The following is a 144,179-nucleotide window of genomic DNA, read 5'->3' on the forward strand; positions in this document are numbered from 1 at the left end:
TTGGATGGAACTGGAGGCTGCACATCAAAATGTATTGAGAGGACACTGCCACCATTCAGGGTTGCTTATGTTGCATTGGTGTGTGGCCATTCACCACACTTTGAGCTGCTGCTCATGAGGAAGATTGCTGTCACCATCCTCTTACAATGCAGGAAAATGCAGTTCCTGTTCGATCTATTGTGAGGGAAAAAAACTACTTCCTGGTCTAATAAAACAAAACCTCTTGCAATTTACAAAATGTAGCTTATTGCAACTAGTGGTTATATTGATATGGTGCACATTGTTACAGAGAGCATAATAAAAGCAAAGTCTCCATTGTCCTACTCTCTCACCAGATTGAGACAACTGGTGATGACTTAGCCTGAGGGCCACCACACCTCAGATGAAGGGAAGAATTGAGATGCAGTGTCCTTCACAATAACCTCAGCTGATGCAGGGATTGAACCCACGCTGTTGGTTTTGCTCTGTACCACATACCAGCTGTCCAGTCAACTGAGCTAACTAACTACTATTGTGTCACACTTTTTCGAGGCTCCTCAGCTGTTGTACTCACAAGTCAAGCGTGCAGTGCTGGAAAAGCACAGCAGGTCAGACAGCATCCGAGGAGCAGGAGAGTCGATGTTTCAGGCAAAAGCCCTTCATCATTGTTGTGCCCACAAGTACATTCGGCAGCATCATAGGTGCTGATTATGGTATGCCTCAATTTAAACCCCTTCAGACCCATGTACAACAATAGAGTGTTTGGAGTTCTTTGTGTGTACTTTGTACTCCACCATTACCTCATTCTCACCAGCCCAAAGAGAGCACACTGTCCAACACAGCTGAGAATAAATGTGTTACGCCCTATAGTACTTGTGTTGAAATCCTCCCATGACTTCCCCCTACCTACCCCTTTACCTTATCCAACCCTATAACCCTCTGAGGGCTTTGTATTCCTTAGACTCTAGCCTTTTGTACATCCTCAAATCCCTTCCCTCAACTGTTGGAGGTTCTGCCTTCAACATCCTTTGTCTTTTCTGGTCCTTTATATTACCTTATGCAGATCAAGGTAGATGTATTTTTGATGCTCCTGTGAAGCAGGTTAAAACAGGTTAACAACAAAAAATGAGCTATTCAAATGCAACTTAGTCATAGAGTTATACAGCATGGAAACAGACGCTTCAGTTCAACTTGTCCATGCTGACCAGATACACTAATTCACTCTAGTACCATTTGTCAGCATTTGGCCCATATCCCTCTAAACCCTTTCTATTCATATACCCATCCAGATGCCTTTTACGTTTTGCAATTGTACCAGCCTCCACCACATCCTCTGGCACGTCGTTCCATACATGCACTACTCTCTGCAGGAAAAGGTTGCCCTTTAGGTCCTTTTTAAATCTTTCCACTCTCACCTTAAACCTATGCGCTCTAGCCTAGGACTCCACTACCCTAGGAAAGACACTTTGGCTATTCTCCCTATCAATGCCCTTCATTATTTTATAAACATCTATCAGGGTACCCCTCAGCCTCTGATGCTCCAGGGAAAACAGCCCCTCTTCAACCTCTCCCTATAGCTCAAACCCTCCAATCCTGGCAACATCCTCATAAATCTTTTCTGAACCCTTTCAAGTTTCACAACATCCTTCCCATAGGAAGGAGACCAGAACTGAATGCAATATTACAAAAGTGGCTTAACTAATGTCCTGTATAAACACAACATGACCTCCCAATTCCTATACTCAATGCACTGACCAATAAAGGCAAGTGTGCCAAATGCCTTCAGCACTATCCTGTGTATCTGTGACTTTACTTTCAAGGAATTATGAACCTGCATTTTTTTAATTTCAAAAATATACTTTATTCATAAAAATATTTTGATGATCTGTACAATTGGTCATGCCATACACATGTAAACATTCCCTTTCTTTGCATACAGAGATCGAGTAATAATTTGCATATACAGGTCTGTATGCTGTATGCTTATTATCCATATATTTAGCTGAAGCGTCAGCGGAGCCCCCTTACTGCGTGGGCCCCCTATGCTTAGGCAGGCAGATGTTACACGGAGGTCCTTCCCCACCCCACCTTGGCGGCAGCTGCCCCAAGCTTCAGCACGTCCCTCAACACGTAGTCCTGGACCTTGGAATGTGCCAGTTTGCAACACTCAGTCAGGGTCAGCTCCTTCAGCTGGAAGATCAACAGGTTTCGGACCGCCCAGAGAGCATCCTTCACCGAGTTGATGTTCGTCTCAGTATGCGTCCCGGGGAACAGGCCGTACAGCATAGAGTCCCACGTCACGGTGCTGCTCGGGACGAACCTTGACAAACACCACTGCATTCCTCTCCAGACTTCCTTTGTGTAGGCACATTCCAGAAGGAGGTGTGTGACAGTCTCGTCCCCTCCACAGCCGCTTTGAGGGCAGCGTGCGGTGCGGCAGAGAGTCCAGGCGTGCATAAAGGATCTCACAGGCAGAGCCCTTCTCACCACCAGCCAAGCCACGTCTTGGTGCTTGTTGGAAAGTTCTGGCGATGAGGCATTCTGCCAAATGGCTTTGACAGTTTGCTCAGGGAACCGCTCGACAGGATCCGCCCTCTCCTTTTCCCGCAGGGTCTCAAGGACACTATGTGCTGACCACTTCCTGATGGACTTGTGGTCAAACGTGTTTTTCCTCATAAATTTCTCCACGAAGGACAGGTGATACGGAACGGTCCAACTACTCGGAGCGTTCCGCGGCAGCGAGGCCAGGCCCATCCTTCGCAACACCGGGGACAGGTAGAACCTCAGTACATAGTGACACTTGGTGTTTGCGTACCGGGGATCCATCCACAGCTTGATGCAGTCACACACAAAGGTGGCCATCAGGGTGAGGGTGGTATTGCATGTATTTTTTCCCCCGTTGCCCAGAGCTTTGTACAGCGAGTCCCTTCGGACCTGGCCATCTTTGATCTCCATATAAAACGGAAGGTGGCCCAGGTGACTGCGACGGCACAGGTTCTGGGGATAGGCCAGACCTGTGCCACGTATAACAGCAATGACAGTGCCTCACACCTGATGACCAGGTTTTTTTCCCGCGATGGAGAGCGACCGTAGCTTCCATCTGCTCAGTTTCTGCGTCACTTTCCTGATATGCTCCTCCCAAGACATGGCATACGCCCCAGGCCCCCCGAACCAAATACCCAGCACCTGAAGGTGCTGACAGTGAAGGGGATCGAGGATTGGTTGGCCCAGTTCCCGAAGAGCATGGCCTTGTTCTTGCCTCAGTTGATCTTGGCTCCTGAGGCCCGTTCGAACTGGTCACATACGCACACGAGTCTGCGCACGGACAGCGGATCCGAGCAGAAAACAGCGACGTCATCCATGTACAGGGAGGCCTTAACCTGTAGGCCCCCGCTGCCAGGAATAGTCACCCCTCTCAGGCTCGCATCCTTCCTGATGGATTCGGCAAATGGCTCTATGCAACACACAAACAAGGCGGGTGAGAGGGGGCATCCCTGCCTGACTCCAGATCTTACAGGGAAGCTATCTGATTCCCACCCATTGATTGAGACTGCACTGACAATGTTGGTGTAGAGCAGTCTGATCCAATTTCCGATTCCCTCCCCAAAGCCCATTTTGGAGAGAACATCTCTCATATACGTATGTGATATCTGTCAAAGGCTTTCTCCTGGTCCAGGCAGATCAGGCAGGTGTCCAACCCTCTGTTCTGCACGTAGGCGATTGTATCCCTGAGGAGTGCGAGACTCTCAGCGATCTTCCTGCTCAGTACAGCACAGGTTTGGTCAGGGTGGATCACTGATCCCAGAGCAGACCTGACCCGGTTGGCAATGACCTTTGCCAAGATTTTGTAATCTGCATTCAACAGTGAGATTGGTCTCCAATTTCTAATTTCCTCCCTCTCCCCCTTCCGCTTGTAGACGAGGGTGATGATGCCTTTCCTCCTGGATTCACTCATGGTACCTGCCTGAAGCATACTGTCACACACCTCCAGCAGGTCCTGGCCAATCAAGTCCCACAGAGCGGAATAGAGCTCGACCGGTAAGCCGTCGCTTCCGGGAGTTTTATTCTTTTCAAAGGACTCGAGGGCCTTGGTCAGCTCGTCCAGAGATAGTGGCTGGTCCAGCATCTCCCGTGTTCTGTCGTCTAAGGCCTCCGTGATAGGGAACAGGAACGACTGGGAGGCCGCGCTGTCTGTTGGCTGCGAGTCATACAGACTGGCATAGAAGGATTTGCTGATCCTCATGACGTCGGCCTGAGATGACGTTACTGAGCCACCTTCTTCCTTCAGGCTGCTGAACCTGCACTCCAAGATCTCTTTGTTCAACTGCACTTCCCAGCCCCTTACCATTGAGTGTATTTGCTTTTCCAAAATGCAGCACTTCACATTCATCTGAATTAAACTCCATCTGCCACTCCTCACCCCATTGGCCCATCTGATCAAGATCCCATTGTACTCTGAGGTAACCTTCTTCACTGTCCACTACACCTCCAATTTTGGTGTCATCTGCAAACTTACTAATCGTACATCCTATGTTCACATCCAAATCATTTACATAAATGACAAATAGCAATGGACCCTGCACCGATCCTTGTGGCACACCTCCGATCACAGGCTTCTCATTATCCTTGTCAATGGGGGAGAGGGACATTTGGCATCAATTTTAATTCAGTAGTCTTTCAGAGCTACATAGGAAAGACCTATGTTGTGTAACCAAAATGGTTTTTGTTTTTCTGATCATCTGATCATTAATCAAATGCAGGAAACAGATTCTCAACTCCAAGTAGTTTGGAATAACCAATCCCCAATATTATTTTCATTAATACAAGGATAAAATTCTCAGAAATCTAGTGAGGGTTCAGAAAAAATTTACCAGGCTGTTGACAGGAACGGAGGGTTTGAGTTATAAGGAGAGGCTGGATAGGCTGGGACTTTTCACTGGATGTAGGAGGTTGAGGGATGACATCATAGAGGTTTATAAAATCATAAGGGGCATAGATAAAGTGATTGGCAAAGGTCTTTTCTCGAGGGTGGGGGTGCCCAAAACTGAGGGGCATGTTTTTGAAGGTGAAAGGAGAAAGATTTGAAAAGGTGGATGCTAGAAAATTGTTTCTGTTAGGCGAGGAGACTAGGACCCGTGGACACAGCCTTAGAATTAGAGGGGGTCATTTCAGAACGGAAATGCGGAGACATTTCTTCAGCCAGAGAGTGGTGGGCCTGTGGAATTCATTGCCACGGAGTGCAGTGGAAGCCGGGACGCTAAATGTCTTCAAGGCCGAGATTGATAGGTTCTTGTTGTCTAGAGGAATTAAGGGCTACGGGGAGAATGCTGGCAAGTGGAGCTGAAATGCGCATCAGCCATGATTGAATGGCGGAGTGGACTCGATGGGCCGAATGGCCTTACTTCCACTCCTATGTCTTATGGTCTTATGGTCTTATGGATTTAAAAAGGACATGAGGTGCAGAGTATTTTACACAGGGAGTGGTTCGAATGTGGAATGAACTGCCAGAGGAAGTGGTGGATGCAGGTAGAGTTACAACATTTAAAAGACATTTGGATAAGTTCATGAATAGGAAAGGTTTGGAGGGATATGGACCAAATGCAGGAGGGTGCGGACTAGTTTGAATTGGGAACATGGTCATAGTTGGACCAAAGGGTCTGCTACTGTGATGTATGAGTCTGTGACTAATGGACCCCATTAGCAGCCATTCATTCTCCCAGACTGACCTTTACCCATTCCTTCATCGGCCCAACTGTGTTTCTCTGTGTTTGGGCTCCTCCCACTCCCCATCTTTAGCACATACCCAACCTTTGCCAGCTATGTTCAGTTTTGAAGAAAGGTCATTAGCCCGAAATATTAACTCTGCTTTCTCTCCATATCTGAGAGTGTGTCACTGGAAAAGCACAGCAGGTCAGGCAACACCCCAGGAACAGGAAAATCGAAGTCTCAGGCAGAGGCCCTTAATCAGGAATGGCCCGAAACGTCGATTCTCCTGCTCCTCGGATGCTGCCTGACCTGCTGTGCTTTTCCAGCAACACATTCTCAACTCTGATATCCAGCATCTGCAGACCTTACTGTCTCTTTCTCTCCATATCTGCTGAGTTTCTCCAACAATTTCTCTGAAATGGCCTAGCAAGCCAATCAGTTCAAGATTGCACATGGATAGCAGCGAGTTGAGGGTCACATAGGTTAAATTACTATATTTTACATTAGGATTAAATCTCAGCACAACATCATGGGCCAACAAGCGTGTTCAGTGCTGTACTTTTCCATACAAAGACCAACAGCGAATGGCTGCATCCAATGCTGCCCTTGCCACCAATTCCCGTGAAAGAATTTAAAAAACTATGCAAAATGTGACATGAATTTTTTTTTTTCAAAATATACTTTATTCATGTAAATAAATCTTTAGTACTTGTACAATTTTCCATGTCGTTCATAGTTATATACATTGCATGTCTTAACATTACAAAGAACAAATTGAATTAATCGAATTCACAGTTATCCTATTAACAGTTACATTTATTAACTATCCAGTCTCTTGGTATTTGGCTGTGGCTTCAGCGGAACCCACCTACTGAGTGGGTGCCCTGTTATATGAAAGCAAATTTAAACTTCTTTAACCCCCAGTTTATGGGGTTACCATTGTCTATTTGACTGTCCTGTCTCTGGGGTGGCTGTCAATGTGACAATTTTTTTTTTATTTCAATGTGACAAATATTTCGTTTTTACCAGAGATGGCAAGATGGGGTGGTTACACCTCCCATCCTAGACCGGTGTCTGTAAGAGGAGAGCTACTCCTTCAGGTTAGCCTAACTGTTCAAACCCAGTTTACCTCCTGACCCATCGCTACCCACTTTTGTTTTTTTAAAAAAAAACAAAAATCTCACAGTCATAACAAACAGGTCAGGCGAGTAAATAAACAGGGTTTTTATTGAGGCTCCTCGGTCAGAGTCAGAGACAAGTTGAGACTGTCTCTTTAAAGCGCTGAGGACAGTCATGAGTGAGTGTGTGAAGGAGGGGCGTTGGCGCCTAATGTTGGGAACGAGCTGTTTTCATCGTCTGTCCTCAGGCTGGTACTCAACAACTGGGACTAAGAGTGTCGGGGAATTCAGGTAAAGGTTTATCTGCCTCTCTTCAGTTCTTCCCAAAATCTGTTTTGTGTGCTCGGTTTGTTGTGGAAGAAAAAAAATCAACTTATTTTGAGCGGGAGGGGTGGGCAATAGTCACTGGAAACTGCTCAAAGTTTGGGGAGTTGTTGCTTGCTGTTTTGATGTCAATTTCCGTCGAAATTTCACTGCGCCTTTGAAATTAGTCTTCAAAAAAAAAGTTAAGCAATTTTAACCTTCAGCTGTCTGTCCCCTTTGAATTAACACCCGGTTATCGGGAAACTGAGGAACCCTTTTTTAAAAAAGAAATGTCTTAAAGAGTAAGTTTGCGGATATATTCACGATTGATCCAACTGCGGTTCAATTTGAAGACCCTCGGCTTTAATGTTTAAATCGTTGATGAGTAACAAAATGCGAAGACAGAACTGTTTGCTTTAAACTAATCCGGAGGACGGGCGTGGTGAGTCAGTTACTTCTCTAGATTAATGAGGGATTTAAAAAAATTATTTCAAGTTATCTTTACACCGGTTTTCCCGATGCGAATGACCCCCTTTCTCCTCGATTGACTTTTTTTTCCTGCGGAGAGTGTTTCCCCCCTCCCCCCCCAAAAAAGAGACGAATAAACGCTGCTGTCAGTCTTTAAACCAGATGTTTTGAATCAATCTTGTGTTTTCCTTAAACTGACCCTGTAGCGCCCGCAGTGGCAGGAATTTGGGAGGTGGGAGAGGGTCGGAACTGGGCCTTTTGTGGGGGGTGGTGGGAGGGATGAGGGGGTGTGGGGGTGTGGGGGTGGGAGGGAAAGAAGATGTTGAGATTTGCAGGGTAAATCCAGACTGACTTCCAATCTGTCCACGTCCCCCCATCCTCCACCGTTATGTGTTCTACCTCTCCTCCGCCGCACCCCCGCCCCCGTTTCATTTACATTACAGTGTGGAAACAGGCCCTTCAGCCCATACCCCTACATTTACCCCTTACCTAACACTACGGGCAATTTAGCATAGCCAATTCACCTGACCTGCACATCTTTGGGAGGAAACCGGAGCACCTGGAGAAAACCCCCACGCAGACACAGGGAGAATGTGCAAACTCCACACAGTCAGTCGGGAGGCGGGAATTGAACCCGGGTCTCTGGCGCTGTGAGGTAGCAGTGCTAACCACTGTGCCGCCCTAGCCACACAGTTGCAATGACCTGATGATTTAGATTCCCTACAGTGTGGAAACAGGCCCTTCGGCCCAACAACTCCACACGGACCCTCCGAAGAGTAACCCACCCAGACCCATTTCCCTCTGACTAATGCACCTAACACTATGGGGCAATTTAGCACGGCCAAGTTGCACCCGGAGGAAACCCACATAGACACGGGGAGAATGTGTGCAAGTTGCCCGAGGCTGGAATCGAACCTGGTGCTGTGAGGCTGCAGTGCTAACCACTGAGCCACAGTGCCGACCCTTTTTAAAAAAAAAATGGGACGCTTGACGAATTTGCGTGTCATCTTATATGCGTTCAGTTGAGCGCCGGTTCGTGTGGGAGTTGATGAGTAAGGGGATAGGAGCCAGTATGAAGCGAGAAAGTCTCGCATTTGGATGACGCCTAGCGCGGCCCCGGGAAATCGTTGACAGCCCAGTTTGCATCTTCCGAATTGAGCAGTAACCTTTTTTTATATAAACAGCAAACATGATTTAGTAGATCCAGTATGAAACGTGTTATTTTCTGACTCGTAGTTACCGGTGAGTGGTAATGTCCCTGTGTCTGAGCCAGGAGATTCAACTCTCACCTGCTTCAGAACAGTGTGGTAACACCAGTTGATTGGGGGGGGGGGGGGGGGGGGGAGAAATATCAACTTGCTCTTGGGGATGCCTCTCCAATTTGTCCTGGAATTGAGGGGTTTTTGCACTGAGGGCGGTTAAGAGTCGACGTTGTTTGGGGTCTAGAGTCACGTAGATCAGACCCAAAGCAGATGTGCTTCCTTTTGAAAGGAGAACAGTGAGCCCTTGGGGGTTTCCAGTGACAACAGTTGTGATCCACAATGCAGGAGCTGTGCAAGTGCTGGCATCTGTCCTGAAAACAGCAAATGCTGGCGATCACAGCGGCTCAGGCAGCGTCCACAGAGAGAGAGCAAGCTAACGGTTCGAATTCAATTGATTCCCTCATCAGGGCTCGAATCCACCGCTGGCTTTATTAATTGAACTTAAATTTCACCACGGGGTTTGAAACCGGGTCTGTCTGTCTATTTTTGGAATACGAGTGACTTCAAAAATATACTTTATCCGTAAATTAAATGTCCTCTCTCCCTCCAGCCCCACCCCACCCACAATACCGCCAAACTGTCTTCGCTTGAGGCCAGTTCGCTCATGAGAGGGATGACTGGATTTGCTCGCTCAGCATTATATCCGGTCGCTGTCTGTTCCCCTCAATGAATTCGGAACATCTGGCGAACCCTGCTCCAGAAACTCCGCCACAAGACTTTTCCGGCGACGTCACTGTTTTGTTAGACTTTTTTTCGGTTCCTGCATTTTCTGCTTGCTTCTTGGATTCACTGATTTGCTAAGAAACCTCAGCGCGGTCTTTAAGGATGACTGCGAACCCCCTTGTCTCCTACCTCCTTTTGTGTTCCAGCGCTCCCTCAGTAACTGGTTAAAGGCAGAGGCGCCTTTATATAGCGCCTTTCATGATCTCCAGATGAAAACTTGGAAGGGTTATAGAAGAGATTTGCAAGGAAGGTGCCAGCATTGGAAGGTTTGAGCTAGAGGGGAGAGGCTGAATAAGCTGGGGTTATTTTCCCTGGAGCGTCTGAGGCTGAGGGGTGACCTTTTATAGAGATTTATAAAATCATGAGGCATGGATGGGGTGAGTAGCCAAGGTCTTCTCCCCAGGGTAGGGGAGCCCAAAATTAGAGGGCATAAATTTAAGGTGAGAGTGGAAAGATGAAGGGGACATGAGACCAATTTTCCAGGCAGAGGGTGGGACATGTATGGAGTGAGCTGCTAGAGGAAGTGGTGCAGGCTGGTACAATTGCAACATTTAAAAAAGCATCAGGATGGATAGTTGAATAGGAAGGGTTTAGAGGGATTTTGGCTGGGTGCTTGCAAATGGGACTGGATTAATTTAGGATACATGGTCAGCAGGGACAAGTGGGACAGAATGGTGTGTTTCTGTGCTGTATGTCCCCCAGTGCTTGCTAATTCAATGTAGTCCTTTTTGAACTGTTGTCCTTGGAGGGAACGTGGAAGCCAATTTGTGCACAGGAAGCTCTCTCAAATCAGCAATGTGTTAATGACCAGATTATCATCTGAAGATGTAACTATTAGCCAGGACATCAGCAGATCCCCCTGTTTTTCCAGTGATGACCTGTCAGGAATGACTAAGGGGGGAAAGAGAAGGTTGTGTTGGACTTCTTGGAAAATGGGAAGTTCCAGGGGGAACACGATTTGGGGACAGAGATCATCAGGAAGAAAGTTTTTTTTTTCACGTGCAAGGTTACCCTTTGGGGGTGAAAGAAAGAGCAATTTGATGTTTTTATATCTGCCTTTTTGGATGGTTCCGTGGTTAGCACTGCTGCCTCACAGCACCAGGGACCCGGGTTCACTTCCAACCTCAGGTGACTGTCTGTGTAGGGTTTGAACATTCTCCATGTCTGTGTTGGTTTCCTGCCAGAGTCCAAAGATGTGCATCTTGGCAGGATTAGCCATACTTATTATCCCGTGACATCTGGGAACATGCAGACTAGGTGGGTTAGATATCAGGAATGCAGGGTTATAGGGATAGGGTTGATGGGGTGGCTCTGGGTGGGATGTTCTTCTGAGGGTCAGTGCGGACTCAATGGGCCTAATGTCGAGTTTGTGGTGTTGGAAAAGCACAGGTCAGGCAGCATCCGAGGAGCAGGAGAATTGATGTTTTGGGCAAAAGCCCTTCAGGTATGGGCCTAATGGCTGATTCCACACTGTAGGAATTCTATGATTCTGTTTTAAAATTGGATGGAACAGTGGCAGCTGGAATTTAAACCAGGTTAGCATCAAGTAGCACATTTTTGAGAGGTCTAATAAGGGAAGGACCTACACAATGAATGGTAGATCCTTAGAGAGTACTGGGAGGAAGTGAGGACTGCAGATGCTGGAGCTCAGAGTCAAAAAATATGGCACTGGAAAAACACAGCAGCTCAGGCAGCATCCAAGGAACAGGAGAAGCGACGGTTCGGAAATAAGCCCTTCATCAGGAATGTGTACTGAGTATGGAATATTGAGGAACAAAGGAATTATTGTGTACTAGATGTAGATTCCTGAAGGCGTCAGCATGGGGAGAAAGTGTGGGGGAGACAGCATATAGGATGCTTGCCATCATTAGCTGGGCAAAGAATTTAGGAGCAAGGTAGTCTTGTATAAGACATTGGTAAGGCCATAAATGGAATACTGTGTGTGGTTCCAGTCCCCAGAATATTGGAAGGATGTGATTGCACTGGAAAGGGTGCAGAGGGAGATTCACCAAGACATTGCCTTGGATGAAAGGTCTCTATTATGAGGTGAGACTGAATAGGCTGAGTTTGTTTTCCTTGGAGCATGGGAGGATCAGGATGAGATGCACACAATCCAGAGATATAGATCGTGAAAATCTCTCTTTCCTATGGTAGATGTGTCTAAGACTCAAGAGTATGCGTTTAAGATGAGGAGCAGTGCAATTCTGATCTCCTTCCGGTGGGAAGGATGTTGCAAAACTTAAAAGGGTTCAAAAATGATTTACAAGGATGTTGCCAGGGTTGGAGGGTTTAAGCTACAGGGAGAGGCTGAATAAGTTATTTTCCCTGGAGCGTTGGAGGCTGAGGGGTGATCTTATAGAGGTTTATAAAATCGTGAGGGGCAGAGATAAGGTAAATTGATAAGGTCTTTTCCCTTGGGTAGGGAATAAAGTGAGAGGGGAAAGATTTAAAAGGGACCTTGGGGACAACTTCTTCATGCAGAGGGTGGTGCGTGTATGGAATGAGCTGCCAGAGGAAGTGGTGGAGGCTGGTACAATTACAACATTTAAAAAGGCATCTGGATGGGTCTATGAATAGGAAGGGTTTAGAAGGAAATGGATCAAGTGCTGGCAAATGAGACCAGATTAATTTAGGATATCTGATCAGCATGGACAAGTTGGACCAAACGGCCTATTTCTGAGCTGTACATCTGTCTCTTCTAAGTGCTTTTGAGGAAATAGTGAGGGAAATCATTTATTCCCACCCAGAGCAGAAATATGGAACTTGCTGCCTGAGAGAGTAGATGTCTCTGTGTCTGCCTCTGTGTCAGAAGCATCTAGACGAGTGCTTAAAATGCTAGGCTCTTGGTCAAGTGCGGGTAAATGTGATTAATGTAGTTTTCTATTTGTTCGTGACCATGGATTTGGTGGTGGGCCGAGGGGCCTGTTTCTAAGCTGTTTGACTGTTGTAGTGGAATGAGTGGTGAGTGAGAGATTGGTTCCTTGAAAAGATGATAGCTCCTTAGTGAGCATTGAAGAGATAATACGAGGAGGAGGACGGTGGGGCTGGTGGGGAAGCAGATGAGGATATTTTTTTCAGTCAGATACATTGTACATAGCAGTCAGAGGAAATGGGAGAAAGCAAGACAAAAGGAAATTGAGATAAAAGCCATGGGCTGGCCCATCACTTGCTGCCAAGTGGCTGTTATCTTATCTGTACAATGTGAGCCTGTTGTGCTGTTAATAGACTCTCCTTTTGAATGCGACTAACACTCAGCCTCATGATTAAACTCCGGTGTTCCCTGTGTGTTTATCAAAAATAAATAACATTAACTGTCAGCACAGGTTGACACATTTCCCCTTTTCCGGAAATAAAGGGAGGATGCTGGATCCCCGAGATTAGGCAGCTTGGACATGTAGTCGGCCGAACAGTAAACGCAGCTGATGGAGTCTTACTAACTGGGGCTGTGTGGAAAATGAGGCTGCTGCCAAGACCGTGTCTGCTCTCTGTCTTAATGTCTCCAAGCCAAATTCCCAGTGAATGTCCTGTGGAAATGCACAGGACCCAGGCAGGATCGGCCTGTGCGGATTCAGTTCTCAGCCAGGGATGTTTTGGCCCACTGTGCCTTTACTGGCCCTCTGCACCATCTCGTCAATTAGTTGCCTACCCCTCTCTCTGCCTATATTAGATCTTGCTGCATAAAACTAAAACATCCAGAGTATTTAACTTATTCCCTGGTTATCTAAGCTGTTTCGCAAATGCAAAAAGTCATCGTGCGGGGTCTTCTGCCCCACACTCTCTCTCTCCTTTACCCCTCCTTCCCTCATCTTCTCTTCACGCACCCTCCCCCAAATCCCTTCTCCCTTCCTCCTCCCTTCACACTCACTCCAGTGTTCTGATGTGGCCCCCCCCCTCCCATTCCCCTGCTCCTGACCTGTGTTGGTTTAGGTTTGGTGGTGTGTGTGTGTTTGGGGGCGGAGGGGGGGATGGTGTTGGGCTAATGGTGAGATTTGCATTAAAGCACTTTAGGTGACAGTGTGGGAAATGTGTGCTAATTGCGATGGCGTGACACAGTCCTTGGTGCAAAGGGTATGGAATGTGTTGCCCCTCGAGTTGAATTTGCTAGGCCCTTTAGTTGGCGAACACTGCCAATCTCAAATGCCACTTGCTTTGGCAGCCCTAGTTACGTTGGTTGCAATCTGGCAAGCACTTGCTGGAAACCAGAGCAGAGTGTCCTCAGCATCCAGCCTGTGTTGCCTAAGTCAGGAGATCCTGAGGTAAGATGCAGACTGAGTGCTTTCTGACTGACGCATGTTTGGGTGTAAACCTGCTAAAACCCTCCAAGAACTCGCTGTTCCTTAGACTCTGGCCTCTTGTCCGTTTCTCCCACTTCCTTTGCTTTACCATTAGTGGCTCTGTCTCGAGGTTGCCTAGGCCTTGAGCTCTGGAATTTCCTTCCTAAATCTCTCTGCCTTGTCCTCCGTCTCAGAAATTATTTTAAATTCCCTTTTTTTCTTTTCAAAACATAAACCTGTCTTAACATTTGTGGCATTCTCAGATTTTGTCCTCCTGTGAAATGCCTTGGGACACTTTTTATCACGTCAAGGATACAATGTAAATGCAAACCATTGTTGGATGAAGGTATTGATTGGCATACGCTAAATAGAACGAGGCAAGGTGGGCTGAACAGCCTCCAGCTCTGTGCTTCTGCATTTCTACTGAAGTCAAGTTGTTCCATCTTTCTCTGGGAGAAATGTGACATTCCATCATGTGAGTGATGTTTACTCTGTTGTCAGTGGGCTCTTGGTTTCTATTTTGTTGTGCAGTGATTTTGTGGACTGTGGGTTTGGGAGGAGTGGGCCTGCCACTTATAGAAACCAGTAACCAGGCCGTCAAGCCACAGACCTTGGGATTGTAGTGAGTGGTGCTGGTGATGTGAGGCATTCTTTATGACTGCTGCTGGCTGGAGCAGTATGTGATACACTAGAACAAACTGGATTTGATACTGGGCGTGGTCATGAATCCATCAGTGGGAATGGGTTATGGGCATCTGCTGATCAAATTTGTATTGTGGGCCTTTTGATTAAGGAGACTGCAGGACTGGCATGGGAAATGGTGATTTTTTTTCTCCCCCCCGATTGCCAGACCACATCTTAAGGATTCAGTCATCAAAAATACTTGTTCAGAGAGAATTTAAGGAAAATACAAATGTGCCCCATGAGATATGCAACATAATGGTGGCTCAGTGATTAGTGCTGCTGTCTCACAGTGCCAGGGACCTGGGTTAGATTCCAGTTTCAGGTGACTGTGTGTTTTGTGCACATTCTTCCCGTGTCTATGTAGGTGTGCTTTGGAATACTGCGTGCAATTCTGGTCTCCTTCCCATTGGAAAGATGATGTGAAACTTGAAAGGGTTCAGAAAAGATTTACAAGAATGTTGTCAGGGTTAGAGGATTTGAGCTATAGGGAGAGGTTGAATAGGCTAGGGCTGTTTTCCCTGGAGCGTCGGAGGCTGAGGGGTGACCTTAGAGGTTTATAAAATCATGAGGGACATGAATAGGATAAATAGACAAGGTCTTTTCCCTGGGGTCAGGGAGTCCAGAACTAGAGGGCATAGGTTTAGGGTGAGAGGGGAAAGATATAAAAGGGACCTAAGGGGCAACTTTTTCACAGAGGGTGGTACGTGTATGGAACGAGTTGAACGAGAAGAAGTGGTGGAGGCTGGTACAATTGCAACGTTTAAAAGGCATCTGGATGGGTATATGAATAGGAAGGGTTTGGAGGGATATGGGCTGGGTGCTGGCAGGTGGGACTAGATTAGGTTAGGATATCTGGTCGGCATGGACAAGTTGGACCAAAGGGTCTGTTTCCGTGCAATACATCTCTGACTCTATGTGCAGGTTAGGTGAATTGCCCATGCTAAATTGCCCATTAGGTGCATTAGTCAGGGGAAATGTAGAGTAATAGGGAAATAGGTCCTGGTGGGTTACTCTTCAGAGGGTCAGTGTGGACTTGGTGTGGCCAAATGGCCTGTTTCCACACTGTGTAGCGATTCTATGATAACTGTGACCTCAGAAGCTATGTTTCCCCCTTTTGTCTCTGTAGACCTAAACTCATAGAGATGTACAACACGGAAACCGACCCATTGGTCTAATTTATCCACGCCAACCACATCCTAAACTAATCTAATCCCATTTGCTAGCATTTGGCCCATTTCTCTCTCAACTCTTCCTATTCATATACCTATCTAGATGACCTTTAGATGTTGTAAATGGACCAGCCTCCACCACCACCATTGGCAGCTCATTCCATACATGCACCACCCTCTGCATGAAACAGTTGCTTCTTCGATCCCTTTAAAATCTTTTCCCTCTCACCTTAAACCTATGCCCTGTAACTTTGGAATCCCCTACCTTGGGGAAAAAAAACCTTAACTATTCACCCTATCCATGTCCCTCATGATTTTATAAACTTCCAGTAGCTTCTGGAACAGCACACCAATTGTGTGTGTGTGGAATCTCCAAATGGCTACACGGTTTAGAGGGCACACTGCTCAGAAGCCATGACAAAGGGACTCTGCGAGGTGGTTAGAATCAGAGCAGCTTCAGGAACAGATGTCTATTTCAAGTTCCTCGTGTGTATTGTGTAAGTGAATGCCTTTTGAAGAAACACCTTGCATTCTGGCCTGAGCTTCTACCAAACCAGAGAAACCCATACTGAAACAATTCTCAGCCTGTCCGGCCATAACTCTGAAGAGAAGTATGAAAAGCACACCTTTTTTGAGTCTGAACTCCCTGTAGAGCCCCTTTTGCAGGATCATTTTCTTCGTGCAGTCAGAGTCGTACAGCGCCAAAGCAGACGTTTCAGTTGAACCAGTCCGTGCTGAACGTAATCCCAAACTAAACTAATTGCATCTACCTGCTCCTGGCCCTCATCCCTCCCAGCCTTTCCTATTAATTTACTTACCCTAATGTCTTTTAAACGTTGTAATAGTACCCTCATCCACCACTTCCTCTGGAAATTCATTCCACACATGAACTGCCCTCTGTGTAAAACAATTTGTCCCCTCACGTCGTCTTTTAAATCTCTCTCCTGTCACCTTTAAAAATATGCCCCCTAGTCTTGAAATCCCCCATCCTATCTGTACCCTGCGTGATTTTATGACCTCCTATAAGGTCACCTCTCAACCTCCTACGCTGCTGGGGGGAAGAAAGAGTCCCAGCCTTTCTTTATAACTCAAACCTTCCATTCCTGGCAACATCCTGGTAAATCTTTTCTGAACCCCCTCCAGCTTCATATTCTCCCGATTAACTGGGTGACCAGAACTGGACACACTACTCCAGAAGACGTTTCACCAATGTCCTGTAAACCTCAACATGACATCCCAACTCCTATATTCAAAGGACAAGTACCACCCTGTCTATCCACGATTGAGTTTATCGTTCAACCATTGCTGGAAGCAGGCTCAATTATATATTGTATGTTAAAATGAACATGTGCTTTTAAAGAGGGTTGGGCTTTTTTGTACACTCTGTGACCTTCTACATTAGTTTGTTGAAGCACTGATGCGACTTTAACTTTGGCTGACATGCCCCTTTTTCAGCCAGGTCTTCTGTCATTCTTCCCACTCCATTGTAACTAATTTGACTCTCTCTTGCACACAAGTGCAATTGTACAAAGCATGCTGGGATTTATCATAGTTATGTGGCCTCCATTTCTGTTGTACTGCATTCATTTTAGTTTGTTTTTACTGACCTGTCTCATTACTTCAGAAATGGCCAGCTGGAACTGTGCAGGTTTTCGGAGCCAGTTGAAAGAAACAAGGAAGAATTTTTAAAAAATCACTCTGAAAGTTTTGAAGTGCTGGGTGACTCTCAATGGTTGTGAATTTTCCACTCTGTATTGCTGCTGTAGAAATGACAGGAAATAAGGACTGAATTGGAATTCTTCTGTGGTAAAGTGCTATGAGCTGTACTGTACTCTGAGGAGCAGAGAACTCTACCAGGAAAGATTTTGAAGACATTCTCTGAACCTTCATAATGTCATTGATAATATACCATGCATAAATGTCAGAACTCAAGTAGAGGGAGACTGTTGTTCAGTATGTGACAGTGCTGTCACAAATAGATGAACCCTGAGCATTTCAGACAATTCAAAGATGGCCAACTCAGTATTGCTTTAGGTAGAAGAGATCCTGCAGTAAGAGCACATCTACCGAGACAGGAGAAATTCTCAAGAAAGCTATTAATGTGCAAAGCTCTCCAGTTGTCAGTCATTAACTCGAGTATATTTATAGTGCAAAGCCTCATTGATTCTCCTATGCTGAGATATGTTCCAGGACAGATATATTTTTGTAATTTTTAAAAAAACTTATAAAGGCCAACAGAAAAAAACAAAGCCAGAGATATGGATGTAAATTGATTCCATCTACACTTCTTGCTGTCTCAGAAAGGCAGCCAACATCATCAAAGTCCCCTTCCACTCCAGTGATAATCTCTCCCAACATCTTGCGTCAGGCAGCAGATACAAAAGCTTAAACACACCGTACCAATAGGTTCAAGAACAGCTGCTTCCCTGCTGTTACTAGATTTCTGAATGAACCTCTCAAGTTTCAAATCTAATGTTGGTCTTGCTTTTACAGCAGCTTCTTTGCAGCTGTAACGCTGTACTCCTTGCTCTGTTTTATCACCCTGAGATCTTTGAGTAGAGTGAAATAATAAATCAAATCAAATATTGCACAGGATCCCATTTAACAACAGCATGTCCAGTGTGGACAAAGCAATGCTCTAATTAAAAGTAGCTGAATCACTTTGAAATAAATGTTTAGCTGGGGGGAAAATAAAACACGTTTGTTCCTAGAAAGCTGGCTGCTGGAGAGAAGTTATGATTTTGTTTTCCCTGGATAAACAAAACACTCCATGTCATATAATGATTTGTCATCATCAGGATTAAAGGTGCTAAGTAGTTTACGTCAGTTAGAATGATGGTGGCTATAGTACAGCATCAAAGGAACGTTCAGTGCCAGGTAAAACCAATCCATCATGAACTTAAATGATGTGGCTTAAAGATGGTGACCCAGAGATGAAACCCTCAAAGCCAAGAATGAAGGAATGATATTCAACTCCAAAGGACAAATGGAGCTGAGTGCCCAACACAAAGGGGAGATGGAAAATATAGAGTTCAAGATCACAGACACAAGGCAAAATCCTCTTGTCCTGGCTGAAGCAAATCTAAAGCTGGTAACCCTATATGCACCAGAACAATTTGTTTGTTACTAAAATGCCAGCAAATCCTAAAAGATTACGGAGATGTTTTGGCAGATCTTGAGTGTCTCTTTGGGGAACATTTTAATTATGGAGTAGTTAAGAGGGAGAGTTCCAGCTGCGAGAAAGTGAGGACTGCAGATCCTGGAGAATGATGAAGGGCTTATGCCTGAAATGTCGATTCTCCTGCTCTTTGGATGCTGCCTGACCTGTTGTGCTTTTCCAGCACCACACACTCGACACAGAGTTCCAGCTGATTCAGGTCTGACCTGGGAAACAAGGAGCTGGAAAAGTGCAGACATAGTCTAGAAATTGAGAACTCCCACAGACTGGATTGGGGCGTAGTAGCATTGAAGAGAAAATCCTGCAGAGATCTGATGGGTCTCCATAAAGTTTAGATGCGATCTCACTATCCCATACCAACCAATGTAGAAATTCTGTCTTAATTTGCTAAGACAAAGAGTTTTATACCCTTCTATATGAAGAATGCTTACAAGAGGGATCAGATGAAAGTATCAGTTTGCCAACATGTTCCGGACTCCATTTGGAAGATACAGATTGTTTTGCACACCACTTAGCACTTCCATTGTTCCAGAAAAGTATCACTGATGACAACACAACATAGTCAGTCAGTGTTCCTCCCAAAGTGGAAATTACTATGGGTGTGGAGGAACAATGAAAGAAGCCATCACAAATCAGATCAGAACCAAGTATAATTGCTATAGAGAGAGAGAGAGAGCTTGCCAGATAAACCTGAAGCTGAACAAGGAAAAAAATATGCATTAAAAATGTCTAAAGTTGATTGTATGCTGACAGCAAAAGAAGTTTGCCCAGATCCTGACAAGCTGAGAACTTTAGCAGAGATGCATCAATCAACGTTGAGTGAGTGGTGCAATGATTTGTTTTATTTATGAAGGATTTCCCGAAGAAATTTGCATGATTTCTGGTGTCAGGAGGGTCAACTTCTACACCAACTTGCTGCTAAGGATATGCATTGGTATTGGGACACAGAACATGAAGCAGCTCTTGATTAGAGTGAAACAATTAGTAACGACAGAAACTGTGCTGAGATATCTCCATGGCAATAGTGAAGTCACCTTTGAAGTCTAATGCCAGTGAAACTACACTTGGAGCAACCCTTGTGTGGTAAGGATAATCGGTTGAATTTGTGTCCAGGGCATTAACACAAATTGAAAAATGTTCCAAGCAGATTGAGAAAGTCCCTAGCTATTGTGTTTTTGGAAACTTTGGGTGAGACAAACTGACAGTGAAATCTGACAGCGAGTCGTGTTTTAAAGCATCTTCCACACCTTACTGCTCCAAAGAACCAAGGATTGTTCATTCCTTTCAGGGGATATCATCTGTGAAAATACAAACAAGGGAAACAGGCGTGCTGTCCAGAGCAGCACTTCCTAGAAATCCAGCTGAGGAAATCAGGACTGAAATTGTGATATCTTCCAGAAGCACAGCAAAGATATTAAATTTTGAAAGACAAGCATCTTGCTCAAATCACGTTGTAAACCTTCCAATTCCCCAAGTGCCTTTAAGAAGTAATTAGGAAAGGATGACCTGAAGGCATCAATGATAGGTGTGTTGCAATTGAAGAGTACAGAGTTTAAGTAAGAGCACAAGATGGTACTCTACAGAGTGAATAGTCGTTCCTAAGGAAAAGAGAAAACAGATGTTTCTGTTCATTGCTCAGACCTTTTTGAATACAGGAGTTGGGATGTTGAGATTATACAGGACATTGGTGAGGCCTCTTCTGGAGTACTGTGTCCAGTTCTGGTCTCCCTGCTTATAGGAAGGATGATATTAAGCTGGAGAGGGTTCAGAAGAGATTTACCAGCATTTTGCAGGGCATGGAATATTTGAATTATAAGGAGAAGTTGGATAGGCTGGGACTTTTTTCTCTAAAATGTAAGAGGTTGAGAGGCGACCTTTATAGAGGTTTATAAAATCATGAAGGGTGAATCATTAGGTGAATGGGTGGGGGAGTTCAATACTAGGGGGTATATTTTTAAGGTGAGAGGAGAAAGATTTTGTTTTGTTTTAAAAAAAGGCATGGGGGCAATTTTTGTGATTTGTGCTTAGAATTAACTTCCAGAGGAAGTGGTGGATGTGGATACAGTTACAACACTTAAAAGTCATTTTAAATGAGTACATGAATAAGAAATGTTTGGGGGTGGGGCGGAAGGATACGGGCCAAGCACAGGCAGGTGGGACTAGTTTAGTTTGGGATTATGGTTGGCATGGACTGGTTGGACCGAAGGGTCTGTTTCCATGCTGGATGACTCTCTAGGACTGTAAGTGCATCTGTGTAAGCTATCAGGGAATTGAGTCTAGTCTGAAGAAGACCAGAGAAATGCACTACTGGATAAACCTGAAAAATGAGATTACAGGATCAAATCAGCCTCTAATAAATACCAAATTAAAGAGCCGCTTATGACAAGTGGCATCTCAGCAGACCATGGATGAAGTTTGAAGCAAAGCTCTCCACTCCCTTACAGGAGCTGCTTATCTTGTTACCAGCTATTATTCTGCGTGCTGGGAATTCAACTTTTGTCACTGAATACTGGTGAGATTATAGATATGAGATAACGCACTTTAGTCATTATGGTATTCTAAACATTGTGATGAGTGACTCAAATATTCAGTTGAAAACTTCAGCCACTTCCTAAGCAGCTAGGAAATTTAACAGCCTATATCATTGTCAAATGGAAAGGCAAGGTAGCATCAAAACAAAATCCAACATGGGACTTGTACAAGGCAATCCTTGAGTGAAGAACATACCTAATTGAAGATGTACAAAGTAATCTCGTTCAAAGATGAATGTCATGTTAAAAGCAAACTACTCTAAGAGCCAAACAAAACTTATTGAAGTTGTAACGGACCTGAATGACATTAAAGTCAAGGTGAAATGTTCGATAACCAAATTTTACTTCGGGTCTATTGGGGAGCAAGTTAGTGTGCATATGTTTAATGCTGTTGGTAAGCCAATGTAATAACTTATCAGAATGGCCATCAGTTCCAGTAGTGGTTCATTCTTCAGCATTGCAGGAAGATTAGTAATAGCAGTTACTGTCAGTAGTGCTCCTCAAATGAATTATATTCCCCAGAGATGGAACACTACACCAGGAGATGCCAGATACCTGAAGGACAACAATGCACGTGCATACCTTTCTGCAAGACCTGCATGATTCAAAGATACTGCATGTGTAGAGACTGGTTGGTTGATTTTAAAGTGGGACAGATTAGAATGAACAACTTTGTGAGTGAATTATCTTCCTTGACTGTGGATATCAGAATTTTTACTGCAGATGGCAGTTGTGATGACACTATTGTTTTAAGAGGTACATTTTGTCCTTTTTTATTTAATGGAGTTTGGTTCAGAAATGTCCAATGGTATGCTCAAAGCCAAAAAAGCAAAAAGCTTTGGAATTTTTTTAGTTAGAACAATAGGGGCAGGTCAAGCTCCCACAAAGCCAGGAGTTTGAGTTTGAACTTTCTGCATTTGGGGTCTTGAAGCCAGATGTGGAAGCTCTGGGATGTACCCTTCTCTGTTAAGAGTTAAAAGCTGGGGTTCTCTTCCTGCTGCTAGAATTGTGTGTTTATGGGATTTACTACATTGGAACAGTTGCTGTATAGCAATTAATCTAAAAGTCTGTGAAGTTTTTCAATAGAATTCAATTATTCTGTTTCTTCTTCCTGATTGTATTTTAACTGTGGTGCATGAATAAAAAAGTGTTTTGCTTCAAGCCTGGTAGGTTTGCATCCAGAATGCAACATCTGCCTTTAAAACAAAAAAAAAATCAGGGTCTAGGTTTTCTCTTTGACATATTTTGAGGGGGTATGATCTAGTCCATAACTAATTTGGTGCTCTTTGTCAGGATATTCCACCTTGGTTTTAGGATTATTGGACTCCAAGGCAGTGAATGATGAGTATTGGTGGTTTTTATTTTGGGCATTGCATTTGGTTGGTTGGTTTTAAACAGGGTGTGCCTTGGCTCTTCCAGTCATTTGAGTTTCCTGGAGCTGGAAGAGGTCACTTTGGAAGTTTTGCAGAATGTGAGCAAGGCAAAACTTTCAGAATTGATAAACAAGTTGGAGTTGCCTGCCTTTTGAGGAAAGGGGGAATAATTGTGGCAATAACACAACATTGTACAATTGCTAGGAATGCAATCAGAACAATTGGAGATGACTAAATTTCAATTGCAAATGAAGCAGTTTGAATTAGAGGCAAGGGCAAGAGAAACTGAAATTAAAACAGTTTTACTTATTAAAAACAGGAAAAATGACCCTGGCAGAACAAAAAGAAAAGGAAACAATGGCCCAAAGAGAGAGTTTTTGAACTTTGAAGGTTGGAATTGAAAACTCAGTCAACTTAAAATGGCAGAGGTAGAGGTGGAAGACCGAAGTAGTGATAAAAACACTGATGAAAAGCAATGTTATTGTTGCCAAAAGCCTGGTGGGATCTGTTTAAGTATGTCCAAGCGTTGCTCAAGTTCAACAAAAAGGATGTAGAAGCCTTTTGTTTGTTTCAATTGAGAAAGTGGTTTAACAAACTAAATGGATTCTGACTTTCTGGGTATTGTTGATCCAAACCAAGTTGGCAGGGAGAGTTAGTGAGGTATTTGCATCGTTACCTGGGACGTATCTGACGAGGTGGGAGAAAAAGCCATCGTATGTGCATATGAGCTTATGCCAGAGGCCTACAGACAATGTTTTAAGAATTTAAGGAGGGAACTTGGTCAAACGTACATTCTGAGTTTGAAAGGATCAAACAAAGTAACCTTAGGTGGACAAGGGCATTGAAAATATATCCGAGCTATGGCGCTATTAGAGAGACACTACTTTTTGGAGAAGTTTGAAATTCACTTCCTGAAGTAGAATCATAGAATCGCTGCATCAAGTCCACACCGATCTTTTTGAAGAGCATCCTACCCAGATCCACCCCCATCTCTGTAACCTTGCACTTCCCAGGGTTAATCCATCTCGCCTGCACACCCTCCGATACGGTGAGCAATTTGGCACAGCTAATCCATCCCTAGCCTGCACATCTTTGGACTGTCGGAGGAAACCGGAGCGCCTGGAGGAAACCCATGAGGACGCAAGAATGCCTGTGTGGAGTTTGCACAGTCACCCGAGTGTGGAATGAAACCTGGATCCCTGGCTCCATGAGGCTAACCGCTCAGCCACTCTGCTGTCCCTATAGTGAGAACTCCTGAGGAAGAGCAGAGACTTCAGACTGCCAAATTAGCAGGGGAAATCCTAGTTGATTAGTATTGGTTCCTAAGTCAAAGTTCAATTTCTGACATCAATTTCAATCAGAGGGTGAGAAATCTGGGAAAAGAGAAATCCTCCGAGATTGTGATGGAAAAGGAGATCTAATAGTTTTCCATAGGGTAGAAAGGAAACTCATGGGGGGAGGAGAAACGGAAAAGGCCAGGTGTTTTCACTAATAAAGTAGGCCACATGAAGTCACAGTGTTGGTGATTTAGAAAATGCACTGCGAAGATAGTTATGGGAAAACAGGATAAGACAGTGAGTTTTTCTCTTCCTTCTGCTGGACTGGCATGTGGGATAATCTATTTGCCTTTGCAAGAGTGTGGGATGTTACTGTATTGGAACAGTTGCTGTCTTGTAATTCTGTTAAGTTTAAGTTATTCTGAGAAGATTTGTCACTCAAGTTGAGGTTCTGGATGTAGGTTTTCTTGCTGAGCTAGAAGGTTCGTTTTCAGACATTTCATCACCGTACTGGGTAACACCTTCAGTGAGCCTCCGGGTGAAGATGTTACCTAGTGCGGTGACGAAACATTTGAAAACCTTTTCAGCTCAGTGAGCAAACCTACACCCAGTTGTTATTCGGAATCTATCTTTTTGTTTGTATTTTAACTGTAGTGTTTTGAGTTTTTGCTTCAAGCCTGGTAGTTCGACCAATCGAATTGCATCTGGACCTCAATGCCTCGCATTTGCTTTGTTTCATTTTAAAGGGTGGGGTTAAGGTCTTGTCCGTAATGCAGTGCATGTACTTTCCTGCTCTTGCCTCTCCTCCTTCCTCCCTCCCTCCCTCCCTCCCTCCCTCCCTCCCCCCCACACCCCCCCCCCCCCCCTCCCCCAAAATGAAAGGGGGATCCTTGGAGAAACACAATTATACATAAAACTATGGCAGGCTAGCTCATATATTAATGACCTTTTAACCTTTGCTGCAATGTGCTTTTGCATTTAATGGCTGCCACAAATTTAAACACAAGGCCAGGTGATTATTGTTTTTAAATATAAGGAAAAAGAGCGGAAATGTCCCAGGGTAAATAAGGGAAAAATGATCTCCAATCTTTAATCAGTTTTTATACTGAAAGCAGGCCAAAAGATCAAATTGGCCATGTAAACACTAACTGTTGCTCCATTTTATAAGACGCAGTCTCCTTCTGTAGTCAAGGACTTTTTATTTATTTTTTAAAAAATTCTGTGGAGTATCAGTACACGTACTAGATCAACCAGCAATGCGTTCCAGAGGGTTGCTCCACTGGGAAATTAAGAACAGCCTACACATGCAGCTTGAGTATTAATTTTCCAGATTGGTGTGTCATAAGGGAAAGCATATGAGATGTAACTTTGACATTAATAGTCATATACTGTCAAGATTAAGAGAAAAATGGAAGGGCTGTATAGGAGCACAGTAATGTAGAGATCAGTTTTCTGTACATTTAATGTGTCAACAAAAGAGTTACTTAGAATCTCTGATTCAAACAATCGTCAACCTTGGATGCAGTAGGAACAGAGATGAGGCAGACCCAAAAAGGAACAGTCTGGTTTGGGATACGTCCAGGATAAAGCAGCCTTCCTGATTTGGCACCACATCCGCCACTGATGCTCAGTAACAGCAATATGCTGTCTACAAGATGCACTTCAGAAATTCATCAAAAATCCTTAGACAGTACCTTATCAAACCCGCAATCACTTCCATCTGGAAGGACGAGGGCAGTGGAGCTAACGTTTCGGGTCGAGTGACCCTTCATCTGAACCTTTCCTTCGAGTTCTGTAGAATGTTCACTTTACCCACGACATTAAGTCTGAGTTCTCTCCACGGGTGCTGCCAGATCTGCTGAGCTTTTCCAGCAGCTTCCATTTTTGTTTCTGATTTTTAGCGTCTGCGGTTCTTTTGGTTTTTAAGTGAAATCTAGAAACACATCATCCTCTGCACTTAATCAAAAATAAAAGTCACCTCAGCATCTAACAGGACCTTGATTGGATGGGCTAATGGTTTGAGGATTGGCAGATGGAGTTTAATTTAGATAAATGTGAGATGCTGCATTGTAGTAAGGCAAATCAGGGCAGGGCATATACACTTAATGATAAGGTCCTGGGAAGTGTTGCTGAACAAAGAGACCTTGGATTTCCTTGAAAGTAGTCGCAGGTAGACAGGATAATGAAGAAGGTGTTTGGTATATTTTCCTCTCTTGGTCAGTGCATTGAGTATAGGAGTTGGGAGGTCATGTTGCAACTGTACAGGACGTTGGTTTGCCACTTTTTTGGAATATTGCGCGCAATTCTGGTCTCCCTTCCATAGGAACGATGTTGTGAAATTTGAAAGGGTTCAGAAAAGATTTACAAGGATGTTGCCAGGGTTGGAGGGTTTGAGCTATGGGGAGAGGCTGAATAGGTTGGGCTGCTTCTCCCTGAAGTGTCAGAGGCTGAAGGGTAACCTTATAGAGGTTGTAAAATGATGAGGGGGCATAGGTAGGGTAAATAGATAAGGTCTTTTCCCCAATGTGGGGGAATCCAGAACTAGAGGGCATAAATCTACGGTGAGAGGGGAAAGACATAAAAGAGACCTGAGGGACAACTTCTTCGCACAGAGAGTGGTGCACGTATGGAGTGAGCCCCCAGAGGAAGTACTGGAGGCTGGTACAACTACAACATTTAAAAGGCATCTGGATGGGTATATGGATAGGAAGGGTTTGGAGGAAAATGGGCCAAATGTTGGCAAATGGGACTAGATGAATTTAGGATATCTGGTCAGCACGGATAAGTTGGACCGAAGGGTCTGTTTCCATGCTCTACATTTCTGACTCTCGCCCTCTCTAAACTATCTTCTGCCTTTTTAACTTGAATCTGTGACCCCTGGTTCCTGAACCCTTTGCCAAGAGAAACAGGATCTTACTGTCCACTCTGTCCCTCCCCCTCACAATTCTGTCATGTCTCTGCTTGGCCTTTTCTTTTTCCAAGGAAAATACGTAGGAAGTGGAGTAGAATTAGTCTTGTTGTCTGTCCTTTTTTTGTGTGTTTCAGTTATACTGACACTTGCAAGACATGGTGGGGGGCTGTGCTTACCTCTCCTTTTTAGGGAAGAAAGCCAGTCTTTAGGAAAGCAACAGAAACCTAAGGACCCCTCCACCCCCCCCTCCCCATCTTGTTCTGACACAACTATTTTATAATGCAGCCCAGACAAGTTCTCTGTGTATAACATAGCATCCTTGTTCTATGTTTATATAGCACCTTTCTCATGTGATAAAATATCCTGAGGCTGTTTGCAGAATTATCATTAACTCAGTACAAAAAGAAAGACAAATTAGGTTATCCTATCTCTTGGACTCATCTTTATAGGACGACCAAGAGAGATTCTTTGCCAGGGCTTTTAGATCTCCAGCTAGTGGACAGACCAAGTGTGCAAACTTTCATTTGGGAGTACTGCCTTTTAGTGTCTTACAAATACCACTGGTGTGAAATGCTATTGGATATAGCACCATGTCTCAGTCCGAAAATTTGAGGTCAATGAAGCTCCCTTAAGGGAGATGGTGAGGAAGCTGCTACCATGAAACAGCTTCTGATGACATCCACTTCAGCGTTCAAGGACATTCAGCCTCTGATCTTCAGATAGACATCCTCCAAGATGGACTTTGGGACATGCAGCAATGCTTTGCTTTGCCAAACACAAGCCGATCAGTACCCGTGAGAACTGCCTCAACTGCGGTCCTGGATTTATGTCACACTAGAGGTGACCCAAACACAGTATATCCACTCTTGCTCTCGCACGCTTGCTCTCACGTGCGTTAATTCCCTCACGCGTGCGGGCTCTCTCTATCAGGCGCACACACAATCACATGCATACTCTCTCACACACACACTCCTTCTCAAATGCACTCTCTCATGCGCGCACACATTCATATAAATCTATGGGGTGGATTTGCATGTGCAGATTAGAATTTGCAGATACATATTAGTTATTCAAAACCTGCACCTCCATTCTAACCGATTTTTAATAGCCAACTAGGTTTGTTCAATACGTTTGCGTATGTTGTATGACTCTTTGATCTTTTAGTATAAATTCTATGTCCAATGTATTCTCTCTAACTGCCTGAGAAAGGAACAGGGGGTCCAAAAGCTTGCAGTTTCAATAAACCTTTTGGACTATAACCCAGTGTTGTGTTTTTTGACTTTGTCCACCCCATCTCCATGTCAATGCCATTAGACAGCTTTGCCTTGACTGAGGGCAGTAACATGAGTGTGCACGTTCTTCGAAGGATGAACCAAAATATAGAGGTCACTATTTTCCTCCATTTAGACTTGTTTAGATTCCAATCTCTTTTCCAGTCCAAGGGAAGGCAATTTAGGGATGCAAAGCTCCTGAGAATTGGTTAGTGTGATGTGCAGCTCGTTGCCAAGGTAAATATTCCCTCCAGAGCACACAGTAGTGTACATGAGGTGGTGATAGGATATATTGGAGAGAGTGATTACATTGCCTATGACAGTGATGGAAGCCATGTGTGGTACTTGAGTTCCCTACAGCACTCTTGTGACTAACAGCTGTACAGGTGTTGGCCATTGTCCTGTTTTTAATAAACAAACATTGGCCTGCTCCACATGTCTCCATATTATTCTTACACTGGGATTCTGGTCTTCTCCCCGACTTGGTGAGATTAGACCGGTTCTGTCACACTTGTCTGTCACCTCTCTGACTCAAACATCAACATTCACTATCACAGATTTAACTTTTGGCAAAGTTTAGGTTGTGGGGGGTGGTGGGGGGGGGGGCTCTTCTTGCCACTTCTACATGTGATCTGATATTGCACCTCCACGCTGGTCTCGTATGTACAGCAAATATACTGTAATGATATTTATACTAAAATATACGTACATTTGTGATAATCATACAGCACGGAAATAAATCCTTTTTATTCCAACCAAACCACGCCGACGATAATTACAAACTAAACTTGTCCCACCTGCCTGCACTTGACTCAAATCCCTCCAAACATTTCTTATTCATGTACTTGTCTGAATGTCTTTAATGTTGTTGTACCTGAATCTACCACTTCCACAAAAAGTTTTTAGTCCACACATGAATCAATGCTTTTCTTAAAAAAAAAAGTGCCCCTCGTCTTTAAGTTCCTCTCCTCTCAAGTTAAAAATCTGACCCATGGTTTTGAAATCCCCCATCCTAGGGAAAAGACACCTACCATTCACCTTATCTATACCCTTCATGATTTTATTAACCGTATGTGCTTGAAATTAAAAGGATTTAGATTAGATTAGATTCCCTACAATGTGGAAACAGGCCCTTCAGCCCAACTAGTCCACACCGACCCTCCGAAGAGTAACCCACCCAGACCCATTTCCCTCTGACTAATGCACCTAACACTATGGGCAATTCAGCACGGCCAATCCACCTGACCTGCACATCTTTGGACTTGTGGCATTATTTTGCCTTTTAAGTGAAATTGTACCTCAGGAGATCATACAAACCGATGTGGTTTGCAGATGTGCTGTTTATAATGTTTGTTTCTCTTCTGGACCCAGTTCCCATTGCAGGTACTTGATTCTGCCTTCAATGCTGGCATTGTAATGTATTCATGAGGAAGTGCTGTTCTTTCGTAGATATTATCTTTTTGGAACAAAGGCTTGAACTACCTCCATGGTGGGATAACTCACATCCTGCTATGTCACTCTGAAGAATAGCAGAGGAGTTCTCCCCAATATCCTAGGCCAACGTTCAACCTTCAAGCAATGTCCGTAAAATAGCTTTATTGGATAGTCGTCATGTTGCTGTTTGTGATCATTTACTGTGTGTGTGTGTGTGTGTGTGTTGGGCAGGGGGCACAGGTAGGAGGGGAATGCAGCACTTTCTGAAATACAAGTGTCTGTGTGTTTCAAAAGGACTTTGACTGCAAAATGTTCAAAAGTACTTTTGAAACACAGCCACCTGTATTTCAAAAAATGCAGCATTGTTTGAGATGTTATGAAGGAACTTACATTTTTATAGTACTTTTTCCACACCGATTGTGTGGCTGTTAAGCCTATCTCTCTAAGTGACTTCTAAAAAAAAAATCAACGGGCTGTGGGTGTTGCTCGCAAGGCCAGTACTTGAACTGAGTGGCTTGCTCGGCTATTAGATTAGATTAGATTAGATTAGATTTCCTACAGTGCGGAAACAGGCCCTTCGGCCCAACAAGTCCACACCGACCCGCCGAAGAGCAACCCACCCAGACCCGTTCCCCTACATTCACCCCTGACTAATGCACCTAACATTACTGGCAATTTATCAAGGCTAATTCACCTAACCTGCACAACTTTGGACTGTGGGAGAAAACTTGAGTACCTGGAGGAAACCCACGCAAACACTGGGAGAATGTACAAACTCCACACAGACAGTTGCCCGAGGTGGGAATTGAACCCAGGTCTCTGGCACTGTGAGGCAGCAGCGCTAATCACTGAGCCGCCCAGAGCTTGTGTAGACCAGGCCAGGTATTGGATTAGTGGTGCTGGAAGAGCACAGCAGTTCAGGCAGCATCCAATGAGCAGCGAAATCGACGTTTCGGGCAAAAGTTCCAGCACCACTAATCCAGTATTTGGTTTCCAGTATCTGCAGTTATTGTTTTTACCTCAGGTATTGGATGTTAGTGAACCAGAAGGGTTTTCACAATGATCAATGATAGCAGTCATTGTCACCATGATCTTCAATTCCAGATTTATTCATTTGAATTGAAATTCCCAAAGCTGTCAGGATAGGATTTGAACCCTCTGCCCTAGAACTGTAACCTGGGCTTCTGGATTACAAGGAGAAAGTGAGGACTGCAGATGCTGGAGAGTCAGAGTCGAGAGTGTGGAGCTGGAAAAGCACAGCAGGTCAGGCAGCATCTGAGGAGCAGGAGTTTTGAGCATAAGCCCTTGGTCATCCCTGATAAAGGGACTTGAAGCCCGAAATGTCAATTCTGCTGCTCTAGATTACCAGTCCAGTGACATCACTGCCATGTCACTGTTTCCTCCAAATCTCTAAATGGGAGCCTGAATTACTTCACCGATTTGTGGAGATGACAGCTTGAAGCGATTGTGAAGTATCCAGTTATCTATGGGAAGTGGGTGTCTAATACAAGAGCAAGGTTGCTGAGTGAGACTTTCCAGATATCATAGTCACCGTCTGCTTTGTGTTGCTGTGAGAGTGGTACAGATTTGAATGGAATGTTCAAAAGCGTTCGGGTATGCTTAAAAAGGGGGAGGGAGAGAGAGAGCTGGGAGAAAAGAGCAGTTGAGCAGCACGAAGAGTCAGTACGGGTTTGATGGGCTGAATAAACTCCTGAAGTGTTTGGTTTTTATAGCTTCAGGGCCAGTCTGATAGCTTGACAAGCTGCATGCAGTGATCTAGAGAATATTTTGCTTTATACTTTGTTCTTTCAGACATTATCTTGACGGAGAGAAACCCTGAAGTGAGCAACACCATATCCACTCCTGTCCTATAACCCACTGACTGTGACACAGGCTCCTGCCCTCTCAAGTGGATATAAAAGATCGGTTTTGGTTCTATTTTCAACAGGAGTTTCCCTTGCCAACACACCTGTCTCAAGCAACTCCTAGAATCCCTGCAGTGCGGAAATGTAAGAATTTGAAGCAGGAGTAGGTGATATATCCCTTCAAGTCCATTCTACCATTTAACATGACCATGATGGATCTTATCCTGGTCTCCACTCCACACTCCTGCCTGCTCCCCATAATTAATTTATTCCTGCTTTTCATCAGAAACCTATCCAGTTCGTTCTTGAATCTGTTGATTTGATTCTGCCTCCACTGCACTCTGGGGTAGTGAGTTTCACACGTTCACAACCCTCTGGGAGAAGGAGTTTCTCCACATCTGTTTTGAATCTACCTCCTCTCTCACTCTATATCTATGACCTGTCGTTTGAGACTGTCCCACAACGGATAGCATCTGTTCAATGTCTACCTTATCAATCCCCTTTGGCACTTTGTATTCCTCAATCAGATACACCCCCTCCCCCTACTCAGTCTTGTGAACTCCAGCGAGTACAAGCCCAAACTATTCAACTGCAAGAGCCATTCAGCTCACCAAATCTGCACCAAAGGGTATCCAACCCAGACTCAGCCCCTTACGCTATCCCCGTGACTCTATATTTCCCATGGCCAATCCACCTAACCTGCACAACTTTGTACGTGGGCACATTCTCCCAGTGTCTGCATGGGTTTCCTCCCACAGCCCAATCACCCGAGGTTGGAATACAACCTGGGTCCCTGGTGCTGTAAGGCAGCAGTGCTAACTGTTGAGCTGTGGTGCCATCCATGTTCCACAGAACAGATAGTCTGTCTGGTCATTCTTCTTCAAGGTTTTTATGAGATCTTTCACTGCAAAGATTTGGTGTCAGGTCCGATTCTGTTATCGAGGCCACATTTCTAAAGCAGTATCTTCAGACTTGCTTGAAGTCATGAGGAAGCTGAGCTTGTGTTGTTGGAAAGGTCCAATCAGTCATTGTCAGAAATCTTTTACATTCTTGTGGTTTGGCTTTGTGGTCTTGCCTTCTGCGTTTTCCCCCCCTACCCCAATGCCTCTTTTCTTAACATTTGCGTCCCCTTGGTGTGATACAGCTGTTACCCTGAACATCATATCCAGAGTAGCACTTCTAGTAATTGATAAACTACAAACCAAGGTTTCATCTACAGATCTATTTCTGCTGCTGGGGGACTGTAGGACAAGGAGGGTGCAGATACTATTTTTATTTAAAAAAAAATCTTGAGTAAAATTAGGAATCCATACTGCGTACAAACGCTAGTAGAAATTTGGAACGCCTTCCCTGAAAAGGAATTGATGCTAGATCAATTAATTTTTAAATCTGAGTTTTTATTTTTGTAACTAATGGGACCATGGTGGGTATGTAGATATTATGTCACTGGTCAGACGTGATCTTATTGAATGGAGGTGTAGTCTTGAAGAGCTGTTGGGCCTCTTCCACTTCCTACATTCAAGTTTCACCCCAACCCAAAATACAAGGTCCTGTATCATTACTTGCTGCAACAACACTTTTCCCAAAATTCCCATATTTTCCCAAAGGGGTAACTTCACTTCTAAAACTTCTGAAAATAGAGATTCCAAAAGCGTTGCAACCTGAATGGCAAATTTTGCAGTAAAATTCAACTTGTTCCTACAGTGTGTTCCATTCAGTACCTTTTTATTTGTTTGTCACCTGTACCCTATTATGAGATTGTTATCCTGCATGTGTGTGCCAAAGAGTTACACATGAGAAATGTACAGAGGGTGAGGAGGAAACACTTCAGTCTGACCACCTCCATTGTAATCAAATCCAGATTAATGATTGAGTTAGACCACTGTATTCCTGAACTCAGACCATGGGTTAATGGCTGTCAGAAATCATTTGCAAGTGAAATATTCTATTCAAAATTCTTTCCAATGCAGCAGCCTTCAATTGGACTAGAATTACCGACTGCTTTTATCCGCAGGGCTTCAGCACATCTTGTGATTTCCATTCCGTCTCTCCTAGTCCTCAATTGCAAATTTTGCTGTTCTCTGTTGGATTTCACTTCCTTTTTGATTTCTTTTCAGTCGTTTGCATTTGAATAAGTCTTGATTTTCAAATACATTAAAACCAAAGTCCTGCAGATGCTGGAGATCCTGAAATAAAGGAGCAAAGTGCTGGAGAAACTTAGCAGGTTTGGCACTATTATGAAGGAAGAATGTTTTGAATCCAATGTGACTCTCTGTTTGGAATTTCATCTGTTGATGTACAGACCTTGATTAAGCAATTCATTGGGAAGAGAGTTAAAAATCACACAACACCAGATTATAGTCCGACAAGTTTAATTGGAAGCACACTAGCTTTCGGAGCGACGCTCCTTCATCACTTCCACCTGATGAGACGGAATGGAAATCGCAAGATGTGCTGAAGCCCTGCGGATAAAAGCAGTCAGTAATTCTAGTCCAATTGAAGGCCACTGCATTGGGAAGAATTTTGAATAGAATATTTCACTTGCAAATGATTTCTGACAGCCACTAACCCATGGTCTGAGTTCAGGAATACAGTGGTCTATCTCCATCATTAATCTGGATTTGATTACAATGGAGGCGGTCAGACTGAAGTGCTTCCTCCTCACCCTCTGTACATTTCTCATGTGTAACTCTTTGGCACACACATGCAGGATAACAATTCCATAATAGGGTACAGGTGACAAACAAAAAAGGTACTGAATGGAACACACTGTGTAGGAACAAGTTGAATTTTACTGCAAATTCTGCCATTCAGGTTGCAACGCTTTTGGAATCTCTATTTTCAGAAGTTTTAGAAGGAAGTTATCCCTTTTGGGAAAAGTGTTGTTGCAGCAAGTAATGATACAGGACCTTGTATTTTGGGTTGGGGTGGAACTTGGACTATAACCAGGTGTTGTGATTTTTAACTTTGTACACCCAAATCCAACACCGGCATCTCCAAATCATTGGGAAGAGAGGCTGTGTTTATTGTAAACACCACTAGGTGGTGCAAAGAGAACACATTCCCTTTGTCAGATCCCAACACTATTTGAACTCACCACCTTCCAATAGGGTGGACAATAGTAGTTGAAGAGAGAAGACACTCATCCCTGGCCTTCCCATCTCCCAAAACCCCACCTTGTACCTTCCACTTGGTCACTTCCATGCACCCCATCTTGCATTCCCACCCAGCCTTTATCCTAAGCCCACTGGAACTCCAGCTTTGGTAAAGACAAGAAAATATGTTTTTTTGAATGGAAGTTGTAGTAATTAGAATCAGGTGGTTCTTGCTGACTGCAAGATCCTTGACTGGGTTGTTAACCTAGACCAATCAGGAAGCCCTAGTTGACCAATAAGCAGGGGATTTTGAATCTCATCCATTCAGGGTAGTGACTGCGAGCTGGCTGGCTGGCCACACTCAGTGTGCTATGTTTGTGTAAATACAGGATGACTTGGTGACGGGATACTGGCCTCTGTGCAGTTATTTCAGAATTTATGCCCATATTTATAGTCATGGCTTTATTTCAGTTATACAGACTCCATAAAACTTTCATCCCACTGATTAATAGCACCCCATATTCATACAACCAATTCACACCCAATCAATTCACAGTGTATCTACCACCTTTTTCCTTCAAACCCTTGATCTCCTTCAGATAATAGCTGATGATAACAGGTCCCCTCTTCTAAATGTGTATATATATTTATTAATACCATCAGCATATTTATTTTTATGTTTTTTTTACATTAAGATTCCAAGCATTCTTTTTCCAGTATGTCCAGTAGTTACCTATAACCCCTTTATGAAGCAATCTGCTAGTGATGTTTCTCCATTCGGAGAGTCCTCTGTTTTCAAGCTGCAATATTCATCATGAGTCTTTTCTCACTCTCCCATTTCGTTGAGTGGATGTTATCATGGTTGTAACTTGTCAATGTAGCCCCTTTTTAGAATTGAATTCCCAAAGCTTTTTTGCGACGAAAATGCCTTTCTGTCACCACGCTAAGAGCAAGGGTTTCTGCTACTTTTACTATTCCTTTTGAGCTTCTCAAACCGAAGGGTGACATTTCTCACAAGGGGAAAAAAAAACCCTCCTGCATTTGAGGACGCGTCAGAGAGGCATAAGGAGCACCTCTAAAAATAACTAGTTTCATGTTCCAGCCACCTTCTAATATAGTCATAGAGTTGTACAGCACAGAAACAGACCCTTCATTCCAGCCAGTCCATGCTGATGATGATAATTGCAAAATAAACTTGTCCCACCTGCCTGTGCTTAGGCCTACATCCTTCCAAACATTTCTTATTCATACTTCTGTCCAAATGTCTGTTAAATGTTGTAACTGTATTTGCATCCATCATTCCATCTGGAAGTTCATTCCACACGTGAACCACCTTCTGTGTAAAATTTTTTAAAAGTTGCCTTTCATGTCCTTTTTTAAAAATATTTCTTTTCTCACGTTTAAAAATGTCTTTTCCCCCCGCCCCCCCAGTCTTTGAAATCCCCTGCTCTAAGGAAAAGATATCTGCCATTCGTCTTTTCTATATTCCTCCCGACTTTAAAAACCTCTATAAGGACCCCCCCCCCACCTCATACACTCCAGTGAAAAATGTCCCAGCCTATCCAATATCCCTTATTTGGGCGGCTTGGTGACTCAGTGGTTAACAGGGACCTGGGTTTGATTCCAGCCTCGGGTGACTGTCTGTATGGAGCTTGCACATTCTCCTTGTGTCTGCGTCAGTTTCCTCCCACAGTCCAAAGATGTGCAGGTTGGGTGAATTGCCCATGGTGTTCAGAGATGTGCAGGTTACGTGCATATGTCGGGGGTACATGTAGAATAATAGGGGAATGGGTGTGGGTGGGTTATTCTTTGGAGGGTCAGTGTGGACTTGTTGGCTGAATGGCCTGTTTCCATTCTACTCTATTCTATCCAGCCTCTACCAATAACCCAAACCTTCCATTCCTGGCTAATCTTTCCTGAACCCTCTTCAGCTTAATAATGGTCTTCCTATAACCGAGACAAGAACTGGACACAGTCCTCCAGAAGAGGCCTCACCAACATCATGTACAACCTCAACTCGACGTCTTAATTCCTGTACTCGGAGGTCTGAGCAATGAAGGCTTCTTAACTACCCTGTCTACACATGGTGATGTAGTTATCGAAACATCAAAACAGCGTACTCCATTTTAAATTCTTTCAATTTTATTTCACTCAAATAATACCTTCCTCTTTGGAATGTGTTGCTGTCGTACCCAACTCTCTCTGTGGCATCTGGCCTTGTTTGGGTGTCCAGCAGTCTGGTTAGACTTTGTGATTCATCCATTTCAACTTTGGAAGCAATTATAATTTTTCCTGAGGCCCTACTTTCACTATTAATAATGAGCTCAACACTCTCTCTCTCTCTCTCTTTTCCAAATAAGATTGCAAATGCAAAGTGATACTTGATCCATTCTGTTTGATTCCCAATGCAACATGCTTAAAAGCCTGACTTGCAATTTTGAATTCTGCTTTAAGCCCATTTATCCCAATGGTTTCCAATTCATTGCTCCCACCCCATGAAAAATTATCTACAGGCATCATAAAGATGCCTGTAAGTTGCTCCACATGGTGCCAGTAAAACCTGGTATGGTCTGCTTTTAACTGAAGATAGCCCAATCTTAATCCAGTGGGCCTTACTGAGAAGTACCAAACTCTAGAGATATCACATTAGTTGACAGATGCATGTTTGTTTAACTTTGTGTCCTGGCAATATTTGGTGCCTCTTTTGAAAAAGCACTTCCCTTTTAAGCTGATCTCCCTGTAGAAATTCAGCTTTAACATTAATGATCGATACTCTCACAAGCATCTGTTGCTTACTAAGCCATGAAACATTTCAAAGTTGTTTTTCCAGTCATCAGTATAGGAATCTATTCTTACGCCCAGTTCCCAGATTTTCTGCAAAAACCTTGTGCTGCTAGACTTGCTTTCACCTTATAAGTTTTATCATGAGACTCCTTTTCCAAACAGATCCACCTCTGGGTTAGAGCTGGTTGTTTCTTTTATAAAACTTTTAAAATTCTTGTTTGGCATCTTTTTGTTAACTTTATCTTCTAGTTTGCTCATGCCCTCTTAAGACTTTCCAAATCACATGGGCTTTGCTCCTGATATGGACTGAATTTCTTGATCTTGTTGAGTTACGCCCACTAACTTGGTATCTTTTTTTATTTTCTGAACTGTTCAAAAATTCATCATTGCTCTTCCCTGGGTTCGTTCACTTCCAGATCCACTGTTCGAGCTGACATGGCATTTTTCCTGCCTTCCATTTTCATCTTTCCGATCCATGGGCCTATCTGCCCGAAATAACTGCAAAGGCCACACTGATCCTCCAAAGAGTATTTCCCCCACACCCCAATCCCTGTAACCTCGCATCTGCCATGGCTACCCCACCTAGCCTGCGTACCCCTCAACACAATGGGCAATTTAGCATGGCCAATCTACCTCACCCACACATCTTTGGACTGTGGGAGGAAACTGGAGCATCTGGAGGAGCCTGCCCACAGACAAGGGAGAGAACGTGCAAGCTCCACACAGACAGTTGCCTGAGGTTGGAATCGAACCCAGACCCCTGGCGCTGAGGCAGCTGTGCTAACCACTGAAAGTGGGTTGCACAGATGTTCACGCTAATGCGGAAGTAGCTACTCTCTTGTGTTTTTGAGGAGCGGAGACGTTTTATTGGTGTCTGTGCTGCTGCCATCGAGTGAACTGATTTGGTTTAGTGGGACCAGGACTCCGAAAATCTCTCTTGAGATGACTATCTACTTCTTTCACAGCAGCACCCAGTAAAGGAATGCTTCCACATCCGAACCTTGGGTGTGGGCTTTAAGGTGCTTACGAAGGGCTTAAGTTTGTTTACACTTGCACACACTTTCTCCCCACCCCCCAGTTTCGTTGAGTACTGGATTCTATAGAGATTGGAATCCTATCTTGTCTAAAACCAGCTCCTTGTAGTGGCAGGGTATGTTGCCAGATGTTGGGAAGGCAGTCTTCCCATCATTGAAGGGCATATGCCCAATGTAGACCAAACATGAGATAAGGTGGTGGGTTTTCTTGTCTGAAGTGAGGTGGCACCCCACTGTGGATGAGGGATGTGGTGAGTCACCTTTTGAAGAAAATCGAGGGAAGCCTCCCTGGTCTCTAACCGATGTCCAAACACCGCTTTCTGCTCCTGTATCCAGTCCCTGTTTTGAGGATCTTGCTGTACCACAGCCAGCAGCTACCCCAGGTCTGTCGCTCGCAACACTACAGACTGTTCCGATTGGTCAAAGGAGTTGCCGAATTGACATTTCTTTCCTTTGTTTTTCTGTTGTTCTTGCTTCATGTTGTGACATAATTTGAACTCGATACCTAAGTTAATCAATTTTCATCGCAGAATTTGACACGGCATTTACGCATGTGGGTGGTTGTTGTGTCATAGCCATAGGGCAATATTCTTGGTTGTGGCTGACCCATCGTTCTGTGGGTCTCGGACACTGCTGACTCTCTGGACAGTTCCTGTTATGAATATTGACTGGTGTCCACAGTAATCTTTTGAAGCATCTGTTAAATTAATTCCAAACTATTAAAATCTAATCCACCCTCCTCTGCCAGCAATTAGTCAGTGTGTGCAGTGAGATCTAGTACACAGCTGTAGTATTTACATATGTATTTCCATTTCAGTTGCAGCTTAGATAATGGGGAGAACACCAGCTGTATTGTTGGTAGTGTCAGTTATTCATATTCATAGAATCTGTACAGTGCAGAGAGAGGCCATTCATTCCACTCTTATTTCTTATGGTCTTAATTTGCACCAACCATCTGAAGATCATTCCTCCTCTTTCCCGCTCCCCCCCCCCCCACCTCAATCCTCCCCATAATCCCGCATTTACCATGGCTCACCCAACTAACCTGCACATCTTTGGACTGTGGGAGGAAATGGGTGCATCTGCATGAAACCCAACTGCATCTGCATCATATTGCATCTGACATCCGTTGCTATAACAGTGATGGGCATGGCAAGATGGATGGATGGAGTTATGGTCTAGCTATCCAACCATTGTCCAAGCTGCACAGTCTGGCTTGTTAGTGGAAGACCCTTGAGCCAAGGGCCCCCTCTTGCTCCGAATGCGATCTGACGTGTGGGGTGTAGTTTGAAGGTGTGGGAGCGTGTTATGCAGCAGCTAACACTCGGGGTTCAGGCAGACCAGGAAATCCTGTCCCTCCTGCTGACCATCGTAGGCATGTCGGAGGGATTTACAGATCAATAATCTGTCTGCTTGGCTGTGATGTGACAATGGTTCTATGATCATGGAGTACTGAGTTAGTGCTTGAACCCAGAGATTCTGGTCCAGAGATAGGGGCATGCCACTGTGTCACAATTGAATTGAATTTATTGTCACGCACTGAGGCATAGTGAAAAGTTCTGTCTTGCGAGCAATACAGGCGGATCAGAGTTAAGTAGCATAGATAGTAAATATTAGGTAAACAGTGGCAAAAACCAAAATGCAGGTACAGGCGAATGTTAAGAGTTTGAGAGTCCATTCAGTATTCAAACAACAGTAGGGTAGAAACTGTTTCAAAACCAACGGGTGTGTGTGTGTGTTCAGGCACACCTGATGGTAGAGGTTGCAGAAAAGCATTGCCAGGGTGAGATGGATCTTTTGAGAATGCTCACAGCCCTTCCTTGACAGCAGGCCTGGTAGATGGATACGATAGATGGGAGGTTGGCCTTTGTAATTATCCAGGCCGAGTTCACCACTCTCTGTAACTGTCTCCGATCTTGAATGGTACAGTTGCCATACCAAGTAGTGATCCATCCAGACAGAATGTTCTCGATGGTGCACCTATAAAAGTTGACAAGGGTATTCACCGTCACGCCAAATTTCCTCAGCTGCCTGAGGAAGAATAGACGTTGTTGGGCCTTTGTAACCAGAGCATCCACATGAAGAGTCCAAGCAAACTTGTTGAGGATGACCACTCCCAGGAGCTTGATGCTCCCCACTCGTTCCACCCTCTGTGCTGTTAATGTGTAGGGAGGCATGAGTAACATCCTGCCGAAAGTCAATAATGAGTTCCTTGGTTTTGCCAGCATTGAGAGCTAGGTTGTTCTCGGTGCACTATTTTTCCAGATCTTCCATTTCCTGTCTGTAGTATGTTTCGTCGCCATCTGAGATTCGACCAACGATGGTGGTGTCATCAGTGAACTTGTAAATAGCATTAGCCTGGTATTTGGCAACGCCATCATGGGTATACAGTGAGTACAGTAGGGGGCTAAGTACGTACCCCTGGGGGGGGGGGGGGGGGTGCTCCAGTGTTGAGTGTTAGTGAGGATGAAATATCGTCCCCAATCTTCGCTGATTTGTGGCCTATGGGTCAGGAAACTAAGGATCCAATTGCAGAGAGTGAGGCTTAGTCTGAGATCATTAAGGTTAGAAATCAGTCTCGAGGGGATAATAGTGTTGATTTATAGTTCAGCCTTCAATAAGTAGGATTCTTGGTGTTGAGAAGTTCTAGGGAGGTGTGAAGGGCATGTGATATGGCATCTGCTATGGATCTGTTGGTCCGATAGGCAAAATGGAATGAGTCAAGAGTTGTGGGGAGGTTGGAGTTGATTAATGCCGTGACCAGACTTCATGACCACTGAAGTTATGGCCACTGGGTGGTAGCCATTGAGACATGCCTCATGAGCCTTCTTGGGTATAGGGATGATGTTGGCCTCTTGAAACAGGCAGGGACAGTGGCCTGCTGCAGAGAGGTTGAAGATGTCTGAGAAGACCTCTGCCAGTTGATCTATGTGCACGGCCTGGTACTGCATCTGGTCCCATTGCTTTCCTTGGATTTGCACGAATGAATCTGACCTCCTGATGCAGTGACTGTTGTGATAGGTTCATCAGGACTTGTCGGAATAGGTGTTATCTCTCCACCGGAATTCTGCTCAAAATGAGCATAGCAGGCGTTGAGACAATCTGGGAGGGATGTGCCATCATCTGCTATCTTGCACTGTCTCCTTTAAAACCTGTGATGTCATTCAGTCCTTGCCATAGTCGCCGGGTGTCTGTCTGGGTCTCCAGTTTGGATCGTTATTGGTCCTTGGCTGTCTGGCTCTGTGAAGATCGTACTTGGATTCCTTACATTTGAGTGGGTCTCCTGATCTGAAGGCCTCACACCTGGTTTTTGACAGGTTTTGTATGTCCTGATTCATCCAGGGTTTCCTGTTGGGGAAACACCCCCCCCCGGATTGACTTCCTTGGTATGCAGTCCTCCACACACTTGCTGCTAAAGTCTGTGATGGTGGTGGTGGCGCAGTCCATCCAAGGTACCTGCGGACTGTTTGAACATAGGCCAATCAGCCGATTCTAGACAGCACCAGAGTTGATCCTCTGCCTCCTGCGACTAGCACTGAACCTGTATCCACGAGGCGGGCGGGGGGGGTCTCCTGCTTGAGCTTCTGCCTGTAAGCCGGGAGAAGAAACACAGCATTGTGATCGAAGTTCCTGAAATGAGGGCAGGGGATGGAGCGGTAGGCATCTTTTCATAGTGGTGTAGCCGTGGTCTAAAATGTTTGGGCTCCTGGTGGGGCAGGTAATGTTCTGGTGGTACTTGGGCAACACCTTCCTCAGATTGGCTTGATTGAAGTCACCAGTTACAATAAACTGGGCCTCGGGGTGTTTCTCCCTCTACTGCCTAGATATAAAATGGTGGCTTCCCTGTGCTTGTTGGATGTTACCTGGGATTTTGGCAAAGGCTCACTCAGTCATGGTTTGTTTACCAGACCTGGAAAAGTTGACAAAGCACAGACTGGGTGAATGCTTCACAGAACGCCTGCGTTCTGTCCGCAGAAAAGACCCCAGGCTTCCAGTTGCCTGCCCTTCCAACACCCCACCCTGTTCCCTAGCCGGCATCTCTCTCTCTGGCTTGCTGCAGTGCTCCAGTGAAACTTAGAGCAAGCTGGAAGAACAGAGCCTCATTTTCCATTTGCGAACTCTATAGCCATCTGGACTCAATAGAGTTCAACAATTTTAGGGCTTGACACACCTTCTCCCATGCTCTTAGCCTAACTCCCACATACCAGGTCTTGTTGTCACATGGTCTGCTATTACACACAACCCTTCTGTTGGCCACTGTCCCCATTTGTAGTTATTCAGTCTCCCAGGCGAATCGTTATCCATTCCCCTCTCAGTCCAACCGTTCTTTCTCTTTTGGGCTCTATCATTACTCCCTTCCCCCACCCTATCTTCTGCGTTTTTAAAAAAAATCCTTTTTTCCTAGCTGTCATTAGTTCTGATGACAGGTCAGTGGACCTGAAATGTTAACTCTGATTTCTCTCCCTAGATACTGCCAGACCTGCTGAGCTGTTCTGTTTCTGGAATTGGCCTAATCTGTTCCATTCCACAGCTGTGTGAATTGACCTGAACGTGTTCTCTTCTTCACAGCATTACTCTCGGACTCTGTTTGAAGACAACTCCTTGAATCCATCATGCTGCTGTTGCTAACCTCGATCTTCCTCCTGCATCTGACTGCCATCATTCTCCTCATCATCTCCACAGCCCACAATGTAAGTTTGGAATCGCCTTTGCTCTGTGATGTGACTGGACAGCAAGAAGCATCAGCCCCTACAGGGAGGAGGGGAAGAGTCAGCTGGACAGATGTCCAGCTGGGAGATGGTCCCACCTCTTGGCGTCCACAGTAGAGTCTAAATAAACTTGTAAATAGCATTGGTCTGATATTTGGCAACGCAGTCATGGGTATACAGTGAGTACAGTAGGGGGCTGAGTACGTACCACTGGGGGGGGGGGGGGAGCTCCAATGTTGAGTGTTAGTGAGGATGAATTATTGTCCCCAATCTTCACTGAATGTGGCCTGTGGGCCAGGAAACTAAGGATCCAGTTGCAGAGAGTGAGGCTTAGTCCGAGATCATTAAGGTTAGTAATCTGTCTCGAGGGGATAATAGTGTTGATTATAGTTCAGCCTTCAATAAGTAGGATTCTTGGTGTTGAGATGTTCTAGGGAGGTATGAAGGGCAAGTGATATGGCATTTGACGTGGATCTGTTGGTCCGATAGGCAAAATGGAATGGGTCAAGAGTTGTGGGGAGGTTGGAGTTGATTAATGCCGTAACCAGCCTTTCAAAGCACTTTGTGACCACTGAACTTAGGGCCACTGGGCAGTAGCCATTGAGACATGCTGCACGAGCCTTCTTAGACACAGGGATGATGGCCCTCTTGAAACAGGCAGGGACCCCAAACTCTGGAAACTGGGTCCAACTACCATGTAGAAACATTGCTGTTTTTTAATCAGTCGAGCATGTGGTGCTGGAAAAGCATAGCAGGTCAAGCAGCATCTGAGGAGAATCGCCTGATGAAGGACTTTTGTCCGAAACGTCAATTCTCCTGCTCCCCGGATGCTGCCTGACCTGCTGTGCTTTTCCAGCACCACACTCTCAACTCTATAATCTCCAGCATCTGCAGCCCTCACTTTCGCCTCTTAATGATCCCAGCCTTCTCTTGTAAGCTGATGCATCCATTATATGGCTGTTGTGTGAAGTGAGTTCACCCTTTCAGGTCTTACCTACATCACATGGTGTGCTCTTCCCATCAGAATTGGAAGGACCGGGCCTGGGAGGAGCTAACTAGTATTGGACTTTGACCTAAAAATGTTGCATTTTCCCTCTTCCCAGCACTCCCTCTTCTGTAATGTGAACTGTTTTTAAAACATCAGTATTTATTTCCCTGAGCGGCAGATGGAGTCTAATTCGGATTATTGTGAGGTATTGCAGTTTGGTAATTCAAACAAGGGCAGGACTTATGGTGGGACCTTGAATAGTGTCATACAACAGAGAAACGTAGGGTTCAGGTTCATAATTCTTTGAAATTTGCATCATAGGTATACGGGGGGGCGGGGGGGGGGTGGGGTCAAGGCGCTCAGCCTGCTTGACTTCATTGCTCAGACCTTTTGATTATCAGAGCTAGGACGTCATGTTGAGGTTGTCAAGGACATTAGTGAGGCCTCTTCTGGAGTGCTGTGTCCAGTTCTGGTTGCCCTGTTATAGGAAGGATGTGATTAAACTGGAGAGGATTCAGAAGAGATTCACAGGATGTTACTGGGAGTGGAACGTTTGAGTTATAAGGAGAGGCTGGATAGACTGAAATGACATCACCAACCAGTCGCGGTGACTCAGTGGTTAGCACTGCTGCCTCACAGCGCCAGGGTCTCTGGTTCGATTCCAGCCTGTGGCAACTGTTTGTGTGGAGTTTGCACATTCTCCCCACGTCTGCATGGGTTTCCTCCGGGTGCTCCGGTTTCCTCCCACATTCCAAAGATGTGCAGGTCAGGTGAATTGGCCATGCTAAATTGCCCATAGTGTTAGGTGCATTAGTCAGAGGGAAATGGGTCTGGGTGGGTTACTCTTCGGAGGGTCGGTATGGACTTGTTGGGCTGAAGAGCCTGATTCCACACTGTAGGGAATCTAATCTAATCTAATCTAGAGGGCATTGGTTTAAGGTGAGAGGGAAAGATTTAAAAGGGACCTAAAGGGCAACTTTTCTACACATAGGGTGATGCATGTATGGAATGAGCTGCCAGAGGAAGTGGTGGAGGCTGGTACAGTTACAACATTTAAAAGGCATTCTGGATGGGTATATGATTAGGAAGGGTTTAGAGGGATATGAGCCAAATGGGACTTGATTAATTCAGGATATCGCCTGGGCAAGTTGAACCAAATTGTCTGTTTCCTCTCTGCCTGACTCTCTGCCCATGAGGATAGGAAGAAGGGATCCTGGGAGGAGGTAACTAGTGTTGGACATTGACCTAAAAATCTGCGAGTCCCCTCCCCTCCCCCACTTCCTTGGATTAAAAAGGTGGTTGAGCTCCCTTCCGATTACTCCTCGGGAGTTTTCAATTCTTCCGGATTACAGCCCATCTTCTTGAGCAGGAACCTCCATTGCTTTGAGGGGTGTGGGGGGGGGTGGGGTGGGGGGGGGGGGGGTGAAGGGCACAGAGCAGGTAATGGATGCTTCCAGATTGGTTTGGTGCGAATGACTAGGCCATGATTTGGCCGATTTCATTTGTTGGGGGTTGGATCTCGAGGTGCCAGAGATCTTTCAAGTGGGGGTTTGTTTTGTGGAAGCAGAAAGCCGTTCCATTTGTCTCCCATCCAAAAAGAGAGCCTCCGATTCTGCCCGTCAGTATACAGTCACCAAATACATGACCTATCCTTCAGTAAGACTCGCTGGAGATGCTCCAGTGTGTTGAGGGTTGTGACCGTGTGCTTTTTATTTTGTTCCCAGGTTTGGTGGAGCAGCAAGGGTTATTGCATGGACATCTGGAAGCAGTGTTTCTACACAAACAACAGCTGTGTAGATGTCCACTATCAAGGCAAGGAAGGTAAGTCATCTAGAGAGGCTCTTGCATCTTGTGTTTCATTACAGCCATAGATAAGGAAGGCAAAATTACACTCATGACAGGACCCCCATAGCTTTTTGTGCTTTTAATTGTCTCTTGATTATTTACTGAGGTAGCATCTGAGAGGGAAAGTGGGGGGAAAAAATCCTTTTTAAAATGCAGCACTTCACATTTATCTAAACCAAACTCCATCTGCCACTCCTCAGCCCATGGGCCCACCTGAATCATGAGGGGCATGGATAGGATAAATAAACAAATTCTTTTCCCTGGGATGGGGGAGTCCAGAACTAAAGGGCATAGGTTTAGGGTGAGAGGGGAGAGATATAAAAGAGACCTAAGGGGCAACATTTTCACGCAGAGGGTGGTACGTGTATGGAATGAGTTGCCAGAGGAAATGGTGGAGGTTAGTACAATTGCAACATTTAAGAAGCATTTGGATGGGTATATGAATAGGAAGGGCTTGGAGGGATATGGGCCGGGTGTTGGCAGGTGGGACTAGATTGGGTTGGGATATCTGGTTGGCATGGACAGGTTGGACCGAAGGGTCTGTTTCCATGCTGTACATCTCTATGATTCTATGATCAAGATCCCATTGAACTCTGTACTCTGAGGTAACCTCCTTCGCTGTTCACTACACCTCCAATTTTGGTGTCATCTGTAAACTTGCTAACCGAAAGGACTACAGATGCTGGAAATCAGAAACCAAAACAGAAATAGTTGGGAAAATTTAGCAAGTCTGGTAGCATCTGTGGAGAGAGAAACCGAGTTGAAGTTTCGGGTCCAGTAAGAATTGAAGAAGAAGGGTCTTTAAGAGTGGTAATGGACCTGAAATGCTCGCTGTGCTTTCTCTCCATGGAAGCGGTCATACTTGCTGAGTTTCTCCAGCTATTTCTGCTTTTGTTATCCTAGATGGGAGGTTGTTGACTGAAGTGAGTTGGCTGGGGTGATCATTCTGCCTCTCAGCTCCTTGTTAGATTAGAGTAGGGGCCATATTTAGCTTTGGAAGTGAAGTTCCCTGTTGTCGAATTGCCATCTGACCCCTCTCCGATCAGGTTTCCGGTTTATAGAACACACAATTAAGTATGGGGCCTGAGGGGGACTTTTGTATTTGGCTTAGAGCGAGCGGCCAGGACCAATATCACAGTCCACTGTTTCTCTATCTAGCCCCTACCACTCTCTAACATCAGACTGGATCCATTGTCTCCACAATGATATTGAGGTTAGAATAGTTTTCATAGAATCCCTACAGTGCGGAAGCAAGTCATTCAGTCCATTGAGTTCACACTGACCCTCTGAACAGCATCCACCCAGACTCGCACCCCCTACCCTAACTCTGTAACCCTGCACTTCCAATGACTAACTCATATAGTTTACACATCCCTGGACGTTATGGGCAATTTCCTACTGGCAATTCACCTAATCTACACATCTTTGGACTGTGGGAGGAAACCAGAGCACCTGGAGGAAACCCACACAGACACTGGGAGAATGTGCAAACTCCACTCAGTCATTCGCCTGAGGCTGGAATCGAACCCGGGTCCCTGGCGCTTTGAGGCAGCAGTGCTGACCATTGAGCCACCGTGCAGCCATTAGGCACTTGTTTTTGACCAGCACAGACTTGATGAACTGAAGGGCCTCTTTTCTGTGCTGTACTTCTCTATGGCTCTGACTCAACCCCACCTGAACCTACTCTTCACAATCTCCTCTTGCACACATTCTCTTGCACTTTGATTCTTTCTTTCTTATTTAATATGTATTTCCAAGTAACCCATTCAGCGATTTGTTATTACACACTTGTGAAGCAGGTGGGACTTGAACCTAGGCATCCAGGGCTAGGGACATTACCACTGTTCCACAAAAGGGGCCCCACGTGTACTCTTTTACCCAAATCTCCCCAGTTACATATCCAGTCCATGAGCGGCAGCCAGACTCTCTCCTCTCTGAAAGTCTGTCTGACTTTGTTGTGTTTACTTGCGTAGCATCCAGAAGTTAAGCAGGAAATCCTGGAGTTCAGACTGGCCTCAATCAGACTTTCCATGGCTTTGAGGAGGGTGACACACTGGTGCCACCTGCTGACTGCATGCAGTAACAATCTCCCATTCCTATGGAGCAGACCAACAGCAGACTATTAACACTGGTACTCTGCAAACTAATTCACCAAATGGGCCATCGATATCGTGGGTTAATGGGAAAAGACACTAAGGAGCAGCTGGGTGGAAGTTACTCTCTCAAACAGCATAATCTGCACACTCTGGATTTGAATCTTGACTCTGTTGTAGGGCTGATTCTCCTCATCTGTAGAATATTTTAACACGTAATATTTGGGGATGATCTTATTGATCACACAGACCTCCATTGTGAAGTGTAGCAGACAACTCAGACCAGCATGTCGTTTTCCAGTTTCCCTTGTCGTCGTCCTTCTTGATTTTCTTTCTGATTTGGGAAAGGCCTCATCTTTTGCTCTTCTTCTCTGTATCTCTCTGTGTCTCTCTCTCATGCTCTCTCCTTTTTTTTTCTCTTTCTTTCTTTTTCTCTTTTTTCTTCCTCTCATTCTCCCTCTGCTTGCTTGCTTTCTTTCTCTCTCGCTCTCTGTCCCCCCCCCCCCCCCCCCCATTTTCCTCACTCAGAGGGTGGTGCATGTATGGAATGAGCTGCCAGAGCAAGTGATGGAGGCTGGTATAAATACAACATTTAAAAGGCATCTGGATAGGTATATGAAAAGGAAGGGTTTAGAAGGATATGGGCAAATGATTGCAAATGGGACAAGATTAATTTAGGTTAGCGTGGACCAAACGATTGGTTTCTGTGCTGTATGATTCTATGACTCCAGTTCAACGGTGCCAGGGTCATGGGGTTGGGTTCAAACAGGCTGCAGCTCAAAGGCAGCGATGTCGTTAGTTGGGGATGGGGTGGGATGCAGCGGAGGATCTCAGTTGTGCTGTGCTTTAACGAAGTGGAGCAGGCACGAGACACCTTGTTATGACCAGATCTCTGCCGAACCACATGGTCCCATGTGGGTTGCACCAAAGTATCAAGATCCGGAGTGAAGGAGGATGAATTAGCTCCCCTTCTTTTAGTCACCATCGGTTGGTCAAGACCAGATTAACACACACAGACTGCTTCCCTTGTGGATACCTTTCTCCCTCAAATAAAATCAATGTATGTTTTAAAAGGAGCCAATTGAAGCAGGCTTACATGTGTCAACAACAGAGTTGAATAATTTGTAAACATGGGAAGAAATATTAGCATAATGCACCCTATCAGGTTAGGAATAACAGTCCAACGGAAGATAAAAGTTGAGAGATGTACGCTTGATCTCCCTGGGTCACTTGTTCCATTCTCTGTACTTCATCCCGTGACCATTAAAGTGGATGTTGCTTGCAGCACAACGTTGCTGGTTGAACAGTTGATTTTTGAGATTTTTAGTGTTGTAGGTTGATTGACCCATCTTTATCCTGGCTCGGAGCAGTACTGAGGGAGAGAGCACCTTTTCCCCCTTATTTTACCTGCATCGCAGGGTGTTTTAATGTCTCTTCTCAAAGCCATGACCATCACAGCACATGGCAGGCACCAAACGCACCAACTAGAGCTGCAGCTCATTTTTTGACCTGCCTCTGTCTATACTTGAACGGGGAAAATGTATAGTGTCTCTCACACAGAATGTTGTCTTTTTTTAAAATCCATTATGTTCACATTCTGGGAGACTCCCAGGAGATTACAGTTCAGGCATTTCTCCTCCTTGAAGCTTCTTTCACACGTAATCCTGATGCGGAGGTGCTGGTGTTAGACAAGATTTCTTAAAAAAAAAAAATCACATAATGTCAGGTTATAGTCCAACAGGTTTATTTCGAAGTACTTCATTTGGAAGCAGCCCCTTCAGTCCAACTCGCCCAGGCCGATCAATTATAGGATCCCTACTGTCTGGAAGCATTCTATTTGAATCATTGAGTGCACACCAACCCTTCGAAGACCATCCCACCCCCCTACCCTATCTCCTGTAACCCTGCATTCCCCATGGCTAAGCCACCTAGCCTGTGTACTATGGGTGATGTAGCATGGTCAATCCACTGAACCTGCACATATTTGGACTGAGAGAGAAAACTGGAGCACCCAGAGAAACCCACATAGACACACAAACTCCACACAGACAGGCACCCGAGAGTGGAATCGAACCTGGGTCCCTAGTGTTGTAACGCAGCAGTGCTAGCCACTGTGCTGCTCCTAATCTAGTCCCATTTGACAGTATTTGGCCCATATCCCTCTAAATCCTTCCTAATCATATACCCATCCAAATGCCTTTTAAAAGCTGTAATTGTACCAGCCTCCACTACTTCCTCTGGCAGCTCATTCCATACATGCACCACCCTCTGCATGAAGCAGTTATGTCCCTTTTAAATCATTCCCCTCTCACTTTTAAATCTATTCCCTCTAGTTTTGGACTCCTCTATCCTCTGCGTGAAAAAGTTGCCCCTTCAGTCCCTTTTTATATCTTTTCCCTCTCACCCTAAGTCTATGTCCTCAAGTTCTGGACTCCCCTTGTCTATTTCCCTTACCCTTGCCCTTCATGATTTTATAAACCTCTATGAGGTCACCCCTCAGATTCCAACGTTCCAGGGAAAACAGCTCCAGCCCCTTCCTGTAGCTCAAATCCTTCAACCCTGGCAGCATCCTTGTCAATGTCCTGGTGTACTCTAGAGACCCTTTGGAGAGAGACTGTGGTGTTTGTCTTTCTAGCTTTGCTTCTTGTTTTTCTGTCATACTGTCTCCAGCTGTAATGTAACTTTCTTTCCTTCATTTCTCTATCCTGTAACTAAGGATTGTACCTCGGTACTCTGTATCTAAGATGACGCTGTGTTTTGGTGATGTGGTTACTGTAACTGCGGAATTTGTACCTGGGTACTTTGGTACCCAAGATGGCGCTGTCAGGGGAGACTTTTCCCTCCACTCGTTTGAGTACGTGTGACAATAAAGCAAATTCAGTTCACTTTTCCAGGACCCCAAGTGGGTCAAGAATTTGGGGATCTAGAAGGTTCCAGAAACACTGGGTGATGATGGAGGCAGCAAAGCTGAGGAAGGGTGTGGGAAGGAGGTGAGAATTTGTACCGCAAATCTCCCCCTTTTATTTTTTTGTGTGGGACAATAAGCATTAGTTGGAAGAAGTGCTCTCAGTTGTGGCTTTAAAGTGTGCAGCAGATGGTAAATAATGCGGTCCCCTAGGGGCTTCCTTTGTCATGTGGTGATCCCTAATCTTTGATCTGTTTTGCCTCTCAGAATACCTACAGACTGTCCAGGCTGGCATGGTGCTGGCTGTGATCTTTGCCTGCTGTGGGCTGTTCATCTTCATCTGCCAGCTTTTCACGCTGAAGAAAGGAAATCGATTTATCTTCACTGGTCTCTTTCAGCTGCTCTCCTGTAAGTTGGTTCAACATTTGCTCTTAAAGACCACCTGGAGACTACCATTGCGCGATGGGACTTTTTTTTAAAAAAAAAGGTTCAGAATGCAGTCCCTGTTTGATGAAATAACACAGACAGACCATCCTCAGAGAGCCCAGGCAAATGTCTTGCCGCCCTAAAGGAGAAATCACAGAAAAACACTGTCATTTAAAACCAGTGTCACAGGCTGAGGGGTGATCTTTATAGAGGTTTAAAAGATTATGAGGAGTATGCATAGGGTAAATAGACAAAATCTTTTCCCCAGGGTGGGCGGTGAATCCAGAACTAGAGGGCAGAGGTTTAATGTGAGAGGGGGAAAGATTAGATTTCCTACAGTATGGAAACAGGCCCCTTCAGCCCAACAAGCCCACACCAACTCTCTGAAGAGTAATCCACCCAGACCCATTCCCCTACATTTATCCCTGACTAATATACCTAACACTACGGGCAATTTGGCATGGCCAATTCACCTAACCTGCACATCTTTGGATTGTGGGAGGAAACTGGAGCACCCGGAGGAAACCCACGCAGATACGGGGAGAATGTGCAAACTCCATACAGACAGTCATCCAAGGCTGGAATTGAACCCGGGTCTTTGGTGCTGTGAGGCAGCAGTGCTAACCACCATTTAAAAGGGACCTAAGGGGCAACTTTTTCCACACTGGGTGGTGCATGTATGGAATGAGCTGCCAGAGAAAGTGGTGGAGGCTGGTACAATTACAACATTTAAAAGACATCTGAATGGGTACATGAATCAGAAGGGTTTAGAGGGATATGGGTCAAATTGCTGGCAAATGGGACGAGATAAATTTAGGTTATCTGGTCAGCATGGACGAGTTGGATGGAATGGTCTGTTTCCAGGCTGTACACCTCTATGACTAACAAAGGCGTTGAAAGGCTGGAGTAAAATGCCATTTAATTCCATTCTGTCTTCCTTTCACATCCCATGTAAACTCTGCTATTCGGTATTAATTAACCCTCCTTTTAAACTCAGAGCGCAAAGGTCTTCTGATTTCTGTAGAAACAGGCTAAATTGTAGAGAAATTTTGAACTTTTAGTTTTTGATTGATTATTGTCACATGTGCAGGGAAGCGTCTATACAGGCAGAATGTACCATAGAAAATGCATCAGGGTCGCAGAACAGAGTGCAGAATGCAGAGTTATAGCTGTAGAGGAGGTGCAGCGAGAGAGAGATCAGAATTAATGTTTGGGAGGTCAGCTCAAAAGTCAGAAAGCAGTGGGGAGAAGCAGTACTTGAATCTATTCATATGTGTATTCTAACTTATTTATCCTCTGCTCGACAGAATAGGGTGGAAGAGAGTATTTGCGGGATGGGAGGGGTGTTTGACTATATTGGCTGCTTTCCTGAGGTAGGGGAAGTGTCGAGGAGTCGACAGATGGAAGGCTGGTTTGGGTGATGGACTAGACTATGTTCCCAGCTCTCTGTAATTTCTTGCAGTCTTAGGAAGAGTAGTTGCCGTACCAAGATGTGATGCACCCACATAGTTATTCGCTGAAAGAATGTTATGTCACAGTTTCACGTTTTAAAAGAACTTTTTGCTATATCACTGAAAAAAGTGCTATTTTTGTAGGCCCTAAATTTTAAACTATACTTTATTTTTGCCCCTTTCTGTCTGTCTTTTAAATACGTTTGAAAGCTCCAATTTTGTTTTACTTGATCTGTTAAGCAGCCGTTCATTTCTCCTCCGAGTAAGCTGGTTTGCAGCTCCCAAGGATGTTATTTCAGTTCTTTATTTCCTTTCCCGATACAACCTTCCACCGAGTTTTCTCCCCAGATTCTCTCCCTAGCTTCAGCTATATTTCACACCTCCGAGATTAAGTTAAAATAGAATGTAAGCTGTCATCCCCACCCCACTCCCTGAGGTGCGCAAGTTTCCTGGCATGTGGAATCGTTGGCAATGTTAACACTCAATACCCCATCCCTAATTGTTCTCAAACGGAGAGTCTTTGGAGTGGTCCAGCAAGCCAATTCATAGAGTCCTAGACATGTACAGCACAGAAGCAGACCCGTCAGTCCAACCTGCCCATGCCGACCAGATATCCCAACCCAATCTAGTCCCACCTGCCAGCACCCGGCCCATATCCCTCCAAACCCTTCCTATTCATAACCCATCTAAATGCCTTTTACATGTTGCAGTTGTACTAGCCTCCACCACTTCCTCTGGCAGCTCATTGAGTTAATTATAATGCTTTTCCCTCTGCAAGAAAAGATTGCTCCTTAGTTCCCTTTTGTATCTTTCCCCTCTCACCCTGAACCTATTCCCTCTAGTTTCAGACTCCCTCCAGCCCAGGGAAAATACCTTGTCTATTTACTCTATCCATGCCCCTCATGATTTTCTGAATCTCTATAAAGTCACCCCTCAGCCTCCGATGCTCCAGGGAAAACAGCCCCAGCCTATTCGGCCTCTCCCTGGAGTCAAATCCTCCATCCCTTTTCTGAACCCTTTCATGTTTCACAACATCTTTCCTAGAGCAGGGAGACCAGAATTGAATGGTTTGGTGACTTCTGGAATACTGCAATGTCCAGTATTAGATTTCCTACAGTGTGGAAACAGGCCCTTTGGCACAACCAGTCCACACCAATCCTCTGAAGAGCAACCCACCCCCCCCTCTGACTAATGCACCTAACACTATGGGCAATTTAACATGGCCAATTCACCTGACCCACGCATCTTTGGATTGTGGGAGGAAACTGGAGCACCCGGGGGAAAACCTACACCGACACGAGGACAATGTGCAAACTCCACACAGGTAGTTAGCCGAGGCTGGAATCGAACCCGGGGCCCTGGCGCTGTGAGGCAGCAGTGCTAATCACTGTGCCACTGTGCTGCCCAACATTTGCTACAACATGACCTCCCAACTCCTATACTCCATGCACTGACCAATAATGAAAGTGTACCAAACACCTTGACTATGCTCTCCACCTGCAACTCCACTTTCAAGGAACTATGCACCTGCACTCCAAGGTCTCTGTTCAGTAACACTTCCTAGGACCTTACCATTTAAGTGTATAAACATGCTGCCCTGATTTGCCTTTCCGAAATGCAGCACCTCGCATTTATTTAAATTAATCTCCTCTGCTACTGCTTGACCCATTGGCCCATCTAATCACATTGCTTTTCCTTCATTCTCATTGGGTCAAAATCTTGGATCTCCCTCCATAATGACACTGGGTATACCAACACCATACAGGCTCCAACACGTCCAAATATCGGCTCATCGTCGTCATCTTGAGGAGAAGTAGAGAGAGCCAGTGATGCCCACTTACAAATTTTTAAATTACTTTTTTAAAAAAAAAACTTTGAGCCAACTCAACTAGTTTGGATGAGAATATAGAAGGTGCGGTTAGTGAGTTAGCCACAAAACTGGTGGTATAGTGGACAGTGAGAAAGGTTCTCTAAGATTACAAAGAGCTCTTGATCAATTGGGTCAATGCTTTGAGGAAAGGCAGATGGAGTTCAATTTGGATAAATACACGGTATTCTTTTTGGTAGAACGATCAAGGACTTAGACAAAAAATGGGGAGACCCTGCGTAGTGTTGTCAAACAGAGAGAACTAGGGGTTTAGGTACATAATTGTTTAAACTTTACATTTCTTTAGGGTGGTTGAGGTGTCTAGCAGGCTTACCTTTATTGCTCAGACCTTAAAGTGCAGGAGTTGGGACATGATATTGGATTTTCTCCCATGGTCCAAAGATGTGCAAATCAGGTGAATTGGCCATGCTAAATTGCCCATAGTGTTAGATGCATTAGTCAGAGGGAAATGGGTCTTGGTGGGCCGAAGGGCCTGTTTCCACACTGTAGGGAATCTAATCTAAAAGTCCCACTGGAGTCTCTTTCTTTTTATTTAAGACCTCCAGTTAGAGTGGAAATAGGGCTGTTTATCGACCAAGATGTCACCACTTGAAAACCAGTCTTGCAATTGGCTTGCTCCTTTCAGGAACAGTCCTGTTGTACTCTGAGGTGTGAGTCAAATCACATTATGTCAGTTAACCCGTTTCTGTTACTAACTGCCTTATACAACATTATGCTGTTCAACATGGCTTGTGTCCTGTTGCAGGTCTCTGCGTGATCACTGCAGCTAGCGTCTACACCGTCCACTTCCACTCCGATGACAAGAATGGAGGGTATGGCTCCTCGTACATCTTGGCTTGGATCTGCTTCCCTTTGACACTCCTCAGCAGCATTATCTATGTCATCCTGCGTAAACGGGAGTAAAGGCCGGTGGCGCATGCACTGGAGGCTGCTGGGATTGCTCTGGGAAGGTGGATCTTGGGAGCTCAAGCATGTTAGTTTCTGGAGCAATGTTCGACTGAAATTCCGTTTTGAAAAAGGGAAACTTATTTTTGTAAATTCTTTTCTCAAATCTGCTCTTTCGCTCATGTTCCCTCCTTGACTCCTCAACTCTTCCCTTTCAGCGTAAAAATGCCTGTTTTTTGTTTCAGTTAAATGGGTGAGGGGCTCATAGAAGGACAGATCAATCATGTTCCTTTTGGCTGGGTTTTTGTGGGGTGGGGGTGGGGGGGAGGTGGGCAGGAGTTGTTGGTGTAATCCCCAGGCCTTCTAGCCCCTCTGGCAAATACAAGGCAACTTTAAACTTTTTTTAAAACAGTGACTTCTAACCAAAGTGAAACCTTAACATGAGCGAATTTGCTTTGAACCACCATTTTAAGATTGGGTCTGGTGTCTCATCTCTGGCATCTTGAACAGAATGACTTGTAGCGCCTCTTGCTGTGGCAAAATTGCTACTACACTGGAGAGAGATCCCATGGTGTGTCCCTGGCTAGAGGAATGTATCTGATTAGAAGGGGAGAGAAGGAAACCATCTCCGATCCAACAGATGAGCCTAGTCTTCGATTATGGCGATGCAGTTAAATTTTAGGACGTATGTTTATTGGCTAGACTCATGCCTGCAGTAGAGTGGGACCAAGATTAGAGTGCTTTTGCACCCTCATGCCTTTGGAAGACCTACCCCTAATGAGAGGGTCTGCTCAAAGCCTGTCCTTGGTTGAGGGTAGGGAGTGTGGTTGGGATTAATTGTTTGCCCCTGCACCATTACAGAGTACTTTTGACTCATTGATAAGAACAGGAGTTATGGCTCTCTACCCTTGACATCTCAATAACTGGTGGAGGGAGCCACTGAGGGGGGAGAACGAACAGATGTAACCAGTAACAAAACACCTTTTTTATTCAGGAAGTCCCAAAACCTTTCTCTGACCCATCTGACAATATTCCTTTTTTTTTAAACCTGTAAGAAAAAGATATTTTCAGGGCCATTTAATTTTCAATATGCTTCCAGGCCATTTTCTAATATTTAGTTTTGACAACTTATTCTTCAAATGAAGCTCCTGCAACTGACCGTGTCAATTGTTTTTTAAAAAAGGGGTCGTTTTCCTTCCCACCTACACTCAGCTTGTCAAACGAGTCTCCTAGTCATGGGGTATTCCTCAGTGTTAAAATTTGCTAGGCTTAGGTAAATCTTCCCCCTACCTCCCCTACCTCCCTTACCCTGACCCTGTACACCACCTCCTCCTCTTCCCCCCCCCCCCCCCCCCCACCCCAACAAAATCAATGCTTAACTCCCTCCAGTTCGTCTTCAGTACAGATGGTGGGAAGTACATCGTGCTGTGGGAGGAGGGATTGTTTTATCTTTTTTTTTGTAAGACTGCCGCTACATAAACATTTTTTAGAAACAAGCAAAAATATGCTAACTAGTAATAAATGAATATTATATTGTTACTAAGTAGAACTGCGTCTCTGTTCAGGGCTGGCATTGGTGTCATTTTAATGTATGGTACAGGGCAGAAACTCCTTCACTGTAATTGTACTGTCTTGAAGATGCACGAATTGACCATCCTCCTTTAGACAACACCTTCCAAACCTATATCCGCTATTATCTAGAATGACTAGAGGATTGGATACATGGGAATTCCAACTCCTGCAAGTTCCCTCCCCACCACACCCCAATTCTGAGTTGGAAATACATCACTGTTCCTTCAGTGGTGTTGGGTCAAAATCCTGGAAATCCCTCTTTTATAGCATCGTGTCCAAGGCAGCTCGAGAGTAATTGATGACGAGCAATAAGTTTTGACCCAGCCAATGGGACCCCTGACCACGGAATAAATTTAAAAAGGAGAAGCTCCAGGTGGTCTTCACATTGAGTTCCCCCAAACGATTTAAGGAGAAAAAAATAACTTTTACACTCCAGCCTAACCTAATATCTGAGGCTTTGTAACAGAGCAGTCAACAGCAATGGATTGCTAAGCCTTTAACCAAGAAGATTCATCTGAGGTGCTTTCGAGATGATGGTTGCAATGCAAGAAAGGGCCACGAACCAAGGGGAGAGAATATGAGAAAGAGACTGATGAAAGAAATGTTACAAAATGAGCTGAGGGATGGTATTGAGGGCTGTAGAACCATTGGAGTTGAGATGCAAACAATTCGGGCTCCAGGGTGTGAGGTAAGTCTACTCTTTTTCTTAGGAGACTGAAGCAGTTATGGAGGAAATTTTGGAATGTGGACTTATTGCAGGCATAGCTAGAGAGGAAGGAATGCTGGGTGCGCAGGGCACCGTTTAAAGCGGTGTGGTTTAAATTAGGTTAATGAATCTGAAAGACAACTTGAATGCAAAGTTCAAAATATTCAACTTGAGATTTTGGGTGACTTAACAATTGGAGGAAGGTCAGGTCTGGGTTGTTGCCAGAAGGTGGCCAGATCACGTCAGTAAATATCAAAAGCTTTTATTTTATCTAACGCTGTACCAGGAGAGATTAGCAGTCGGGTTACAGCTGCATTCCCTTCTCATCTCCCTTCTAAACTTGAAAGGGTTCAGAAAAGATTGACAAGGAAGTTGCCGGAGTTGGAGGATTTGAGCTATAGGGAGAGGCTGAATAGGCTGGGGTTGTGTTCCCTGGAGTGTCAGAGGCTGACAAATGATTTTGCAAACCTCTTAAGGTCATGGGGGACATTGATAGGGTGAATACCGAGGTCTTTTCCCCAGGGTAGGAGAGTCCAAAACTAGAGGGCATAGGTTTAAAGTGAGAGGGGAAAGATTTGGAATGGACCAAAGGAGCAACTTTTTCACACAAAGGGTGGCCTGTGTATGCATGAGCTGCCAGAGGAAGTGGTGGAAGCTGCTACAATAACATTTAAAAGGCATCTAGATGGGTATGTGACTAGGAAGGGTTTAGAGGGATATGGGCCAAATGCTGGCAAATGAGATTAGATTAATTTTGGATATCTGGTTGGCATAGACAAGGTGGACTGAATGGTCTGTTTCTACGCTGTACAACTCTGACTGTCCAGCTTTGATTTCCTGGTTTCTGCTTTGATGTGATGGTTGCAGTCTTTATACGGATGGTCCAGTTCAGTTTCCAGTCAGTGGTAACCCCAGAACATTAAGTGAGGGGTTCAGTGATAGTCACACCATTTAATGTCAAGGGATGATGGTCTAGTTCTCTTTTCCTGGAGATGGTCCCTGCTCACACTTTATTGCAAGTAGCAGCCATACTAAACACCAGCCTAATCTACCCATTGTCCAGGTCTTGCTGATGCAGGTTACCTATTTTTGGGATGTGGGCATCACTGGCTAGGTCGCATCTCCAGTTACTATCAAGATGGTGGGTGAGTCACTATCTTGATCTGCTACATTCCAAAAGCACCCACAGTACTTTTGGGAAACGAATTCCAGCGTCCTGCCCAGTAACAGTGAAGAGACAGTCCTATCTTTCCAAGAGAAGATGTTTAGCATCTAGGAGTGAAGTTTGCAGAAGGTGGTGTGGTAATTCCGTCCTTGAATCCTGCTCCATCTGAAAGCATTTGGGGCATGCTTAAACTTGGAAGTTTTGAGGTCTGATGTTGCAGAAGGTACAGCAATCTAATTCACTTGTCCAGACAAGTAGAGAATATTCTATCACATTCCAGGCTTGTGCCTTATAGATGGTGGACTTGCTTTGGGGACTCAGGAGATGTTACTTGCTGCAGGATTCCAAGTGTCTGACATGCTCTTATAGCCCAGTATTTATGTAGGTAGTCTAGGGAATTGGTTTAGCTCAGCTGGCTGAATAGTTGATTTGCAAAGCAATGTGGCATTAATAGCATGAGTTCAATTCCCATCACTGGCTGAAGTTGCTATGAAAGGCTGTCCTTCTCAACCTCTTCCTTTGCCTGAGGCAAGGTGGTCCTTTTGGTTTAACCATTACCAGTATTGAGAGCTGCCCTATGGTCAGGTAAGACCACAGGGAGACAACATAGCTAGTCCAGATCCATTCAGTTTCTTGTTCATGGTAACTCCCAACGTGATGTTAGTGGGGGAATTCTACAAAGGCAGAATGTCAATGGGTGATTTAAAGTTTCTCTTGGATATGGTATTGCTGAGTAGTTTTTGTGGCATGCATGTCACTTATCTCCATTTTTGCATGTGCTGACAGTTCCAATAGCATCAAGTGGGCTGTTATTCTGAGCTGGGTCTCTGAATTCTATGGTCAAACCCAACTTGGGTTAGAGACAAGGTCCTGAACCAGTGGTCACTCTTACCTGAACACAAGCGCAGCAATGGACACCAACCCTATATATATACAGATCACGTTGGATGGTCCAGACTGGAGTTTCGAATCCTTTGACATCTCACCCAATGATGAAAATGTAGCTATTGGATCTCTCCTGTCACCTATGAAAATGTCAGCATAGCATACCTGGCCTCTGCATAAAACAGGGACAATCATGGCCTGTTCTGGTCTTTGTTCCAAAAAAAAGGCCTAAATGGAATTAAGCTTAATTCGGAGAGCTTTGGTCATTTTACATTTTCTCTGTCTCATTCAACACTTGGCCATGTTCAAAATCTCTAACCTGCATGCACTGCAAGACTGTCCTTCCTATTGTCATGTCCTTATCACTCATTTGTACCAAATCTTCATCATATGTCTAAGAATGTGGACATTGTTAAATTATCACTAGAAACATGACATTGCAGGCTCCATCCTATTTTGGTATTTTTATTCTTCAATCCTCCGCTTGTGCTCTTGAGAAATGTTTGGTAACAAACAATAGTAACCAACTGGACTCAAGGAACCATGACACGTAACTAACCAGGCTATTGAGTGATTGCAGACAGCATTGCCACGCATTCACATGAGGCTAGCATTACTTCAAGCTAATGTGCATGACTGAAAGTCAGCTTACTCCCATTAAAGAGGAGTTGCTGCATTGTGGTGGGAGAATTTGCTGCAAAGACATTCTGAGCAGGGTTAACATTGACTAGAGACCGTGTCTTCAATTTCAAAGCGATAGCAATGGAAACCTTTTGCAATAGGAGATCTGTCCAGGGAGAGCTGGAGAGTGGAGGCTATTAAATTCCAGGGATGTAAGAGTCCGAGGTTATACAGAGGAACCTTGGTTATCCGAAGGACACAGGCGGGGAGTGTTTCATTTGGTTAATCAAATTCCGGAAAATTGAATGCCTGATAACATGGTGTAGCTGAGCATCGGGACCTTGCGATCTTGTCGCATAATCCAATATTCGGACAATCAAATGCCGGATAATCAAGGTTCCTCTGTATTTGGAGGGAGATGTTAAGATATAGGGATATGGGTTGGTTGGTGTTGGGGTAAGGTTTCTGATCAGATTGGGGTATGGTCAGTTTGGGGTTAGTATTAAGTGGGAGGGTGTCAGTTTGAGATGGGGTTGGGTAGAGGGGATGTTGTTGAGCCAAGGGGTTTGGGCTGGGCTGCTGTCAGGTTGGAGGGATGTCTGGTTATTATCAACAGACAAGGGCGGGATGGGCTGAGGGATTTTGGGTTGGCAGGTTGAGTTGAGGGCACCTGCCAGATCAGTGTGGGGTCTATCAAGTTCAGGGGTGTCAGGCACAGCAGCTGTGAAATGGGGGTGTGGATGGGGTCATTTTAAACAGTTACTTCGGTGTTAGAGTTTTCTTTTGAAATTAACATTTCCTGGGTTGCTGTCCAAGAACCCACCAAATTCTCCTATTTTAAAGGATTTATGCCAAGCACTCCAGGCGCAGAGGAATTGCTCATTGGAAATTTCAATTTCCTGGTCCATTCCCATAGAGTCAGCTACTTTGGGATTTCTGCATTGCCCTGCTGGAAAAACTCCAGTCTACAACACTGCAGCGAGTAATTCGCCATCTATTCAGCACGAGTCAGGGGTGTGATGGAATACTCCCGACTTGTCTGGATGGGTGCAGCTCCACCAACACTCAAGAAGCTCAACATTATCCAAGGCAAAGCACCCACTTGATTGGCACCACATCCTCAAGAATCCACGCCCACCACCACCAATGCTCAGTAACAGCAGAGTGTGCTATCCACAAGATGCAGAAGAAATTCTCCAAAGATCCTCAGACAGCACTTTCCAAACCCATGATCACTTCCATCTAGAAGGACAAGGTCTGCAGATACATGGGGACATCACCCCCTGCAAGTATTTCTTGAAGCCACTCTCTTCCTGACTTGGAAATCTATTGTTGTTCCTTCGACCGAAAACATCGATTCTCCTGCTCCTTGGATGCTGCCAGACCTGCTGTGCTTTTCCAGTGTCACACTTTTTGGCTCTGACTCTCCAGCATTTGCAGTCCTCACTTTCTCCTAACGGTACTGTGGGGTCAACCCATAACAGGTGGACTGCAGTGGTTCAAGAAGGCAGCTCACCCCCACCTTCTCAAGGAGCAACTGGGGACTGGCAATAAATGCTGAGCCCAGCCAACAATGCCCACATCTCATGAGTGAATTAAAAAAGGCTTTAAGTGTCATTGACTGGGTGGGGTCCTTTGGCCTGGGGGAGGTCAAGACAGGCTGGAGAATTGATGTTGAAAATGCAACATTGGTGTTCAGTCAGTGTTAGACTTTGAATAAAGGTGATATGCTATGGTTGCTGGAGATCTGAAACAAACACAGAGAGTGGTGGAGAAACTCAGCTGGAGAGAGAAACAGAGTTAATATTGAATCCTCTTCAGAACATTGAGTCTTGGGCTGTGTCTGATATCTCAATCTGCAAACTTTACGTTCTCATGGATCTTGATCTTGTCTCTTCGAACTGGAAATGTGCAGAGTGCATCACGGTCACCATTTTGGACCTAAAATGACACCTATGACACTGAAAAAATGAACATTATACAATCAGATTTTGTGACACATGTCCATGTGCTTTGGCCCAATTAGTATACGTTTTGTCCTCCACACCCCCACCCTCACCAACAAACCCTAGAGAGACTTTTCTGCTCATTGCAAACTGTGAAAAATGCCCCTTTCCATTGGCAAATTTGGTGGGGGATGACTCGTTTAAGCTTTATAGTTATCTATGAGCCGGTAGGGTGAGAGTTAGATACAGTAATACACCTCTGCTCTGATGCTGGGCTGTCCTCCTCTTCCATCCAGTGTTTGAGTTGATTTCTTTCCCATCCTGTGATGAAGGCAAGCCAGCCATAAGCTTGGACTGAACGCACGCACACACACAATGATTGTGTTTGTGCAATTAATTTCGGAGACAACTGGACCTGAGGGTTTGACAAGATTCCAGGGAACTGTATTGACCGACAGCTGAGAATGAATTCTCCCTATTTGGAGTCTAGCAGGTTCCATCAAAGTAGATTGAGCCTCTAAGGAAATGTGAGCCTCTGAATACAGCAACTTCACAAAGGGAAGTGTGTGTGGAAAAGCTTAATGAAACAGCAGCACTGAGGAAGTGCTGCACTGTTGGAGGTCCCTCTTTGCAGTTGAGACTTTAAACCCTCTTTAACCCTCTAAGCTGAGTGTACAAGATCCAATGACAGTATTTGAAGAAAAGAGAGAGTTCTTAGGGGAGTCTTGGCCAATACCTATCCCTCAACTGATGACAATGTAAACTGGTCATTTACTTTTATTGCTGATTTTTGCCATACAATGGTGAGTGCAAATTGGATGTTATACCTTTCTTCAAAGTATAAATGATTATTGTAGAAATATGCAGATGAATCATGAGATATGCATGGAATTATGACGTCAGCGGACAGAGACTATTTAGTTCATCATGCCTGCTCCAGCTGTAATGTCTGATGCCAATCTCTTGTCTTTTTCTTAAAAAAATGCCATTCCATGACTGAGAACTGAATTCAGGGGCCACAGCAGTCCGAGCCCTGAGTCCTAACCACTAGATGATACTTTGGGTCTTTGGAGGAAGTGACAGTGTAGGTTTCCTAGATGCCAGCAGGCGTCCATGACTTTGTGGGCTGGCTACAGTAAGGTTGGGTGTGGGGCAGCTTCAGTGCCAAATGAATGAATCCAAAGATTAAATGAATAGATGAATGAATCTGAAGATTGATCGAATGAATGAATGCAAAGTTTGAATGAATGAATACAAAGTTTGAATGAGTGAATGAATGAATGAACGAATGAGTGAACTGTTGGATCCTCAATGTAACTTGTACAAATAAAAGTAGTTTAATGACTCATGATTGGCTTGACTTTTACTGGGCTCTTTCTACCCATATCCGAATAACTTTCAAAAGGGAATGGTAGACTATGGGTTTGGCCCAGTTTCTAACTGCAGGCCTTCACACCTCATTTCTGCACTGACAGTTCTAAGAGAGTTTGCAGTCTCAGTGGAAGCATGACCTTCTGAATGAGATATAAAGTTAAAAGCTGTCCCTCTGCTCTTGGTCTTTAGAGGAAATGCAGCAAGGATTTCCCAGAATGATGCCTGGACCAGTTAAATTATATGGCGAGATGACAGAAACAAAGGTTGTCTTTCCTGGAATTTTAGAATATTAAAGGATGATAAGATAGGAGTTTTCACATTGCATGAGGAAACAGAGGGCATTGGATTATTATTTGGATCGAAATAGCATGCAGGGAAATGGAGATAAAGGCAGGAGATTGGCATTAGGGGATAGAACCAGTGCAGGGACAATGGGCTAAATGGTCTCCTTCTGTACCATAACAATTCTGTGATTGTATAAGCAGATAGATGAGATAGGCAAAAACTATTTATCCAAGTTGAAGATTAGAGGGTATTGATTAAAAATTAGAACCAGAGTTTTGGAAGTGAAATTTGGAACTTCTGTACACAATGAAACACTCTTTCACAAAGAGGAACAGGAGTAGGCCATTTCCCTTTCATATTATTTTGCCGCAGTATCCACCCATTCCTTGATTCTTAGTACTGCTGTGAAAACTCTCAGTCTTGACTTTGAATGTACTCAAATGATTGAGCCTTCTGGAGAAAGAAATGTAAAGATTCTCCACCCTCTGCTTGAAGGCATTTATCCTGATCTCAGTCCTAAGTGGGTCGTCCCTTATTATGAGATAATGTCTCCTGGTACTAGATACCCACCCAGTCAGGGCAGCACCATCCTCGTCTAGCCATTTTGGAATTTTCCATCAGATCATCACCTATTCTTCACAATAGCAGCATTCAAGAAACACCTGGAAGAATACATAAATTGGAAGGGAGCAAAGGGATACAGTTCCTGTAAGTAAAGGCAGTTTTAGCATGGAAGGGCAAAATGTGTCAGCACAGGCTTAGAGAGCTAAAGTGCCTGTTCCTGTGCTGTAGTGCTCTTTGTTCTTTATTCTAAACTTGAGAGAACACAGTCCATGTTTGCTCACTCTCTCCCCATTGAACAATCCCATCATCCCAAGATTTAGTCTAGTGAACCTCTGCTGTACTCTCTCTGTCGCAAGTTTGTCCTTCCTTATGTGCGGTCTCACAAAGCCTCTATACGATCGCTCATAGGGGCTGGATTAATTGTTCATTTAAATTTGAAGCTGATAGATTTTTGTCATCGGAAGATCTTATTTCAATAAATGACATAGACTCCAATAAGTCTGGGGTTGAAGGGTTTTAGGGCCAATTTGATAATAGCTAACAGATACTGCCTCAAGCAGAAGGCTTTCAAGTTTAAAAAAAACACTTGTACAATGAAAGGGAGTGGCCAGTTCTTCACTTCAGCTTTTCTCTGGGGACACCGCTCACCGTGTACATTGGAACCTCGATTATCAATTATTCAAATATCAGGTAATCCGAAGGGCAACTCAGGGTCCCAATAGAAACATTGCGTCAAAGAGTTGTTTCAACCCTGGTCGCATCTTTTATTTACATGTACAGTGACTAAAAACGAACTCGGCTCACTGAAATGCTGCCAAGAACAATCCTGGACAGTCCAGGCACCATCTCGAAATCATTGACCTCTTGCCCTCTCTGTCTCTTTCCCTGAAGTTCTACACTTTCCCTGAAGTTCTACACAGGAATGTACACTAAACTCCCCCTTCCCCATATAATCTCTCTAACATTGTCCTGAACACGACAGAGGTGGAACCTGTCAAAACGTTTGTGTGTGTGTGTGTGTGTGTGTGTGTGTGTGTGTGTGTGTGTGTGTGTGTGTGTGCGCGCGCGCGCGCACGCTATTTGGAATTTACTCCACAAAGGCAGCAGCAGTCTTACTGTTGGTGTCCAGTCCAGCTGCCACGGAGGGTTGGAAGGCGGGGTGTGAGTTGGCCGGGGGTTGGGGCATAGATTGGTCAGATGGTGGGTGGAGATGGATAGAGGGCGGAGTTGGGGGCAGGAGCAGATGGGGTTGGGGCGTGCGATTAGGGGGCAGGAGCGAATGGGGGCTGGGGTCTTGTGTGCAGTGTGCTTTTACCTAGTTTCCTAAATGGGGAGCAAACTTCACAGAAAACATTTGACCTCGGACCTTCAGGTGTCCATCCTCCAAGGTGGACTTTGGGACAAGCAACAAAGCAAAGTGGCCGAGCAGAGGCTAATAGTCAAGTTCGGTATCCATGGGGATGGCCTCAACCAGGACCTTGAGTTCATATCACACTACAGTTGATCCCACTACACTGCACGCAGGCAGACACGGGCACACACATACTCCTACAGATGTACACACACGCTCCTACAGACCCATACACTCACGCAGGCCCTCTCTCATATGCACACACATACGCACCCACACGTGCACCCTCTCACCAACTTATACCCATTTATACTCATAATCAGACATATACGCACACATACATCCACTCTCACCCAGACACTCATACTCCCTCGTACACACACACACCCACATGCACACATACACGTATAAGTTTGTGAAATGAACTTGTACTTGCAAAATTACATTGTATTTTGCTCAAAAACTGCAGAAATCCATGTAAGATTCTGTAAAATCCTTTTTTAGAAATAGAATCCGTCTGAACAATGTGGCACAGACAGCCTCACAAAGGGTACCTCACACCTTTAATGCATTACCTGGGCCAACATGGCACCCATTGTTAAAGTTCATTTGAGAATGTAACTTTAAGAAAGTTCTGGAATTTATATATGAAAGAACTGAAACCAACATGCCTATTCTAAAAGATGAGAGACTTAACAAGCAATCCAGGTCTTTTTCAATATATAATTTCAGTTAAATCACACTGTAAAGTTTTGTTATAAATTCTGTGTCTTACGATCTTATATTCCACAACCACCTGATGAAGGAGCAGTGCTCCGAAAGCTAGTGCTTCCAAATAAACCTGTTACACTACAAGCTGGTTTTGTGTGGTTTTTAACTTTCTCTGGTTTGGCTTGGTTTTTAGCAGTGTGTGAAAAGAAAGCTGCTCGACCCAAAGAAGTAGGTCCAGACTGGTATTTTCTCTCTGATTTCTATCCTGTAAGAACTTGTGTTTGACTTTACCTTTTATGCCAAGGTGTATTTATGGGGATTGTTGCAAGTATTTGGAACAGCATCATTAAATTGGGATGATCTGTCAAGATCGGAGAGGTTAAGATAATCGGTATTCTGTTTTCTGTTGTGTGTGTTTCATTCGATAATTTGTAAATAATTTCTGTTTTGTTTAACACGGAGTGGTTTCACCAGCTGCATCTCTCCTGGAATATCCACATCACACCTGCTTAAAACAACTATCAGAGTTAGGGTCTGGGTTTTGAGGGGTCTAGCCTAGTCTATAATAAGGGGTATATGAAGTTAGTTCATGGTTGAGCCAAGGTATCATTGAGGGGCTGGAAAGGCCAGTTCTTGCTGCAGCATTCCTGTTTCATTGAAATTTAAAAACCTCATGCATCTTCTTCATGAAGAAAGATTTTCCCAAGATCCTGGTCATATTTGCCCTTGGTCAATGTTAAATGATGGTCTGGAATTTCCTCCCTAAATAATTCCATTCCTCTAGCTCTTTCCTTTTGCTTTCTGATAATTGTTAGAACTCACCTGTTCAACCTAGTTGGGAAAAAGCCCTCTTGGCTTCCTCAGCATCAATTTCTGATTCCTAATGCTCCTGTAAAGTGTCGGGTGATATTGTATTGTAGGCAGTTTTCAGACAAAGGTTGCTCTAAATCTGCAGGTGCTTTTGATATTCAATATCTTCACTCTCTTTACAAAACTAATGGAAAAAAGTATTAGAAATAAATATTGCATTTGTTATATATCGAAACAGCTGGTGTTTTCAGTATTCCAAAGACATCACATCTGTAGGCAAAGGGCTCAATGTAATGTTATGTGAAAGGGACATTCACCGTGCTTCACGCAACTGTTCAAGGGAGTTTCTTTTCTCCATATGCTCCTTTTAAAGAAAATTAATCCAAAACAAAATACATCAGAAAATGCCCTTACCTCAAAATATGAAAGAAAGCTTCTGCAAAGATACAATGTGGAAGGTATCTGTGACTGGCCAAGACAGGATGGACTCTAGAAAAGATATAGTCACTATATCCCACTTCACGGTGAATCAAAAATGAGTTATCTCAGCCCAGACAAACATCACCCGTTGTCCTTTCATATAAAAGTCATACATTATCCCCTTCTCCTCAGGCAAGTCTTGAACCCTGTATCTTCGCCTTGTCCATGCTATCTCCTGTACCAATGTTCCATCCCTCTCTCTGTTTTCTCTCTTTCATTTCCTATAGTTTCCCTTGCTCTCGCTCCCTACAATTCTCCATATCCATCATTCACAGGTTTTTGCTTATGCCTCCCTCCTCTCCTGTTAGCTTTTCCACCTCTCTTGTCCATTCCCTACTCATTCCCTTCCCTCCCTCTGCACCTTCATTCCTCCTTTTCCTCTCCATGACTCCCCTCAAACATCCTCCTCCTCCCTCTCCCCCACAGGCCCATTCCCCCCTCATCGCCTTTTCCTCTGTCCACTCTCTGAGCTGAATTCTTTGCTTCTCTCCCTCCCTCCCCCCTCCAGCCTCCCTGTGGCCTGTCTTCACCTCCTCTCCTGTTTCTCCTCTCTCATGTCCTCAATTCCACAGGTAGTTTCTGTTCAAATGTGGACTTGGGAGGTGATAAAATAAGGAAGAGAATCAACACTTTTAAAATGGCAACTGAATTACATCTGTGGTCCCAGATTTAATTCGGCCCATCGTAACACTATCTCATTTAAAGGTGAGAAGTGGGCTTAGCTCTCCATTGTATTCTCAAGAGAAAATGGCACAGAGAACTGCAGGGGCTTGAAGCCTCCTGGAACTCACTATTGGGGGGGAAAACTGAAGTAAAACTGGAGGTCCCACACTGGAGTGTCTCACTCGTGGAAGGTGGACAGATACCTCACTTCCAATTCACTGCTCTTTGAGAAATTCCCCACTGTCGCCATCCAAGTCCAACACCTAAAAAGAGATCAGAATGTTAGAGCAGCCATCCAGTTAGAAAGGCAGGTTACTGTGAGCAATAACAAAATTCAAGCATGCCCCCATTACTGAGGGCACAGTTTCTTGTCAATGATTGTGATCAGGAAGTGAGTGTGTATTGCAGGACCGCACTTAGGTTGTTGGAGAGTGATAAATCCATTCGTCTGGAATTGTGGGATTATCTGATAGTTTGTGCCCTTACATCGACTACTGCCAATGAGCAGCGAATCCCGGCAACCTGAGTCTGAATGAGGATTTCTGTCGTCTCCCCAACTGCTCCATCCTCAACCAATCAATGAAAGCCACAGGGTGCTTATTAACATGCAATCTGATTTGCATGATCAATTCATAGAAGGTTTGGAGATAAACACAGCTTTATTTAATACCAGTTCTGAATGTACATGGAGAATATTGGTAATGTGGATTGTGAATCTAAATATAACATTGAGAACTGGTTAGTTCACATTGACTATCTACTAACCCTGTACAACGTTCCCCTGTTTGTGGGTGGCACGGTGGCACAGTGGTTAGTGCTGCTGCCTCACAGCGCCAGAGACCTGGGTTCAATTCCCACCTCAGGTGACTGTGTGGAGTTTGCATGTTTTCCCCATGTCTGTGTGGGTTTCATCCCACAGTCCAAAGATGTGCAGGTCAGGTGAATTGGTTATGCTAAATTGCCTGTAGTGTTAGGTTAGGGGTAGGGGTGGGTTACGCTTCGGCGGGGTGGTGTGGGCTTGTTGGGCCAAAGGGCCTGTTTCCATACTGTAAGTAATCTAATCATATTCTGTCCTCCTTTATTTAATGCCTAGATGATTCCTATTGGTCCAGAGTGCAGGCTTCAAACCAGGAGCTAACTGGTGACAGAGTGGTTCAATTCCATCTTCCAGATGCAGTGTGGATAAGGGTTGCTGTCTGTGTTTACCTTGTGTTCGATCTTTTAAGGTTGGATCAGGTGTGCTATTTGTTAGAGGATATAAGGGGGCATTTGTTAAGATTATACTCATGTAATTTAAGAGCAAACATCAGAACCACTTCTTTACACACAAAGCAAGGATGCAGTTTGGTCCGAAAGAGACTTGGCTTCATTTTCCCTGAGGTGGGGACAGGAACAGGAGGGGCAGTTGGAAAATAAGAAGTGGCAGGGTATCCCGTGACATTGCACCATTCTCACCCAGATTGACCATACCCACCAAGGAAGCTGTCAGCAACAGTAGATCAGGTTCTCTTGTGTGTGGCTGCTCCTCCCCCAACTCATCCCTGGTGTTGCCGTGACAATGGAATTGACCTCTCTCTGCCATACCAGGAGATCATCAGGATGGATTTCCTGAGGTCATAAACAGGGATCCACAATGAAAAATGTGACGTTCCATATGAAACGATCAACACCGAGGCATGTCCCCTCATATTGTTTCAGCCATAAACATTTTACTTTACAGTAGCGGCTCCCCAATTCACACACCCCCATAGTTTGTGTCCTACCTGAGCACTCCCAGCAGTGCGGCCCTCTGATTTGGTCAACTTCATCAAAGCTACACCCACTCCATCTGGCTTATCCCATTTCACTCGGAGTCACCAAAGACAAATTGGTCACCCTTCTCCATCTCTCAGCCACCGAACCAAGTGTTCTTATGGTGTGACAGGAGGCCATTTTGCCTCTGCTGGCCCTTCAGCCAAGCATCATTCCCTTGTTCCACTCTCCTGCCTTTTCCCCATATAACATTGCTCATTATTTCTATCCAAATAATAATCCAATGTCCTCTTGCATGCCTGTTGAACCCTGTCTCCACAATACTCCCCCGTAATTCATTTCATACCATAGCTACTTGCTCAGGGAAAGTGTCTTCTCTTCCATCAGCAATCCCCTTCTATCACCTCTCGTTCGTGGACCTTTTATGAGTGGGAAGAGTTTCTCCCTATCAACTCTATTCATCCTGGTCTCGGTTAATCCATTCCTCGTGCAATCCCGGCAGCATCTGTGGAGAAAAATCAGAGTTAAAGCTTTAGATCCAGTGACCTTTCTTCAGAAATGAGGACACTTCGATTAAGCATAGATTTTATGCAGTAGATAGGGAGAGGGGAGGCAGGAAGAATAAAGGATGGTTGGAGATAGAGCCCCAAGATAGAGAAAAACAGTTGGACAGACAAAGGAGTGGATAAAGACCAGCCTGGGAGAATGATTCACTGCTAATGGGAACAATTAGTAGCTGACAATGGGTTGTGTGTGGTAGCAGCCTATGTAGTGATGAGACCTGATGTATCGGAGTGGGGGAAAGCTTGGGGAAAGTCATTCAAACACAAAATTGTTGAACTCAATAAGAAGTCCTGATTGCTGAAGGGTTCCCAAATGAAAAATGAGGTGCTGTTCCTCCAGCTTGTGCTGAGCTTCACTGGAGCACAGTAGCAAGACTGAGACAGAGATGTTGGCCAGGGACCAGGGTGGGGTGTTGTAGTGACAGGCAACTGAAAGCTCAGGGTCTTCTTTTTGGACAGGATTTAAGTGTTCATCAAAATGTTCACCGAGTCTGTGTTTCGTTTCCGAAATGTACAGGAGAACACATCATGAGCAGATAAAGATGGAGATGAGATTGTGGGATGTGCAGGTAAAGTGCTGCTTCACCTGGAAGGTGAATTTGGGACATTAGATGGTGAGGAGGGAGGAAGTAAATGGACAGATGTAGCACCTTCTGTGATTGCAGAGGAATGTTCTGTTGGCTGTATATACGGTGGGTGTGTTGGGAGTGAATGAGGAATGCACCAGGGTGTCCTGGAGAGAATGATACTTGTGGACGCTTGACAAGAGAGGGGATTGGAATATGGATCTGGTGGTGGCATCCCTTTGGAGATCACAGAAATGTTGTCTAATGATCCTCATTTGCATTTTTAATCCATAAAATTGTGAAAATAATCACAATTTTATTTAAAAGCAGTTTTAAAATCAATGGAAAATATTAGTAATGTGTTAAATGAACCTGCATGGAATATTGAGAACTGGTTGGATGAGACTGACTACCTACTAACCCTGAGTGTAAAGTATTGGATATTTCTCTGTTTTATATAAGACTTTCTCCTCCTTTGCTGGATGCCTGGATGGTTCCTAGTGGTCTAGGGTGCAGGCTTCAAGCCTGTAGCTGTTTAGCAACAGAGTGGTTCAATTCCACCTTCCAGGTGTAGTGCTTCTAGAGGCTTGTGTTGAACTTGTGTCAGATGTTTAAGGGTCAGCTCAGGAATGTTATTTGGTGGGGACATTTTGTTATGATTATACTCATGATTAAAGAGCAAACATCAAAACCATTTCTTTACACACAAAGCAAAGATACAGTTTGATATGGCAGAGCGTTGATCTGTGGTTCTCTGAGGTGGGTACAAGAACAGCAGGGACAGTTTGAACGAAGAGGTGTCATGTTTTCCTGTGACACAGCTCCATCCCTGCCCAGATTGACCGTACCCACCGAGGAAGCCTTCAGCAAGAGTACTTCAGAATCTCTTGTGTTCAGATCCATATCCCTCACCTCATTACTGGTGCTGCATTAAAGTGGAGTTGACTTCTCTCAGCCAGTCCAGAAGATCATCAGCACAGATTTCCCAAGGTCATAAACACTCATCCGCAGTGAAAATATGTTGCAATCCATCTGAAACGATCAACAGCAAGGCAAATCCCTTCATAGATTCTGGATTAGTGGTGCTGGAAGAGCACAGTAGTTCAGGCAGCATCCAAGGAGCAGCAAAATCGACATTTCGGGCAAAAGTCCTTCATCAGGAATAAAAGCAGAGAGCCTGAAACGTGGAGAGATAAGCTAGAGGAGGGTGGGGGTGGGGAGAGAGTAGCATAGAGTACAATAGGTGAGTGGGAGAGGGGATGAAGATGATAGGTCAGGGGGGAGAGGGTGGAGTGGATAGGTGGAAAAGGAGATAGGCAGGTAGGACAAGTCCGGATAAGTCACGGGGACAGTGCTGAGCTGGAAGTTTGGAACTAGGATGAGGTGGGGGAAGGGGAAATGAGGAAACTGTTGATGCCCTGGGGTTGAATTGTCCCGAGGGGGAAGATGAGGTGTTCTTCCTCCAGGCGTCTAGTGGTGAGGGAGCGGCGGTGAAGGAGGACCAGGACCTCCATGTCCTCGGCAGAGTGGGAGGGGGAGTTGAAATGTTGGGCGACGGGGTGGTGTGATTGATTGGTGCGGGTGTCCCAGAGATGTTCCCTAAAGCGCTCTGCTAGGAGGAGCCCAGTCTCCCCAAAGTAGAGGAGACTGCCTCGGCAGCAACAGATACAATAAATGATATTAGTGGATGTGCAGGAAAAACTTTGATGGATATGGAAGGCTCCTTTAGGGCCTTGGATAGAGGTGAGGGAGGAGGTGTGGGCGCAGGTTTTACAGTTCCTGCGGTGGCAGGGGAAGGTGCTAGGATGGGAGGGTGGGGTGTAGGGGGATGTGGACTTGACCAGGTAGTCAAGGAGAAAACGGTCTTTGCGGAAAGTGGGAAGGGGTGGGATTGGAAATATATCCCTGGAGGTGGGGTCTTTTTGGAGGTGGCGGAAATGTCGGCGGATGATTTGGTTTATGCGAATGTTGGTAGGGTGGAGGGTCAGCACCAGGGGCATTTTGTCCTTGTTACGTTGGAGGGGTGGGGCCTGAGGGCGGAGGTGCGGGATGTGGACGAGATGCATTGGAGGGCATCTTTAACCAAGTGGGAAGGGAAATTGTGGTCTCTAAAGAAGGAGGCCATCGGGTGTGTTCTGTGGTGGAACTGGTTCTCCTGGGAGCAGATACGGCGGAGGCGGAGGAATTGGGAATACGGATGGCATTGTTGCAAGAGGTAGGGTGGGAAGATGTGTAATCCAGGTAGCTGTGGGAGTCGGTGGGTTTGTAAAAAGTGTCAGTGTCAAGTCGGTCGTCATTAATGGAGATGCCTATATTGTTTTAGCCCTAAACATTTTACTTTCCAGCACCGGACTCCCAATTCACACACCCCCATAGTTTGTGACCTGCCTCAGCACTCACAGCGGTGCTATCGTCTGTTTTGGTCAACTTAATCGAAGCCACACCCACTCCATCTGGCTTCTTCCTTTCCACTCAAGGTCACCAAAGGCAAATTAGTCACCCTTCTCCATCTCTCAGTCAACGAATCAAGAATTGTTATGGTGCGACAGGATGCCATCTTTGCCCTTCAGACCAGCATCATTCCCTAGTGCCAGTGTTCTGCCTTTCCCCCATAACCTTGCTCACTATTTCTATCCAAACAGTAATTCAATGTTCTCTTGCACACCTATTGAACCCTGTTTCCATCATACTTCCACGATGTTCATTTCGTACTACTCGCTCAGTGAAAATGCTTCTTTCTTCCATTACCTATCCCCATCTATAATCTCTCACCGCACCTTTTACGGGTGGGAAGAGTTTCTCCCTATCTACTCTATTCATCCTGCTCATCATTTACCTAATCCTCGTGCAATCCTGGCAGCATCTATGGAGAGAAATCAGACTTAAAGTTTTAGGTCCAGTGACCATTCTTCGGAAAGGAGGAAGTGAGGAATGCAGGTGCTGAGGATCAGAGTCGAGAGTGTGTTGTGGGAAAGCACAGCAGGTCAGGCCGCATCCAAAGAGCAGGAGAATCGATGTTTCGAGCATAAGCCCTTGATCAGAAGTTAGGGTTGTGGGCTGAGATAAAGGGGAGGGAGATTGGGTTGTGTGAAGGTAGTTGAAAAAGCAATAGGTGGATGAAGGTGAGGGAGAAGGTGATCGGTCGGGGGGGGAGTGACGGACAGGTCAGCAGACCCATGCCGAGTTGGAGGTTTGGGACTTGGATAATGTGGAGGGAGGGGAAATTAGGAAGCTGTTGAAATCCACATTTACCCGTGAGGTTGCAGGGTCCCAAGATGGAATATGAGGCGGTCCTCCTCCAGGCATCGGGTGGTAATGGTTTGCGGTGGAGGAGGCCCAGTACCTGCATGACCTTGATGGAGTGGAAGGTGAAATTGGAATGGTCAGCCACAGGGCGGTGAGCATCGTTTTTATGCAGAATTATGGAGATGGGAGGCAGGAGGCAGGATAGGTGGAGATAGAGCCTCAAGAGAGAGAAAAACAGTTGGACAGACAAAGGAGTGGATAAAGTGCAGCCTGGGAGAAGGTGCTAATGGGGACAATTAGTCGTTGACAATAGTTTGTGTGTGGTAGCAGCCCATGTAATGAAGAGGCCTGGTGTGTGGGGGTGGGTGTGGGGGAGAGCTTGGGGAAATGGGTTCCAACCCTAACATTGTTGAACTCGATAAGACGTCCAGAATGCTGCATTTTCCAAATGGAAAATGTGGTGCTGTCCTTCCAGCTTGCTCTCAGCTTCACTGGAGCACTGCAGTGAGCCTGAGTCAGAGATGTTGGCCAGCGACCAGGGGCCAGGGTGGGGTGTTGTAGCGGCAGGCAACTGGAAGCTCAGGGTTTTTTCAAGGACAGGATGTAGGTGTTCGACAAAACAGTCACCCAGTCTCTGCTTTGTTTCCCAAATAGACCAGAGACCACATCGTGAGCAGAGAAAGCAGGAGACAAGATTGTGGGATGTGCAAATAGAGCGTTGCTTCACCTGGAAGGTGTATTTGGGACCTTAGATGGTGAGGAGGGAGGAAGTAAATGGACAGATGTAGCACATTCTGTGGTTGCAGGGGAATGTTCTGTGGGGCTGTGGATGGGGTGCGTGTGTTGGGAGTGAAGGAGGAGTGCACCAGGGTGTCCCGGAGGGAACCGTCCTTGTGGATGGCTGACAAGGGAGGGGATGGGAATATGGGTCTGGTGGTGCCATCCCTCTGGAGGTCGCAGAAATGTTGCCTAATGATCTTCATTTGCATTATTAATCCATAAAATGGTGAAGATAATCACAGTTTTATTTAAAAGCAGTTTTGAACATCAATGGAAAATATTGGTCATTTGGAACATAAACCTGAATGGAATATTGAGAATTGAATGGCAGACACTGACTATCTATTCATCCTGAATATAAAATATTGGACTTTCCTCTGTTTTATATCAGACTGTCTCCACCCATGATTAATGCTTGGGTGATTCCTAGTGGTCTAGGATGCTGGCTTCGAACCTGCAGCGGTCTAACGACAGAGTGGCTCAATTCCGTCTTCCAGACACAATGTGAGTAGGGGCTTGTGTTTAACTTGTGTTTGATGCTTAAAGATTGCCTCAGGAGTGTCAGAGGGGCATTTTGCTAAGATTATATTCATGTAATTTAAGACCAAACATCAAAATCACTTCTTTTCACACAAAGCAAAGATGCAGTCTGGTCTGGCAGAGAGTTGGGTTCATTTTCCCTGAGGTAGGGAGAGGAACAGGAGGGGTAGTTGGAACTAAGAGGTGGCATGGTTTCCTGTGACATTGCTCCATTCCTGCCCACACTGACTGTACCTACCAAAGAAGCTGTCACCAAGAGTAGGTCGAGTTCTCTTGTGATCAGTCACTCCACCCCCACCTCATCACTGGTGCTACCATGTCAATGGAGTTGACCTGTGTTTGGCAGGCCAGGACAGAATTCCCGAGGTCAGAAAAAGGGATCCGCAATGAAAAGTGTCACATTCCAGCCGGAATGATCAACAGTAACATATATCCCATCTTGGTTCAATAAGTCTTATTGTGACAGTCCTCAACATTTTACTTTCCATTTGAAATTCCTGTTGAAGAGCTTATGCCCGAAACATCGACTCTCCTGCTCCTTGGATGCTACCTGACCTGCTTTGATTTTCCGGCAACACACTCCCGACTCTGATCTCCAGCATCTTCAATCTTCAATTTCTACTTTGCCAATCCCTCGCCCAATCCAGACAGCATCTTTGAAGAGAAATTAGTGTTAAAACTTTAGGTCCAGTGACGTTTCTTCAGAAGTGATGACACCTTGATTAAGCGTAGTTTTTATGCAGTAGATAGGGAGAGGGGAGGCAGGAGGATTAAAGGATAGGTGGAGATAGAGCCCCAAGAGAGAGAGAGAAACAGTTGGACAGAGAAAGGAGTGGATAAAGACCAGCCTGGGAGAATGATTTGCTGCAAATGGGGACAATTAGTCGCTGACAATGGTTGTGTGTGATAGCAACCCATGTACTGAAGAGGCCTGGTGTGTGGGGGTGGGGGAAAGCTTGGGGAAAGGCACTCAATCCCTATAATTTTGAACTCAATGAGAAGTCCAGAATTCTGCAGGGTTCCCAAATGGAAAATGAGGTGTTGTTCTTCCAGCTTGTGCTGAGCTTTGCTGGAGCACTGCAGCAGGCCTGAGACAAAGATGTTGGCCAGGGACCAGGTAACTGGAAGCTCAGGGTCTTCTTTGCGGACAGGTTGTAGGTGTTCAACACAATGGTCTGTCTCTCGATTCCGGAGCATATCGGAGACCACATCGTGAGCAGAGAAAGAAGGAGGCACGATTGTGGGATAGACAATAGACAGTAGACAATAGGTGCAGGAGTAGGCCATTCAGGCCTTCGAGCCTGCACCGCCATTCATTATGATCATGGCTGATCATCCTTAACCAGTATCCTCTTCCTGCTTTATCTCCATAACCCTTGATACCACTTTCTTAGAGAGCTCTATCCAACTCTTTCTTAAATGAATCCAGAGACTGGGCCTCCACTGCCCTCTGGGGCAGAGCATTCCATACAGCCACCACTCTCTGGGTGAAGACGTTTCTCCTCATCTCTGTCCTAAATGGTCTACCGCATATTTTTAATCTGTGTCCTCTGGTTCGGCACTCACCCATCAGCGGAAACATGTTTCCTGCTGCCAGAGTGTCCAATCCTTTCATAATCTTATACGTCTCAATCAGATCCCCTCTCAGTCTTCTAAACTCAAGGGTATACAAGCCCAGTCACTTCAGTCTTTCATTGTAAGGTAATCCCCCCATTCCAGGAATTGACCTCGTGAACCTACGCTGCACTCCCTCAATAGCCAGAATGTCTTTCCTCAAATTTGGACACCAGAACTGCACACAGTACTCCAGGTGTGGTCTCACCAGGGTACCTGTTCAGCTGCAGAAGCACCTCTTTGCTTCGATACTCAATTCCTCTTGTTATGAAGCTCAGCATGCTATTAGCCTTTTTCACTATCTGCTGTACCTGCATGCTTGCCTTCATTGACTGGTGTACAAGAACACCCAGATCTCTCTGTACTGCCCCTTTATCTAAATTGATTCCATTGAAGTCGTAATCTGCCTTCCTGTTCTTGCCACAAAAGTGGATAACCATACATTTATCCACATTAAACTGCATCTGCCATGCATCTGCCCACTCATCTAACTTGTCCAGGTCACCCTGTAATCTCCTAACATCCTCTTCACATTTCACCATGCCACCCAGCTTTGTATCATCAGCAAATTTGCTAATGTTATTGCTGATACCATCTTCTATATCATTAACATATATTGTAAAAAGCTGCGATCCCAGCACAGATCCCTGCGGTACCCCACTGGTCACTGCCTGCCATTCTGAAATGGAGCCGTTTATCACTACCCTTTGTTTCCTATCAGCCAACCAATTTTCAAACCAATCTAGTACTTTGCCCCCAATACCATGCGCCCCAATTTTACTCACTAACCTCCTGTGTGGGACTGTGTGGGACTGTGTGGGATGTGCAGGTAAAGTGCTGCTTCACCTGGAAGCTATATTTGGAACCTTAGATGGTGAGTAGGGAGGAAATAAATGGACAGATGTAGCTTGTTCTGTGATTGCAGGGGAATGTCCTGTTGGCTGTATATGCGGTGGGTGTGTTGGGAGTGAATGAGGAGTGCATCAGGGTGTCCTGGAGGGAATGGTCCTTGTGGACGGTTGACAAGGGAGGGGATTGGAATATGGGTCTGGTGGTGGCATCCCTTTGGAGTTCGCGGAAATGTTGTCTAATGATCCTCATTTGCATTATTATTCCATAAAATTGTGAAGATAATCACAATTTTATTTAAAAGCAGTTTTAAAATCAATGGAAAATATTGGTAATGTGTTGGATGAACCGGCATGGAATATTGAGAACTGGTTGGATGAGACTGACTATCTACTGACTCTGAATGTAAAGTATTGGAATTTCCTCTGTTTTATATAAGACTTTCTCCTCCTTTGCTGGGTGCCTGGATTATTCCTAGTGGTCTCGGGTGCAGGCTTCAAACCTGTAGCTGTTTAGCAACAGAGTGGTTCAATTCCACCTTCTAGGCGCAGTGTGCCTTGAGGCTTGTGTCTGATGTTTAAAGGTCAGCTCAGGAAAGTTATTTGAGGGGGGCATTTTGTTAAGATTATACTCATGATTAAAGAGCAAACATCAAAATCATTTCTTTACACACAAAGCAAAGATGCACCTGCAGTGAAAATATATTGCAATCCATCTGAAACGATCAACAGGATATCACATACATATATGAAGGATGTGTTCTCCAAAATGGGCTTTGGGGAGGAAATCGGAAATTGGATGAGACTGCTCTACACCAACATTGTCAGTGCAGTCTCAATCAATGGGTGGGAATCAGATAGCTTCCCTGTAAGATCTGGAGTCAGGCAGGGATGCCCCCTCTCACCCGCCTTGTTTGTGTGTTGCATAGAGCCATTTGCCGAATCCATCAGGAAGGATGCGAGCCTGAGAGGGGTGACTATTCCTGGCAGCGGGGGCCTACAGGTTAAGGCCTCCCTGTACATGGATGACGTCGCTGTTTTCTGCTCGGATCTGCTGTCCGTGCACAGACTCGTGTATCTGTGACCAGTTCGAACGGGCCTCAGGGGCCAAGGTAAACCGAGGCAAGAGCGAGGCCATGCTCTTCGGGAACTGGGCCGACCAATCCTCTATCCCCTTCACCGTCAGGACTGACCACCTGAAGGTGCTGGGTATTTGGTTCGGGAGGGCTGGGGCGTGCGCCAAGACCTGGTAGGAGCGGATCAGGAAGATGAGACAGAAACTAGGCAGATGGGGGCAACGGTCGCTCTGCATCGCGGGAAAAAACTTGGTCATCAGGTGTGAGGTACTCTCAGTATTGCTATTTGTGGCACAGGTCTGGCCTATCCCCAGGACCTGTGTCGCCGCAGTCACCCGGGCCATCTTCCACTTTATGTGGAGATCAAAGATGGACCGGGTCCATAGAGACACAATGTATAAAGACTGGTGCAATGGGGGAAAAAACACGCCCAATGCCACCCTCACCCTGATGGCCACCATTGTGTGTGGCTGCATCAAGCTGTGCGTGGATCCACGGTACGCAAACACCAAGTGTCACTACGTACTGAGGTTCTACCTGCCCCCGGTATTGTGAAGGTTGGGCCTGGCCTCGTTGCCACGGATCGCTCCGAGTAGTTAGACCGTTCCGGACCACCTGTCCTTCGTGGAGAAATTTATGAGGAAAAACACCTTTGACCACAAGTCCATCAGGAAGTGGTTAGCACATAGTGTCCTTGAGACCCTTCGGGAAAAGGAGAGGGCGGATCCTGTCGAGCGGTTCCCTGAGCAGACTGTCAAAGACATTTGGCAGAATGCCTCATCGCCAGAACTTTCCAACAAGCACCAAGACATGGCTTGGCTGGTGGTGAGAAGGGCTCTGCCTGTGAGATCCTTTATGCACGCCCGGACTCTCTGCCGCACCGCACGCTGCCCTCGAAGCGGCTGTGGGGGGACGAGACTGTCACACACCTCCTTCTGGCACATTCCAAGGTCCAGGACTACGTGTTGAGTGACGTGCTGAAGCTTGGGGCAAGGTGCCAAGGCGCGGTAGGGAAAGACCACCATGTAACATCTGTCTGCCTAAAGAAGAACAGGGGGCCAATGCAGACGTTTGGGCTCTGCTGATGCCTCAGCTAAATATACGGGCAGATGATTGAGAAATGCACAGACCTGTATATCACAATGATAAATTCTGATCTGCGTATGTAAATGTTGACATATGTGTGGCATGACCAAATGTACAGACCATCAGATCATTTTATGAATAAACTATATTTTTGAAATGAAAAAAAAACCTGTCGCCGTTTAGCGACAGAGTGGTTCAATTCCACCTTCTAGGCGCAGTGTGTCTAGAGGCTTGTGTCAGATGTTTAAAGGTCAGCTCAGGAACGTTATTTGATGGGGACATTTTGTTAAGATTATACTCATGATTAAAGAGCAAACTTCAAAATCATTTCTTTACACACAAAGCAAAGATGCATCTGCAGTGAAAATATATTGCAATCCATCTGAAACGATCAACAGCAAGGCAAATCCCTTCATAGCTCAACTGGCCATATTGTTTTAGCCCTAAAACATTTTACTTTCCAGTACCGGCCTCCCAATTCACACACCCAGATATTTTGTGACCTGCCTTAGCACTCACAGTGGTACTGCCCTCTGTTTTGGTCAACTTAATCGAAGCCACACCCACTCTATCTGGCTTATTCCTTTCACTCAAGGTCACCAAAGGCAAATTGGTCACCCTGCCCCATCTCTCAGTCAACGAATTAAGAATTGTTATGGTGCGACAGGAGGCCATCTTGTCTGCACTGGCCCTTCAGACAAGCATCATTCCCTAGTGCCACTCTCCTGCCTTTTCCCCCATAACCTTGCTCACTATTTCAAGCCAAATAATAATCCAATGTTCTCTTGCACGCCTGTTGTACCCTGTCTCCATCACACTCCCATGATGTTCATTTTGTACAATATCTACTCACTCAGTGAAAATGCTTTTCTCTTCCATTACCAATCCCCATCTATGATCTCTCACCGCACCTTTTATGATTGGGCAGAGTTTCTCCCTATCCACTCTCTTCGCTCAACGTCTACCTAATCCCCTGCAATCCTGACAGCATCTGTGGAGAGAAATCAGACTTAAAGTTTTAGGTCCAGTGAACTTTCTTCAGAACGGAGGAAGTGAGGACTGCAGATGCTGAAGACCAGAGCCGAGAGTGTGTCACTGGGAAAGCATAGCAGGTCAGGCAGCATCCGAGGAGTAGGAGAACCGAAGTTTCAAGCGTAAGCCCTTCATCAGGAATGATGGTCGTGGGCTGCGATATAGGGGAGGGAGGTTGGGTTGTGTGAAGTTATTTGAAAAAGCGATAGGTGGATGAAGGTGAAGGAGAAGGTGATGTGTCTGGGGGGATTAACGGACAGATCAGGAGACCCATGCCGAGTTGGAGGTTTGGGACTTGGATAATGTGGAGGGAGGGGAAATTAGGAAGCTGCTGAAATAGACATTTACCGGTGTGGTTACAGGGTCCCAAGATGGAATATGAGGCGTTCCTCCTCCAGGCATCGGGTGGTAATGGTTTGCGGGAGGAGGCCCAGTACCTGCATGACCTTGATGGAGTGGAAGGTGAAATTGGAATGGTCAGCCACAGGGCAGTGAGCATCGTTTTTATGCAGAATTATGGAGATGGGAGGCAGGAGGCAGGATAGGTGGAGATAGAGCCCCAAGAGAGAGAAAAACAGTTGGACAGACAAAGGAGTGGATAAAGACCAGCCTGGGAGAAGGTGCTAATGGGGACAAAACAGTCACCCAGTCTGTGCTTTGTTTCCCAAATATACCAGAGACCATATCGTGAGCAGAGAAAGCGGGAGACAAGATTGTGTGATGTGCAAATAGAGCGCTGCTTCACCTGGAAGGTGTATTTGGGACCTTAGATGGTGAGGAGGGAGGAAGTAAATGGACAGATGTAACACCTTCTGTGGTTGCAGGAGAATGTTCTGTGGGGCTGTGGATGGGGTGAGTGTGTTGGGAGTGAAGGAGGAGTGGACCAGTGTGTCCCGGAGGGAACAGTCCTTGTGGATGTCTGACAAGGGAGGGGATGGGAGTACGGGTCTGGTGGTGCCATCCCTCTGGAGGTCACAGAAATGTTGTCTAATGATTGTCATTTGCATTATTAATCAATAAAACGGTGAAGATAATTGCAGTTTATTTAAAAGCAGTTTTGAACATCAGTGGAAAATATTGGTAATACGGAACATAAACCTGAATGGAATATTGAGAATTGAATGGAAGACACTGACTATACATTCATCCTGAATATAAAATATTGGACTTTCCTCTGTTTTATATCAGACTGTCTCCACCCATGATTAATGCTTGGGTGATTCCTAGTGGTCTAGGATGCTGGCTTCGAACCTGCAGCGGTCTAGCGACAGAGTGGCTCAATTCTGTCTTCCAGACGCAGTGTGAGTAGGGGCTTGTGTTTAACTTGTGTTTGAAGCTTAAAGGTTGGCTCAGGAGTGTCATTTGTCAGAGGGACATTTTGCTAAGATTATACTCATGTAATTTAAAAGCAAATATCAAAATCACTTCTTTACACACAAAGCAAAGATGCAGTTGGTCCAGCAGAGAGTTGGGTTCATTTTCCCTGAGGTAGGGAGAGGAACAGGAGGGGTAGTTGGAACTAAGAGGTGGCATGGTTTCCTGTGACGTTGCTCCATTCCTGCCCACACTGACTGTACCTACCAAAGAAGCTGTCACCAAGAGTAGGTCGAGTTCTCTTGTGATCGGTTGCTCCACCCCCACCTCATCACTGGTGCTACCATGTCAATGGAGTTGACCTGTGTTTGGCAGGCCAGAAGATCATCAGGGCAGAATTCCCGAGGTCAGAAAAAGGGATTCGCAATGAAAAATGTCACAGTCCAACCGGAATGATCAACAGCACGGTGTACTCCTACAGACCCATACACTCACACAGGCCCTCTCTCATATACAAGCTCTCTCTCATATGCACACACATACTCACCCACACGTGCACCCTCTCACAGACTTATACCCATTTATACTCATAATCACACACACATACATCCACTCTCTCACAGACATTCATACACCCTCGTATGAGTCCTCCCTCCCACATTCACACCCACATGCACACATACACGTATAAGTTTGTGAAATGAACATGTACTTGCAAAATTACATTTTATTTTGCTCAAAAACTGCAGAAATCCATGTAAGATTCTGTAAAATCCTTTTTTAGAAATAGAATCCGTCTGAACAATGTGGCACAGACAGCCTCACACAGGGCACCTCACACCTTTGATGCATGACCTGGGCCAACATGGCACCCATTGTTAAAATTCATGTGAGAATGTAACTTTAAGAAAGTTCTGGAATTTATATATGAAAGAACTGAAACCAACATGCCTATTCTAAAAGATGAGAGAGTTAACAAACAATCCAGGTCTTTTTCAACATATAATTTCAGTTAAATCACACTGTAAAGTTTTCTTATAAATTCTGTGTCTTACGATCTTATATTCCACAACCGCCTGATGAAGGAGCAGTGCTCCGAAAGCTAGTGCTTCCAAATAAACCTGTTGGACTATAAGCTGGTGTTGTGTGGTTTTTAACTTTCTCTGGTTTGGCTTGGTTTTTAGCAGTGTGTGAAAAGAAAGCTGCTGGACCCAAAGAAGTAGGTCCAGACTGGTATTTTCTCTCTGATTTCTGTCCTGTAAGAACTTGTGTTTGACTTTACCTTTTGTGCCAAGGGGTATTTATTGGGATTGTAGCAAGTATTTGGAACAGCATCATTAAATTGGGATGCTCTGTTAAGATCATGAGAGGTTAAGATATTCGGTATTCTGTTTTCTGTTGTTTGTGTTTCATTCGATAATTTGTAAATAAATTCTGTTTTGTTTAACACGGAGTGGTTTCACCAGCTGCATCTCTCCTGGAATATCCACATTACACCTGCTTAAAACAACTATCAGAGTTAGGGTCTGGGTTTTGAGGGGTCTAGCCTAGTCCATAATAAGGGGTATATGAAGTTAGTTCATGGTTGAGCCAAGGTATCATTGAGGGGCTGGAAAGGCCAGTTCTTGCTGCAGCATTCCTGTTTCATTGAAATTTAAAAACCTCATGCATCTTTTTCATGAAGAAAGGCAGGAGATTTTCCCAAGATCCTGGTCATATTTGCCCTTGGTCAATGTTAAATGATGGTCTAGAATTTCCTCCCTAAATAATTCCATTCCTCTAGCTCTTTCCTTTTGCTTTCTGATAATTGTTAGAACTCACCTGTTCAACCTAGTTGGGAAAAAGCCCTCTTAGCTTCCTCAGCATCAATTTCTGATTCCTAATGGTCCTGTAAAGTGTCGGGTGATATTGTATTGTAGGCAGTTTTCAGACAAAGGTTGCTCTAAATCTGCAGGTGCTTTTGATATTCAATATCTTCACTCTCTTTACAAAACTAATGGAAAATAGTATTAGAAATAAGTATTGCATCTGTTATATATCGAAACAGCTGGTGTTTTCAGTATTTCAAAGACATCACATTTGTAGGCAAAGGGCTCAATGTAACGTTATGTGAAAGGGACATTCACCGTGCTTCACGCAACTGTTCAAGGGAGTTTCTTTTCTCCATATGCTCCTTTTAAAGAAAATTAATCCAAAACAAAATACGTCAGAAAATGCCCTTACCAAAAAATATGAAAGAAAGCTTCTGCAAAGATACGATGTGGAAGGTATCTGTGACTGGCCAAGACAGGATGGACTCTAGAAAAGATATAGTCACTATATCCCACTTCACGGTGAATCAAAAATGAGTTATCTCAGCCCAGACAAACATCACTCGTTGTCCTTTCATATAAAAATCATACATTATCCCCTTCTCCTCAGGCAAGTCTTGAACCCTGAATCTTCGCCTTACCCATGCTATCTCCTGTACCAATGTTCCATCCCTCTCTCTGTTTTCTCTCTTTCATTCCCTATAGTTTCCCCTGCTCTAGCTCCCTACATTTCTCCATCTCCAGCATTCACAGGTTTTTGCTTATGCCTCCCTCCTCTCCTGTTAGCTTTTCCACCTCTCTTGTCCATTCCCTACTCATTCCCTTCCCTCCCTCTGCACCTTCATTCCTCCTTTTCCTCTCCATGACTCCCCTCAAACATCCTCCTCCTCCCTCTCCCCCACAGGCCCATTCCCCCCTCATCGCCTTTTCCTCTGTCCCCTCTCTGCGCTGAATTCTTTGCTTCTCTCCCTCCCTCCCCCCTCCAGCCTCCCTGTGGCCTGTCTTCACCTCCTCTCCTGTTTCTCCTCTCTCATGTCCTCAATTCCACAGGTAGTTTCTGTTCAAATGTGGACTTGGGAGGTGATAAAATAAGGAAGAGAATCAACACTTTTAAAATGGCAACTGAATTGCATCTGTGGACCCAGTTTAAGTTCGGCCCATCGTAATACTATCTCATTTAAAGGTGAGAAGTGGGCTTAGCTCTCCATTGTATTCTCAAGAGAAAATGGCACAGAGAACTGCAGGGGCTTGAAGCCTCCTGGAACTCAATATTGGGGCGGAAAACTGAAGTAAAACTGGAGGTCCCACACTGGAGTGTCTCACTCGTGGAAGGTGGACAGATACCTCACTTCCAATTCACTGCTCTTTGAGAAATTCCCCACTGTCGTCATCCAAGTCCAACACCCAAAAAGAGACCAGAATGTTAGAGCAGCCATCCAGTTAGAAAGGTGGGTTACTGTGAGCAATAACAAAATTCAAGCATGCCCCCATTACTGAGGGCACAGTTTCTTGTCAATGATTGTGATCAGGAAGTGAGTGTGTATTGCAGGACCGCACTCAGGTTGTTGGAGAGTGATAAATCCATTCGTCTGGAATTGTGGGATTATCTGATAGTTTGTGCCCTTACATCGACTACTGCCAATGAGCAGCGAATCCCGGCAACCTGAGTCTGAATGAGGATTTCTGTCGTCTCCCCAACTGCTCCATCCTCAACCAATCAATGAAAGCCACAGGGTGTTTATTAACACGCAATCTGATTTGCATTATCAATTCATAGAAGGTTTGGAGATAAACACAGCTTTATTTAATACCAGTTCTGAATGGACATGGAGAATATTGGTAATGTGGATTGTGAATCTAAATATAACATTGAGAACTGGTTAGTTCACATTGACTATCTACTAACCCTGTACAACGTTCCCCTGTTTGTGGGTGGCACGGTGGCACAGTGGTTAGTGCTGCTGCCTCACCGCGCCAGAGACCTGGGTTCAATTCCCACCTCAGGTGACTGTGTGGAGTTTGCATGTTCTCCCTGTTTCAGTGTGGGTTTCTTCCCACAGTCCAAAGATGTGCAGGTCAGGTGAATTGGTCATGCTAAATTGCCCGTAGTGTTAGGTAAGGGGTAGGGGTGGGTTACGCTTCGGCGGGGTGGTGTGGGCTTGTTGGGCCAAAGGGCCTGTTTCCATACTGTAAGTAATCTAATCATATTCTGTCCTCCTTTATTTAATGCCTCGATGATTCCTACTGGTCCAGGGTGCCGGCTTCAAACCAGGAGCTAACTGGTGACAGAGTGGTTCAATTCCATCTTCCAGATGCAGTGTGGATAAGGGTTGCTGTCTGTGTTTACCTTGTGTTCGATCTTTTAAGGTTGGATCAGGTGTGCTATTTGTCAGAGGATATAAGGGGGCATTTGTTAAGATTATCCTCATGTAATTTAAGAGCAAACATCAGAACCACTTCTTTACACACAAAGTAAGGATGCAGTTTGGTCCGAAAGAGACTTGGCTTCATTTTCCCTGAGGTGGGGACAGGAACAGGAGGGGCAGTTGGAAAATAAGAAGTGGCAGGGTATCCCGTGACATTGCACCTTTCTCACCCAGATTGACCGTACCCACCAAGGAAGCTGTCAGCAACAGTAGATCAGGTTCTCTTGTGTTTGGCTGCTCCTCCCCCAACTCATCCCTGGTGTTGCCGTGACAATGGAATTGACCTCTCTCTGCCAGACCAGGAGATCATCAGGATGGATTTCCTGAGGTCATAAACAGGGATCCACAATGAAAAATGTGACGTTCCATGTGAAACGATCAACACCGAGGCATGTACCCTCATATTGTTTCAGCCATAAACATTTTACTTTACAGTAGCGGCTTCCCAATTCACACCCCCCCATAGTTTGTGACCTACCTCAGCACTCCCAGCAGTGCTGCCCTCTGATTTGATCAACTTCATCAAAGCTCCACCCACTCCATCAGGCTTATTCCATTTCACTCGGAGTCACCAAAGGCAAATTGGTCACCCTTCTCCATCTCTCAGCCACCGAACCAAGTGTTCTTATGGTGTGACAGGAGGCCATTTTGCCTCTGCTGGTCCTTCAGCCAAGCATCATTCCCTTGTTCCACTCTCCTGCCTTTTCCCCACATAACATTGCTCACTATTTCTATCCAAATAATAATCCAATGTCCTCTTGCATGCCTGTTGAACCCTGTCTCCACAATACTCCCCCGTAATTCATATCATACCATAACTACTTGCTCAGGGAAAATGTCTTCTCTTCCATCACCAATCCCCATTTATCACCTCTCGTTCTTGGACCTTTTATGAGTGGGAAGACTTTCTCCCTATCAACTCTATTCATCCTGGTCTCGGTTAATCCATTCCTCGTGCAATCCCGGCAGCATCTGTGGAGAGAAATCAGAGTTAAAGCTTTAGATCCAGTGACCTTTCTTCAGAAATGAGGACACTTCGATTAAGCATAGATATTATGCAGTAGATAGGGAGAGGGGAGGCAGGAAGAATAAAGGATGGTTGGAGAGAGAGCCCCCAGAGACAGAAAAACAGTTGGACAGACAAAGGAGTGGATGGAGACCAGCCTGGGAGAATGATTCACTGCTAATGGGAACAATTAGTAGCTGACAATAGGTTGTGTGTGGTAGCAGCCAAGTACTGATGAGACCTGATGTATCGGAGTGGGGGAAAGCTTGGGGAAAGTCATTCAAACACAAAATTGTTGAACTCAATAAGAAGTCCTGATTGCTGAAGGGTTCCCAAATGACAAATGAGGTGCTGTACTTCCAGCTTGTGCTGAGCTTCACTGGAGCACAGTAGCAAGACTGAGACAGCGATGTTGGCCAGGGACCAGGGTGGGGTGTTGTAGTGACAGGCAACTGAAAGCTCAGGGTCTTCTTTTTGGACAGGATTTATGTGTTCATCAAAATATTCACCGAGTCTGTGTTTCGTTTCCGAAATGTACAGGAGAACACATCATGAGCAGATAAAGATGGAGATGAGATTGTGGGATGTGCAGGTAAAGTGCTGCTTCACCTGGAAGGTGAATTTGGGACATTAGATGGTGAGGAGGGAGGAAGTAAACGGACAGATGTTGCACCTTCTGTGATTGCAGGGGAATGTTCTGTTGGCTGTATATACGGTGGGTGTGTTGGGAGTGAATGAGGAATGCACCAGGGTGTCCTGGAGAGAATGATCCTTGTGGACGCTTGACAAGGGAGGGGATTGGAATATGGATCTGGTGGTGGCATCCCTTTGGAGATCACAGAAATGTTGTCTAATGATCCTCATTTGCATTTTTAATCCATAAAATTGTGAAAATAATCACAATTTTATTTAAAAGCAGTTTTAAAATCAATGGAAAATATTAGTAATGTGTTAAATGAACCTGCATGGAATATTGAGAACTGGTTGGATGAGACTGACTACCTACTAACCCTGAGTGTAAAGTATTGGAATTTCCTCTGTTTTATATAAGACTTTCTCATCCTTTGCTGGATGCCTGGATGATTCCTAGTGGTCTAGGGTGCAGGCTTCAAACCTGTAGCTGTTTAGCAACAGAGTGGTTCAATTCCACCTTCCAGGCGCAGTGCTTCTAGAGGGTGGTGTTGAACTTGTGTCAGATGTTTAAGGGTCAGCTCAGGAATGTTATTTGGTGGGGACATTTTGTTATGATTATACTCATGATTAAAGAGCAAACATCAAAACCATTTCTTCACACACACAGCAAAGATACAGTTTGATATGGCAGAGAGTTGATCTGTGGTTCTCTGAGGTGGGTACAAGAACAGTAGGGACAGTTTGAACGAAGAGGTGGCATGTTTTCCTGTGACACAGCTCCATTCCTGCCCAGATTGACCGTACCCACCGAGGAAGCCATCAGCAAGAGTAGGTCAGAATCTCTTGTGTTCAGATCCATATCCCTCACCTCATTACTGGTCTTGCATTAAAGTGGAGTTGACTTCTCTCAGCAAGTCCAGAAAATCTTCAGAACACATTTCCCAAGGTCATAAACACGCATCCGCAGTGAAAATATGTTGCAATCCATCTGAAACGATCAACAGCAAGGCAAATCCCTTCATAGATTCTGGATTAGTGGTGCTGGAAGAGCACAGCAGTTCAGGCAGCATCCAAGGAGCAGCAAAATCGATGTTTCGGGCAAAAGCCCTTCATCAGGAATAAAAGCAGAGAGCCTGAAACGTGGAGAGATAAGCTAGAGGAGGGTGGGGGTGGGGAGAAAGTAGCATAGAATACAATAGGTGAGTGGGAGATGGGATGAAGATGATTGGTCAGGGGGGAGAGGGTGGAGTGGATAGGTGGAAAAGGAGATAGGCAGGTAGGACAAGTCCGGATAAGTCACGGGGACAGTGCTGAGCTGGAAGTTTGGAACTAGGATGAAGTGGGGGAAGGGGAAATGAGGAAACTGTTGATGCCCTGGGGTTGAAGTGTCCCGAGGGGGATGATGAGGTGTTCTTCCTCCAGGCGTCTAGTGGTGAGGGAGCGGCGGTGAAGGAGGCCCAGGACCTCCATGTGCTCAGCAGAGTGGGAGGGGGAGTTGAAATGTTGCGCCACGGGGTGGTGTGATTGATTGGTGCAGGTGTCCCGGAGATGTTCCCTAAAGCGCACTGCTAGGAGGCGCCCAGTCTCCCCAAAGTAGAGGAGACTGCATCGGGAGCAACGGATACAATAAATGATATTCGTGGATGTGCAGGTAAAACTTTGATGGATGTGGAAGGCTCCTTTAGGGCCTTGGATAGAGGTGAGGGAGGAGTTGTGGGCGCAGGTTTTACAGTTCCTGCGGTGGCAGGGGAAGGTGCCAGAATGGGAGGGTGGGTTGTAGGGGGACGTGGACTTGACCAGGTAGTCAAGGAGAAAACGGTCTTTGCGGAAGGCGGGAAGGGGTGGGATTGGAAATATATCCCTGGAGGTGGGGTCTTTTTGGACGTGGCGGAAATGTCGGCGGATGATTTGGTTTATGCGAATGTTGGTAGGGTGGAGGGTCAGCACCAGGGGCATTTTGTCCTTGTTACGGTTGGAGGGGTGGGGCCTGAGGGCGGAGGTGCAGGATGTGGACGAGATGCGTTGGAGGGCATCTTTAACCAAGTGGGAAGGGTAATTGTGGTCTCTAAAGAAGGAGGCCATCAGGTGTGTTCTGTGGTGGAACTGGTTCTCCTGGGAGCAGATACGACGGAGGCGGAGGAATTGGGAATACGGATGGCATTGTTGCAAGAGGTAGGGTGGGAAGATGTATAATGCAGGTAGCTGTGGGAGTCGGTGGGTTTGTAAAAAGTGTCACTGTCAGGTCGGTCGTCATTAATGGAGATGCCTATATTGTTTTAGCCCTAAACATTTCACTTTCCAGCACCGGCCTCCCAATTTACACACCCCCATAGTTTGTGACCTGCCTCAGCACTCACAGCGGTGCTATCGTCTGTTTTGGTCAACCTAATCGAAACCACACCCACTCCATCTGGCTTCTTCCTTTCCACTCAAGGTCACCAAAGGCAAGTTGGTCACCCTTCTCCATCTCTCAGTCAACGAATCAAGAATTGTTATGGTGCGACAGGATGCCATCTTGGCCCTTCAGACCAGCATCATTCCCTAGTGCCAGTGTTCTGCCTTTCCCCCATAACCTTGCTCACTATTTCTATCCAAACAGTAATTCAATGTTCTCTTGCACACCTATTGAACCCTGTTTCCATCATACTCCCACGATGTTCATTTCGTATTACTCGCTCAGTGAAAATGCTTCTTTCTTCCATTACCTATCCCCATGTATGATCCCTCACCTCACCTTTTACGGGTGGGAAGAGTTTCTCCCTATCTACTCTATTCATCCTGCTCATTATTTACCTAATCCTCGTGCAATCCTGGCAGCATCTGTGGAGAGAAATCAGACTTAAAGTTTTAGGTCCAGTGACCATTCTTCGGAAAGGAGGAAGTGAGGAATGCAGATGCTGAGGATCAGAGTCGAGAGTGTGTTGTGGGAAAGCACAGCAGGTCAGGCCGCATCCAAAGAGCAGGAGAATCGATGCTTCGAGCATAAGCCCTTGATCAGAAGTTAGGGTTGTGGGCTGAGATAAAGGGGAGGGAGATTGGGTTGTGTGAAGGTAGTTGAAAAAGCGATAGGTGGATGAAGGTGAGGGAGAAAGTGATCTGTCGGGGGGGGGGGGGGGGAGTGACGGACAGGTCAGGAGACCCATGCCGAGTTGGAGGTTTGGGACTTGGATAATGTGGAATGAGGGGAAATTAGGAAGCTGTTGAAATCTACATTTACCCGTGAGGTTACAGGGTCCCAAGATGGAATATGAGGCGTTCTTCCTCCAGGCATTGGGTGGTAATGGCTTGCGGTGGAGGAGGCCCAGTACCTGCATGACCTTGATGGAGTGGAAGGTGAAATTGGAATGGTCAGCCACAGGGCAGTGAGCATAGTTTTTATGCAGAATTATGGAGATGGGAGGCAGGAGGCAGGATAGGTGGAGAGAGAGCGCCAAGGGAGAGAAAAACAGTTGGACAGACAAAGGAGTGGATGGAGACCAGCCTGGGAGAATGATTCACTGCTAATGGGAACAATTAGTAGCTGACAATGGGTTGTGTATGGTAGCAGCCTATGTAGTGATGAGACCTGATGTATCGGAGTGGGGAAAGCTTGGGGAAAGTCATTCAAACACTAAATTGTTGAACTCAATAAGAGGTCCTGATTGCTGAAAGGTTCCCAAATGAAAAATGAGGTGCTGTTCCTCCAGCTTGTGCTGAGCTTCACTGGAGCACAGCAGCAAGACTGAGACAGAGATGTTGGCCAGGGACCAGGGTGGGGTGTTGTAGTGACAGACAACTGAAAGCTCAGGGTCTTCTTTGTGGACAGGATTTATATGTTCATCAAAATGGTCACTGAGTCTGTGTTTCATTTCCGGAATGTACAGGAGAACACATCATGAGCAGATAAAGATGGAGATGAGATTGTGGGATGTGCAGGTAAAGTGCTGCTTCACCTGGAAGGTGAATTTGGGACATTAGATGGTGAGGAGGGAGGAAGTAAATGGACAGATGTAGCACCTTCTGTGATTGCAGGGGAATGTTCTGTTGGCTGCATATACGGTGGGTGTGTTGGGAGTGAATGAGGAGTGCATCAGGGTGTCCTGGAGGGAATGGTCGTTGTGGACGCTTGACAAGAGAGGGGATTGGAATATGGGTCTGGTGGTGGCATCCCTTTGGAGCTCACAGAAATGTTGTCTAATGATCCTCATTTGCATTTTTAATCCATAAAATTGTGAAAATAATCACAATTTTATTTAAAAGCAGTTTTAAAATCAATTGAAAATATTAGTAATGTGTTAGATGAACCTGCATGGAATATTGAGAACTGGTTGGATGAGACTGACTACCTACTAACTCTGAGTGTAAAGTATTGGAAATTCCTCTGTTTTATATAAGACTTTCTACCCCTTAGCTTAATGCCTGCGTGATTCCTAGTGTTCTAGGGTGTAGGCTTCTAACCTGTAGCTGTTTAGCGACAGAGTGGTTCGATTCCACCTTCCAGATGCAGTGTTTCTAGAGGCTTGTGTTGAACTTGTGTCAGATGTTGAAGGGTCAGGTCAGGAATGGTATTTGAGGGTGACGTTCTGTTATGATTATACTCATGATTAAAGAGCAAACATCAAAGCCATTTCTTTACACACAAAGCAAAGATACAGTTTGATATGGCAGAGCGTTGATCTGTGGTTCTCTGAGGTGGGTACAAGAACACCAGGGACAGTTTGAACGAAGAGATTAGATTAGATTAGATTACTCACAGTGTGGAAACAGGCCCTTCGGCCCAACAAGTCCACACCGCCCCGAAGAGGTGGCATGTTTTCCTGTGACACAGCTCCATTCCTGCCCAGATTGACCGTACCCACCGAGGAAGCCATCAGCAAGAGTAGGTCAGAATCTCTTGTGTTCAGATCCATATCCCTCACCTCATTACTGGTGCTGCATTAACGTGGAGTTGACTTCTCTCAGCCAGTCCAGAAGATCGTCAGAACAGATTTCCCAAGGTCATAAACACGCATCCACAGTGAAAATATGTTGCAATCCATCTGAAACGATCAACAGCAAGGCAAATCCCTTCATAGATTCTGGATTAGTGGTGCTGGAAGAGCACAGTAGTTCAGGCAGCATCCAAGGAGCAGCAAAATCGACGTTTCGGGCAAAAGCCCTTCATCAGGAATAAAAGCAGAGAGCCTGAAACGTGGAGAGATAAGCTAGAGGAGGGTGGGGGTGGGGAGAAAGTAGCATAGAGTACAATAGGTGAGTGGGAGAGGGGATGAAGATGATAGGTCGGGGGGAGAGGGTGGAGTGGATAGGTGGAAAAGGAGATAGGCAGGTAGGACAAGTCCGGATAAGTCACGGGGACAGTGCTGAGCTGGAAGTTTGGAAGTAGGATGAGGTGGGGGAAGGGGAAATGAGGAAACTGTTGATGCCCTGGGGTTGAATTGTCCCGAGGGGGAAGATGAGGTGTTCTTCCTCCAGGCGTCTAGTGGTGAGGGAGCGGCGGTGAAGGAGGACCAGGACCTCCATGTCCTCGGCAGAGTGGGAGGGGGAGTTGAAATGTTGGGCAACGGGGTGGTGTGATTGATTGGTGCGGGTGTCCCGGAGATGTTCCCTAAAGCGCTCTGCTAGGAGGAGCCCAGTCTCCCCAAAGTAGAGGAGACTGCATCGGCAGCAACAGATACAATAAATGATATTAGTGGATGTGCAGGAAAAACTTTGATGGATATGGAAGGCTCCTTTAGGGCCTTGGATAGAGGTGAGGGAGGAGTTGTGGGCGCAGGTTTTACAGTTCCTGCGGTGGCAGGGGAAGGTGCTAGGATGGGAGGGTGGGGTGTAGGGCGACGTGGACTTGACCAGGTAGTCAAGGAGAAAACGGTCTTTGTGGAAAGTGGGAAGGGGTGGGATTGGAAATATATCCCTGGAGGTGGGGTCTTTTTGGAGATGGCGGAAATGTCGGCGGATGATTTGGTTTATGCGAAGGTTGGTAGAGTGGAAGGTCAGCACCAGGGGCATTTTGTCCTTGTTACGGTTGGAGGGGTGGGGCCTGAGGGCGGAGGTGCGGGATGTGGACGAGGTGCGTTGGAGGGCATCTTTAACCAAGTGGGAAGGGAAATTGTGGTCTCTAAAGAAGGAGACCATCGGGTGTGTTCTGTGGTGGAATTGATTCTCCTGGGAGCAGATACGGCGGAGGCGGAGGAATTGGGAATACGGATGGCATTGTTGCAAGAGGTAGGGTGGGAAGATGTGTAATCCAGGTAGCTGTGGGAGTCGGTGGGTTTGTAAAAAGTGTCAGTGTCAAGTCGGTCGTCATTAATGGAGATGCCTATATTGTTTTAGCCCTAAACATTTTACTTTCCAACACCGGACTCCCAATTCACACACCCCCATAGTTTGTGACCTGCCTCAGCACTCACAGCGGTGCTATCGTCTGTTTTGGTCAACTTAATCGAAGCCACACCCACTCCATCTGGCTTCTTCCTTTCCACTCAAGGTCGCCAAAGGCAAATTAGTCACCCTTCTCCATCTCTCAGTCAACGAATCTAGAATTGTTATGGTGCGACAGGATGCCATCTTGGCCTTTCAGACCAGCATCATTCCCTAGTGCCACTGTTCTGCCTTTCCCCCATAACCTTGCTCACTATTTCTATCCAAACAGTAATTCAATGTTCTCTTGCACACCTATTGAACCCTGTCTCCATCATACTCCCACGATGTTCATTTCGTACTACTCGCTCAGTGAAAATGCTTCTTTCTTCCATTACCTATCCCCATCTATAATCTCTCACCGCACCTTTTACGGGTGGGAAGAGTTTCTCCCTATCTACTCTATTCATCCTGCTCATCATTTACCAAATCCTCGTGCAATCCTGGCAGCATCTGTGGAGAGAAATCAGACTTAAAGTTTTAGGTCCAGTGACCATTCTTCAGAAAGGAGGAAGTGAGGAATACAGGTGCTGAGGATCAGAGTCGAGAGTGTGTTGCTGGGAAAGCACAGCAGGTCAGGCAGCAACCGAAGAGCAGGAGAGTCGATGTTTCGAGCATAAGTCCTTGATCAGAAGTTAGGGTTGTGGGCTGAGATAAAGGGGAGGGAGATTGGGTTGTGTGAAGGTAGTTGAAAAAGCGATAGGTGGATGAAGGTGAGGGAGAAGGTGATCGGTCGGGGGGGGGAGTGACGGACAGGTCAGGAGACCCATGCCGAGTTGGAGGTTTGGGACTTGGATAATGTGGAGGGAGGGGAAATTAGGAAGCTGTTGAAATCCACATTTACCCGTGAGGTTGCAGGGTCCCAAGATGGAATATGAGACGTTCTTCCTCCAGGCATCGGGTGGAATGGTTTGCGGTGGAGGAGGCCCAGTACCTGCATGACCTTGATGGAGTGGAAGGTGAAATTGGAATGGTCAGCCACAGGGCAGTGAGCATAGTTTTTATGCAGAATTATGGAGATGGGAGGCAGGAAGATTAAAGGATAGGTGGAGATAGAGCCCCAAGAGAGAGAAAAACAGTTGGACAGAGAAAGGAGTGGATAAAGTGCAGCCTGGGAGAAGGTGCTAATGGGGACAATTAGTCCCTGAGAATGGGTTGTGTGTGGTAGCAGCCCATGTAATGAAGAGGCCTGGTGTGTGGGGGCTGGGGAAAGTTTGGGAAAATGGGTTCCAACCCTAACATTGTTGAACTTGATAAGAAGTCCAGAATGCTGCATTTTCCAAATGCAAAATGTGGTGCTGTCCTTCCAGCTTGCTCTGAGCTTCACTGGACCACTGCAGTGAGCCTGAGACAGAGATGTTGGCCAGGGACCAGGGGCCAGGGTGGGGTGTTGTAGCGGCAGGCAACTGGAAGCTCAGGGTTTTATCACGGACAGGATGGAGGTGTTCGACAAAACAGTCGCCCAGTCTCTGCTTTGTTTCCCAAATATACCAGAGACCACATCGTGAGCAGAGAAAGCAGGAGACAAGATTGTGTGATGTACAAGTAAAGCGCTGCTTCACCTGGAAGGTGTATTTGGGACCTTAGATGGTGAGGAGTGAGGAAGTAAATGGACAGATGTAACACATACTGTGGTTGCAGGGGAATGTTCTGTGGGGCTGTGGATGGGGTGGGTGTGTTGGGAGTGAAGGAGGAGTGCACTAGGGTGTCCCGGAGGGAACAGTCCTTGTAGATGGCCGACAAGGGAGGGGATGGGAGTACGGGTGTGTTGGTGCCATCCCTCTGGAGGTCCCAGAAATGTTGCCTAATGATCTTCATTTTCATTATTAATCCATAAAACGTTGATGATAATCGCAGTTTTATTTAAAAGCAGTTTTGAACATCAGTGGAATATATTGTTAATACAGAAGTTGAACCTGAATGTAATATTGAGAACTGGTTGGATGACACTGACTATCTTCTAACCCCGAATACAAAATGTTGCACTTTCCTCTATTTTATATAAGACTCCCTCCATGCATGCATAATTCCTCGTGATCTGGGTGCGGGCTTCAAACGTGTAGCTTTCTAGTGACAGAGTGGTTCAATTTCGACATTCCATGCCCACCTAGTGTGCGTACAGCGTTGTGTTTTGCTTGTGTCAGATATTTAAAGGTTGGTTCAGTAGTATTATTTGTCAGAGGATTTAGAGGGGCTTTTTGTTACGATTTTATTCATGTAATCGAAGAGCAAACATCATTAGAAATAAGATGGATGAGCTTGAGGCTCTTTTGGAAATTGGCAGCTACGATATTGTGAGGATAACTGAGACGTGGCTTCACTTGGACAGGGCTTGGGAAGTTGTTATGGGGGATTTCAACATGCAGGTAGACTGGGAGAATCAGGATGGTATTGGACCTCAAGAAAGAGACTTTGTGGAGTGCCTCTGAGATGGATTCTTAGAACCGCTGGTGCTGGAGCCTACCAGGGAGAAGGCAATTCTGGATCTGGTTTTGTGCGACGAACCAGAATTGATCAGGGACCTCGAAGTGTAGGAGCCGTTGGGAAGTAGTGACTATAATACAATAAGCTTCAATCTGCAATTTGAAAGGGGGAGGATACAATCGGTAGTGACAATATTTCAGTTGAATAAAGGGAACTATGGAGCTATGAGGGAGGAGCTGGCCAAAGTTCAATGGTGCAATACCTTAGCAGGGATGACAGTGGAGGAACAATGACAGTTATTTCTGGGTATAATGCAGAAGATGCAGGATCAGTTCATTCCAAAAAGGAAGAAAGTTGCTATGAGAAGGCAGGGGTGGTTGTGGCTGATGAGGGAAGTTAAGAAACATACAAAGTCAAAAGAGAGAAAGTATAACATAGCAAAGATAAGTGGGAAAACGGAGGATTAGGAAGCTGTTAAAGAACAACAGAGGATTACTAAGAAGGAAATACGCAGAGAAAAAATGAGGTACGAAGGTAAACTGGCCGAAAATATAAAGGAGGAAAGTAAAAGCTTTTTTTGGTATGTGGAAGGGAAAAAAATGGTTAAGACTAAAATTGGGCCCTTGAAGACAGAAACAGGGGAATATATTACGGAAGAAATGGAAGAAGAGTTGAATTGGTACTTCAGATGTGTGGTAACTGGGGAAGACACAAGCAATCTCCCTGAGGTAACAGTGGCTGAAGGAGCTGAACTGAAGGGAATTTATATTTGCCAGGAATTGGTGTTGGAGAGACTGTCAGGTCTGAAGGCTGATGAGTCCCCGGGGCCTGATGGTCTACATCCCAGGGTACTGAAGGAGGTGGCTCGAGAAATCGTGGATGCATCGGTGATTATTTTCCCGAGTTCGATAGATTCAGGATCAGTTCCTGCGGATTGGAGGGTGGCTAATGTTGTCCCACATTTTAAGAAAGGAGAAAGAGAGAAAGCAGGAAATTATAGACCAGTTCGTCTGACCTCAGTGGTGGGAAAGCCACTGGAGTCAATTATAAAGGATGAAATTACGACACATCTGGATAGCAGTAACAGGATAGGTCAGAGTCAGCATGGATCTATGAAGGAGAAATCACGCTTGACTAATCTGGAATTTTTTGAGGATGTAACTCTGAAGATGGACAAGGGAGATCCAGTGGATGTAGTGTACCTGGACTTTCAGAAAGCCTTTGATAAAGTCCCACATAGGAGGTTAGTGAGCAAAATTAGGGCACATGGTATTGGGGGCAAAGTACTGACTTGGATTAAAAATTGGTTGGCTGACAGGAAACAAAGAGTAGTGATAAACCGCTCCCTTTCGGAATGGCAGGCGGTGACCAGTGGGGTATCGCAGGGATCAGTGCTGGGACTGCAGCTTTTTACAATATATATTAATGATATAGAATATGTTATTAACAGTAACATTAGCAAATTTGCTGATGATACAAAGCTGGGTGGCAGGGTGAAATGTGAGGAGGATGTTAGGAGATTACAGGGTGACCTGGACAGATTAGGTGAATGGTCAGACGCATGGCAGATGCAGTTTAATGTGAATAAATGTATGGTTATCCACTTTGGTGGCAAGAACAGGATGGCAGATTACTACCTAAATGGAGTCATGTTGGTAAAGGGACAGTACAAAGAGATCTGGGTGTTCTTGTACACCAGTCAATGAAGGCCAGCATGCAGATACAGCAGGTAGTGAAGAAAGCTAATATCATGCTGGCCTTCATAACAAGAGGGATTGAGTATAGAAGCAAAGAGGTTCTTCTGCAGCTGTACAGGGCCCTGGTGAGACCGCACCTGGAATATTGCGTGCAGTTCAGGTCTCCAAATTTGAGGAAAGACATTCTGGCTATTGATGGAGTGCAGTGTAGGTTCACGAGGTCAATTCCTGGAATGGCGGGACTATCTTATTTTGAAAGATTGGAGTGACTGGGCTTGTATACCCTTGAGATTAGAAGACTGAGAAGGGATCTGATTGAGACATCTCTGGTTATGAAAGGATTGGACACTCTGGAGGCAGGAAACATGTTTCCGCTGATGGGTGAGTCCCAAACCAGAGGACACAGCTTAAAAATAAGGGGTAGACCATTTAGGACAGAGATGAGGAGAAACCTCTTCACCCAGAGAGTGGTGGGTGTGTGGAATGCTCTGCCCTAGAAAGCAATGGAGGCCCAGTCTCTGGATTCATTTAAGAAAGAGTTGGATAGAGCTCTCAAGGACAGTGGAATCAAGGGTTATGGAGATAAAGCAGGAACGGGATACTGATTGAGAATGATCAGCCATGATCATAATGAATGGTGGCGCAGGCTCGAAGGGCAGAATGGCTGACTCCTGCACCTATTGTCGATTGTCTAAAACCACTTCTTTATACACAAAACAAGGATGCAGTTTGGTACGGCAGAGAGTTGGGTTCCGGTTCCCTGAGCTGGGGAGTGGAACCGGAGGAGCAGTTTGAACTAAGAGGTGGCAGGGTTTTCCATGACATTGCTCTATTCCTGCCCACACTGACTGTACCTACCAAGGAAGCTGTCACCAAGAGTAGGTCAAGTTCTCTTGTGATCGGTTGCTCCACCCCCACCTCATCACTGGTGCTACCATGTCAATGGAGTTGACCTGTGTTTGGCAGGACAGGAGATCATCAGGGCAGAATTCCTGAGGTCAGAAAAAGGGATCCGCAATGAAAAATGTCACAGTCCAGCCGGAACGATCAACAGCAACATATATCCCATCTTGGTATAATAGGTCTTATTGTGACAATCCTAAACATTTTACTTTCCATTTGAAATTCCTGATGAAGAGCTTATGCCCGAAACATCGGCTCTCCTGCTCCTTGGATGCTGCCTGACCTGCTGTGCTTTCCCACAACACACTCTCGACTCTGATCCTCAGCACCTGCATTCCTCACTTCCTCCTTTCTGAAGAATGGTCACTGGACCTTAAACTTTAAGTCTGATTTCTCTCCACAGATGTTGCCAGGATTGCACGAGGATTAGGTAAATGATGAGCAGGATGAATAGAGTAGATAGGGAGAAACTCTTCCCACCCGTAAAAGGTGCAGTGAGAGATCATAGATGGGGATAGGTAATGGAAGAAAGAAGCATTTTCACTGAGCGAGTAGGACGAAATGAACATCGTGGGAGTATGATGGAGACAGGGTTCAACAGGTGTGCAAGAGAACATTGAATTACTGTTTGGATAGAAATAGTGAGCAAGGTTATGGGGGAAAGGCAGAACACTGGCACTAGGGAATGATGCTGGTCTGAAAGGCCTAGATGGCATCCTGTCGCACCATAACAATTCTTAATTCGTTGACTGAGAGATGGAGAAGGGTGACCAATTTGCCTTTGGTGACCTTGAGTGGAAAGGAAGAAGCCAGATGGAGTGGGTGTGGCTTCAATTAAGTTGACCAAAACAGAGGATAATACCGCTGTGAGTGCTGAGTCAGGTCACAAACTATGGGGGTGTGTGAATTGGGAGACCGGTGCTGGAAAGTAACATGTTTAGGGCTAAAACAATATAGGCATCTCCATTAATGACGACCGACTTGACACTGACATTTTTTACAAACCCACCCCCACACCTACCTGGATTACACATCTTCCCACCCTACCTCTTGCAAAAATGCCATCCCATATTCCCAATTCCACCGCCTCCGCCGTATGTGATCCCAGGAGGACCGATTCCACCACAGAACACACCCGATGGCCTCCTTCTTTAGAGACCACAATTTCCCTTCCCACGTGGTTAAAGATGCCCTCCAATGCATCTCGTCCACATCCCGCACCTCCGCCCTCAGGCCCCACCCCTCCAACCGTAACAAGGACAGAATGCCCCTGGTGCTGACCTTCCACCCTACCAACCTTCGCATAAACCAAATCATCGCCGACTTTTCCGCCACCTCCAAACAGACCCCACCACCAGGGATATATTTCCCTCCCCACCCCCTTCCGCCTTCCGCAAAGACCGTTTCCTCCGTGACTACCTGGTCAGGTCCATGCCCCCCAACAACCCACCCTCCCATCCTGGCACCTTCCCCTGCCACCGCAGGAAATGTAAAACCTGCGCCCACACCTCCTCCCTCACCTCTATCCAAGGCCCTAAAGGAGCCTTACACAGCCATCAAAGTTTTACCTGCACATCCACTAATATCATTTATTGTATCCGTTGCTCCCGATGCGGTCTCCTCTACATTGGGGAGACTGGGCGCCTCCTAGCAGAGCGCTTTAGGGAACATCTCTGGGAAACCTGCACCAATCAATCACACCGCCCCGTGGCCCAACATTTCAACTCCCCCGCCCACTCTGCCGAGGACATGGAGGTCCTGGGCCTCCTTCACCGCCGCTCCTTCACCACTAGACGCCTGGAGAAAGAACACCTCGCCTTCCACCTCGGAACACTTCAACCCCAGGGCATTAATGTGGACTTCAACAGTTTCCTCATTTCCCCTTCCCCCACCTCACCCGAGTTCCAAACATCCAGCTCAGCACTGTCCCCATGACTTGTCCGGACTTGTCCTACCTGCCTATCTCCTTTTCCACCTATCCACTCCACCCTCTCCTCCCTGACCTATCACCTTCATCCCCTCCCCCACTCACCCATTGTCCTCTATGCTACTCTCTCCCCACCCCCACCCTCCTCTAGCTTATCTCTCCACGCTTCAGGCTCTCTGCTTTTATTCCTGATGAAGGGCTTTTGCCCGAAACGTCGATTTTGCTGCTCCTTGGATGCTGCCTGAACTGCTGTGCTCTTCCAGCACCACTACTCCAGAATCTATGAAGGGATTTGCCTTGCTGTTGATCGTTTCAGATGGATTGCAACATATTTTCACTGCGGATGCGTGTTTATGACCTTGGGAAATCTGTTCTGACGATCTTCTGGACTGGCTGAGAGAAGTCAACTCCACTTTAAAGCAGCACCAGTAATGAGGTGGGGGATATGGATCTGAACACAAGAGATTCTGACCTACTCTTGGTGATGGCTTCCTCGGTGGGTACGGTCAATCTGGGCAGGAATGGAGCTGTGTCACAGGAAAACATGACACCTCTTCGTTCAAACTGTCCCTGCTGTTCTTGTACCCACCTCAGAGAAACACAAATCAACTCTCTGCCATATCAAACTGTATCTTTGCTTTGTGTGCAAAGAAATGGTTTGACGTTTGCTCTTTAATCATGTGTATAATCTTAACAAAACGCACCCCTCAAATAACATTCCTGAGCTGACCCTTAAACATCTGACACAAGCCTCTAAGAACACTGCGCCTGGAAGGTGGAATTGAACCACTCTGTCGCTAAACAGCCACAGGTTTGAAGCCTGCACCCTAGACCACTAGGAATCATCCAGGCATCAAGCATAGGAGGAGAAAGGCTTATATAAAACACAGGAAATTACAATACTTTACACTCAGGGTGAGTAGAGAGTCAGTCTCATCCAACCAGTTCGCAATATTCCATGCAGGTTCATCTAACACATGACTAATATTTTCCATTGATTTTAAAACTGCTTTTAAAAAAAATTGTGATTATCTTCACAATTTTATGGATTAATAATGCAAATGAGGATCATTAGTCAACATTTCTGTGATCTCCAAAGGGATGCCACCACCAGACCCATATTCAAATCCCCTCTCTTGTCAAGCGTCCACAAGGACCATTCCCTCCAGGACACCCTAGTGCACTCCTCATTCACTCCCAACACACCCACCGCATATGCAGCCAACAGAACATTCCCCTGCAATCACAGAAGTTGCGACAACTGTCCGTTTACTTCCTCCCTCCTCCCCATCTAATGTCCCAAATTCACCTTCCAGGTGAAGCAGCACTTTACCTGCACATCCCACAATCTCATCTCCATCTTTATCTGCTTATGATGTGTTCTCCTGTACATTCCGGAAACGAAAGACAGACTCGGTGACCATTTTGATGAACACTTAAATCCTGTCCACAAAGAAGACCCTGAGCTTCCAGTTGCCTGTCACTACAACACCCCAGTCTGGTCCCTGGCCAACATCTCTGTCTCAGTCTTGCTACTGTGCTCCAGTGAAGCTCAGCACAAGCTGGAAGAACAGCACCTCATTTTTCATTTGGGAACCCTTCAGCAATCAGGACTTCTTATTGAGTTCAACAATTTAGTGTTTGAATGACTTTCCCCAAGCTTTCCCCCACTCCGATACATCAGGTCTCATCACTACATAGGCTGCTACCACACACAACCCATTGTCAGCTACTAATTGTTCCCATTAGCAGTGAATCATTCTCCCAGGCTGGTCTCCATCCACTCCTTTGTCTGTCCAACTGTTTTTCTGTCTCAGGGGGCTCTATCTCCAACCATCCTTTATTCTTCCTGCCTCCCCTCTCCCTATCTACTGCATAAAATCTTTCGGGCATAAGCTTTTCAACAGGAATTTCAAATGGAAAGTAAAATGTTGAGGACTGTCACAATAAGACCCATTGAACCAAGATACCTTGCTGTTGATCGTTCCGGCTGGAATGTGACATTTTTCATTGCGGATCCCTTTTTCTGACCTCGGGAATTCTGCCCTGATGATCTCCTGGCCTGCCAAACACAGGTCAACTCCATTGACATGGTAGCACCAGTGATGAGGTGGGGGTGGAGCAACCGATCACAAGAGAACTCGACCTACCCTTGGTGACAGCTTCTTTGGTAGTTACAGTCAGTGTGGGCAGGAACGGAGCAATGTCACAGGAAACCATGCCACCTCTTAGTTCCAACTACCCCTCCTGTTCCTCTCCCTACCTCAGGGAAAATGAACCCAACTCTCTGTCAGACCAGACTGCATCTTTGCTTTGTGTGTAAAGAAGTGATTTTGATATTTGCTCTTAAATTACATGAGTATAATCTTAGCAAAATTCCCCTCCGACACTCCTGAGCCAACCTTTCAGCATCAAACACAAGTTAAACACAAGCCCCTACTCACATTGTGTCTGGAAGACAGAATTGAGCCACTCTGTCGCTTGACCGCTGCAGGTTTGAAGCCAGCATCCTAGACCACTAGGAATCACCCAAGTATTAATTATGGGTGGAGACAGTCTGATATAAAACAGAAGAAAGTCCAATATTTTATATTCAGGATGAATGTATAGTCAGTGTCTTCCATTCAATTCTCAATATTACATTCAGGGTTATGTTCCGAATTACCAATATTTTCCACTGATGTTCAAAACTACTTTTAAATAAAACTGTGATTATCTTCACCATTTTATGGATTAATAATGCAAATGACAATCATTAGACAACATTTCTGTGACCTCCAGAGGGATGGCACCACCAGACCCATATTCCCATCCCCTCCCTTGTCAGCCGTCCACAAGGACTGTTCCCTCCGGGACACCCTGGTGCACTCCTCCTTCACTCCCAACACACTCACCCCATCCACAGCCCCACACAGTGTTCCCCTGCAACCACAGAAGATGCCACATCTGTCCATTTACTTCCTCCCTCCTCACCATCTAAGGTCCCAAATAAACCTTCCAGGTGAATCAACGCTTTACTTGCACATCCCACAATCTTATCTACTGCTTTCTCTGCTCACGATATGGTCTCCTGTTCATTCCAGAAGCGAAAGACAGACTCGGTGACCATTTTGTCGAACACTTACAACCTGTCGACAAAGAAGACCCTGAGATTCCAGTTGCCTGTCACTTTAATATCCCACCCTGTTCCCTGGCCAGCATCTGTGTCTCAGTCTTGCTACTGTGCTCCAGTGAAGTTCAGCACAAGCTGGAAAGATGACACCTTATTTTCCATTTGGAAACCATGCAGCATTCTGGACTTCTGACTGAGTTCAACAATTTTAGGGTTTTAGTGCCTTACCCCAATATTTCCCCAACTCCCACACACCAGGCCTCCCATTCCATGGGCTGGTACCACACATAACCCACTGTCAGCTACTAATTGTCCCCATTAGCAGCAAATCATTGTCCCAGGCTGGTCTTTATCCACACCTTTCTCTGTCCAACTGTTTTTCTCTGTCTCTTGGGGCTCTATCTCCACCTATCCTTTAATCCTCCTGCCTCCCCTCTCCCTATCTACTGCATAAAAACTATGCTTAAGTGAAGTGTCATCATTTCTAAAGAAAGATCAATTGACCTAAAATTTTAACACTGATTTCTCTTCACAGATGCTGCCAGGATTTTGTGAGGGTTAGGCATAGAAGAAAGTGAGGATTGCAGATGCTGGAGATCAGAGTCAAGAGTGTGGTACTGGGAAAGCACAGCAGGTCAGGCAGCATCCAAGGAGCAGGAGAGTCGATGTTTCGGGCATAAGGTCTTCAACAGGAATTTCAAATGGAAAGTAAAATGTTGAGGACTGTCACAATAAGACCTATTGAACCAAGATGGGATATATGTTACTGTTGATCGTTCCGGCTGGAATGTGACATTTTTTATTGCGGATCCCTTTTTCTGATCTCGGGAATTCTGCCCTGATGATCTCCTGGCCTGCCAAACACAGGTCAACTCCATTGACATGGTAGCACCAGTGATGAGGTGGGGCTGAGAATGGGTTGTGTGTGGTAGCAGCCCATGTAATGAAGAGGCCTGGTGTGTGGGGGTGGGGGAGAGCTTGGGGAAATGGGTTCCAACCCTAACATTGTTGAACTTGATAAGATGTCTAGAATGCTGCGTTTTCCAAATGGAAAATGTGGTGCTGTCCTTCCAGCTTGCTCTCAGCTTCACTGGAGCACTGCAGTGAGCCTGAGACAGAGATGTTGGCCAGGGACCAGGGACCACGGTGGGGTGTTGTAGCGGCAGGCAACTGGAAGCTCAGAGTTTTATCACGGACAGGATGTAGGTGTTCGACAAAACAGTCACCCAGTCTCTGCTTTGTTTCCCAAATATACCAGAGACCACATCGTGAGCAGAGAAAGCAGGAGACAAGATTGTGGGATGTGCAAGTAAAGCGCTGATTCACCTGGAAGGTGTATTTTGGACTTTAGATGGTGAGGAGGGAGGAAGCAAATGGACAGATGTAGCACCTTCTGTGGTTGCAGGTGAATGTTCTGTGGGGCTGTGGATGGGGTGGGTGTGTTGGGAGTGAAGGAGGAGTGCACCAGGGTGTCCCGGAGGGAACAGTCCTTGTGGATGTCTGACAAGGGAGGGGATGGGAGTACGGGTCTGGTGGTGCCATCCCTCTGGAGGTAGCAGAAATGTTGCTTAATGATTGTCATTTGCATTATTAATCCATAAAATGGTGAAGATAATCACAGTTTTATTTAAAAGCAGTTTTGAACATCAGTGGAATATATTGGTAATATGGAACATAAACCTGAATGTAATATTGAGAATTGAATCGAAGACACTGACTATCTATTCATCCTGAATATAAAATATTGGACTTTCCTCTGTTTTATATCAGACTGTCTCCACCCATGATTAATGCTTGGGTGAGTCCTAGTGGTCTAGGATGCTGGCTTCGAACCTGCAGCGGTCTAGCGACAGAGTGGCTCAATTCTGTCTTCCAGTCGCAGTGTGAGTAGGGGCTTGTGTTTAACTTGTGTTTGATGCTTAAAGGTTGGCTCAGGAGTGTCGGAGGGGAATTTTGCTAAGATTATACTCATGTAATTTAAGACCAAACATCAAAATCACTTCTTTACACACAAAGCAAAGATGCAGTCTGGTCTGACAGAGAGTTGGGTTCATTTTCCCTGAGGTAGGGAGAGGAAGAGGAGGGGTAGTTGGAACTAAGAGGTGGCATGCCAATCCCTCACCCAATCCAGACAGCATCTGTGAAGAGAAATCAGTGTTAAAACTTTAGGTCCAGTGACGTTTCTTCAGAAATGATGACACCTTGATTAAGCATAGTTTTTATGCAGTAGATAGAGAGAGGGGAGGCAGGAGGATTAAAGGATAGGTGGAGATAGAGCCCCAAGAGAGAGCGAAACAGTTGGACAGAGAAAGGAGTGGATAAAGACCAGCCTGGGAGAATGATTTGCTGCTAATGGGGACAATTAGTCACTGACAATGAGTTGTGTGGTAGCAGCCCATGTAATGTAGAGGACTGGTGTGTTGGGGTGGGGGAAAGCTTGGGGAAAGGCACTCAAGCCCTATAATTGTTGAACTCAATAAGAAGTCCAGAATGCTGCAGGGTTCCCAAATGGAAAATGAGGTGTTGTTCTTCCAGCTTGTGCTGAGCTTTGCTGGAGCACTGCAGCAAGCCTGAGACAAAGATGTTGGCCAGGGACCAGGTTACTGGAAGCTCAGGGTCTTCTTTGCGGACAGGTTGTAGGTGTTCAACAAAATGGTCACCGTGTCTGTCTCTCGATTCCGGAGGGTATAGGAGACGACATCGTGAGCAGAGAAAGAAGGAGGCACGATTGTGGGATAGACAATAGACAATAGACAATAGGTGCAGGAGTAGGCCATTCAGCCCTTCGAGCCTGCACCACCATTCAATATGATCATGGCTGATCATTCCTAATCAGTATCCTCTTCCTGCTTTATCTCCATAACCCTTGATTCCACTATCTTTGAGAGCTCTATCCAAATCTTCCTTAAATGAATCCAGAGACTGGGCCTCCACTGCCCTCTGAGGCAGAGCATTCCACACAGCCACCACTCTCTGGGTGAAGAAGTTTCTCCTCATCTCTGTCCTAAATGGTCTACCCCATATTTTTAAGCTGTGTCCTCTGGTTCGGCACTCACCTATCAGTGGAAGCATGTTTCCTGCTGCCAGAGTGTCCAATCCTTTCATAATCTTATACGTCTCAATCAGATCCCTTCTCAGTCTTCTAAACTCAAGGGTATACAAGCCCAGTCACTTCAGTCTTTCATTGTAAGGTAATCCCGCCATTCCAGGAATTGACCTCGTGAACCTACGCTGCACTCCCTCAATAGCCAGAATGTCTTTCCTCAAATTTGGAGACCAGAGCTGCACACAGTACTCCAGGTGTGGTCTCACCAGGGCCCTGTACAGCTGCAGAAACACCTCTTTGCTTCTATACTCAATTCCTCTTGTTATGAAGGCCAGCATGCTATTAGCCACCTTCACTACCTGCTGTACCTGCATGCTTGCCTTCATTGATTGGTGTACAAGAACACCCAGATCTCTCTGTACTGCCCCTTTACCTAAATTGATTCCATTGAGGTTGTAATCTGCCTTCCTGTTCTTGCCACCAAAGTGGATAACCATACATTTATCCACATTAAACTGCATCTGCCATGCATCTGCCCACTCATCTAACTTGTCCAGGTCACCCTGTAATCTCCTAACATACTCATCACATTTCACCCTGCCACCCAGCTTTGTATCATCAGCAAATTTGCTAGTGTTATTGCTGATACCATCTTCTATATCATTAACATATATTGTAAAAAGCTGCGGTCCCAGCACGGATCCCTGCGGTACCCCACTGGTCACTGCCTGCCATTCCGAAATGGAGTCGTTTATCACTACCCTTTGTTTCCTATCAGCCAACCAATTTTCAAACCAATCTAGTACTTTGCTCCCAATACCATGCACCCCAATTTTACTCACTAACCTCCTGTGTGGGACTGTGTGGGATGTGCAGGTAAAGTGGTGCTTCACCTGGAAGGTATATTTGGAACCTTAGATGGTGAGTAGGGAGGAAATAAATGGACAGATGTAGCTTCTTCTGTGATTGCAGGGGAATGTTCTGTTGGCTGTATATGCGGTGAGTGTGTTGGTAGTGAATGAGGAGTGCACCAGGGTGTCCTGGAGCGAATGGTCCTTGTGGACGGTTGACAAGGGAGGGGATTGGAATATGGGTCTGGTGGTGGCATCCCTTTGGAGGTCGCGGAAATGTTGTCTAATGATCCTCATATGCATTATTATTCCATAAAATTGTGAAGATAATTGCAATTTTATTTAAAAGCAGTTTTAAAATCAATGGAAAATATTGGTAATGTGTTAGATGAACCTGCATGGAATATTGAGAACTGGTTAGATGAGACTGACTATCTACTAACCCTGAGTATAAAGTATTACAATTTCCTCTGTTTTATATAAGACTCTCTTCACCCATGCCTAATGCCTGGATGATTCCTGGTGGTCTAGGGTGCAGGCTTCAAACCTGTAGCTGTTTAGCGACAGAGTGGTTCAATTCCACCTTCCAGGCGCACTGTGTCTAGAGGCTTGTGTCAGATATTTCAAGGTCAGCTCAAGAATGTTATTTGAGGGGGGCATTTTGTTAGAATTATGCTCATGATTAAAGGGCAAACATCAAAATCATTTCTTTTCACACAAAGCAAAGATGCATCTGCAGTGAAAATATATTGCAATCCATCTGAAACGATCAACAGGATATCGCATACATATATGAGGGATGTGTTCTCCAAAATGGGCTTTGGGGAGGAAATCGGAAATTGGATCAGACTGCTCTACACCAACATTGTCAGTGCAGTCTCAATCAATGGGTGGGAATCAGATAGCTTCCCTGTAAGATCTGGAGTCAGGCAGGGATTCCCCCTCTCACCCGCCTTGTTTGTGTTGCATAGAGCCATTTGCCGAATCCATCAGGAAGGATGCGAGCCTGAGAGGGGTGACTATTCCTGGCAGAGGGGCCCTACTGGTTAAGGCCTCCCTGTTAATGGATGTCGTTGCCATTTCCTGCTCGGATCCGCTGTCCGTGCACAGACCCGTGTATCTGTGATGGGTTCGAACGGGCCTCAGGGGCCAAGGTAAACCAAAGCAAGAGCGAGGCCATGCTCTTCGGGAACTGGGCAGACCAATCCTCTATCCCCTTCACCGTCAGGACTGACCACCTGAAGGTGCTGGGTATTTGGTTCGGGGGGGCTGGGGCGTCCACGAAGACCTGGGAGGAGATAATCAGGAAGATGAGACAGAAACTAGGCAGATGGGAGCAACGGTCGCTCTCGATCGCGGGAAAAAACTTGGTCATCAGGTGTGAGGTAATCTCAGTATTGCTATTTGTGGCACAGGTCTAGTCTATCCCCAGAACCTGTGCTGCGGCAGTCACCCGGGCCATCTTCCACTTTATGTGGAGATCAAAGATGGACCGGGTCCGTAGAGACACAATGTATAATGACCGGTGCAATGGGGGAAAAAACACGCCCAATGCCACCCTCACCCTGATGGCCACCTTTGTGTGTGGCTGCATCAAGCTGTGCGTGGATCCCCGGTACGCAAACACCAAGTGTCACTACGTACTGAGGTTCTACCTGTCCCCGATATTGTGAAGGATGGGCCTGGCCTCGCTGCCACGGAACGCTCCGAGTAGTTGGACCATTCCGTACCACCTGTCCTTCGTGGAGAAATTTATGAGGAAAAACACCTTTGACCACAAGTCCATCAGGAAGTGGTCAGCACGTAGCGTCCTTGAGACCCTTCGGGAAAAGGAGAGGGCGGATCCTGTCGAGTGGTTCCCTGAGCAGACTGTCAAAGCTATTTGGCAGAATGCCACATCGCCAGAACTTTCCAACAAGCACCAAGACGTGGCTTGGCTGGTGGTGAGAAGGGCTCTGCCTGTGAGATCCTTTACGCACGACCGGACTCTGCCGCACCGCACGCTGCCCTCGATGCGGCTGTGGGGGGGACGAGACTGTCACACACCTCTTTCTGGCACATTCCAAGGTCCAGGACTACGTGTTGAGGGATGCGCTGAAACTTGGAGCAGCTGGCGCCAAGGGGCGGTAGGGAAAGACCACCGTGTAACATCTGCCTGCCTAAAGAAGAACAGGGGGCCCATGCAGACGTTTGGGCTCTGCTGATGCCTCAGCTAAATATATGGGCAGATGATTGAGAAATGCACAGACCTGTATATAACAATGATAAATTCTGATCTGTGTATGTAAATGTTGACATATGTGTGGCATGACCAAATGTACAGACCATCAGATCATTTTATGAAGAAAGTATATTTTTGAAATATACTTTCACAGTGGTACTGCCCTCTGTTTTGATCAACTTAATCGAAGCCACACCCACTCTATCTGGCTTATTCCATTCCACTCAAGGTCACCAAAGGCAAATTGGTCACCCTGCTCCATCTCTCAGTCAACAAATTAAGAATCGTTATGGTGCGACAGGAGGCCATCTTGTCTGCACTGGCCCTTCAGACAAGCATCATTCCCTAGTGCCACTCTCCTGCCTTTTCCCCCATAACCTTGCTCACTATTTCTATCCAAATAATAATCCAATGTTCTCTTGCACGCCTGTTGTACCCTGTCTTCATTACACTCCCACGACGTTCATTTTGTACAATAACTACTCACTGAGCGAAAATGCTTTTCTCTTCCATTACCAATCCCCATCTTTGACCTCTCGCCGCACCTTTTACGAGTGGGAAGAGTTTCTCCCTATCTACTCTCTTCGCTCATCATTTACCTAATCTCCTGCAATCCTGACAGCATCTGTTGGGAGAAATCAGACTTAAAGTTTTAGGTCCAGTGAACTTTCTTCAAAACGGCGGAAGTGAGGACTGCAGATGCTGAAGACCAGAGCCGAGAGTGTGTTGCTGGGAAAGCATAGCAGGTCAGGCAGCATCCGAGGAGTAGGAGAACCAAAGTTTCAAGTGTAAGCCCTTCATCAGGAATGATGGTCGTGGGCTGCGATATAGGGGAGGGAGGTTGGGTTGTGTGAAGGTAGTTGAAAAAGCGATAGGTGGATGAAGGTGAAGGAGAAGGTGATGCGTCTGGGGGGAGTGATGGACAGATCAGGAGACCCATGTCGAGTTGGAGGTTTGGGACTTGGATAATGTGGAGGGAGGGGAAATTAGGAAGCTGTTGAAATCCACATTTACCAGTGAGGTTACAGGGTCCCAAGATGGAATATGAGGCGATCCTCCTCCAGGCATCGGGTGGTAATGGTTTGCGGTGGAGGAGGCCCAGTACCTGCATGACCTTGATGGAGTGGAAGGTGAAATTGGAATGGTCAGCCACAGGGCAGTGAGCATAGTTTTTCTGCAGAATTATGGAGATGGGAGGCAGGAGGATTAAAGGATAGGTGGAGATAGAGCCCCAAGAGAGAGAAAAACAGTTGGACAGACAAAGGAGTGGATAAAGTGCAGCCTGGGAGAAGGTGCTAATGGGGACAATTAGTCGCTGAGAATGGGTTGTGTGTGGTAGCAGCCCATGTAATGAAGAGGCCTAGTGTGTGGGGGCTGGGGAAAGTTTGGGGAAATGGGTTCCAACCTTAAAATTGTTGAACTCGATAAGTAGTCCAGAATGCTGCATTTTCCGAATACGAAATGTAGTGCTGTCCTTCCAGCTTGCTCTCAGCTTCACTGGAGCACTGCAGTGAGCCTGAGACAGAGATGTTGGCCAGGGACCAGGGGCCAGGGTGGGGTGTTGTAGCGGCAGGCAACTGGAAGCTCAGGGTTTTTTCACAGACAGGATGTAGGTGTTCGACAAAACAGTCACCCAGTCTCTGCTTTGTTTCCCAAATATACCAAGGACCACATCGTGAGCAGAGAAAGCAGGAGACAAGATTGTGGGATGTGCAAATGGAGCGCTGCTTCACCTGGAAGGTGTATTTGGGACCTTAGATGGTCAGGAGGGAGGAAGCAAGTGGACAGATGTAGCACATTCTGTGGTTGCAGGGGAATGTTCTGTGGGGCTGTGGATGGGATGGCTGTGTTGGGAGTGAAGGAGGAGTGCACCAGGGTGTCCCGGAGGGAACGGTCCTTGTGGACGGCTGACAAGGGAGGGGAAGGGAATATGGGTCTGGTGGTGCCATTCATCTGGAGGTCGCAGAAATGTTGCCTAATGATCTTCATTTGCATTATTCATCCATAAAATGGTGAAGATAATCACAGTTTTATTTAAAAGCAGTTTTGAACATCCTTGGAAAATATTGGCAATACGGAACTTGAACCTGAATGTAATATTGAGAACTGGTTGAATGACACTGACTATCTACTAACCCCGAATACAAAATGTTGCACTTTCCTCTGTTTTATACGAGACTCCCTCCACACATGCATAATGCCTGGATGATTCCTAGTGATCAAGGGTGCAGTAGATCTGTAGCTGTCTAGTGACAGAATGGTTCAATTCTGCCTTCCAGGCCCAGTGTGAGTACAGTGTTGTGTCAGGTATTTAAAGGTCGGCTCAGTAGCGTAATTTGGGGAATGTGAGGACTGCAGATGCTGGAGACCAGAGTTGAAAAATGTGGTGCTGGAAAAACACAGCAGGCCAGGCAGCATCTCAAGAGCAGAAGAATCGACGTTTCGGGCATAAGCCCTTCTTCAGGATTTCAGTTGTGCTATTTGTCAGAGGATTTTGAGGGGTATTTTGTTAAGATTTTATTCATGTAATTGAAGAGAAAACATCAAAACCACTTCTTTGCAACAAAACAAGGATGCAGTTTGGTCAAGCAGAGAGTTGGGTTCCTGTTCCCTGAGGTGGGGGGAGGAACAGGAGGAGCAGTTTGAACTAAGAGGTGGCAGGGTTTCCTGTGACATTGCTCCATTCCTGCCCATACTGACTGTACTGACCAAAGAAGCTGTCACCAAGAGTAGGTCGAGTTCTCTTGTGATCTGTCGCTCCACCCCACCTTATCACTGGTGCTACCATGTCAATGGAGTTGTCCTGTGTTTGGCAGGCCAGAAGATCATCAGGGCAGAATTCCCGAGGTCAGAAAAAGGGATCCGGAATGGAAAATATCACATTCCAGCCGGAACGATCAACAGCAAGGTATATCCACACTTGGTTCAATAGGTCTTATTGTGACAGTCCTCAACATTTTACTTTCCATTTGAAATTCCTGTTGAAGAGCTTATGCCCGAAACATCGGCTCTCCTGCTCCTTGGATACTGCCTGACCTGCTGTGCTTTTCCAGTACCACACTCTTGACTCTGATCTCCTGCATCTGCAATCCTCACTTTCTTCTATGCCTAACCCTCACAAAATCCTGGCAGCATCTGTGAAGAGAAATCAGTGTTAAAATTTTAGGTCAATTGATCTTTCTTTAGAAATGATGACACTTCACTTAAGCATAGTTTTTATGCAGTAGATAGGGAGAGGGGAGGCAGGAGGATTAAAGGATAGGTGGAGATAGAGCCCCAAGAGAGAGAGAAACAGTTGGACAGAGAAAGGAGTGGATAAAGACCAGCCTGGGAGAATGATTTGCTGCTAATGGGGACAATTAGTAGCTGACAGTGGGTTATGTGTGGTACCAGCCCATGTAATGGGAGGCCTGGTGTGTGGGAGTTGGGGAAATATTGGGGTAAGGCACTCAAACCCAAAAATTGTTGAACTCAGTCAGAAGTCCAGAATGCTGCATGGTTCCCAAATGGAAAATGAGGTGTCGTCCTTCCAGCTTGTGCTGAACTTCACTGGAGCACAGTAGCAATCCGGAGACACAGATGTTGGCCAGGGAACAGGGTGGGATATTGAAGTGACAGGCAACTGGAATCTCAGGGCCTTCTTTGTCGACAAGTTGTAAGTGTTCGACAAAATGGTCACCGAGTCTGTCTTTCGTTTCCGGAATGTACAGGAGACCATATTGTGAGCAGAGAAAGCAGTCGATGAGATTGTGGGATGTACAAGTAAAGCACTGATTCACCTGGAAGGTGTATTTGGGACCTTAGATGGTGAGGAGGGAGGAAGTAAATGGACAGATGTAGCTCATTCTGTGGTTGCAGGGGAATGTTCTGTGGGTCTGTGGATGGGGTGAGTGTGTTGGGAGTGAAGGAGGAGTGGACCAGTGTGTCCCGGAGGGAACAGTCCTTGTGGACGGCTGACAAGGGAGGGGAGAGGAATATGGGTCTGATGGTGCCATCCCTCTGCAGGTCCCAGAAATGTTGTCTAATGATTGTCATTTGCATTATTAATCCATAAAATGGTGAAGATAATCACAGTTTTATTTAAAAGTAGTTTTGAACTTCAGTGGAAAATATTGGTAATTCGGAACATAAAACTTAATGTAATATTGTGAATTGAATGGAAGAGACTGACTATCTATTCATCCTGAATATAAAATATTGGACTTTCCTCTGTTTTATATCAGACTGTCTCCACCCATAATTAATGCTTGGGTGATTCCTAGTGGTCTCGGATGCTGGCTTCGAACCTGCAGCGGTCTAACGACAGAGTGGCTCAATTCTGTCTTCCAGACGCAGCGTGAGTAGGGGCTTGTGTTTAACTTGTGTTTGATGCTTAAAGGTTGGCTCAGGAGTGTGAGAGGGGCATTTTGCTAAGATTATACTCATGTAATTTAAGAGCAAATATCAAAATCACTTCTTTACACACAAAGCAAAGATGCAGTCTGGTCTGGCAGAGAGTTGGGTTCATTTTCCCTGAGGTAGGGAGAGGAAGAGGAGGGGTAGTTGGAACTAAGAGGTGGCATGGTTTCCTGTTACATTGCTCCATTTCTGCCCACACTGACTGTACCTACCAAAGAAGCTGTCACCAAGAGTAGGTCGAGTTCTCTTGTGATCGGTTGCTCCCTCACCTCATCACAGTGGCACGGTGGCACAGTGGTTAGCACTGCTGCCTCACAGCGCCAGAGACCTGGGTTCAATTCCTGCCTCAGGCGACTGACTGTGTGGAGTTTGCACATTCTCCCCGTATCTGCGTGGGTTTCCTCCGGGTGCTCCGGTTTCCTCCCACAGTCCAAAGATGTGCAGGTTAGGTGAATTGGCCATGCTAAATTGCCCGTAGTGTTAGGTAAGGGGTAGATGTAGGGGTATGGGTGGGTTGTGCTTCGGCGGGGCGGTGTGGACTTGTTGGGCCGAAGGGCCTGTTTCCACACTGTAAGTAATCTAATCTAATCTAATCACTGGTGCTACCATGTCAATGCAGTTGACCTGTGTTTGGCAGGCCAGGAGATCATCAGGGCAAAATTCCCGAGGATAGAAAAAGGGATTTGCAATGAAAAATGTCACATTCCAGCCGGAACGATCAACAGCAAGGTATATCCCATCTTGGTTCAATAGGTCTTATTGTGACAGTCCTCAACATTTTACTTTCCACTTGAAATTCCTGTTGAAGAGCTTATGCCCGAAACATCGACTCTCCTGCTCTTTGGATGCTACCTGACCTGCTTTGATTTTCCGGCAACACACTCCCGACTCTGATCTCCAGCATCTTCAATCCTCAATTTCTACTTTGCCAATCCCTCGCCCAATCCAGACAGCATCTGTGAAGAGAAATCAGTGTTAAAACTTTAGGTCCAGTGACGTTTCTTCAGAAATGATGACACCTCGATTAAGCATAGTTTTTCTGCAGTAGATAGGGAGAGGGGAGGCAGGAGGATTAAAGGATAGGTGGAGATAGAGCCCCAAGAGAGAGAGAAACAGTTGGACAGAGAAAGGAGTGGATAAAGACCAGCCTGGGAGAATGATTTGCAGCTAATGGGGACAATTAGTCACTGACAATGAGTTGTGTGGTAGCAACCCATGTAATGTAGAGGCCTGGTGTGTGGGGGTGGGGGAAAGCTTGGGGAAAGGCACTCAAGCCCTATAATTGTTGAACTCAATAAGAAGTCCAGAATGCTGCAGGGTTCCCAAATGGAAAATGAGGTGTTGTTCTTCCAGCTTGTGCGGAGCTTTGCTGGAGCACTGCAGTAAGCCTGAGACAAAGATCTTGGCCAGGGGCCAGGTAACTGGAAGCTCAGAGTCTTCTTTGCGGACAGGTTGTAGGTGTTCAACAAAATGGTCACCAAGTCAGTCTCTCGTTTCTGGAGTGTATAGGAGACCACATCGTGAACAGAGAAAGAAGGAGGCACGATTGTGGGATAGACAATAGACAATAGACAATAGGTGCAGGAGTAGGCCATTCAGCCCTTCGAGCCTGCATCGCCATTAAATATGATCATGGTTGATCATTCCTAATCAGTATCCTCTTCCTGAATATCTCCATAACCCTTGATTCCACTGTCTTTGAGATCTCTATCCAACTCTTTCTTAAATGAATCCAGAGACTGGGCCTCCACTGCCCTCGGGGGCAGAGCATTCCACACAGCCACCACTCTCTGGGTGAAGAAGTTTCTCCTCATCTCTGTCCTAAATGGTCTACCGCATATTTTTAAGCTGTGTCCTCTGGTTCGGCACTCACCCATCAGCGGAAACATGTTTCCTGCTGCCAGAGTGTCCAATCCTTTCATAATCTTATTTGTCTCAATCAGATCCCCACTCAGTCTTCTAAACTCAAGGATATACAAGCCCAGTCACTTCAGTCTTTCATTGTAAGGTAATCCCGCCATTCCAGGAATTGACCTCGTGAACCTACGCTGCACTCCCTCAATAGCCAGAATGTCTTTCCTCAAATTTGGACACCAGAACTGCACACAATACTCCAGGTGTGGTCTCACCAGGGCCCTGTACAGCTACAGAAGCACCTCTTTGCTTCTATACTCAATCCCTCTTGTTATGAAGGCCAGCATGCTATTAGCTTTCTTCACTACCTGCTGTTCCTGCATGCTTGCCTTCATTGACTGGTGTACAAGAACACCCAGATCTCTCTGTACTGCCCCTTTACTTAAATTGATTCCATTGAGGTTGTAATCTGCCTTCCTGTTCTTGCCACCAAAGTGGATAACCATACATTTATCCACATTAAACTGCATCTGCCATGCATCTGCCCACTCATCTAACTTGTCCAGGTCACCCTGTAATCTCCTAACATCCTCTTCACATTTCACCATGCCACCCAGCTTTGTATCAGCAGCACATTTGCTAATGATATTGCTGATACAATCTTCTATATCATTAACATATATTGTCAAAAGCTGCGGTCCCAGCACGGATCCCTGCGGTACCCCACTGGTCACTGCCTGCCATTCCGAAATGGAGCCGTTTATCACTACCCTTTGTTTCCTATCAGCCAACCAATTTTCAAACCAATCTAGTACTTTGCCCCCAATACCATGCGCCCCAATTTTACTCACTAACCTCCTGTGTGGGACTGTGTGGGATGTGCAGGTAAAGTGCTGCTTCACCTGGAAGGTATATTTGGAACCTTAGATGGTGAGTAGGGAGGAAATAAATGGACAGATGTAGCTTCTTCTGTGATTGCAGGGGAATGTTCTGTTGGCTGTATATACGGTGGGTGTGTTGGTAGTGAATGAGGAGTGCATCAGGGTGTCCTGGAGGGAATGGTCCTTGTGGACGGTTGACAATGGAGGGGATTGGAATATGGGTCTGGTGGTGGCATCCCTTTGGAGGTCGCGGAAATGTTGTCTAATGATCCTCATTTGCATTATTATTCCATAAAATTGTGAAGATAATCACAATTTTATTTAAAAGCAGTTTTAAAATCAATGGAAAATATTGGTAATGTGTTGGATGAACCGGCATGGAATATTGAAAACTGGTTGGATGAGACTGACTATCTACTAACCCTGAGTATAAAGTATTACAATTTCCTCTGTTTTATATAAGACTCTCTCCACCTGCACCTAATGCCTGGGTGATTCCTAGTGGTCTCGGGTGCGGGCTTCAAACCTGTCGCTGTTTAGCGACAGAGTGGTTCAATTCCACCTTCCAGGCGCAATGTGTCTAGAGGCTTGTGTCCGATGTTTTAAGGTCAGCTCAAGAATGTTATTTGAGGGGGGCATTTTGTTAAGATTATGCTCATGATTAAAGGGCAAACATCAAAATCATTTCTTTTCCCACAAAGCAAAGATGCATCTGCAGTGAAAATATATTGCAATCCATCTGAAACGATCAACAGGATATCGCATACATATATGAGGGATGTGTTCTCCAAAATGGGCTTTGGGGAGGAAATCGGAAATTGGATCAGACTGCTCTACACCAACATTGTCAGTGCAGTCTTAATCAATGGGTGGGAATCAGATAGCTTCCCTGTAAGATCTGGAGTCAGGCAGGGATTCCCCCTCTCACCCGCCTTGTTTGTGTTGCATAGAGCCATTTGCCGAATCCATCAGGAAGGATGCGAGCGTGAGAGGGATGACTATTCCTGGCAGAGGGGGCCTACTGGTTAAGGCCTCCCTGTTAATGGATGACGTTGCCATTATCTGCTCGGATCCGCTGTCCGTGCACAGACTCGTGTGCATCTGTGACGGGTTCGAACGGGCCTCAGGGGCCAAGGTAAACCAAAGCAAGAGCGAGGCCATGCTCTTCGGGAACTGGGCCGACCAATCCTCTATCCCCTTCACCGTCAGGACTGACCACCTGAAGGTGCTGGGTATTTGGTTCGGGGGGGCTGGGGCGTGTGCCAAGACCTGGGAGGAGCGGATCAGGAAGATGAGACAGAAACTAGGCAGATGGGAGCAACGGTCGCTCTCCATCGCGGGAAAAAACTTGGTCATCAGGTGTGAGGTACTCTCAGTATTGCTATTTGTGGCACAGGTTTAGTCTATCCCCAGAACCTGTGCCGCGGCAGTCACCCGGGCCATCTTCCACTTTATGTGGAGATCAAAGATGGACCGGGTCCGTAGAGACACAATGTATAATGACCGGTGCAATGGGGGAAAAAACACGCCCAATGCCACCCTCACCCTGATGGCCACCTTTGTGTGTGGCTGCATCAAGCTGTGCGTGGATCCCTTGTACGCAAACACCAAGTGTCACTACGTACTGAGGTTCTACCTGTCCCCGATATTGCGAAGGATGGGCCTGCCCTCGCTGCCACGGAACGCTCCGAGTAGTTGGACCATTCCGTATCACCTGTCCTTCGTGGAGAAATTTATGAGGAAAAACACCTTTGACCACAAGTACATCAGGAAGTGGTCAGCATGTAGTGTCCTTGAGACCCTTCGGGAAAAGGAGATGGCGGATCCTGTCGAGCGGTTCCCTGAGCAGACTGTCAAAGCCATTTGGCAGAATGCCTCATCACCAGAACTTTCCAACAAGCACCAAGACGTGGCTTGGCTGGTGGTGAGAAGGGCTCTGCCTGTGAGATCCTTTATGTACGCCCGGACTCTGCCGCACCGCACGCTGCCCTCGAAGCAGCTGTGGGGGGGACGAGACTGTCACACACCTCCTTCTGGCACATTCCAAGGTCCAGGACTACGTGTTGAGGGATGCGCTGAAGCTTGGGGCAGCTGGCGCCAAGGGGCGGTAGGGAAAGACCACCGTGTAACATCTGCCTGCCGAAAGAAGAACAGGGGGCTCATGCAGACGTTTGGGCTCTGCTGATGCCTCAGCTAAATATATGGGCAGATGATTGAGAAGTGCACAGACCTGTATATAACAATGATAAATTCTGATCTGTGTATGTAAATGTTCACATATGTGTGGCATGACCAAATGTACAGACCATCAGATCATTTTATGAAGAAAGTATATTTTTGAAATATACTTTCACAGTGGTACTGCCCTCTGTTTTGATCAACTTAACTGAAGCCACGGCCACTCTATCTGGCTTATTCCTTTCCACTCAAGGTCACCAAAGGCAAATTGGTCACCCTGCCCCATCTCTCAGTCAACAAATTAAGAATTGTTATGGTGCGACAGGAGGCCATCTTGTCTGCACTGGCCCTTCAGACAAGCATCATTCCCTCGTGCCACTCTCCTGCCTTTTCCCCCATAACCTTGCTCACTATTTCTATCCAAATAATAACCCAATGTTCTCTTGCACGCCTGTTGTACCCTGTCTTCATTACACTCCCACGATGTTCATTTTGTACAATAACTACTCACTGAGCGAAAATGCTTTTCTCTTCCATTACCAATCCCCATCTTTGACCTCTCGCCGCACCTTTTACGAGTGGGAAGAGTTTCTCTCTATCTACTCTCTTCGCTCATCATTTACCTAATCTCCTGCAATCCTGACAGCATCTGTTGGGAGAAATCAGACTTAAAGTTTTAGGTCCAGTGAACTTTCTTCAAAAAGGCGGAAGTGAGGACTGCAGATGCTGAAGATCAGAGCTGAGAGTGTGTCACTGGGAAAGCATAGCAGGTCAGGCAGCATCCGAGGAGTAGGAGAACCGAAGTTTCAAGTGTAAGCCCTTCATCAGGAACGATGGACATGGGCTGCTATATAGGGGAGGGAGGTTGGATTGTGTGAAGGTAGTTGAAAAAGCGATAGGTGGATGAAGGTGAAGGAGAAGGTGATGCGTCTGGGGGGAGTGATGGACAGATCAGGAGACCCATGTCGAGTTGGAGGTTTGGGACTTGGATAATGTGGAGGGAGGGGAAATTAGGAAGCTGTTGAAATCCACATTTACCAGTGAGGTTACAGGGTCCCAAGATGGAATATGAGGCGATCCTCCTCCAGGCATCGGGTGGTAATGGTTTGCAGTAGAGGAGGCCCAGTACCTGCATGACCTTGATGGAGTGGAAGGTGAAATTGGAATGGTCAGCCACAGGGCAGTGAGCATAGTTTTTCTGCAGAATTATGGAGATGGGAGGCAGGAGGTTTAAAGGATAGGTGGAGATAGAGCCCCAAGAGAGAGAAAAACAGTTGGACAGAGAAAGGAGTGGATAAAGTGCAGCCTGGGAGAAGGTGCTAATGGGGACAATTAGTCGCTGAGAATGGGTTGTGTGTGGTAGCAGCCCATGTAATGAAGAGGCCTGGTGTGTGGGGGCTGGGGAAAGTTTGGGGAAATGGGTTCCAACCTTAACATTGTTGAACTCGATAAGACGTCCAGAATGCTGCATTTTCCAAATAGGAAATGTAGTGCTGTCCTTCCCGCTTGCTCTCAGCTTCACTGGAGCACTGCAGTGAGCCTGAGACAGAGATGTTGGCCAGGGACCAGGGGCCAGGGTGGGGTGTTGTAGCGGCAGGCAACTGGAAGCTCAGGGTTTTATCATGGACAGGATGTAGGTGTTCGACAAAACAGTCACCCAGTCTCTGCTTTGTTTCCCAAATATACCAGAGACCACATCGTGAGCAGAGAAAGCAGGAGACAAGATTGTGGGATGTGCAAATAGAGCGCTGCTTCACCTGGAAGGTGTATTTGGGACCTTAGATGGTCAGGAGGGAGGAAGCAAATGGACAGATGTAACACATTCTGTGGTTGCAGCGGAATGTTCTGTGGGGCTGTGGATGGGATGGGTGAGTTGGGAGTGAAGGAGGAGTGCACCAGGGTGTCCCGGAGGGAACGGTCCTTGTGGATGGCTGACAAGGGAGGGGAAGGGAATATGGGTAAGGTGGTGCCTGGAGGTCACAGAAATGTTGCCTAATGATCTTCATTTGCATTATTAATCCATAAAATGGTGAAGATAATCACAGTTTTATTTAAAAGCAGTTTTGAACATCCTTGGAAAATATTGGCAATACGGAACTTGAACCTGAATGTAATATTGAGAACTGGTTGGATGACACTGGCTATCTACTAACCCTGAATACAAAATGTTGCACTTTCCTCTGTTTTATATGAGACTCCCTCCACACATGCATAATGCCTGGATGATTCCTAGTGATCTAGGGTTCAGGCAGCATCTGAGGAGCAGAAGAATCGACGTTTCCGGCATAAGCCCTTCTTCAGAATTTCAGTCGTGTTATTTGTCAGAGGATTTAGAGCGGTATTTTGTTAAGATTTTATTCATGTAATTGAAGAGCAACATCAAAACCACTTCTTTACACACAAAATAAGGATGCAGTTTGGTACGGCAGAGAGTTGAGTTCCTGTTCCCTGAGGTGGGGAGAGGAACAGGTGGAGCAGTTTGAACTAAGAGGTGGCATGGTTTTCCATGACATTGCTCCATTCCTGCCCACACTGACTGTACTGACCAAAGAAGCTGTCACCAAGAGTAGGTCGAGTTCTCATGTGATCGGTTGCTCCACTCCCACCTCATCACTGGTGCTACCATGTCAATGGAGTTGACCTGTGCTTGGCAGGACAGGAGATCATCAGGGCAGAATTCCTGAGGTCAGAAAAAGGGATCCGCAATGAAAAATGTCACATTCCAACCGGAACGATCAACAGCAACATATATCCCATCTTGGTTTAATAGTTCTTATTGTGACAGTCCTCAACATTTTACTTTCCATTTGAAATTCCTGTTGAAGACCTTATGCCCGAAACATCGACTCTCCTGCTCCTTGGATGCTGCCTGACCTGCTGTGCTTTTCCAGTACCACACTCTTGACTCTGATCTCCAGCATCTGCAATCGTTACTTTCTCCTATGCCTAACCCTCACCCAATCCTGGCAGCATCTGTGAAGAGAAATCAGTGTTAAAACTTTAGGTCAATTGATCTTTCTTAAGAAATGATGACACTTCATTTAAGCATAGTTTTTATGCAGTAGATAGGGAGAGGGGAGGCAGAAGGATTAAAGGATAGGTGGAGATAGAGCCCCAAGAGAGAGAGAAAAACAGTTGGACAGAGAAAGGAGTGGATAAAGACCAGCCTGGGACAATGAATTGCTGCTAATGGAGACAATTAGTCGCTGACAGTGGGTTATGTGTGGTACCAGCCCATGTAATGGGAGGCCTGGTGTGTGGGAGTTGGGGAAATATTGGGGTAAGGCACTAAAACCCTAAAATTGTTGAACTCAGTAAGAAGTCCAGAATGCTGCATGGTTTCCAAATGGAAAATAAGGTGTCATCTTTCCAGCTTGTGCTGAACTTCACTGGAGCACAGTAGCAAGCCTGAGACACAGATGTTGGCCAGGGAACAGGGTGGGATATTGAAGTGACAGGCAACTGGAATCTCAGGGTCTTCTTTGTCGACAGGTTGTAAGTGTTTGACAAAATGATCACCGAGTCTGTCTTTCGTTTCCGGAATGTACAGGAGACCATATCGTGAGCAGAGAAAGCAGTCGATGAGATTGTGGGATGTGCAAGTAAAGCACTGATTCACCTGGAAGGTGTATTTGGGACCTTAGATGGTGAGGACGGAGGAAGTAAATGGACAGATGTAGCATCTTCTGTGGTTGCAGGGGATTGTTCTGTGGGGCTGCGGATTGGGTGGGTGTGTTAGGAGTGAAGGAGGAATGCACCAGGGTGTCCTGGAGGGAACAGTCCTTGTGGACGGCTGACAAGGGAGGGGATGGGAATATGGGTCTGGTGGTGCCATCCCTCTTGAGGTCCCAGAAATGTTGTCTAATGATTGTCATTTGCATTATTAATCCATAAAATGGTGAAGATAATCACAGTTTTATTTAAAAGTAGTTTTGAACATCAGTGGAAAATATTGGTCATTCGGAACATAATCCTGAATGGAATATTGAGAATTGAATGGAAGACACTGACTATACATTCATCCTGAATATAAAATATTGGACTTTCCTCTGTTTTATATCAGACTGTCTCCACCCATAATTAATGCTTGGGTGATTCCTAGTGGTCTGGGATGCTGGCTTCGAACCTGCAGCGGTCTAGCGACAGAGTGGCTCAATTCCGTCTTCCAGACGCAGTGTGAGTAGGGGCTTGTGTTTAACTTGTGTTTGATGCTTAAAGGTTGGCTCAGGAGTGTAATTTGTCAGTGGGAGATTTTGCTAAGATTATACTCATGTAATTGAAGAGCAAACATCAAAATCACTTCTTTACGCACAAAGCAAAGATGCAGTCTGGTCCGGCAGAGAGTTGAGTTCTTTTTCCCTGAGGTAAGGGGAGGAACAGGAGGGGGAGTTGGAACTAAGAGGTGGCATAGTTTCCTGTGACATTGTTCCATTTCTGCCCAGATTGATCGTACCCACCAAGTAAACTGTCAGCAAGCATAGAATCATAGAGATGTACAGCATGGAAACAGACCCTTCGGTACAACCAGTCCATGCCGACCAGATATCCCAACCCAATCTAGTCCCACTTGCCAGCACCCGGCCCACATACCTCTAAACCCTTCCTATTCATATACCCATCCAAATATCTCTTCAATAGTGCAATTGTACCAGCCTCCACCACTTCCTCTGGCAGCTCATTCCATACACGTACCACCCTCTGTGTGAAAATGTTGCCCCTTAGGTCCCTTTTATTTCTTTCCCCTCTCACCCTAAACCTGTGCCCTCTAGTTCTGGACTCCCCGACCCCAAGGAAAAGACTTTGTCTATTTATCCTATCCATGCCCCTCATAATTTTGTAAACCACTAAAAGGTCACCCCTCAGCCTCCGATGCTACAGAGAAAACAGCCCCAGCCTGGTCAGCCTCTCCCTATAACTCAAATCCTCCAACTCTGGCAACATTCTTGCAAATCTTTTCTGAACCCTTTCAAGTTTCACATAGGAAGGAGACCAGAATTGCACGCAATATTCCAACAGTGGCCTAATCAATGTCCTGTACAGCCACACCATGATTTCCCAACTCCTGTACTCAATATTCTGACCAATAAAAGAAAGCATACCAAATGCCTTCTTCACTATCCTATCTACCTGTGACTTACTTTCAAGGAGCTATGAACGTGCACTTCCAAGGTGTCTTTGTTCAGCAACACTCCCTCGGACCTTACCATTAAGTGTATAAGTCCTGCTAAGATTTGTTTTCCCAAAATGCAGCACCTCACATTTATCTGAATTAAACTCCATCTGCCACTTCTTGGCCCATTGGCCCATCTGATCAAGATCCTGTTGTAATCTGAGATAACCTTCTTCACTGTGAACTACACCTCCAATTTTGGTGTCATCTGCAAACTTACTAACTATACCTCTTATGCTCGCATCCAAATCATTTATATAAATGACGAAAAGTAGAGGACCCAGCACTGATCCTTGTGGCACTCCACTGGTCACAGGCCTCCAGTCTGAAAAACAACCCTCCACACTACCCTCTGACTCCTACCTTTGAGCCAGTTCTGTATCCAAATGGCTAGTTCTCCTTGTATTCCATGAGATCTAACCTTGCTAACCAGTCTCCCATGGGAAACCTTGTCGAACGCCTTACTGAAGTCCATATAGATCACATCTACTGCTCTGCCCTCATCAATCATCTTTGTTACTTCTTCAAAAACCTCAATCAAGTTTGTGAGATATGATTTCCCATGCACAAGGCCATGTTGACTATCCCGAATCAGTCCTTGCCTTTCCAAATACATGTACATCCTGTCCCTCAGGATTCCCTCCAACATCTTGCCCACCCCCGAGGTCAGGCTCACTGGTCTATAGTTCCCTGGCTTGTCTTTACCATCCTTCTTAAACAGTGGCACCACGTTTGCCAACCTCCATTCTTCCGGCACCTCACATATGACTGTCAATGGTCCAAATATCTCAGCAAGAGGCCCAACAATCGCTTCTCTAGCTTCCCACGGAGTTCTCGGGCATACCTGATCAGGTCCTGGGGATTTATCCACCTTTATGCATTTCAAGACATCCAGCACTTCCTCCTCTTGAAATATGGACATTTTTCAAAGTGTCAGCATTTATTTCCCTACAGTTTATATCTTCCATATCCTTTCTCACAGTAAATACTGATACAACATACTCGTTTAGTGTCTCCCCTATTTTGTGCACCTCCACACAAAGGCCGCCTTACTGATCTTTGAGGGGCCCTAGTTACCTTTTTGTCCTTAATGTATTTCTAAAATCCCTTTGGATTCTCCTTAATTCTATTTGCCAAAGCTATCTCATGTCTCTGTTTTGCCCTCCTGATTTCCCTCTTAAGTATACTCCTACTTTCTTTATACTCTTCTAAGTATTCACTCAATCTAACCTGTCTATACCTGACATATGCTTCCTTCTTTTTCTTCACCAAATGCTCAATTTCTTTAGTTATCCAGCATTCCCTACGCATACCAGCCTTCCCTTTCACCCTGACAGGAATATACTTTCTCTGGATTCTTGTTATCTCATTTCTGAAGGCTTCCCATTTTCCAGCCGTCCCTTTACCTGCGATCAGCTTTTGAAAGTTCTTGCCTAATACCGTCAAAATTGGCCTTTCTCCAGTTTAGAACATCAACTTTTAGATCTGGTCTATCCTTTTCCATCACTATTTTAAATCTAATAGACTTATGGTTGCTGGCCCCCAAAGTGCTCCCCCAATGACATCTCAGTCACCAGCCCTGCCTTATTTCCCAAGAGCAGGTCAGGTCTTGCACCTTCTTTAGTAGGTACATCCACATACTGAATCAGAACATTTTTTTTTGTACGCATTGAACAAATTCCTCTCCATCTAAACCCTTAACACTATGGCAGTCTCAGCCTATGTTTGGAAAGTTAAACTTCCCTACCATAACCACCCTATTATTCTTACAGATAGCTGAGATGTCCTTACAAGTTTGTTTCTCAATTTCTCTCTGACTATTGGGGGGTCTATAATACAATCCCAATAAGGTGATCATCCCTTTCTTATTTCTCAGTTCCACCCAAATAACTTCCCTGGATGTATTTCCAGGAATATCCTCCCTCAGCACAGCTGTAATGCTATCCCTTATCAAAAACACCACTCCCCCTCCTCTCTTGCCTCCCTTTCTATCCTTCCTGTAGCATTTGTATCCTGGAACATTAAGCTGCCAGTCCTGCCCATCCCTGAGCCATGTTTCTGTAATTGCTACGATATCCCAGTCCCATGTTCCGAACCATGCCCTGAGTTCATCTGCCTTCCCTGTTAGGCCCCTTGCATTGAAATAAATGCAGTTTAATTTATCTGTCCTACCTTGTCCCTGCTTAGCCTAACTGTTTGACTTGCTTCTGTTCTCAACTGTACCAGTCTCAGGTTGATCTCTTTCCTCACTGTCTCTGTGGGGCCCCCCACCATACCAGTTTAAATCCTCCCGAGTAGCTCTAGCAAATCTCCCTGCCAGTATATTAGTCCCTTTCCAATTTAGGTGCAAACCGTCCTTCTTGTACAGGTCACTTCTACCCCAAAAGAGATTCCAATGGTCCAAAAATGTGAATCCTTCTCCCATACACCAGCTCCTCAACCATGCATTCATCTGCTCTAACCTCCTTTTCCTGCCCTCACTAGCTCATAGAACTAGGAATAATCCAGATATCACTCCTCTCGAGGACATCCTTTTTAAATTCCTGCCCAACTCTCTGTAATCACCCTTCAGAATCTCAACCTTTTCCCTTCCTATGTCATTGGTTCCAATGTGGACAATGACCTCTTGCTAGCCCCTCTCCCCTTGAGAATATTCTGCACCCTCTCTGAGACATCCTTGATCCTGGCACCAGGGAAGCAACACACCATTCTGCTTTTTCACTGCTGGCCACAGAAACATCTGTCTGTACTTCGGACTAGAGAATCCCCTAACACAATCGATCGCTTGGAAACCGATGTACCCCTTGTTGCATTAGAGCCAGTCTCAATACCAGAACCTTCGCTGTCCATGCTACATTCCCCTGAGAATCCATCACATCCTACATTTTCCAAAACAGCATACTTGCTTGAAATGGGGATAGCCACAGAAGGCTCCTGCACTAGCTGCCTACCTCCCTTACCTTTCCTGGAGTTAACCCATCTATGAGACTGTATCTGAGACTGTCCCCCCTTCCAATAACTGCCATCCATCACATACTGCTGCTGTTGCAAATTCCTCATTGTTTCTAACTGTCTCTCCAACCGATGTATTCAATCTGATAAGATTCGCAACCAACAGCATTTATTGCAGATATAATCTGCAGTAAACCTTAAACTCTCTTTAAACTCCCACATCTGACAAGGGCTTGAATCTCTTCTGTTCGGCTCCTCATTCCCCACCTCATCACTGGTGCTGCTATGACATTGGAGTTGACCTCTCTCTGCCAGGCCAGGAGATCATTAGAATGGATATCCTGAGGCCATAAACATGCAGCCGCAGTGAAAAAATGTTGCAATCTATCTGAAACGATGAACAGCATGGCAAATCCTCTCATCGTTTAATGGGCCATATTGTTTCAGCTCAAAACATTTTACTTCCGAGTACAGGCCTCCCAATTCAGACACCCCCATAGTTTCTGACCCACCTCAGCACTCCTAGTGGTGCTGTCCTCTGATTGGGTCAACTTAATCGAAGCCACACTCACTCCATCTGGCTTATCCTATTTCACTGTGGGTCAACAAAGGCAAATTGGTCACCCTTCTCCATCCCTCCGTCACTGAACCACAGAATTGCTATGGTGTGACAGGAGGCCATCTTGCCTGCACTGGCCCTTCAGACAAGCATCACTCCCTAGTGCCACTCTCCTGCCTTTCATCCCCATAACCTTGCTCACTATTTCTATCCAAAAAAATCATCCAATATTCTCTTGCATGCCTGTTGAACCCTTTCTCCACCACACTCCCAGGTACTACATTTCATGCCATAACTACATGCTCAGTGAAAATGTGTTCTCTTCCATCACCCACCCCTTTCTATGACCTCTCGCTGTACATTTTATTAGTGGGAAGAGTTTCTCCCTGTCAACTCTATTTGTCCTGCTCATGGTTTGCCCATTCCTCGCCCAATCCTGGCAGCACCTTTGGAGAGAAATCAGAGTTAAAGTTTTAGGTCCAGTGACCTTTCTTCAGAAAGGAGGAAGTGAGGGCTGCAGATGCTGGAGATCAGAGTCGCGAGTATGTTGCTGGGAACGCAGAACAGGTCAGGCAGCATCCGAGGAGCAGGAGAATCGAAGTTTTGGGAATAAGCTCTTCATCAGGAATGAGGCTTGTGGGCTGTGGGCTGAGCAATAAATGGGATGGGGGTGGGCCTGGTGGGAAGGTAGCTGAGAAAGCGATAGGTGGATTAAGGTGAGAGAGAAGGTGATAGGTCAGAGGTGGGAGTGATGGTTAGGTCAGGATGTCCATGCCAAGTTGGAGGCTTGCAGCTGGGATAACGTGGGGGGAGAAAATAAGGAAGTTGTTGAAATCCACATTTATACCATGTGGTTGCAGTGTCCCAAGGCAGAACATGAGGCGTTCGACCTCCAGGCATCAGGTGGTAATGGTTTGGCGGTGAAGGAGGCCCAGGACATGGATATCCTTGACGGGAGTGGGAGGTGGAGCTGAAGTGTTCAGCCACGGGGCGGTGGGGTTGGCGGGTGCGGGTGTTCTAGAGATGTTCTCTGAAACGATCCGCAAGAAGGTGCCCTGTCGCCCTGATGTAGAGGAGACCACATCGGGTGCAACGGATGCTGTAGATGACATTGGTGGAGGTACAGGTAATATACTCTTGCCACTTTCTTCAGAGATGATGACATCTTGATTAAATGTAGTTTTTACGCAGTAGATAGGGAGAGGGGAGGCTAGACGATTAAAGGTGAGGTGGAGGTAGAGTCCCAAAAGTAAGAAAAACAGTTGGACAGACAAAGGGGTGGATAAAGACCAGCCTGGGAGAATGATGCACTGCTAATGGGGACAATTAGTCACTGACAATGGTTGTGTGTGATAGCAGCCCATGTAATGAAGAGGCCTGGTGTGTGGGGGTGGGGGAAAGCTTGGGGAAAGATACTCAAGCCCTATAATTGTTGAACTCAATAAGAAGTCCAGAATGCTGCAGAGTTCCCAAATGGAAAATGAGGTGTTGTTCTTCCAGCTTGTGCTGAGCTTCACTGGAGCACTGCAGCAAGCCTGAGACACAGATGTTGGCCAGGGATCAGGGTGGGGTGTTAAAGTGACGAGGTGGGCAGAAGAACAGGAGGGGCAATCTGAAAATAAGAGATGGCATGGTTTCCCGTGACATTGCCCCATTCCTGCCCAAATTGACCATACCCACCAAGGAAGCTGTCAGCAAGAGTAGGTCGGATTCTCTTTTGTTCGGCTCCTCATCCCCCACCTCATCACTGGTGCTGCTATGACAACAGAATTGACCTCTCTCTGCCAGATCAGGAAATCATCAGGATGGATTTCAAGAGGTCATAAACAGGCATCCGCAGTGAAAAATGTTGCAATCCATTCGAAACGATCAATACTGAGGCATATCCCCTCATATTTCAATGGACCATATTGTTTTAGCCCTAAACATTTTACTTTCCAGTTCTGGTCTCCCAGTTCAGACACCCCCATAGTTTGTGACCCACCTCAGCACTCCCAGCAGTGCAGCCCTCTGATTAGGTCAACTTTATCGTAGCCACACCCACTCCATCTGGCTTTTTCCATTCCACTCCAGGTCACCAAAGGCAAATTGGTCACCCTTCTCCATCTCTCAATCACCGAATCAAGTATTGTTGTGGTGAGACAGGAGGCCATCTTGCCTGCACTGTCCCTTCAGGCAAACATCATTCCCCCGCGCCATTCTCCTGCCTTTCTTCCCATAACCTTGCTCAGTATTTCTATCCAAATAATATTCCAATGTTCTCTTACATGCCTGTTGATCCCTGTCTCCCACCACACTCCCAGGTAATTCATTTTATGTCACAACTACACACACAGTGAAAATGTTTTCTCTTCCATCACCAATCTCCATCTATGAACTCTCATTCTTGGACCATTTACAAGTGGGAAGAGTTTCTCCCTATCTATGCTATTTGTCCTGCTCATTGTTGATCTATTCCTCATCCAGTCCCAGCAGCATCTGTGAAAAGAAATCAGAGTTAACGTTTTAAGCCTTTCTTCAGAAATGATGGCACCTCCATTAGGCATAGTTTTTATGCAGTAGATAGGGAGAGGAGGGGTAGGAGGATTAAAGGATAGGTGGAGATAGAGCCCCAAGAGAGAGAAAAACAGTTGGACAGACAAAGGAGTGGATTAAGACCAGCCTGGGAGCATGATTCATTTCTAATGGGGACAATAAGTCGCTGACAATAGGTTGTATGTAGTAACAGCCCATGTAATGACAAGGCCTGGTGTGTGGGGGTGGGGGAAAGCTTGGGGAAAGGGTTCAAGCCCTAAAATTGTTGAACTCATTAACAAGTCTAGAATGCTGCAGGGTTCCCAAATTGAAAATGAGGTGTTGTTCTTCCAGCTTTTGCAGAGCTTCGCTGGAGTACTGCAGCAAGTCTGAGACACAGATGTTGTCCAAGGACCAGGGTGGGGTATTAATGTGACAGGCAACTGGAAGCTCAGGGTCTGCTTTGCGGACCAGGATGTAGGTGTTCAACAAAACAGTCACCGAGTCTGTGCTTTATTTCCCTAATGTACCGGAGACCACATCGTGAGCAGAGAAAGCAGTAGACAAGATTGTGTGATGTGCAGGTAAAGTGCTGCTTCACCTGGAAGGTGTATTTGGGACATTAGATGGTGAGGAGGGAGGAAGTTAAAAGAACAGATGTAGCACCTTCTGTGGTTGCAGGGGATTATCCAGTGGGTCTGTGGGTGGGGTGGGTGTGTTGGGAGTGCACCAGGGTGTTCCGAAGGGAATGGTCCTTGTGAACGGATGACAAGAGAGGGGAGGGGAATATGGGTCTGGTGGTGGCATCCCTCTGGAGATTGCAGAAATGTTGTCTAATGATCTTCATTTGCATTATTAACCCATAAAATTGTGAAGCTAATCACATTTTTATTTCATATCAGTGTTTAACATAAATGGAAAATATTGGCATCTTGGAACATGAACCTGAACGAAATATTGAGAACTGGTTGGATGACAGACTATTTACTAACCCTGAATATAAAGTGTTGCACTTTCCTCTCTTTTATATAAGACTCTCTCCATGCTTGCCTAATTCCTGGCTGACTCCCAGTGGTCTTGGATGCAAGCTTCAAACCTGCTGCTGTCTAGCAACAGAGTGGTTCAATTCCACCTTCCAGGTGCAGCGTGAGTAGGGATTTGTGCTGGATGATTCAAGGTCACCTCAGGTGTATTGTTTATCAAATGATTTAAAGGGGTAGTTTGTTAAGATTATACTCACATAATTTAAGAGCAAACATCAAATCCACTTCCTTACACATGAAGCAAGGATGCACTTTGGTACAGCAGAGACTTTGGTTCACTTCCTTGTGGTGGAGACAAGAACAGGAGGGGCAGTTTGAACTGAGATGTGGCATGGTTTCCTGTGCCATTGCTCCATTCCTGCCCAGAGTGACCATACCCACCAAGGAAGCTGTCCCCAAGCGTAGGTCATGTTCTCTTGTGCTCACCTCATCACTGGTGCTACCATATCAATGGAGTTGACCCCTCTTTAGGGCAGGCCAGGAGGCCAGGGTCGAATTCCTCAAGTCCAAAACCAGGATCTGCAATGAAAAATGTCACATTCCAGCCAGAAAGATCAACAAAGAGGCGTCACCCATTCTGGTTCAATAGGTCTTAATGTTACAGTCCTAAACGTTTTACTTTCCATCAGAAATTCCTGCTTTTCTGGCACCACACTCTCGACTCTGATCTCCAGCATCTGCAATCCTCACTTTCTCCTTTGCCTATCCTCACCCAATCCCGGCAGCATCTGTGAAGAGAAATCAGAGTTAAAGCTTTCAATCCAGTGACCTTTCTTCAGAAGTGATGACACCTCGATTGAGTATAGTTTTTACGCAGTAGATAGGGAGAGGGGAAGCAGGAGAATTAAAGGATAAATGGACATAGAACCCCAAGAGAGAGAGAAAAACAGTTGGACAGATGAAAGAGTGAATAAAGACCAGCATGGGAGAATGATTCCCTGATAATGGGTTGTGTGTGGTAGCAGCTCATTTAATGATGAGGCCTGGTGTTTGGGGGTGGGGAAAGCTTGGGGAAAGGTGCTCAAGCCCTATAATAGTTGAACTCAGTAAGAAGTCCTGAATGCTGCAGGGTTCCCAAATGAAAAATGAGGTGCTGTTCTTCCAGCTTGTGCTGAGCTTCACTGGAGCACTGCAGCAGGCCTGAGACAGAGATGTTGGCCATGGACCAGGGTGGGGTGTTGTAGTGGCAGGCAACTGGAAGCTCAGGGTCTTCTTTGCGGACAGGTTGTAGGTGTTTTACAAAGCGGTCACCCAGTCTGTGCTTTGTTTCCCTCATGTACCAGAGACCACATCATGAGCAGAGAAAGCAGTAGACGAGGTTGTGGGATGTGCAAGTGAAGCGCTGCTTCACCTGGAAGGTGTATTTGGGACCTTAGATGGTGAGGAGGGAGGAAGTAAATGGACAGATGTAGCATCTTCTGTGATTGCAGGGGAATGTTCTGTGGGGCTGTGGATGGGGTGGTTGTGTTGGATGTGAAGGAGGAGTGCACCAGGGTGTCCCAGAAGGAATGGTCCTTGTGGACGGCTGATAAGGGAGGGGATTGGAATATGGGTCTGGTGGTGCCATCCCTTTGGATGTAGCAGAAATGTCAGCTAATGTTCTTCATTTGCATTATTAATCCACGAAAGTTTGAAGATAGTCACAGTTTTATTTAATACCAGTTCTCAACATAAATGTGTACAATGGTAACATGGAACACGAACCTGGATGCAATATTGAGAACCAGTCGGTTCACACTGGCTATCTATTAACCCTAAATATAATGTGCTGTAATGTGGGGTGCTATGGTGGCTCAGTGGTTAGCACTGCTGCCTTAGAGTACTAGGAGTCCTGGTTCAGTGACTGTCTGTGTGAAGATTGTGCATTCTCCCCATGTCTGTGTGTGTTTCCTCTGGGTGCTCTGGTTTCCTCCCACAATCCCAACAGATGCAGGTTAGGTGAATTGGCCATGCTAAATTGTATGTAGTGTCAGGGGTAAGTAGAGGGGGGTGGGTTCCTCTTTGGAGGGTTGTTGGGCCAAAGGGCCTGTTTCCACACTGTAGGTAATCTAATTACTTGTTGTAAATCTAATTACTAATTGTAAAAAATTATTTCAAAAATAGCTTCCATCTGCCCAGTTTCTGCCTCACTTTGCTGATATACTCCTCCCAAGACTTGGTGCACACCCCAGCTCCCCCCCCCTCCGAATCAAATACCCAGCACCTTCAGGTGGTCGGTCCTGACGGTGAAGGGGATCGAGGATTGGTCGGCCCAGTTCCCGAAGAGCATGGCCTCACTCTTGCCTCGGTTGATCTTGGCCCCCAAGGCCCGTTCGAACTGGTCACATATGCACATGAGCCTGTGCACAGACAGCGGATCCGAGCAGAAAACGGTGATGTCATCCATGTACAGGGAGGCCTTAACCTGCAGGCCCCCGCTGCCAGGAATAGTCACCCCTCTCAGGCTCGCATCCTTCCTGAAGGATTCGGCAAATGGCTCTATGCAGCACACAAACAAGGAAGGAGAGAGAGGGCAGCCCTGCCTGACTCCAGATCTTACAGGGAAGCTATCTGATTCCCACCCATTGATTGAGACTGCACTGACAATGTTAGTGTAGAGTAGTCTGATCCAATTTCCGATTCCCTCCCCAAAGCCCATTTTGGAGAGAACATCTCTCATATACGGGTGTGATATCTGTCAAAGGCTTTCTCCTGGTCCAGGCTGATGAGGCAGGTGTCCAACCCTCTGTCCTGCACGTAGGCGATCGTATCCCTGAGGAGTGCGAGACTCTCAACAATCTTCCTGCCCGGCACAGCACAGGTTTGGTCGGGGTGGATCACCGACCCCAGAGCAGACCTGACCCGGTTGGCGATTACCTTTGACAGAATTTTGTAATCCGCATTCAACAGTGAGATTGGTCTCCAATTTCTGAGTTCCTCCCTCTCCCCCTTCTGCTTGTAGATGAGGATGATGATGCCTTTCCTCATGGATTCACTCATGGTACCTGCCCGAAGCATACTGACATACACCTCCAGCAGGTCCTGGCCAATTAAGTCCCGCAGAGCAGAATAGAGCTTGACCAGTAAGCCGTTGCTTCCGGGAGTTTTATTCTTTTCAAAGGACTCGAAGGCCTTGGTCAGCTCGTCCAGAGATAGCAGCTGGTCCAGCCTCTCCCATGTTCTGTTGTCTAAGACCTCCGTGATAGAGAACAGGAACGACTGGGAGGCCGCGCTGTCGGTTGGCTTCGCGTCATACAGGCTGGCGTAGAAGGATTTGCTGATCCTCATGACGTCAGCCTGAGATGATGTTATTGAGCCACCTTCTTCCTTCAGGCTGCTGAGCACGGAGCTCTCTTTGTGCACCTTCTGGAAGAAGAAACGTGAGCACGTCTCGTCCTGCTCCACCGAGCGGACCCTGGACCGGAAGATTATCCTGGAGGCCTCCGAGGCAAAGAGCGAGGCTTGCTGGCCCTTCACCTCCTTGAGGTCCTCTGTGACATCGACCCCCATCGTCTGCAGCAGGAGCAGGTTCTGCATACTTTCCTGGAGCTGGGACAGTTTTCCCCGCCTCTCTCTCGCCTCCTGGACACCTTTGAGGATGAAGAACCTCTTGATGTTCCCTTTTACTGTTTCCCACCAGTCCACTGGGGACTCAAAGAGGGGCTTCACGGTTCTCCAACCTGCATAGTCCCTCTTGAGCTCCTCAATGTTTCCCAGGGTCAACAGCTTTGTGTTCAGCTTCCACGTTCCCTTACCAGCCCGCTGCTCATCCTGTAGGTGACAGTCGGCCAGCAGGAGGCAGTGGTCAGAGAAGAACACCGGCTTGACGTCGGTGGATCTGACCAAGAGCGTTCGGGACACAAACAGGTAATATATCCTTGAGCGGATAGACCCGTCTGCCCGTGACCAGGAAACTCCCTCCACACATGCATGATGCCTGGATGTTTCCTAGTGGTGTGGGGTGCAGGCTTCAAACCTGTAGCTGTCTAGAGACAGAGTGGTTCAATTCCACCTTCCAGGCGCAGTGCACATAGGGGCTTGTGCCTAACTTGTGTCAGATGTTTAAAGGTTGGCTCAGGAGTGTTATTTGTCAGAGAATAAAGAGGGGCATTTTGTCAAGATTATACTCATGATTTAAGAGCAAACATCAGAACGACTTCTTTACACATGAAGCAAGGATGCAGTTGTTGGGTTCACGGCAGCGAATTGGGTTCACTTTCTCTGAGGTGGGGACAGGAACAGGAGGGGCAGTTTGAAAATAAGAGATCAAAGAGTGTTGTACTGGAAAGCACAGCTGGTCAGGCAGCATCCAAGGAGCACGAGATTTGATGTTTTGAGCGTAACTCTTTGTCAGGAATCAGACTAAGAGGTGGGGCAGGGTTTCCAGTGACATTGCCCCATTCCTGCCCAGATTACCGTATCCATCAACGAAGCCATCGGCAAGAGTAGGTCATGTTCTCTTGTGTCTGACTGCTCCTCCCCCACCTCCATAACAAAGGAGTTGACCTCTCTCTGCCAGGCCAGGAGATCATCAGGACTGAATTCCTGAGGTCAGGAGCAGGGATCCGCAGTGAAAAATGTTACATTCCAGCCACAATGATCAACAGTGAGGCATCTCCCTGCCTAATTCAATGGGCCTTATCGTTTCAGCCCTAAACATTTTACCTTCCAGTTCTGGCCTCCCAATTCAGACACAGCATAGTTTGTGACCCACCTCAGCACCCCCAGCGGTGCTGCCCTCTGATTGAGTCAACTTTATCGTAGCTACGCACACTCCATCTGGCTTATCCCATTTCACCCTGGGTCAACAAAAGCAAATTGGTCACCCTTCTCCACCTCGTCATTGCTGAATCACAAAATTGTTATGGTGTGACAGGAGGCCATCTTGGCTGCGATAGGCTTTCAGCCAAGCATCATTCCCTCGGTCCAATCTCCTGCCTTTTCCCCCCATAACCTTGCTCACTATTTCTATCCAACTAATCATCCAATGTTCTCTTGAATGCCTCCTTTGAACCTGTCTCCACTGCACTCCCAATTAGTTCATTTCGTACCATAACTACTCGCTCAGCGGAAATGTTTTCTCTTCCATCACCCATCCCCACCTATGATGTCTCGTTCTTGGACCTTTTATGAGTGGGAAGAGTTTCTCCTTGACCACTCTATTTGTTCTGCTCATGGTTACCCATTTCTCGTCCAATCCTGGCAGTACCTGTGAAGAGAAATCATACTTATCGTTTCGAGTTCAGTGTCCTGTTATGGACCTGATCAGACCACCTCAATATACAAGGTAGCCTAGACCCTAACATTCTCTCATTTTCAAGGTAGCTGTGAAGTGCCATATTCCAGATGCAATGCAACTTGTCAAAACTACTCGAAGTCAAGGAAAACAATTTATTTAAACACTATTGTTAAAATAAAAAGTAAGGAAAGAGGAATTTAGAATAACTTAACTATTGGCAAACTAAACAAATAATAGACACAGTAACTATTACTAATTAACTGTTCAATATAAGAACATCCCATAAACGCACCCCTTGACCAAAATGACAAATTCTGAAGCAGAATCTCAAATGCAGTTCTCCAATCTAAGAGGAAACAAAATCAAGAGAAAATTCAGAGAAAGTAGCTGCTAGGGGACAGTCACTGAAGCTGCCAGCTTGGATAGCAGGGTGGCTCAGTGGTTAGCACTGCTACCTCACAGCAGCAGGGCCCCGGGTTTGATTCCTGCCTCAGGTGACTGCCTGTGTGGTGTTTGCCCATTCTCCCTGTGTGTGCATGGGCTTGCTTTGGTTTCCTCCCACAATCCAAAGGTGTGCAAGCCAGGTGAATTGGTCATGCTAAATTACCCAGAGTGTTAGGTTAGTCAGGGGGAATGGGTCTGGTGGGTTTCTCTTTGAAGGGTCAGCATGGACTTGTTGGGCCAAATGGCTTGTTCCCATACTGTAGGGAATCTAATCTAGCTCTTTTGAGACCCCAATAGTTCCTGTTTAAAACTAAACCTAAAAACTAAAAGAAAACTAGAAGGGCTGGCCACAGCCAGACTGCTTCTATTGTTCCAACTTTTAAAAATAAAACCCCAAGGCCTCACAATTTGTTTATTTTCTTGGAGACGCCTGTCCATGTCAGCATTCCAACCTCTCTTAAAAAATACCAGGACAAAATAACCTGTCAAAGTGACAGCATTGTCTTGACCCTTTTTCAAAACTGATGGTAACTAGGAAAAGTTTGGCTTTAATGTCAAAGATGAGGGGAGAGGGGAGGGATAAACTTTAGGCAGAGATGAAGCCAAAAGGGAGAGAAAAACAGTTGGATGGACAAAGGAAGGAGCAAAGACCAGCTTAGGGGAACAAGTCGCTGCTAATGGAGACTATTAGTAGCTGACAATGGGCTGTGTGTGGCATCAGCCCCTGTAATGACAAGGCCTGGTGTGTGGGGGTGGGGGAAAGCTTGGGGAAAGGGACGCAAGGCCTAAAGTTGTTCAACTCGATATTAAGTCCAGAAGGCTTAGAGTTCCCAAGTGGAAAATAAGGTGCTGTTCTTCCAGCTTGTCCTGAGCTTCGCTGGAGCACAGCAGCAAGCCTAAGACAGAGATGTGGGCCTGGGAACAGGCTGGGGTGTTGAAGTGGCAGGCGTCTGGAAACTTGGATTAATTCTGTGGACAGAACGCAGTGTTCTATGAATCACTAACCCAGTCTATGCTTGGTTTTGCCAATGTAGAGGAGACCACAGTTTGAGCAATGAATGCAGTAATCCAGATTTGAGTCAAGGGCAGGTAAAGTGCTGGTTCACCTGGAAGGTATGTTTGGGCCCTTGAATACTGAGGAGGGAGGAAGTAAATGCACAAGTGTTTTACACTTTCTGCCATTCTGTCGTGGGGCTGTGGGGTGATGTTAGTGGTAATGGAGGGTATACCAGGTGTTCCAGAAGGAAGGGTCCCTGCAGAAGGCTGGCAAGGGAGGGAAAGAGAGTATGTGACTGTTGGGGGCATCCTACTGTAGGTGGCGGAAATCGTGCTAATGATCTCCTGGATGTGGATGCTGGTGAGATGGTAGGTGAGGACAAGGGAGACCCTATCGCTGTTGTGGGAGGGAAGAGAAGGGCTGAGGGCTGAAGTGTGGGAGATGGGCCCAACCTGGCTGAGGGTCCCATCAAGCAATGATGGGGAATCTTCGATTGAGGAAGAAGGTGGACATTTTGGAGGCTTCCTTTTAAAAGTTGGCATCATCAGAACAGATGCAATGGAGATGGAGAAACTGGAACAAAGTCTTTACAGGAAGCAGGAAGCAGGCTACGTGGAATATTCCTCATTCCAGTCAATGTTTTGACACTCCTATCAACCAGGGCTCCCTGAGTAGACCAGGTTAACAGCCCCACTCAGCGAACCCCTATCTATAAGGCCCACCTGGCTGACTTCACTACACATATTCCAGTGCGGTACTGACGGACAGCTGCACTGTTGGAGATGCTGCCTTTCAGATAAGACATTGAACCAAGGGCCTTATCTGCTTTTTTTTAGGTGAATCTAAACAGTCCCAAAATGTGATAATGAGAACGAAAGTTTTAGCGAACCTATCCCTCCATCAACATCTCAGAAATAGAAGTATCTGAGCATTGCTGCTTGTGGATGTTTGATGCTGTGTTTGCTGTGTTGCTGTGTTTCCTACAGGACAGCAATACACATCTAATTGGCTATAAATGCAGAAGAGAGGAGAGGAAGTAGGTCATTTGGCCCATCGAGTCTGTAAATGCCCTGTGGTCAGGAGTGCTGCTGAATAACAGCATGTGTTTCTTATTTGGAGCCTGGGGGAAGGAACTGCTCCTTCCTTGAAACCCAGGAACAGGAAATAGGAGCAGGGCCCAGTTGGTCCATTGAACCCCTTTCAACATGATCATGGCTCATTCTATAACTCAACACCAAGTTCCCACTCTCTCCTGTACTTCTTGATGCATATAGCTTCTAGAAATCTATCTATTCCTTTCTTAACTATATTCAGTGACCTCACCTCCATGGCTTTCTGTGGTAGAGAATTCCACAGGTTCACCACTCTCTGAGTGAAGACATTTCTCCTCATCTCACCCTTAAATGGTCCATTCTGTGTCCTGAGGCTGTGGCCTGTTGTTCTAGAACTGCCAGCCAGGGAGAACATCATTCCTGCATCGCATTTGTCATAATTTTATAGGCTTCAATGAGATCTCCACTCCCCTTATTTTGAATTTGAACACGATCCTTCCTAATGTGTCTTTCCACCCTTTAGTTCGTAAGATATTTCAAATAGCACAGGGTTGCTGATGAGTGCTGGCCATTCCTCATCCTGTCCATGCACAGCCAAAGTGATAACTGTCTCCTGTGGAACATAGAACATAGAACAGTGCAGCACTGGAACAGACCCTTTAGCCCACAACACTGTGCCGAACATGACACCAAATAAAATTAATTCCTTCTCCCTGCCCTTGGTCCATATCCCTCTATTTCTTGCATATTCATGTGCTTATCTAAGAGTCCTTTAAATGTCTTTATCATATCTACCTCCATGACCACCCCAGCAGTGCATTCTAAACTCCCATCTCTGTCTGTGTAAAAAACTTGCCCCTCATATCTCCTTTAAGTTCTCCCCCCACCTCACCTTAAATACATGTCACCTAGTAATAGACAGTTCAACTCTGGGAAAAAGATTCTGACCATCAACTCTATCTATGGATGTCATAATTTTATAGACTCCTATCAAAGTCCCCCTCAGCCTCCGCCGCTCAAGATAAAACAGCCCGAGTTTTTCTAGCCTCACCTTATTGCTCATACCAGGTAAAAACAATGACTGCAGATGCTGAAAATCAAATACTGGATTAGTGGTGCTGGAAGAGCACAGCAGTTCAGGCAGCATCCAACGAGCAGCGAAATCAACGTTTCAGGCAAAAGCCCTTCATCAGGAATAAAGGCAGTGAGCCTGAAGCATGGAGAGATAAGCTAGAGGAGGGTGGGGGTGGGGAGAGAGTAGCATAGAGTACAATGGGTGAGTGGGGGAGGAGATGAAGGTGATAGGTCAAGGAGGAGAGGGTGGAGTGGATAGGTGGAAAAGAAGATAGGCAGGTCAGACAAGTCAAGGAGACAGTAACTGAGCTGGAAGTTTGAAATTAGGATGAGGTGGGGGAAGGGGAAATGAGGAAGCTGTTGAAGTCCACATTGATGCTACTCTCTCCCCACCCCCACCCTCCTCTAGCTTATCTCTCCATGCTTCAGGCTCACTGCCTTTATTCCTGATGAAGGGCTTTTGCCCGAAACGTTGATTTCGCTGCTCGTTGGATGCTGCCTGAACTGCTGTGCTCTTCCAGCACCACTAATCCAGTTATTGCTCATACCCTCTAATCCAGGCAGCATCCTGATAAGCCTCATCAACAACCTCTCCAAAAACCTTCCCATCCTTCCTGTAGTGTGGCAACCAGAATTGAACACAATACTTGAAGTGTGGCCTCACCAAAGACTACATGGATGGATCTTTGTGCTACAGTTCTCAGGATTTCAACTTCTGGGCACTAAAGCAACTCTCTTGGAGTCACGCCTTATTTACATGGCACCAATCAGGAAGGGAGGACACCCTGAGCAAATTTGGAAAGCTTGGCCAATGTTTGGTCGAAGCAATGCCTTTTCAAGGAGCGAAGAGAATTGTGAGAGCTGGAGGTATTTGAGAAAGGAATTCTTGAGTTCGATGACTTGGCATCTGTGGGCGGCACAATGGCATAGTGGTTAGCACTGCTGCCTCACAGCGTCAGAGACCTGGCTTTAATTCCCGACTCAGGCGACTGACTGTGTGGAGTTTGCACATTCTCCCCGTGTCTGTGTGGGTTTCCACCGGGTGCTCTGGTTTCCTCCCACAGTCCAAAGATGTGCAGGTCAGGGTGAATTGGCCATGCTAAATTGCCCATAGTGTTAGGGGTATGGGTGGGTTGCGGGTCGGTGTGGACTTGTTGGGCCGAAGGGCCTGTTTCCACACTGTAAGTAATCTAAAACTGTCTGTAGGATGTTCAAGAAGCACAGGTTAAAACAAGGACCGCCCATGAAAGGAAAATACCAAACCAGTTTATTTTATTTTGACCTTCCTCCTTGACGGTTGTTTTGGTCACAGAGAGTTAATCCACTTTGGAGTGTGAAGAGTGGAAATTTGCAGCTTACCTTCATAGCAGATCATGGTGTAACGACCTTGTGTTTTTCAAACAATACTGAGGCTAAGATGTTTTACGCTTCCAGTGCATAGGGACTCAGTTCATGTGACAATGCCAGTTATTCTTTTTGGACCAGTTTATTTAATGTCTTTGTTCATTGATACCACTCTCATATCTGAGTCAGAATGAGATGATACTGGATGGGTGAGCATTCATTACCCTGAGGCCAGCTAAGAGCCAAACACATTGGTCTGGAATCATATCTAGGCCACTGAAGGACAGTAGATTTCCTTACCTGAAGGAAATTAGTGAACCAGATGGGGTTTTTTGATGACAATTGACAGAATTTACACAGTTGCCTTCAGTCTTCTTTGGCAACATCTTCCTCCTTGATGAGGATAGACACAAAGTAACCATTCAAAATATTAACAGGAAAAGACCATGCAGATGAAGATAAACTCTTTCTCCTGGTTGGGATTCTAGAACTACGATGCATTGTCTGAGAATTAGGACCAGAGCTTTCAGGGGACATGTTAGGAAACAGTTCGTCACACAAAGGGTCGTACAGGTTTGGAACTCTCTCTTCCACCAATGGCAGTGGATGCTGTATCAGTTATTAGTTTTAAATCTGACATAAATAAATTAAGTTATTAAGGTAAATGGGCCAAGATCAGGTAGAAGGAGTCAGGTGCAGATCAGCTATGATCTCATTGCATGGTGGAACAGGCTTGAAGGGGCCTCACTCCAAGCTTTAAGCACAAAGCTCAAGTTGAAGAATCCAGCACTGTATTGGCAGTGATGCTTCCTTCTGGTTAGATGTTAAACTGAAGCCCTCCCCATCTGCCTGTTTGGGTGAAAACTAAG

The 144,179-nt window shown here is 45.8% G+C and overlaps 1 protein-coding gene and 8 non-coding genes across 9 annotated transcripts; 8 read left to right on the forward strand and 1 right to left on the reverse strand.

Moving 5' to 3' along the window:
- Positions 1-6,938: 6,938 nt before the first annotated feature.
- LOC140489252 (peripheral myelin protein 22-like) lies at positions 6,939-57,168 on the forward strand. The gene is made up of 5 exons (XM_072588599.1): positions 6,939-7,094; positions 43,009-43,130; positions 45,861-45,957; positions 51,247-51,387; positions 55,490-57,168. Exons 2-5 carry the CDS (start codon positions 43,053-43,055, stop codon positions 55,645-55,647), a joined length of 474 nt encoding a protein of 157 aa, XP_072444700.1. The 5' UTR covers positions 6,939-7,094; positions 43,009-43,052; the 3' UTR covers positions 55,648-57,168.
- A 14,959-nt stretch (positions 57,169-72,127) lies between these two features.
- trnastop-uca (transfer RNA opal suppressor (anticodon UCA)) lies at positions 72,128-72,214 on the forward strand. Its single transcript has one exon. It is a non-coding gene; the product is annotated as a tRNA-Sec (tRNA).
- A 6,919-nt stretch (positions 72,215-79,133) lies between these two features.
- On the forward strand, positions 79,134-79,220 carry trnastop-uca (transfer RNA opal suppressor (anticodon UCA)). Its single transcript has one exon. It is a non-coding gene; the product is annotated as a tRNA-Sec (tRNA).
- A 10,275-nt stretch (positions 79,221-89,495) lies between these two features.
- Positions 89,496-89,582, forward strand: trnastop-uca (transfer RNA opal suppressor (anticodon UCA)). Its single transcript has one exon. It is a non-coding gene; the product is annotated as a tRNA-Sec (tRNA).
- Positions 89,583-103,167: 13,585 nt separating this feature from the next.
- On the reverse strand, positions 103,168-103,254 carry trnastop-uca (transfer RNA opal suppressor (anticodon UCA)). Its single transcript has one exon. It is a non-coding gene; the product is annotated as a tRNA-Sec (tRNA).
- A 6,663-nt stretch (positions 103,255-109,917) lies between these two features.
- trnastop-uca (transfer RNA opal suppressor (anticodon UCA)) lies at positions 109,918-110,004 on the forward strand. The gene has a single exon. It is a non-coding gene; the product is annotated as a tRNA-Sec (tRNA).
- Positions 110,005-119,250: 9,246 nt separating this feature from the next.
- On the forward strand, positions 119,251-119,337 carry trnastop-uca (transfer RNA opal suppressor (anticodon UCA)). Its single transcript has one exon. It is a non-coding gene; the product is annotated as a tRNA-Sec (tRNA).
- A 13,856-nt stretch (positions 119,338-133,193) lies between these two features.
- Positions 133,194-133,280, forward strand: trnastop-uca (transfer RNA opal suppressor (anticodon UCA)). Its single transcript has one exon. It is a non-coding gene; the product is annotated as a tRNA-Sec (tRNA).
- Positions 133,281-137,095: 3,815 nt separating this feature from the next.
- On the forward strand, positions 137,096-137,182 carry trnastop-uca (transfer RNA opal suppressor (anticodon UCA)). The gene has a single exon. It is a non-coding gene; the product is annotated as a tRNA-Sec (tRNA).
- Positions 137,183-144,179: the final 6,997 nt, after the last annotated feature.

This window comes from Chiloscyllium punctatum, chromosome 18 (genome assembly GCF_047496795.1).
Source record: "Chiloscyllium punctatum isolate Juve2018m chromosome 18, sChiPun1.3, whole genome shotgun sequence".
NCBI classification, from domain to species: Eukaryota; Metazoa; Chordata; class Chondrichthyes; order Orectolobiformes; family Hemiscylliidae; genus Chiloscyllium; species Chiloscyllium punctatum.

Coding starts and splice junctions, on each gene's coding strand:
- LOC140489252 (XM_072588599.1), top strand. CDS start 43,053: ATGCTGCTGTTGCTAACCTCGATCTTCCTCCTGCATCTGACTGCCATC. Junction 45,958..51,246: donor CCACTATCAAGGCAAGGAAG/GTAAGTCATCTA, acceptor TTTGCCTCTCAG/AATACCTACAGACTGTCCAG. Junction 51,388..55,489: donor TCTCTTTCAGCTGCTCTCCT/GTAAGTTGGTTC, acceptor GTCCTGTTGCAG/GTCTCTGCGTGATCACTGCA.